At 45.3% G+C, this 144,179-nt stretch overlaps 4 protein-coding genes and 1 long non-coding RNA gene across 12 annotated transcripts; 3 read left to right on the top strand and 2 right to left on the bottom strand.

The window, feature by feature from the left end:
* Window positions 1-22,023: 22,023 nt before the first annotated feature.
* Window positions 22,024-22,759, top strand: LOC115330689 (zinc finger protein 572-like; the record flags this gene model as incomplete). The annotated part of the gene is made up of 1 exon (XM_040216471.3): window positions 22,024-22,759. A coding segment is annotated over one exon (546 nt), but the record flags the coding sequence as incomplete, so codon positions are not given.
* Window positions 22,760-40,241: 17,482 nt separating this feature from the next.
* LOC120844611 (protein unc-79 homolog) lies at window positions 40,242-132,493 on the bottom strand. Its single transcript, XM_040216470.3, has 54 exons — window positions 132,415-132,493; window positions 131,914-131,960; window positions 130,394-130,514; window positions 129,023-129,183; window positions 127,817-127,987; window positions 127,039-127,128; window positions 126,891-126,946; window positions 126,228-126,357; window positions 121,322-121,386; window positions 120,005-120,166; window positions 119,341-119,561; window positions 115,964-116,180; window positions 114,854-114,920; window positions 113,949-113,986; window positions 108,657-108,760; window positions 107,220-107,307; window positions 106,757-106,845; window positions 103,176-103,299; window positions 102,673-102,841; window positions 102,197-102,339; window positions 101,626-101,874; window positions 99,095-99,271; window positions 96,896-97,070; window positions 95,366-95,538; window positions 92,179-92,327; window positions 90,781-90,938; window positions 89,331-89,512; window positions 88,151-88,352; window positions 84,652-84,828; window positions 82,952-83,086; window positions 80,837-80,958; window positions 79,594-79,653; window positions 77,939-78,021; window positions 77,247-77,289; window positions 74,067-74,249; window positions 72,591-72,729; window positions 69,591-71,936; window positions 68,889-69,003; window positions 66,023-66,262; window positions 63,885-63,923; window positions 62,739-62,851; window positions 60,748-60,833; window positions 59,706-59,990; window positions 58,586-58,696; window positions 58,385-58,489; window positions 58,028-58,111; window positions 56,643-56,732; window positions 53,520-53,695; window positions 52,846-53,035; window positions 50,082-50,132; window positions 47,288-47,428; window positions 44,383-44,460; window positions 43,265-43,309; window positions 40,242-42,769 (listed from the first exon to the last, which is right to left on the bottom strand). The coding sequence occupies exons 2-54, from the start codon at window positions 131,933-131,935 to the stop codon at window positions 42,590-42,592; spliced, it is 9,120 nt and encodes a 3,039-aa protein (XP_040072404.2). The 5' UTR covers window positions 131,936-131,960; window positions 132,415-132,493; the 3' UTR covers window positions 40,242-42,589.
* Window positions 59,858-120,484, top strand: LOC121834460. Its single transcript, XR_006077230.1, has 4 exons — window positions 59,858-59,921; window positions 77,837-77,841; window positions 89,316-89,417; window positions 120,018-120,484. It is a non-coding gene; the product is annotated as an uncharacterized LOC121834460 (long non-coding RNA).
* Window positions 112,050-112,973, bottom strand: LOC115330702 (HIG1 domain family member 2A, mitochondrial). The gene has a single exon (XM_029992577.3). It carries the CDS (start codon window positions 112,952-112,954, stop codon window positions 112,622-112,624), a length of 333 nt encoding a protein of 110 aa, XP_029848437.1. The 5' UTR covers window positions 112,955-112,973; the 3' UTR covers window positions 112,050-112,621.
* Window positions 132,494-133,804: 1,311 nt separating the features above from the next.
* Window positions 133,805-141,347, top strand: LOC120844609. Of its 8 annotated transcripts, none has more exons than XM_042288145.1 (6): window positions 133,805-134,037; window positions 134,954-135,149; window positions 136,228-136,441; window positions 137,230-137,299; window positions 137,592-137,777; window positions 141,210-141,347. In XM_042288145.1, exons 2-6 carry the CDS (start codon window positions 135,104-135,106, stop codon window positions 141,279-141,281), a joined length of 588 nt encoding a protein of 195 aa, XP_042144079.1. In that variant the 5' UTR covers window positions 133,805-134,037; window positions 134,954-135,103; the 3' UTR covers window positions 141,282-141,347. The 8 variants fall into 8 exon arrangements, 6 of the variants coding, with proteins under 6 accessions (XP_042144079.1, XP_042144082.1, XP_042144080.1 ...); XM_042288148.1 differs by lacking the exon at window positions 133,805-134,037 and adding an exon at window positions 134,048-134,343; XM_042288146.1 differs by lacking the exon at window positions 133,805-134,037 and adding an exon at window positions 134,048-134,458.
* The last annotated feature ends 2,832 nt before the right edge of the window (window positions 141,348-144,179 follow it).

Raw genomic sequence — 144,179 nt, 5'->3', positions numbered from 1 at the left:
CAAAATCCCGAGAGTTCACAACAGACAGCGTGTTCTCCTCAGTCAACGGCCTCAGCAACTCCGACAGAAATTTCGAGAGGTCGTAGGTAGGTGATCCAATAAACTAAACAATCGGACGTAGAGGACAGCCTTCCTTGTGCACCTTTGGTAGCCCGTAGATCTTGGGGGTTGGCCCATCGGGCGAGACTGTCATTGGAAGAGTTTTGGCGGGGCATAGACGAGCGAGGCTGGACATTGTAAAAGAAAACATGACCCATGGTGAAAAAATATGAGCGATTAAAGTGCTTTGATCGCATTCCTTCCTTTCTGTGACTTCCTTACGGACGACCGGAGCACGGTTCGATTAGTCATCAAATAAAACTAAGCGGCCCTCAACTTTTCTTTTTTTTTTAATTAATGATATGAATAATTAGTACGAGGCATTTATCCCGTTTGGAGTACACCGAACATGGTGGTAAACAGACGCTGTAGTCATCGTAATTGAATGGCATGAGCAATGCATATAAACCACTCGATGACCTTGTTGTGAAAATTAGGTAGCAGCCCAAAATCACTCTCTCGCCTCACCGTAAATTTGATCGGTCTGAGTACGACCGAGAAAGACGAGACCCGTTAAAACCTCTTAAAATTTCTTGGGACGAGAGAACACACTGGCACTCTGGCGCCATCTATGCGGTGACCCTGGAACCGCATTTCACAAGAGCGAAGGTATTACGTATACCTATGATGTACGTGCTGGCGGGCGCAGCGCGAACAATATGGTGAAAGGAGGAAAGTCTCATTCGGGTCCGGCCATACCCGTCCGGCCCTGTCCCCCTCCACCTCCGGCTTCTGGCGGCTGTTCGCGGTAGCAGATAGAGCTAACGGTTTTGTGGACCTAGATGGATGGCGCCACTAAAACTCCGTATAATAAAAGTTTTGTCGATGATACCAGGTTTTTGACGAATTTATATCTATGTTGGAACGACAAGATTTATAGAATCGCACAACTTGCTATCTTTCTCCAAAACCCCCATTGACGTCATGCCGCGTGTTTCTGATGGCCGCCGCTCGAGGCTGCAGGTCGGGGAATACTCTAAGTTTTGCCTCGCTATTACGCGGCGGAATCGCAACATTTCGATGAAAGGAGGTGTTTTTTCTGTCCTTTGTGACAAGGTGAACAATGTCAAAAGTAGAAGATGCCAATTCTTTCAACGTTAAAATCGTTGCACAGCTCCTTTAAACAAATCTAAAATGTTACTCAGACCAAAAAAACTTTTTTTTTCTCAAGTTACAGTATTTAGTGTGTGAAATAAAAATTGTGACTGTATCTTGGTGGCGTTCCAAGCGCGAGCCGCTTGGGCTTTTGAGTCGCGGCGGAGAAACGCTATTCTAAAACTCTCTCGCAGTGGCGTAGCCAGGAATTTATTTCGGGAGGGGTTCAACGGCATCCACCCCCCCCCCTCCCCCCCAAACGGAGCAGGCTTCATTTACAGGAATACGGGCATGGTGGCTCACTGTTCTACTGTTGTCGTAGTTGCGGCCCACCAACTTTAAAAGCTTCTTCAATGCACACAACTCCCTCCGCTTTATGAGGTAGCACTGCATTACCAACGCGTGAAGGCCAGACAAAACACAAAAATAGCTAAACTTTCACACAAAAAAAATACGCAGCAAAAAAAAAAAGAAATTACGACGTTGAAAAATCGGCGCAACCGACCACGCACAAACACTAGAGGCCCATATATAGGGCGAGGGTAATTCTGAACAATCAAATGCCGAAGGAAAGAAAGTGTTATTTTTGCTAGGCCGCTTTATCTTGCAGCGTGGTCCAAAGGCAGCAGCACCATATCCTCGGGGTAAGGAAAAGTCATCAGTCCAAACTTGTCGTTTCGTCACTCGGAGAAATGACATGACGCACCACACAAAAACTACACGCCGAACGTGGAAAGAAACTTGACTACCCTCGCGCCTATGCGTAGTGAGGATAGGAAGGCTTATCTCTTTGGAGTTTCCGATAATGTTCCGCGCAACGAAGAGATTAATCTAATAAGGAATTGCAAGAGATACACACACCTCGACATACAAAGCAGAAAGCAAGACGGACTTCATCGCATCCGTGAGCGACGACTTTCACAAAGTGAGGGACACTTCGCCAAAAACAGGGAAATTTTAGGCGTCCAATGCAAGAGGGAGAAAAGTAAACGCCCGTCATGTCTGCGGTATACAAGCGGTCGCCCTACGCCCGGAGGCCCCATTCCCGAACGTCCATCGTGTTTTCAAGAAAGATCCTAGCGACTCTGCCCATAACAACGACGGAAGCTGTGCGCTCGTTCTCTTCACTGCGACGGTTGAAAACATAACTGGGAGCGTCTACATCGAATGAGCGACACCAAAATCATATTTTTTTCTTTCTTTATCCGAAACGATGCCGGGACATTACCCTCAAAGTTTGAAATTTGGAAATTCAGTATTTGTAAAGTAAAAAAATAATTTCAAAATGCCGAATTCGAAGTTCCCGCGCGATCCGCGCCGGTGCGTTGACGTCAAATATTGCGGAGTCCAGAGAGTCCACTTTCTTTCACGACTCCCTGCTGTTGCCATGGCGACACAAGGCGAGGAGGAAAGGAGCGAGCGCCGGCGTTGCGGCGGACCGGTTTTGAGCGGTGTCGCCTGTTTTCCGTGGGAGGATGCAAATCCAGGAGACGGCACCACAACGAACTCCCGATTTTTGGTATTTCAAAAAGAAAGGCCGTAGTCCGTTTGCAATTGCGTTAAAAAACATGTTTTAGGATTGCCGTTATTAAATGTTATAAAGATGTCGCCTACAAAGCTTCTAAATTTCATGATTCTTGACGTCACGAATCAAAAGAAGCGAGGAGGCGAGAGGCGGGAGAATCAAACGCCAAAAATAAAAAGGCGCGCGCGCGCGCGGGAAATTTTTTTTCGCGATGCGGTTTTTTTTGCGTGTCTATGACTGCAACTTGCATCGTTTTAGACAATAAAAAAAAATTTGGCCTTTGAGCTGTCAGTGTCCCTTTAATCCAGACGCAGCCGATGCTACAAGCAACCGGCGGACTCTAGGGATGCCGCGAACTTTTTTCGAATCGAAGTTTCGATGATCGAATCAAGCGGTTCGAAAGGTTCGAAAGATTTCGATTTTTCGAATTGTCTGTATCGTGAAATTCGACGGAGGTCGAATTTTCGAACTTGTTAAGCTAAGAAGTTCGACGCTTTTCGAACCGTCGAACTTATCACGCTAAAAAATTCGATCTTTTTCGAACTTTCGAACTTATTGCGCTGCAAGGTTCGATGCTTGTCGAACTTTCGAACTTGATTGACCGAAAAATTCGATAAATTTCGAACTTTCGAACTTATTTATCAAAAGAATTCGAAAAGTTTCGAACTTTCGAATTCTGAAAAGTAAGCAGTTCGACGAACTTCGAACTTTTAGGGTAAAAGTTCGACGTTCGTCGAACTTCGAAAGACCGGCGGACGGTTTCATTTGATTTCAGGTAGTGGGGTACATTCGTAATTTTTTTTCTCGAACTTTTACACGCGGTGTTGCGTTCCTTAAGAAAGACAATGTCGTTTATTTAAATTTTCTGGCATGCTTAGGTTTAAAGAAATGAATCCCCGAAGGGGCGAGGAAGGACGACGGGTTTTTGACGATTATCGTTTGTGCCAGATTTGAAGCACGCTGCAGCCGGAGCTATTTATGGTAGACATGTTATACTTTTTTAAGAATGATCTATGTATAGCTTAGGTAAGTGCCGTCTTAAGATGTGATTATTGTTATTCAACGTGAGTTTCGAAGAAATGTCCAAACATGTATCTGCATGCAATTTTGACCTAAACTTGATATTTATTTTCGTCTAAGTTGTTTGAGGTATCGCATTTAAGTTAACACCACAGACAGTACATATCATTGCCATCTGCGGAATACAAAATAATATATTTATTGCTTTTTCACGTTAAGGAATAAATTAACTCATGGGAGAAGATTTCTAATAGTGTTCAACTTCAGCACGTCATTAAAAGAAAACTTTTTTTTTTTTCGCTTCACGTGTTTGGGACGTGTTTCTTTTAGCCTGTACACATTTTGGTAAAAGAAACTTGTTTTGAAGTTCTGAACCTCTTAATATGCAAGAATAGAACACTTCCGACGAATTCTTGATAGTTTTTTTTTCTCCTGCTTTTTATTCGCGCATTTATTCTTTTTTTTTTTTTTTTTTTTTTTTTTTTTTACTATCGGCACAGGTATTTAAGTCGAAAAGACAGCTTTGAACTTCCGAACCACTAAGCATGTGACGAGTAGTGCCTTCTGACAACCAGTTTCTAACAATGACCATCTACGCAACCTTTTATGCAGTGAAGAGCGACAGTAGCTATACATATGCATAAATAATTTCAGATTAAAAATAAGGTCGACCACGCCTTCTTTCCCCGTATTGCTTTCTTTAACAGTCCGAAATACCTGCAAGGTGGAGAAAAAGGCTGAAGCCCCCCGCTACGCTATTTCCCCCCGTTTTCCCTCTTCCGACGCCACTTGTATGGCAGAACGCTTCTCGACCTCGAGTTGTGTCGGCTTTCGTGCTTTTTGCGAGGCGATTCCTCCGTCCCAGAAAATAAACCTTTAGGACTTACAAACTTCACCGGATCGGATTACTACCAGCGTGCAAGGGGTGGCGAGCTAGTTTGCCAGGTCGCTTCAAGGTTTTTCTGAGCCTCAACCTCCTGCTCGCTCCTGGCCGTTTCGAACTGGATGAGTCTCGTAAAACAGTGTGTTCGTGCAATCACTACTGCGTGATGCAGGTTAAAAAACCCCCCCCCTCCCCCCCCCCCCCGGGGGGGGGGGGGGGGGGGGGGGGGGGCTGGCGGTCACAATTCTGCACTGGCAAATATTCTAGCACGTCCGGGACACTCGTCGTCTCATTTAATTGCCTGACCAACTTCGCAGAATCTAGATATCACACCCTAACTTTTCTAAACTTGATTTTGTGAAAACCAGTGAGTCGTGAAAACGTTATTTGAAACTGAAACTGTGGAAAAACTTGAAAATCGGACTTCGAACTTTGAAAACTTGGATTAGAAAGAAATTCAAAATCTTCAAAGTTTTTTTTTTCTTTTTTTTTTTTAATTTAGCGTTAAAAGAGAATCGAAACTTTCGAACTTTTCGAACTTTATGCAGAAAGAAATTCGAAATCTTCGAATTTTTCGAACTTCATGTCTATAAAAATTCGAAGCGTTCGAAGTTTTCGAATTTTGTTTCCAAAGAATTTCGAAATCTTCGATTTTTCGAACCTGAAGGAAAACAATATTCGAAATATTCGAATTCGAAATTTTAGAAACCGTGAAAGCTTCGAAATTTTCGAATTCGAAACTCCGCTGTGGTCAAAAGTTGCGAATTTTTCGAATTCGAACCTCGGTCGGTACGAAAATATCGAAATTTTTCGAAATCGAACCTCAGTTCGCTTCGCAAATATCGAAACCTTTCGAAATCGAACCTAGGGTGGTTCGCGACATCCCTAATTGGGACTCCAATTGCAGACGGCAGCGCCAAATCTCCCCTAACGGGCGTTGGGTTTCTCCAAAAGCAATAAAAAATAGACAAAACAATACGCGCGCCGTCGTCATGGCAACCGCTTGGTTATGGGAAAGGGTGTGAGAAGTGTGGTCCCTCCTCTCCCTCTCTCTCACCCTCGGCGACAAACGGATGCGAGTTCGTTCGGAGTTCGGAGCAGCCTCCGAACTCCGAACGAATTTGCATCCTATTGTCGCTGATGTTGAGAGAAGAGGGAACTGCTCCCATTGCCGCCGTCTCGTTCTTCCACAAAACAATGTGTTTACTTTTTTTTTGCGAATGTCCGACGCTCCGAAACGATTGCACTTGACTTTGCGTCGCTCGATTGATATCAGCTTGGCAACAGTGCATGTTCAGTGACAGCCAGTTCTCATAAAATTGTCACTCAATGAATGCAAAGTACGCCCAGCCGCTGCTGTTTAGCGGCTTAAGATGGGCGCACATCGCCAGTCTGAGTACAAGTCCAAACTTATTTTGCAAGTTCTCTTTTTATTAGGCACGCTCTTTATACAGAAAAAAAAAAAAAAAAAAAAAAAGTTCACTGCACGGCACAACAAAGTAACAAAATCTACACGAAACTACTATTCAAGTATTCACAGACCTGCAATAACACATTTAACATTGCGGTAGTTAGCGACAGTGATTCGATCGCCACGGTCTCTCGCAGGTTCCTTCTGCAGCGAGCTGCTCCACGCACGAGCTGCGGTGCTCTAACACCGATACCGCCCACACCGCTCATTTTAAGATACATGCGCTGTCCCTTGTGACCTTCTACAATAACTCTACCATAAAGAAACATGCACCAGCAAGTTTTCGGCAATCCGAAACTGTATAACCAAAAGTATAGCAGCCCGTCTTTACCTTTCGTCATTCGACCGGAAACCCAAAGAACTTGGCAGAGATGTTGCCACTGGAATTAGAGCACCACTGAGTCGAGCAATAGACAAGGTTTCGTTTCCTCCGTGTTTTGGTAGAAGAAATTACACCGTTAACCAATAGGTCAACGCCACTGCCCGCTGCCGCAAACGAAAACCACCACCGCACCGTTGGCACAGGCGCCGTCGAGCAGCCGACGCATCCGCGAGCGCGGCAGCCGACGCGCAACTGTTCTCAACGGTCAAAATACAAAAAACAACAGGCCAATGAGAGCAAAGTATGAGGGCGAAACTTTAGCTAACCAAAATATTTGTTTCATCTTACCAGGATAATTTTTTAAATCTGTAAGCAGCAACAATAATATGTATTTCATCCTATTAAATAAACTTTCCGGCGTAAATCGGAAAAACTTAATAGAATACCAACAGATAAGAGATGGCGCTCAAATAGCTAAACGGAAGTCGCTCGAAGCACAGTTTATCATATACAGTTTGCCCACTGTAGAATAAGCCTGTGGTAATCGCAAACCACGTGATCGAGGGCCTTGTGTGAATAAAAGTACATTGTAGAACTAAACTCATTACATATTACTCATACAATATAAATTATATTGATAACCTAATAATTCAAAAAGAGCGAAAGTTCCTTAAACAATTATTTAAACTCGTAAAAGCGCCCTCTCACCACGGATGGGGTAACTAACCACATTTTATACTTCGTTTTTATTGTTTTGCTTTTCAAGATGGCGGCCCCCATGGCATTTTGTGTACCCGGTTCTCGCGTCCTCTTGCGTTGCGCTTTCGCTTTATTGTGACGTGCGCACCACTGGACGATAATCACAGGTAATTTATTCACACAAGAGTTATTTCAAGCAGGCAAATGTTTATTTTCGCTCTACATAGTACAATTTATAAGAAAACGTTACAAACAGCACATGCAATGATGCGGTTGCTGACGGGTATTACGAACATACACGGTAGTACAAACAGTTTGAATGTTAGCCTTCAAGCTATGTGCATAAACAATGATAAACCTAAGATCAACAAACACGTAGAAGTAAAGTCGCGGTAAAGGTATTTCAAAACAGCTATTCATAAACCATGCAAAAAAAAAAAAAAAACTGCACAGACGCGACAGTTTTACATAACGAGTGCGATTACAAACCAGTTGCTTTAACAGTAACTACAGGCTAATGTGGTAAAGAATAAAGCTGTGCTTGGAGGTGCATTTGATCTGCCTGTCCTTTGCCCCCCAAGATGAATGTTCAACACACCTGGGGGGTATGTTCGACGACAAATGTTTCGTTTCTCCTAAAAAGAAATGGAAGTGAAGATATTGCGTCTGATTGGCCAGAGGCTCAAATGACGAAAGCGGGAACTTTCATCATTTGAGCTTCTAACTAATCATACGCGATATCGTCACTTCCATCACTTCCCTTTCTTCTTAGGAGAGACATTTGTCGAACATCGCCCCCCTGGTCAGTTTTCTACGAGATATGTTGGATCTAGCCAGTCAATTTTTTTCAGCACAATGTTTAGCTGTTAGGTTCGATGACAGCGCGCCTTTACAACTCTCCGTCTCCTGATCTGCCTAACGGGGCTACTGGCCCTTCAACAAAAATATCACCTATCATCGACAAACCGTAAGCACCTAGAATGCCACTTTCTGACTGCAGCATCACCATTGAACATTGTAATCCATGGAAGCAACCTCCTGGCTCAGCATTCTTCACTCATCGCCCTCGCCAACCTCACCTGATCTCGTTATTGCTGATCACTGGTGAAGCACACCCGCCAGCAATATGAAAGTGAACACATTACCTCGATTCTTGCCCGTTTTACAGCTCTCTAAAGCTATAGTAACTCTCAACGTCTCAAATAGTACGTGGCTTGGAGTCCAAACTTTGCATTCTAGCCCTCGTCTGGAACAGAGCTTGTTCCAAAACTTGCAGGAGCGTCAAAAACAAGAAAAGGGCTGTTCACCTTCATATCGCTCACGGGTGTACCTTCAAACTCCGGCTCACGTCCCACCTGCCCCTGCTGTTTCCTGTCTGTCGACAATGTCGCCACTCTCCAATGCGACATTTATGATTTGTGGTTCCACCAGAAATGTGAAGATGTATCTCTCGCTTTGTATAGACGCCTCTCCTCATTATCAACCGAGTGGCTCTGTGCGGCGTGCCAGCTCCCACCCCTGGCCGATGACCTCTTTCCATCCCCTCAGCAGCACGAAGCCCCTGTGTACCCCACCATCATCGCCAACTCTACCAAGTAGTTCTCCGACCGCCTCCGGTGAGCGACATCGGCAGCATTCACCGTTCGCATGACAACTCCGCGTTTGGCATAGTTGTCGTGTGAAAAGTGCGCGATCGGAGTCTACAGACTCCAATCCCGTTTGGTTTTCCAACGTTTGCTTCCTAAAGAACAACCTTCCTGACTTTAAAGCGCTGAAGTAATCTTTCCCGAATACAATATTCGCTGTGTGCGAGACATGGCTGGACGCCTGTCTTTGGTGGGCAATTAATGGGGAATTGATCAATCTCGCACAATTCTCTTTATTCCGGCAAAACTGTCCCTCCTTGGGGCGAAGGAGTCCGTCCTCGCCATGCCATAAAACCTGCCCTGCCAACGTCTCGACCACCTCACCCCTCCCGGTCTAGAAGCCATCTTTGTCGAGGGATTTTGTAAACATGGAAAGCTTCTTCTGGTGTCTACCTACTGCCCACCCTCCCTCCGTGAACAATCGTAAGCCCTCCTCCAAAAGAGCCTACAGCGCGTCGACCCCAGCAAGTTCTCTGCACTGTTCATCTGATCCACTTGATGACATGCTGTAAGATGAGTGGGATTTAGACCTGCCAGCCCAAACTCTTGGGCATGTTTGCACTATAAAAAAAAAAATGTTCCACGCGCCGGTCTTCACACATCACGGCAGGCCCTATTCTAATCTTGACGACATAGCACAGCTCTTCTCTTACCACTTTTCTCGGGCTGTAGCATTACTTGACCCTACCGCACCTAACCTTTGTCCCACCCAACCCACAACTCAGCCAATCAAGGCCACACCAGCAATCACACTCTCTTCCATAGTCATTCTTCAAAGTGAAACCTACGAAGCCCTCGCCTGTGTCAACTCCTCTCAACGCCCTGAACCAGACAGCCTCCACCCTGCATTGCTTAAATCCTGTGCTGGCTGTATCTCCCCCGTCCTCACTCGCCTCTTCAACAATTTTCTCTCCCACAGCTCTGTTCCTAAATCCTGGAAAGTTGAGTCAGTAACGCCTGTCAAAAAGGGACACGGTGCCCCCTCAAGTCTAACATCCACTTGTGACGGAGTGTATTACCGACTCATTCGGTGCTGTGCGTGCGGGCACGTGTGTGTGTGTGTGTCCCACCGTGGCGTTCGCGCCAGATTACAAAGAATCCTCGCCTCGCGGCCAGGGGAAGAAAAGAGAACAAAGAAGAGGGACAGCAAAAAAAGGGCGGTTTAGCCATCGCAAGCCTTCGAACAGAGAACGTTGTAGCAGTTGTCTGTGTCGCGAACTAGTCCTGGGTACTGTCTCTCCTCAACGTCGGGGCCCGACGTTGAGGAGAGACAGTACCCAGGACTAGTTCCGGCACATATAACTTTATCTAAACTCGGCTTGAGTTCGCGACACAGACAAGTGCTACGACGTTCTCCGTCCGAAGGCTTGCGATGGCTAAACCAAACAATGGAGCCCCCGCCGATATGGTTTCCGCCCGGCAGGAGCTGCGAATCGGCCCTTGCAGCTTTCACTTATGCACTCAGCATCAGCCTCGACAACCGAACTCCGTGCGAGATCGTCCAGTTAGACTTCAGAAAGGCTTTTAACAGCGCAGACCACAGCTTGTTCCTATCCAAACTCCAACAGATGGGAATCTCCGGCATGAGGAATTAAAATTTTACTTTTTCACACTACCTTATTCTTCAAGGGCTCTTTTCGTGATTTAGCACAAACTGGAAACACTACTAACAGGTAGGGTGTCCACTGAGCTAGGTTATGTGTGCCATTGCGTGTCAAAGGGGCTTTGAGAAAACTAATTGAAGAACACTTTGTCCAAGCTCAAGAGAAAAAATCTTGTTGTTGACCACTGGCTAACACAACATGATGGCAGCAACCGGTTATTGTTGTTTTCTTCCGGTGACTTCAGAACGAGGTCTACTGGCACGACAACCAGCTGTGGTTGTCGTGCTGATCCCTAAGACAGATCGTGATGAGGAAGAGCTAGAGATAAAATTTAAAAGCGCTAACAAAGACGAGGACAAAAAGGAAGGCGAACAGGACGAGCGCTTACTCTCAACTGAACATTTAGCGCTTTTAAATTTTATATCATGAACCAACTCGCCCGCTTCGCCACTTTAGTAAGAGCTAGAGCCCTCCCAGCCACTGTATTTTCCCAGATATGCAGAACTACCTTTACTGCACTTACCCAACCATTTACACAGTTTGTTATATGACGAGTTGCAGATTATTGTCAAGTGACCACTTGTGGCTGCGACATTCATAATTGCATAAGAGATCATAAAATAGATGCCAGAACCCTCATGAGGAATGTTATGCCGCAATGTCAATTTCGGTGGCCCTATTACAGCTATAATCTGTTTCAGCCTAATTTTACAAAGAAAAGCACTGCCGCCCTTTGGAGCTAATCAGAGCAACGAAGCAAGTTTTGTAAGAGCTCTCTGTAGGAGGTGTATACTCCCACAACATGTTGTCCCGTCCCTCAGCCAAATGTTCCGGTTGTCTCGTTGGTGCCGTAGCTTTGGTAATGCCCTGTAAGCTGCAGAAGGATGAGTCAACCTAGTTCCAGTAACAGTTCACCTCACGTACGAATATGACCAGAAAATGCTCATGCTACCCAAGGATGAGGGTCAACAAATTTCCCAGCGTACGGTCTCCGATTTTCTTCTCGTGGCCCAGATGATGAGCTGCCTCTTGAGTTTCCTCACTTCATCCCCCTGGTTACTGATGGTCCTTGTCTCTGGTGTCCGGCCCTTGCAGCTTGCCTCCACACGTTTGTCGCCCTCGTGGTATTCTCTGTGATTCTCCGAGGAACCATCGTACTGGAACAAGAAAGTAACAGTATACAGTGAATGGACGAAGCGAGACACACCTTATACTCAGGGGCAGATCCAGAACTCCGTTTGGGGGGGGGGGCAGAAAGTTTGTAAGGATGCTATTCTCCCCTTCTTTCGTGTACATCGGGGGGTCCAGCCATGTCAAATTGCTTTCCGAGATGGGGGGAGGGGGGGGGTCGACTTTGTTTGGGGGGGGGGGGGGGGGGGGGGCAACGGCCGCCCCCGTCGCCCCCCCTTGGATCTCCCCCTTGGATCTGTCCCTGCTTAAACTTCTAAATTAGATAAGTGCCGTGGGTCTTACTGCATGACGTGCCAAGCGGAGATAAATAATGTCTGGAGCTTGACGGGGGGAGGAGGGGTCTCGACGCATGCTGGACGACAGGTGCCAGATGCTGCCATACCCACAGGGTATTCTGAGGAGAGAGAGAAGACATGTGTGAGTCCAGGAAATTGGCATGTTTGAGCAACACTTTTTTTGGAGGTGCCTCCCCGTTAATTCCCTTCAAGGGACATCCATCTGACTAGCTAATTCAGAATTATGTTCAATGTACCCAGTCAACTTGCTTAGCCAAATGCAAATATATAACAAGTGGTAAATTCACTTTTTATAATGTTGCCTGTTTTTTTTTTTTTTTTTTTTCATATCTTATGCTATGATGCCAACTTCTCTTTTATGATTTTACAGATTAGCAAATCCCAGGTTCGGTCCTGATCCGCGTCATATGCGACGATATTCATATTTTTCCAGTAAAGTGGTGTGCAAGCTTCGATACGTGGAGGTTGCGCGTGAACAAGCAATTCATTACGTTCGACCGTTTTACAAGTCACGTCCGACGTACATACGACTAAGAAATTAATCGAGTCACATACACTGCGTTGGAGAAAAGACGATCGTGCCATGGCCTGACACGAAGGACAGCACGAGCACTTTAAAATGTTTCCACTCACCAGCAACGAACTTGAAGCGGAATCCCGGAATCTCGAACGGCGAAGTGAGTCCCCGGCTTTTTGGCTTCTTGCCTGAGCAGGCCCATTTAGAACACATTCATAGCGCGATTCGGTAACTCACGTGACATTAAAACACCAAGCGAGGATCCAACCGAAAGGGAAATGTACTAGGAAAGAGAAATTCGCAGAACAGCAACGCCGACAACGCGACCGGCGACATGGCTTCGGTTAGGGCAATGAACTTTTTGAAGCTAACGGTAACTGCTCGATTTTTTCTTTCCATGTTGGTTTATCATTATTACTTAGCTTATTATGTTTTCTAAAAATATTAACATTAACGCCTCAATTTAGTCAATTACGATTATTTTTGACCCTGTTTTTTTGTTTGTTTTTGTTTTACAACTTCAGTTGTCGCCATCCGGCTTGAGGAGCGCTGTGTACGCTGTGTATGCGCGATTACCGGAAGTGGCCTTGAGTGGGACCACTGGTTATGATTTCACTGTGGCTCGAAGTGTCCGCCCCCGCCGGTTGCTACAAGCGCGAGCATGTGCCCTGAACCAAAGTAGGTGAATTCCACTCGTAGATCTGGAGCGCTTTCCAAAATCCGCGAGGGAGGCAAAATTCCGCTCCGTGGGACCCGCTCCGAATCGACGAGGGGAAGATAAACTTGCATTTTTGGAGCGACCTCCCCCAAACCCCCTCCCCACCCCTTCTCCCTCCGCCGTACAAAATGGCCGCTGCTTGAACTTGACCTGCCCACCAACGCAGCCGGCTGATCTTTCCAACGACCAGTGACGACTGTCACTGCTTAGCTGCAGAAGTAACACGCGACACAGGCTGGGCGAAATTATACATACCGCGGCGCCCATGTCACAAATAACGAAGACGTCCGCCTTCGGCACCGTCACATACCTTTCGGCCGCCTCGAAGCGGCGGGGCACGGACAGCGATTGCCAGCGTGGAGTTCAGATTTGTAGTACGACTTTAATAAACACAGAGGTAACAAACCATCACTTGCGCGGTCGTTGCCTAACCACTTCTTGCTTTATTTCACGGGAAAAAGCCGACGGAATGCAGTGTAAAAAGGTAAACAATCACTGGCTGCGGAATGAATAGGCCTAACCTTGCGTCTGCCTCCGGCTTTTCTGTCGTTCTTCCTCTCACGATCACAGACGTCAGCGCTTACGAGTTGCCACGCTCCACATTCCCGGCTTTTTATCCCTGATCTACGCGAGGTAGAAGCGTTCGAGCCGTCACAATCCAGAGTAAACACCGACGCACCCGAACAGATCCAACTCCACGACCGACCGGCCCGCCGATCTCTCCAACCTCGCCGCGCATGCGCACCGCCGATTCAGACGGAAGTCACGTGGGCCGCTCTGTCAGTTTCCGGAGAGATCCGTGAAATCCCGCAGAGCAAGTTCGGCGGAGTTTGGGGCGCTCCGTGGAGCGGGCGCTGCCAGAGATCTACGAGCGGAAGATGACCAACTTGAGCCAGATCTGCGAGCGGAATATGCGCGCTCCAAATGGAGCGGTTTTGGAGCGCTCGAGATCTGCGAGTGGAATTCACCAAAAGTAACGGTGCCCTGAACGGCATACAGTGTACCTGATCAGTGCTTGCCCTGCACGACCGCGCCGACCGCGCGTGCTTGGCAGGGACGCTGAAAGCCCGGAGCTCGCGCTTGTAGCATCGGTTGCGTCTGGACCTAAGCTGAAATGAAATATACCACATGCGCAGTGGCGACGACGCTATTCTTTGCGCACGCAAAGATTAGCGTCGTCGCCACTGCGCATGCGCCGAACGGTAACCACGTTTTGCGCATTGCGTGCGCTATTTTAGCGTACGCTATTAGGGAGTTTTAGAATAGCGCACGCTAAAGCTTTGCGTACGCAAAGAATAGCGTCGTCGCCACTGCGCATGCTCAGAACGCAAATCAGGTTTTGCGCTTTGCGTGCGCAATTTTAGCGTGCGCTATTTCTCAGAAATAGCGTGCGTACGCAAAGAGTCTTTGCGCGTCTCTAAAGCGCGATCCAAACCAACGCTTCTTTTTGCGCCTGTAGGTCGTGCGGCTGCGGATGTAACGCATTTCGTGGCGTTTTTGCTGTTTCCGGGCGCGCTTTCTGAGTCAGAACCGTGCGCTTTGGTTTGGACGGGCGAAACTTCGGGTGAGCGCGCACGCAGGCACGAGCGCACAAGCAAAGTGCAACTGCGACAGACTGGCCGGCCAGACGGCGAGAGAAAGAGAGAGAGTGATCGCGTTGTCATGTTGGAAGACAATAAAAGGGGGGGAGGAGAGGGCAGCCAGACGGCGAGAAACGCGGAGCCGGAACTAGCTTGCCCTCCACCGATTGGCCGGGACACAGGAGCGCCCTACTACGTCACCGCGCGTTTTTGTGCGCGTTGAGAAGTTGAAATCAACCAACTTTCTTGTGCGCGCCCGGAAGGAGCGAAGAAGCGGCGCGACGTCACGAAAATACGTCACATCCGCAGCCGCACGACAGGCGCAAAAAGAAGCGTTCGTGATGACAAGTTAGCTAAAGCCAAGACAAGCAGAGTTGAAAAAAAAAAAAAAAAAAAAATGGCGGCTTCCAGGATTATGTCGGCACCTGCTTTGGCGGCGCCGTGAGTGCGACGTCGGCGGGATCTTCGCGACTGCGATTTTCAATACGGGACGACATTGTACTCGGTTTGGCAACGATCACCGGAAACTTGATGCTTGCGACGCGCGAACATTTCTCGGCGAAGGTACGATGTGCGAAGGTCAGTACACGAGACCTCTCTTGCCGAGGCGGCGCAAGCAGACACGACAGGTCTGCTTGCGCCAAGCAGACACGACACGACCAAAAAACTTGCTTTTTTTCTAGAGTTACAGCGTTTCGTGTGTGAAATAAAAATTGTTATTGTATCTTGGTGGCGTCGCAAGCGCGAGATGCTTGGGCTTTTGCGTCGCGGCGGAGAAACGCTATTCTAAAACTCTCTCGCGCCGCGTGCGCTAAAATTGCTTGCGTACGCAAAGAACGCAAAGAGTGGATTCGTAATAAGAAGTTGGCTAAAGCCAAGACAAGCAGAGTTAAAAAAAAATGGCGGCTCCCAGGTGCATAGCTGCGGCCGCTTTGGCGGCGTCGTGAGCACGACGTCGGCGGCATCCTCGCGACTGCGATTTTCAATACGGGACGACATTGCACTCGGTTTGGAAAACCCAGTAAAGTGGGGAACGATCACCGGCAACTATTTCGGCGAAGGTACGCTGTGCTGAGGTCAGTACACTAGACCACCTCTCTTGTCGAGGCAACGCAGGCGGACACGACTGGTCGACCGCTCGCGTCTGTAATGTTACTCTGGACTAAAAAAGACGGTTTTTTCTCAAGTTATAACATTTGTGTCTTGAGCTCTTGCATCGCGGCGGAGAAGCGCCATTTTAAAACTCTCCTGCGTAGCGTGTGCTAACGCAAGCGCTAAATTTAGCGCTAGCATGCGCTAAAATAGCGTACGCTTGGCGTCCGACGTCGTTAGATTCGACTTTGGCAGCGGCCTCTTCGGAAACTTGGACAGGAAATTGTCTTCAAAACTTCCGTCGCCTTCCACCATTTCATCGCTAGTGTCTTCACTAACTGACTGAGCACTGTGATCGCTTCCGTTTTCATTGGTACTATTGGTTCACAGGAATTTTTCGTCTCGCCTTGTTCCTAGCCATCCGAGTTTCCAGGAAATGCTGTCGACGACGTCGGTTCGGGTTCCTGAGCTGTTGCAGCATTTTTCAGGACACAGCGTCGTCTCAGGCCTGTTTTCCTTGGCAAGCTGGGTATATTTCCTGGCTCCAAGTATTTTATTTTGCTTTGGTTCATGGCATACACAAACTCATCTCTGTTACGTCACGGCGCGGTGGTGGCGCGTCGGTCGCACTTCCGGTCTGGGGCTGTGGGCAGAAGTCCCCATGCGAGACGTGTATTCCTGCGTTGTTTTGAGAGGAACCTGACAAAAACCTGTCTTCTCGTCGACGAAGGGGGCCGAAGCACCCGCCGAGGAGAGACGACACGCAGCCTGGTTGAGGGTGGACGATGACTGACCGGAGCGCGTGCGCTCAACGGCGTTTATTGATGTGGTGATCAATGTTGCCCGCCGAGCCAAGCGGCCGCAGACGGGCGGACTGGAGGGGGGCGCTACATACTTGTTACAAACGCCACGACTGGCGCTGTACCAGAAGAATCAAGAAAGATTTGAAGGTCAGTTTTCATGTGCTCGGTTCGTCCGAGAGGGTGGATATGTGCCGTAAAAAGGGAAAACCAGACCCCGTCGCCCCACGATTGCTTGGGCGGGAAGCACTATGGATTGAATTCACTGATGCTTCTGGTCATCAGATTAATTTATTTTGTTCCAACATGAACGGCGGAAAACCACGAAGTTGTACGGACCACCTGCAGACTACGTTCAGTGCGTCTTCAAGTTCAAACGGCCGCTTGACTGTTCGAACTGTCGTTTGCTCTTTCTAACGTTTCTGCTTGTCGTCTGCTCTTTTAGACGACACCGGCCCGTAGACCAAACATGGGCCCGGTACTTGCGATAAGAAGTAAGTGCAGGCCTCAAAAGACTCGAGTTTGAAGGTTGGTAAGCAGGCTCGATGTAAGCAGTAGATACAAAGATGTATTGATAATTGTTACCAGTGGCCATCACCGACTTGTTATGCCTGATTCACTTAATCCGATTTTGCTTGAGATTTTCAGCATCGACGTCGACCATCTCAGCTACGGTTTACGCTTTTGCAGGCCGATCGACGTCCCGACTGAAAACTGCGAGCGAAATCTCGTCATGCGAATCAGGCTTTAGCGTACATTCTGCGGCGTCCACGTGGAATGAATCGCCGCATGTCACATTATTCACGCAAAGTTTTGCGGTGTAACGAGCCTCGGTAATTTCGCTGAGGCTGCTGAAGTAGTCAGACATCGCCCGGAAGACGTAGAATCAACAATTCGAACGCGAAAAGGGCAGGGGGACTCACACCGACGGCGACAACATCGCATTTCAATGGTTTGTTTATGGGCGACGGCGAGCTTCTTGCCCACACCCCCATCGCGCATGCGCAGCGCTGGTGGTGTCCGCTAGGGGCGCTTCGGTTTATTTGTAAACATGAGTTGGTGTATAGGCGCTGACTACAGGGGGGGGGGGGGGGGGGGTGGTTGCTTGCGATGCTGAGTTTGCTTGGAACTGAAAAAACAAACGGTACTCCGAAGCGGTTCGCCACCTTCTTGATGTTGTGCGACATTTTGTGCACATACGGTACCACCTCAGGCCTAATTTTTCTCAGTGCCATTTGCGTCTTTTCCGTATTGGTATGTCCTTTTAATTTTTTAGGGGTGCCTTCTACCACATTCATTACGACTGTTTCAGGGTAGCCCGTTGTCTAGTCACTCTGTTCTTAAAGCTTGTCTGAGGTTCGAGATGGTGCCGTACGTGCACCAAATGTCGCACAACCTCAAGAAGGTGGCAAACCGCTTTGGAGTACCGCTCGTTTTTTCAGCTCCGAGCAGACTCGGCCAACTCTGCTTTTGTGTTACTGGTGGCGGCAGTATAAGGCGAAGATGCACCACAAAGCACGTCAAGCCATATGTTGAATGCGTCACGGGTGTAGTATACGAAATCCCCCTTACATGTGGAAAGTCCTACGTAGGCCAAACGGGAAGGTGTGTTAATAACCAACGAAGGGAGCACGCACAAAATTTAAAGACGAATGATGGGGCACATTTGCCTGAGCACTGCAGGAAATGTAACTGTGACCCGCACCTTCCTCAGACAACAATTCTGGGTAAGGGAAAGAGCCAGAAAGCATGGGAGTTGATGTTGCCACATCAATGTCTCCCAATTCAATTTGATCTGCCACATTTTTCCAGCAGGACCCACCTCGGGCACCACCGGCAAAGAAGAGGAGAGCTAATGGACATCTCCTTAGCAGTGAGAGGACAAACATTGATGCCGTTTTTGTCTTTACCCTGATCATGAGACATGAAAGCACACACTTGGAGGAAAGAATATATGTTAAAGTGCATCACTTCTGGGAGAGCATTCGAGCATGTAACCAACTTGACGAGTCTCTGTATAATTCATAAGAGACAGTGGCGGTACCAGTGGTAGACCCATCAAAAAGTGATCATGTGAGCAAATCTATATTTGCATTGGATGAGGTACCACCTTGAGGGACACTCGTTTAGTAGTACCTGGAGACCCCGTTTGTACTAAATCCAAGCTCCTCCATATATCTTTTAGCTTCTGATGGACTTTGAGGCTATAAAATTGTGAGCAGAAATTCTTGGATAGATGTTTGCAGTATTAATCTGATACTTATTTGTTTTTAATGTGAAAGCATTAACTGTCTCGTGGAGCGAGCCGACGTCATCAGTTTGAAGCACGAACACGGCACCTTAAATCCTTTCTCCAAGTGAAGCCAGCTCCCAGCTATGAAACCACGCGAAGAGCCTAGGTACCCCCAATCCCAAAGGAGCGAAGTAAAGCTGATGGCTTTTTGGCTTCACTCCCATTGGCTGGCGCGCATCGACGAGGCTCCCATTCGCCCAGAGCCGTTTATTGAGAGAGTTTGGCCATACATTGGTTTGAATAGGCGAGCATATCAGGGCTAACCACAGGCCGCGAAACAGTCCCTAGCAGTGTTTGTGTGCTCTAAATATGTGACGCGACTAATTTAAGCCATTTTAGCGTTGCTAGAGTGAAAAGGTTTAGCTCTCAGTGACTGAAAACTTTGTGCATGTCAGGTTTTCGTCATGCCAATATTTAAGTCTAGAATAAATGAATGTGCGCTCCAAACCAGGGCCAACTTGGTAGAAACAGCATGTCAGCTGAGACGGGGACAGAAAGCACTGCCAAAGCCAGCGCGCAAGCCGAGCGAGAGTCCGCGTCTCAAGAGGCTCGCGCACCCCACCCTTTGCACTGTTTTCTCTCAGGTAGTCTCAGCTTGGAATTTGACGCTGTTCTAGCAAGCCGGCCCAAAGAAAACTGTCACCGATACTCCATCTGCACAAACATCAGCAGTGCAGACAAAAGCATGGGCACGAGCGCGTGGCTTTGGAAAGTACCTCCTATGCACGAGTTCTCGTACAAACAAAAGCATTTCGCTGAGCTAGGCTCGCGCACCTGTGCCTTTCTCTTTACTGCAGACATTTGTGAGATGGAGTAGAGAAGCCGAGATCGAACTGAACGCTTCTATTTCACACTTTAAATGTTGTTTGCAATATTGTGACGTTGCGGTCTCCTGATTGCTCGACACTGTGTTGTACCTTTAGTTTACTCTCTAACCGCGGGGGGAGTTTTCGGCGCAGGCGGCGGCCTTTTCTCAGCCCATTGTCCAAACTTTCCTAATATACGGCTCTGCATTCGCCGGACACGCAGCGCCATGGGGTGGCCGGTCGTTGAAACTGACGCTGCACGTCAGTTTCAATGACTAGCCACCTCATGGCACTGCATGTCCGGCGACGCCATCGACTCAAATACGCTGCTGACGATATAATGGAGTGGAAGAATGACGTACATGCTTTTGCATTCACAACTCATAAGAAGTGCTTAGGTGTACTTCGAGCCTTTTTTGGGTGAAAAGTAAGCAAGACTACGGTGTTTCTTGCGAAGCTCTTCATGTTCGTAATATAAGAATTGGCACTTGGCAAAAGCACGGCGAGTGAAGTGCTTTTGCTCTTCACTTGCCGTGCCTTTGTTAAATGTGACAAAAAACCTCTAAAACTGTTGTTATGTTATATGTTAACTCAAATCTGTTGCAATGTTCTTATTTGCAAAAGCTAACCTCAAGGTTCCCCACATTCTTCCTGAGCACTGCATGAAGGTGTGTGCTATTTTTGTAGCTATTACAGCCCTGGATATAACAAGGCGTGAAGTTGGGCTAGTTGGTTCATGATGAAAATTGGGAAACTGCAAAAAAAACAAGGGACAAGAACGAGAAGTGAACGAACACAACGCTGACTGGCAACTGAAGTTTATTCCTGTGAGGAACAGAAAGGAAAACATAAAAGATGCAAGATGTAAGTTTAGTGTCATAGGTGGTAAATGCAAGAAAACACTGCTTGGCCGTTTTTGGGACACTGGCTTGGAAATGTTGAGTAAATTTTTGATTCCAGAGATTTTTTTCTGCAATGTCCCCCTCTTCTCTTTTTTTTTTGTGACTTAAAGAAATGTTTTTATGGAAGGTGTTACATAGACTGAATAGTTTCGCTGTGAGCTTGGGGATTTTGAAACACTTAAATGTGGGCAAGCAATTTTCCGCTTTTTCTGGGAAATATGAAAGTTGTATTCATTTATTGTTTTGTTCATTGATAAATCGTTTTTGTGCAGCTGTCGAACTCTAATCCTTTCGCAACTGTACATTGCTTCTTGCTAAAAATGTAGCCAAATGTAAAAGCTGCTATAAAAGTGTTCATGAAAAAAACATGACATAAGTAAGAAGAATTCAGTATTTGTACAGCAAGAGCCAATTAAAGTATAACCCCACTCCAACCTTATTTAAGAATAACGATTTCCTCAAATCAAGAGCATGAAGTAAAAGGCAAACTTGATTGTCCGATATAGAGTCCAGCCGTATGAATACTGCTCTTGTTAGTTTTATTTGTGACTGTTTTCTCTGATTACTCCTGTTACCAATTCTTTCGTTACAATATGCCTTTATGTCCATGTCAGTCTGCCATGTTTGCGGTGTTAAAAACGGTCAAATGTTTACATCACAGCAGCGACAGTGCCTTCAATTTCTTCTCTTCTCAAACTTACAGGTCGACTCTGGCAACCATCGCAAGACGCAGCAAATAAAACATTGCTGCTTTGCAGCGAGGGTCCTTCCAACTGACCTACTCAACTTTTGGGATCATGCATTCCCTTTGCAGTGTTCTTGCTTACACCGATACAGCATAATTGAATCTAATTGAGTGCCCCCATTGCATCAAATGGATCGATCCCCTCGATATAGATGAGCAGAAGCATTCAAATTCACCACCAGTCCATTTGTGTAAACAAAACCAGTGTGATGTGGTTCTCTTGCACCGCTTGCTCTTGCCTGGTGTTTTAGACGACAAGATGTCAGCAATTGTGATCTTTTAACCACATTCTTCTACTGGAAGCAGTGCTTGCATACTGAAGTAGTGTGTGATTTTTCATTGATGTGCAGTGACATTGACTTTAAAGTGACATTTTTTAGAACATTATTACCACAAACAGACGTCGCAGACTAGAGGGTGCCTTCACTGCAGCCCCATCTTTCATAGCAATTCTGCTCCTGAGGCCCAGAAATTAACCTTGCTTATTGTTGCTCACGGCTATTAGGATGTGAGATGAACTAATTCAATGAAAGATAAATTGCATATAAAATTTTTTGGCAAGAATGGGCTGCGCTTATCAATTTTTCATTAACTTAAATTCTTGTATCACTTTAATGTAACAACAGCTTTTCTTAATACTTTAAATGTCCATATTTGGCGAGTCTTTCTTCTTTTTTTCTGAAACGAAAAGGTGTTTTGTGTTTGCTGCTTTCTTGTAAAGACAGTGCAGATTTGCCAAGCTTGTCGTAAGGTTTGCCTGTTGGCATTGGACTTTCTTTGTCGTTAACTTTCCTTGCCTTGTTTTTCTGATCTCCCCAACAGTGCTGGCCGAAGCAGTTTTTCGGGACGATGGGGACAACGAGAGTGACTCCTTTTCCCCAAGAAGCGAACTAATTGAGTCACAACCCACGATGCGGCCACGATATGAGGGCACGTACCACTGCAAGTTCTGCTCTTACTCCAGTCATCATCTAGGTCATATAAACCAGCACGAAAGGACACACACAGGAGAGAAGCCTTTCCGCTGCTCTGTCTGCAAGATAGCGTTTGCTCAAATCGGTAACTTACGAACTCACATGAGGATTCACACTGGGGAAAAACCATACCAGTGTCGCACGTGTGGGAAAGAATTTTCGCAGAGAGATAACTGGTCGCGTCATGAGAGAACCCACAGTGGAGAACGGCCTTACAAGTGCGAAGCCTGTGAGAAAACGTTTAAACGGAGTCAACATTTAAGTAGGCATCAGAAAAATGTGCACGAGTGAGGGATTACGTCATGCAATATCTGGAAGTATGGAAGAATTATTTCATGTTTCACCGTGTATTTCACTGCCTGTCCATTGTTTATTCACCTGAAGTTGAGGAACAGGAGTATATTCACCAGTTACGAACATTATGAGTGGCAGATAGGCAATAGCCACAATACTGCTAAGTAGCACCTTTTTGTTTTTTTGAGTGACCTTATTTAATAGAGTTTAGCAGCTTTTACCTTTTGAATAAATTTTTTTTTTTATGACACATAGAGCTGCTATTAACTCTTTATTTCAAGCGAATGAGGAGCATTGGCGTTTATTGGGCACCTTGAATCCTATAAATCAATTTTTGTGACAACATTTTGAGTGTGATTTCTTCCAAGTTCTCTAGATTTTCTTACACTTTAGCCTAATTCTGTCACTTTGCTCCAGGTTGAATTGTGTTCCTGAGGTTGTAGAGTGAAAGATATCAGTTACTCCTTCTTTATAGATTCAGTGAATCGCAAATAAACAACTTTCCTAGTAACAAGGCATTGTTTTACTGCCTCGCTACTGTTGCTGAGCATTCTGTTTGGCAACAAAAACAATGGCAACAGCAACGTTACTGCAACAAGCTTTCGTTTCAACCTTCCTTGCACTTGATCTTTGCCAGCTGACAATGGGAGTACTTTGCGATGTCATGTCTGGATCATTTGCGTCAAATTCTGCGGAAGTCCTTATTCTGGTACAATTCAGAAAATGTTTCGAAATTTGCATTCACATTTTTTTTTAAGGTTAATTTTTTGCTTTGCAACACCAAGAGAGCCTAGGCCTCACTAGACTGCTATTTGTTATGATAGGCATGCAAATTTTTAAAGTGGCCATGAAATAATTTATTAACTTTTTTTTTTCTTAGCTTTTCTCCTTAACTCAAAAGCAAAATAAAAAATTATGCGGTCGTGACGTGCTGAAGCATTGGTACGATGACCCCAAGCTTCCACTGTCCTTCTTAAGCACACCATAAAGCTCGTCATTCGCAAGTGATAAGTGCTGCCACAGCATTCATTGGCCACAAATGCGAATTCAAACATTCGCCGAGGGATTAATTGTTGACGAGCGCATACGTTCGAGTGACAGAGTGCTCATATCCATCGTGTGAGCTGGGCTAGAGTGACTTGCTTTGGGTTTGCGGATGTATCCCAGTAAAAAGGCAGAAAGCTTTTGAATGAAAGGACGTAGAAAATAGTTTGCTATATTTTCGTACCGAAAAGCAGGCTTTCGACTTTGCACCCTCTTCCTTTTGACCCACTAAACGATATTTGATTAGTATGAATAGCATACTGTTGGGTTTGCGACCTAACAGTTCGACAACTTTTCTCATTTTCGCGGACACCGGGAGTTTTACAGTCGAACCCAGATATCTTGAATTCAAAGGGGATCATAAAATAGTTTGATATATCAATAATCTATATCAACAATAATAAATGACGAAACAAATTACACAGACTTTATATAACAATTTATTCTTTCGTCTTCCATACAGGAGACACCAGTGATGCCAAGTTGGCGGGAATTCAAGCTTGGCATCACTGATGATGCATGGGAGCTGCAACGTCTGATTAAAAAAACAAAACTTTGAAGACAACAACAGGGACAGAAGCACGGTTTCAGTCGCATAAAACGTGCCAACCCCCCCCCCCCCCCCAAAAAAAAAAGGATGTTTGTACTGAAAAAATAATGGGGCATTGGTAATTTCTGTGTTCACCCAAAATCTAATGCAAGCGCTTGTCAAGTTTCTAAAGTTTCGGAACTAACCGTTATCTTGTTCAAAAGCTATGCATTTTTCTCCTTTCCTGGTAGTTGACGCCATGAGCCTCCAGCTCTTAAGTTTCGTAAGACAAGTGGCGCGGTGGCGTAGCCAGGACTTTTTGTTTTTGGAGGGGGGGGGGGGGGGGGGGGGAGCTGAGGTGGTTAGGATGGCTGGGATGTCTATGACTTGGGGTGCAGAGAGGGGGAGGGGGGGGGGTCAAAATGCATGTATATATTGTAGGGTCGGCTAGATTTTGGGGGAGGGGGCTGAAACCCCATAAGCCCCACCCCCTGGCTATGCCCCTAGCGCTGCACTATGGCGACTTCGGAACCATTGGGGCGATAGCATGGCCTCCGGATTTTTCCCGCGCTCTGCTCCGGCCTTTCCAAAGACTCAGCTGCCCAACAGGAAAAGCTTTGCCGAGTCAGTTCTCTAGACCTCTCCATGCGGCGCTTAGAACCAAACCAGAAACGGAAACGGATTCGCCTCATATCAGAATGTCAAGTGTGAGTTCATGGCATGAAGCTTCCGTCTTTATTGTTCTCATCATCAGAATACGGAAAAGTAAGTTGATCTCTTGATTCATAATTTTTATTTGCTGCTTTGGTCTTTGCGCTGTTTCACTCAGCGATACCTGAGAATACAAATCGGAAGAAAAGGAAGCCAACTGGGCATAAGACATGTTTTTCCCATCATCGGAGAACCAGCCGGTCCAGTGGCACACACCATGTCTTCGATCAAGAGGGTGGTCACACTACTCACAAGCTTGACAACAAGCTGGGAGACTTCGGAGCCTGCTTTCGCAAAGGTGCCGCCCGGCCAACACTGGCGCCAGCCCCTGGAGCCCCGCCATCGGTGTGCTAGACTCCCTGTGTCACTGAAAATTCCGGCGGCTCGTCTGCAAGCCGTGGATGAAGAGAGCCCTCGCCAGGCGCTCGAGATCGGCCTACTAGAAGTCAGCAGCGAATGGCGGTTCCACGAAGACCACCGCTGCAAGCCTTACACTCATCACCTTCTTCAACTTCAATATCAATCGCTCACTGTCCACAAGCTCCATTTAAACCATTATCACCATTTCTTTTAAAAATTCATCTCTGCAATAGCATCTCACCATCGTTGGATGCGGAGCCGTGGGCTTTCACGGTATGGGCGACTTGCCTTGTTTACGGTGCCCCGGCTTTCCTGATTTGAAATAAATCACTATCACTATCACTATTTAGTGCATATATATATTTTGACTCTCCTTCCTGACTTTGATTGGTTAAACTTTTCGTTTTCGAAACAGATGCCTGAGAGCACAGCTCTCAGGTGCCTGTTTCGCAGCGTCCGGTAACCACACTAAATTTGGTGTGAAAATTGATGTCACGTGACATCAGCACCAATTTAATTCCCCTCTAAATTTAGTGGGGAATTGAATTGGTGTTGAGGTCACAAAATGGCTTTCAGACTCCCAGATATTTGTATTTTCCTACATGGTCTGTTACAATGTCTTGTATCCTCGGGGGTTCCCTCTTTTCGTCGTTAAACACAATAACTCCAGACTTATCGCTGCTAAAACCCATGCCCATGGTGTCCCCTTCCTTTCCGCATATTCCAACTAGTTCCTGTAATGTATCCTGCCATAAGTACTATGTCATCCACGTACATCAGTGCTAGTATCATCTGTACTACATTCCTCCCTCCTTCCATAAAACTCGCATCAAAACATTGGTTGGTCTGCTTTATACTCGTTTTCAACTCAAGAAAAAAAAGCAAGATTTGCTCATTGTTCATACGCCGCGCGAAGTAGTTCTTACAATAGGTGGTTGTCGGAGGAGGAAGCAACGCTTTTTTGCATTTGAAACGTACATCTTTATGAGACAACATATATCTAATCTAAAATGTACCACCATGTATCTTAATTCTCTCTTAAACAAGGAAATTAGTAATGCTCCGCGAAGAGTCTGACTTTTTACTATGGTTCTTGGGGTGAAAACGGGCAGTATTTCTTTTCCATTTCACAGAGATATATCATGAAGAGCAGAGATGGACAGTGGAAACCCCTTCCTAAGCACTCTTTTTATTGCTGCGGGTTGTGTAGTTTCTGGTTCCTATGTTATAATTACATTATTGCCTCAGTACACCTGCTGAAGAAACCCAACCAAATTTGCATCTCAGTTATACAGTCAAACACGTTTATAACGAACAGCAGGAAAAGCTACAATCAGTTATGTAGCAAAAAAGCATTTACCACGAACTTCCGCGATGAGTTCATTGTAAAGCGGGAGCTTTTCTTTCTTTCTCATCTTTTAACTTCCGCCTTGTAAAAACGCGCTAAAAAGTTTTTTTTTTTTTTTTTGCATGCCTGCGCAGTTTTTTTTTTTTTTTTTTAGCTTATCCCCTTTTCTGAATTGTTTCTCTTCGTGGGCAACCACTTGGGATGAATTTTTTTTTTTCTGTACGTGCGTGCAGAGTATTTTTTAGCTTCCTTTCCTTCTAAGTCGTTTCTCTTCGCTCAGTTTTGTTCGCCACACAAAGCTTTTGGAATTTTCTTTCTTTCCTACCTCTTTTTTGGGGGACGGGACAGGCTAGAAGTCGATTGTTTTCGCGTTTTTGAAAGCCTTCCCAGGGAGAAAAAGTTTGATTTAGCCAATGTGTTGTTCGTTATAAAACATACTTTTTACATGCATTTTTATTCAAATTTTCCGTGAGTTCGATATCGACAATAATTCGCTGTACGTGGGTTTGTTCTAAACGGGTTTCACTATACTCCTTCAGCTGACCCCAGAGTTTTTCGTAGCTCACATTATAGTATGCTTCGTTGATGTCCAAAAAAGCTAGCCATAAAGGAGTTTGGTTCTTCATTGCTATTTCTATACATTGTGTGGCGACGAATAAGTTACCTTCCAGTCTTCTATCTCTTCGGAATTCATTTTGGGGCTCACCCAGTATTTGCATGTCTTCTGCCCGTTCCTCCATTCTCCACTTTACTATCTGCATAGCTAATTTGTATATAACGGAAGTTACCGTTAGTGGGCAGTATGCCTTAATGTTGTCTTTGTTTCCATATAATAGTCTCATTTGACTTAGTTTGCAATCATTGGGTACCTCTCCTCTTATAATTATTTGATCAATCATATGCCATAACTTTAGTTTGCCTGTTTTTTCTAGTGTTTTAATGAGTTCCATAGGTATGTCGTCTGGGCCTGTCACTGTACCTGCTGGAATCTTACTTTCTGCCTTATCCCATTCTTTTGTGATCGTCTTCATTGTTGCACACTTCTCCTTTTCTACACTGCTGCTGTCATGTCAGTGCTATCCACTGTCCCCCTTCGCTCAAGCTGGGAGAAAGCCTCTTCGATTGTCTGCCTAATATGTTCCCGTGCCCCTTCCCCCTCAACTCTTCTCCCCTCCCGTGTGGTCAGTATGTGTTGGAAACCCTGTCTTCCTCCCCTGTGCTTTAATGTGCTCCCAAAACATTTTTGCCACATTCCTGTCTTTTTTATTTATTTCCATCATCCACTGCACCCCTGCACTCCCAAGTTTGGTCTGTATTAAAGCTGATATCTCACTTTTTTGCTCCTAGAAGTTCTCCCATTTCGATGCTACTTCAGCTGGCAAGGCTCCCTTTTTTGTTGCCCACCTAGGCTCTCTAGATGCCTCTTGACGCCGTAATATGGCTGCTTCGACCTCCTTATCCCACCAGCTTTTTGGTTTGTGTCTTTGTTTTTGCTTTCCTTTTTGTTTAATTCAATGCTTCTCTAATTCTCTTAAATGTTTCTATTAAATCCTCATACAGCCATTCTCTTTCTAGTTGTTTTGATACTGTGTTCTCTATACTTCTAGATACTTTTTGTATTTGAGCTTCACTTAGTTTTGGCTTGCCCGCTCATTCCTGAGCTTGTTCTGGTTGAGGTGTGCCAAATTGAATCTTCCATATATTTTTTTTTGTGGTCCCTCCCTAAGCTTTTTGTACCTTCCTTATCTACTTCCATACTTCCCATCCTATCCTACAGTTTGTGGGACATGAGACAGTTGTCTATTGTTGAGTGTGAGTTGTTTCGTTGCCACATTATTTTCCTGTTGCATTTTAGTTGTGCATTAAGTAGCACTAGGTCCAGGGCATTACAGAAATCTTCTAGCAACTTTCTGGTTGTATCTGTAGATTTGGCAATCTAAGTGGGCATTCTTGTTTCCTATGATAATTTTTTCCTGATTAAGGCCATGTTTTTTTTATGCCCCTCGATATGTATGTGAAGTATTTTCCTCCCTTAAGTCATTTCCTGTTTTCAGGTAAGCGAACCCCAGAAGTGTGTCCAGACTTGTTACCCTACCTCTCAACCATAAATGTTCTCTGCAGCTTTCCTTCTCTCTTTCCCAGCCTTGTCCTTTAACTAACATGCCTAGACCTCTGCCTTTGCGTTCACCTCCCCTCCAGTTGCAACCTATCCAGGAGTAGCCTGACATGTACGGTGGTTCCTCTTAATCTCTAAAGTCAATTTCTGCTACCCCATGCACTGTGAAATTTTCTGCCTCTAATCGTTCACCAATGTCCTCCCACTTTATTTTATTTCTACCTCCCTGCATGTTTATGAAGCCTATATTGAGCCAATTCTTTCTCTTGTTTCTACGAGGCTTCCTCCTGCTCCCCCTGCTGCTCTTGCGGTACTCGCACACAGGAGCTTCCCCCAACTCTGGTACTGGTGCATATGGTACTGGTACATCTACACTGGTGCCCTCCGGGCTCCGTTGGTCCCCAAAAGATCTACAACATGACGGCCAACCCTATCCCCTATTGTGTTACCTGTGGCACCACTGTAGTGAATGCCCCATGCAAAACGGTCAGAGCGCACCTCATACACTACCCGGTTTACTTTCAACACGCTGTACTGGTCTTTGGCTCATCCCCCTAATCACCGCCTTAGCTTCCACCACTCGCTGCTCTCCAAAAAGACTATCTCCAGACCTCTGGGATAGTGCACATTTGCACATGCACCCTCTCAGAGACCTCTGTCAGCTTATGTACCCCAACCTCCGTGTGTCTACTAAGATTCTGGCCCTTCACCGCTTCATTGAGTCCTGCATGCACTACTACTAGGTTATCTCCCTCCATGTTACCCCAGAGCTGTTCCTTAGCTTTGGCCATAGCGTCTAGGACACACTTTCCTGACTGGGCCACTACGTTTACCCTCCCGCCCCTTTCACCCTGGCCAGTAGACCCCCTTTAACCCTTGTCACGTACGAGTCTACTATCACCAGTACCCTCTCAGCCTCCGACTGACTGCTTTCGCTCCCTTTCCCTCCATCCATGAACTACGGCTGACTTCCTCCATCTCTCTGCACTACCTCACTTTGTGTCTGTCGGTTTACCACCGCATCCTTTACTGCCCTGCTGATAACCTGCGCCACTACGGCACTGTAGGGTCGAGGAGCCACTCCCGTCCCGCTGTCTTCCACCTGTTCACTATAGTGCTTCCGTCCTCTGAGACTGCCATTCCTGCTATGTTCGCTGTTGCCTCCCTCCTCAGCTGCTTCAACCCAGCCTTCAACTCCCTCTTATGCTGCCACATCTCAGCCTTCCACACTTCCCTCTTCTTGAGATCCTCCACCTGTCTCTCAAGCTCCACCCGCTTCTCCCGCTCCTCACCAAGCTTGCCTACCACGTGCTCCACCTTTCTTTCCCATTCACTGGTGAGCTCCTAAAACTCTATGTTGAGTTTCTCCCTCTTAGCAGACACCTCAACCTGAGTCTCCAGGACCACCAGCATCTCTCGCCCTACTTTAAGCTCCTGCTTGACCTTCTCAACCCTAGCTGTGCACTCCCCTTCTGTCAACTTAAATCCCTCCGCAACCCTTTCGCAGATTCAGCAAACCAAGCTACCGTTCTCTGCCTCCGCTAAGCTCGCAAAATCTGTCTCATCTAGTTGCACCCACAGTATGCACTTGCCACACGACACTAGGTCATCACCCCCTTTGTAAGTTTTCTTATGCTATGCACGCTAAAAAAAAAAAGTTAAAAATTGCAACAAAGGTTTACTTGCTAGTGGCCTCCCGGCAGCCTAAACTAGCCTAACTTCCTTTCCCAGCGCTTCCTAAATCTATGCAAACTATTTCATGCATGCTAGAACAAGATTTACAAAAGAAAAAAAAAACCCACAACTCTTCGGAAAAGCTGCCACAAACACGACCGGTCCACTCGGACCCTTTACCGGGCATCGGTAATAGTATAAGCCTTCATCCCGTGCGTCGGGTAATGATATAGTTGCTGGTTTAAGGAAAACTCGACAGTCGAGTTGTTTGTTGTTATGGTTGAATTTTGAGCCTGTTCTGCAAATTATTTAGCCGTTGAATATCAGCAAAAAGAAGATATTGGGGCAGCCTTTTTAATACCAGAGACAGGCAACAATGTTTTTACCAGGCTGTCAGCCGAACTAAAGCCCGGGCCAAAAATCGGACCAAAACCTTTATTTTGACCAAACCGGAACAAAACGAAATTCTAAATCAATGATTTGGTAATGAACCCGAACCAAAAACAAGCAACAATGTTATGTGGCTGTTTTCGGTTGATTGGGGAACGGTTTGGCAAAACGAAAAGCGAGTTGGTTATTCAAATCTTTTTTCTCATCAAATATTAATACCGTTGGGCCACCGTGCATATCACATGCACTACAGCGATAGCTGGTAGCGGAGCGGACTGCATCATATAGCTGAGTGGGCTGCAGCAAATAGCGGCCCAGGCAGCACAGGATAGCAAAGCAGGCTGCCTATGGATAGCGGACAGGGCCGTAGAGGGTGGTGGAGCAAACCGCTTCGGCATCGCATATCTGAGCAGGTCATGTAGCGTATAGTGGAGTGGGCAGCATTGGTTAGTAAAGCAGACCGCATCGCATAGCTGAACGGGATGCAGCGGATATCGGAGTGGGCAGCATAGGCAGCATAGGATAGCTGCAAGGGGGCCATAGCAGATAGCGTAGCAGGCCACATATGGACAGAGGAGCGTGTCGTAGAGGGATATTGGGGCGGACCGCATCGGATAGGGAAGCTGACAGTAATATTGTCTCAAATATTTCCTTGTAGCATATAAAGGGACACCACAGCATCTCACAAAAAAGCCATTGTGTGCGTCATACAGTAACTGCGACACAGTTTGTAAACTTTGTCGTGCTGTCCCCACTCCTGCACGTCAACTGCCAAAAAAAAGAAGATACTGACGCTGCTTTGATATCCTGTTTTTTTTTTAGCAAAGATCCATGCGTGTGGCGATTTTCATCAGACAGTATCCCGTGTCGCATGTAAATATAATTTGCTTTTATAAACCTGATGAGAGTCCTTAGACCTGCCATGTTAATAAATATGAAATCGAAATCGTATCACGATGCAAACAATTCAAACCGTCGCAGACCGCCGTGTAGGGTGACCACCTTCCTGCTAGTGAAATGCGGGACGGGCGGGGCAGAGGGGGAGGGGGGATTTATTAATATGCGCACAACGATTTAAGACTGTTCACACATTTATTATCCCGTACTGTTTATACACCTGCTAATTGTATTGCAGCAATTTACCTCAAATAATTTTCACTACCAGTGATAGATTATTTTGAATGCCAAAGATGGTATTACATGTGCCAAAGTTGAAAACATAAAGATCGACCGTACCAGAACTCAATGCATCAAATGGAAATAAGAAGCAGTAAATCTTTTTCTGGTTATTGTTTCTGTCCACGCTTACTTCTATTAACATGGTCCTACTCAAACTTTTAACATTATGTTCTTTTTTGACCGTTGCATGTGTGGCTGCCTTCACAAAAAAAAAAAGAAAAAGAAATCCACAGCAAACCTTTTGCATTGGCATGGGGCTACACAAATTTTTAACATTATGTTATTTTTGGACTTGCATGTGTGACTGCCTTCACTTAAAAAAAGAAAAAAAGAAATCCACAGCACACCTTTTGCGTTGGCACGGCAATTTGAAAATAATTACAATATTTTATATTTTATATTTAAACTTTTTGCGAGAACTTTTTCGTACAATATTTTCACACCAAAGGGAGAGGCACAACAGCGCATGCGCGTTGGTCCTCTTGCAAGAACGACGGTCGCTTCCCGCAATGCTTGGACAGATCAGAGAACATGGCGTACCATTTCGATTCACACAATTACTAGCGACCTCCACACTTCCCCGTGCCCCATTTTTCGGCAGCACTGTGAATTGCGGAGTGAATTTTTTGACAGTGTGAAATGCCAGACATTTTGTAAATTTGGAACTTTCTCACGGGACGTGGGACAGAAGCCCTCAATGCGGAACAGTCCCGCAAGTCGCGGGACGGGAGGTCACCCTAATACCGCGAGTGTTTGTGATGCGTTCGTCGTCTGCAGCAGGCATCTAGAGATGTCTCAAGGACCGAAAGTTGCGGTTGCTATTATTTCAGAAACAGCCAATTCTCAGCAAACCTCTGTCACGATAAATGTGAAACCTAGGCTTCCTGCATCTATTAATGTGAAAGCATCAACTGTCCCATGGAGCGAAGCCAGCATTGTCTGTAGCAGCAAAAACCGGCACCTAAATTCCATCTCTAGCAGCGAAAAACGGCAGTTCCCATTGGCTGAGTGAAACGCCACTTAAATTTCCATTGGTCAAAAGCGCAGCAACGCATATATGCTTTGTCACGGTAGCTGGCGGGGCGGGTCGCTCAAAGTTAAAGGGAATGCGCCTCAAAAATAAAACAAAGAAAAGCTCAGCAACACATGCAGATGGATCGTCACGGAAGCCATGGAGCCAGCGGGTGCGCCGCGCCTGCCCAGTGGGGGAGCATGATGTCGCCGCCGGAGCGCTGTGTGAAAAAGGAAGACGTGGCACGCTGCTTGTAGAAATGCTTTCGCATTCCTACATGCAAGCAATCTCAAAGGGGCCCTGCAATCCTATTTAAGCGTCTACCTTTTTTGTGGTTTTCACGTCTCTTGTGGTTCGGGCAATCCAGCGGGCACGGAGAGAGTAACTAAATATCAGTACGTCATATTTTAACCGAACAAGGCGGGAGCCTCCTCCTCTTACGGGGGCGCCCCGTGGTGTCGAACGTGTGTGGCATGTGACGAAATCGTGACGTTTTTGGTCCTGGTCAGCCAAGGAGAGAGCTGCCCCGTTCCAGGGCAATTAACTCTCTCTCCTCGGCCTCACCTTCTTTCCCCGTCTTCCCCTCCCTCCCCATATTCCTCAGTCACCGCAACCCGCGGGCACGGTAAAAAGGGGGACAGAGGACCAAGAACGTCATGAGGTTATTTTTTGCTTGTTTCTGTAATTTTAATGTGCCTATAACTTTTAAAATAAAGCGAATTTCGAGAAAAGGAACAGTTCACTAAGTTACTACGCTCAGTGCGCTCAAATTCAATGCAAATTAAAAAAAAAAAAAAACAGTAAAAAAAGTTGTTGCAGGGCCCCTTTAAGGCCATGTTCTAAAATTTACTCGATCTCACTCCAGGGTAAGGGTTTTGTACCTTTGGCGTTCGAAAACCTACCCGCATCCAGCGTTTTTCAATCTGTGCTGTCACGTGATACGATCCATTCGGGTAAGATTTGGAACACAGCCAAAGTGTCTTTGTTTATTAATGCGAAAGCATTAACTGTCTCATGGAGCGAGCTAACGTCATTAGTCGTAAGCGCGAAAACGGCAGATAGAATTTCTTTCTACTACTACTACTCGGCATTGTGGATGTAGTTGGTCACTGGCTCCCGGGGGGGGGGGGGGGAAGGAAGGGAGGGGGGGGGATGCGAGGGGAGAGGGTTGTGTTCAATTGGCTGGAGCGCGTCGACGGGGCTCCCATTGGCCGCTGCGCTCGTCAGTTTCCATGACCGCTAACCCCATGGCACTGCGTGTCCATCAGCGCGGAGCGTCCAAGGTCACCAGGGGAGCACACACGCCGACCGGCGACGAAAAGTACGCAGCAGACGAAAAAGAGAGCGGACAAGCGGCTTGCATGCTTTCGCATTCACAACTCATTAGGAATGCTTAGGTGTACCTCGAACTTTTCCTTTCCTTTTTATAGTCTTGTGCGAATAGTAGATTTTGAGTTCGAAACTAATTCGAAGCGAATAGTGGTTTTGGCCGAATATTTTCGAATCGAATATCGAATAGTTTTTCCACACCTTTCACTATCATTGTGTAACGCTTAGATGAAAACCCAGCTGAACTTGTGAGGGTTGTTCCACTTGTTCATTTAAAAGCTAAGTTTAATCCATCTATTTATGAACTGTGGACTAAGAAGGTCTGACGTCTTACATCTTGGGGTGGCAAGTAAACAACAAATTTGACATAAAATGAATCCTATAGAGATGGCCAACTATACCCAATTGAGTGAATTTACAAATCTTGCTATATAAAATATTCTTTCTTTAATCTCGAGTTAAGAGAGAATGAATCGCGCATGACGAATGCATGCTGTAAGGGCATCTCTGCCCAACATAGTACATATACTCTTGCATAACAGTAAGCTTAATTTTGAAACTTTTACCACGAAGTAAATATACAGGCTCACAAAGTTTCCATGCATTTTCAAATGCAGACGGCGCGCGTGCACCATCCCGCTTTGAATGTATGCTTTTCTTCCAAGTACACAATGGCGATATTCATACTTTTCCAAGTGTTTATCGCGGCAGGTTACCCCGTTGAGTGTGCTTCTTACCGAGCACCGATGTAATGCAGAGAAGCAACACTCGTGGAGCACGCATTCGCGGGTATTGCTTCTCCGCAGTGCTCCGGTGCTCGCTAAGAAGCGCACTCAACGGGGCTAACCCACCGCAATCAACACTTCGAAAAACGCGAATACTGCAGTTCTTCTCGAAGCGAATATCGAATAGTGTATTATTCGAAACTACTATTCGAAATTCCGAATATTCGCAGAACCCTATCTTTTGAGCGTTTCAATTCCAAGTCCGATTTTTGACAGATCGTTCTAAGCAAATCCAGTTCCATGTATTAAAAGTTTCTTTCGGCGTTCAGTATTGTTTGGCGGTTAGTTGGTTTTACCTAGCCCCTTTTGAGACGGGGGGGGGGGGGGGGGGGGGGGGGGGGGGTCAGTGAAAGGTAATTTTGCCGGCACAGGTTAAAGTTTTAGTTTCTTTCTTTTTTCTGCGGAACCAGATGGCGCAGGCGGCCGCCCTATTCTATTCATTAGCAGAGATAAAGCCCATCTATTCAACTACAACCTGATGGCGCGAACGGGCGAGAATTTGCGCGGTTTATTTCGGTTCCTTTACGCATTCACGACCGGCTTCGTGATTTCTACCGTGTTTGTCATCGGCGACGCGGAATGCCGAAGGCTTGCTTTGTTTCGACGTGCCCGAAGGGAAAGAGGGACGACACGGTCACCCGAAGCAAGCAGCTTCAGTACCACCCTCAGTACTTCGATGGCTTCGAGGCGTCTGGTGGGAACTCGTGAGTGTTCCCGAGAACAAGAACGTCCAAATCTGTTCGGAAAGTTGGTCGCGTTCGGAACGCGCCAGTGTGGACAGAGCTCGAAGGCGCTCCACCTGAAGCCAGGGACGGTGCCAACCCTTTAAATGCCTCCGGCTGCGCAGCAAGTTCTCAACCGCCTGGGGACCATGGTAAGTGAAATAATTGTGTCCTGTGTGTGTTTAGTCAACGGAAAGTCAGTTAGCCTGGTGTCTCCGCTGTAGAGGAGAAGGAATGTTGAACGTGCATCAAGCAGTAGCGACACAGGCCCGTACGATGCTCGTCCAAATCAAAACGGGCAAGGGTGTTTGAACCCAGAAGGGTCCCGCAGCGCGAGCTTTCGCCCCGCGCGCTCCTAGCTGTGGTGCCTTGACACACTCCACCATCGATCCTTCTGTTTTGTTTTGACACGATTGAAACTGACAGTTCTGCATACCTTCAGACATGCACAGTATATTTATTGTTGGCTCTGTCTTAGCCTGTCGGCAGTGGCGTAGCCAGGATTTTATTTCGGGAGGGGTCCAAAAGCGCGTAAAAACAGCGGGAGCTGAGCGCTTTTTCTCTTCGCTGCGACGGTTGAAAACATACCTGAGAGCGTCCACTTCGAATGAGCTACTGCTCGGTCTAGCGCTTTTGAATGTTCACCGCGACATTGATGTTCAAGCGGAGGACGTCCTCTGATCGTGAACGCAGGCGGCTGTATCTTAATGTGTAGGCGCTTGGCATATATGAGATGATCAAGAGAGCCTGTACATTCGTTTTTGAAATAACTAGTCACACGTACTTTTTTATTCGTGATAATTTCTAGTCGAAAGTACGTAATTCCGATCAGTATACTGATCGCAACGGGTGGCGCTGCGCTCACGCACACCTTGAGTATACTCAAGGTGTGCGTGAGCGCAGCGCCACCCGTTGCTTACATTGTAGTTGTCTTTACAAATCCTTTAGCGCATCACTGACATTTTTTTATATTATAACCACGTGTTCGTTTTATTATGTTCGCTTTGGGTTAGATTGAACTGTGAACTTCAGTGAGGATAGTTTGTTATACTTTGCCTTGAAATTGCCATCCTTCACAAATGTTTCAAAATATCCGTTCTCTACATATCTGAGATCAAGTTCTGCATCCCATCAAATAAACATGAACGAAGAAATACAGCCTATTTTATTTATTTGAGCATTCTCTACCCCACAGACACCTTTCCCGAAAGCACATAAGTATAGTGCTTTCGGGAAAGCACTGTACTTATGTGCTTTCCCGGCGCTTGCCCCCCTGCGACCGACTGCGTGAGCAGGGGAGCAAGCGGGCCCGCGCGGGGGGGGGGGGTTTCGACCCCCCAAACACCCCCCTTCCCTACGCCACTGCCTGTCGGGGACTATGAAGAAAAGGCCGAAATACCCCTTTAACGAGCACCCATTTGTCGGAGGGAAATGTACGAAGCTTGCTCTCATTGCAAGAGTATTGCTGAGTGAAAACATGGTTGTCACATGTCTTTGTTGTCCTTTTCAACCACAAAAGCCAGCTTTGAGGTGGGACCCAGTGGCATAGGCAGCAGGGTTGCCAGGTAGGCTCTAGCTCAAACTGCCAAATGCCAGACAGTGTAGCCCAAAAGTAGCCAAATGCAAGAGATTTATATAGCCCAAAAGCAGCCATATTCTGCAGAGCCCAAGAAATCGTGTGCTCGAATGTGCGAGCTCAATTCGAAAACACTGCGTCTGCATGCATATCTGGGGTTTAAGAGCAGCTTGCAAGATCTACGGCATTTTGAAATGTATTGAAAACTTTATTTCAAACACAAAAAGGTACAATTTTCCACGTGTTTTTACACTTAAATAGTCATGAAACATTCACTTGTGCTCGGCTAAGTCACCTCACACATAATTTCCGTGTTAAAACGGGCAAAAATTCTTCAGTAGGGTTGATTTCCTTACAGCACTCGTTCTTCTAGAGGAAAGCAAACTTTACATATAGGACGTTTTGAAGAGTTGGAAGGGACATCCTGTTCTTTAGGTCTGATTTTGTGAGGAACACGTGATTGAATTCTTTCTCTATGGCGGCATCCGACATGGGCAGTGTCAGGAGTGCGGTGGCATGCTCGGGGAGCAAGGGAAAAATGGCTGCAACTGCACTTTGAACTTGGCCTTGTTCGGATTATTAATTGTTCTAAATCTGTTATCTTCTTGTTACAGCTCATTGTGCTTTAAGAAACTTCTATGTCTTGCGGAAAAGCCCCCTTTGCTATATCCGGTACAGCATGCGTTATCGGACGACATCAAAATCTGCTGAATGTCTTGAGTTGACTTTAGTGTCCTTTTTCATCGGGAAAGGTGCCTCCTGTAGCAGGATGGTGGGGAGCTCAAGGAAATAAGAGACACAAGTAGGAAGGAGAGAAAACTTGGGAGCATAAGATATACCACAATTAACACAAAAGTGATGTCTTCGGAGCTGAATCTAGGTCACAGAAGCTCACTTTAGCTAATAGGCTCTTGTGTCACACCCACACATCTTCACACAGAAAATCACTGAAAGTGGGAATCCAGAAAGGGTGGACTGTCGCTTTGTGTCCACGCTGAACTATCTTTTGTACATCTGCTCTAAACCAAGCAAAAAAAAAAAAAAAATAATTGCCACGTTAGAATTTGAAATAGCCCAAAAATAGCCATATAGCCAACCGCCAAATTTCAATGCCAAATGCACTACAAAGTAGCCCATTTTGTCTATTAATAGCCCAACCCGGTAACCCTAATAGCCAGGAAAGATGCTTATAGACTACTTCCCTCCCCTCCAAAATCCAGCTATCTCTATAAGTTAATGTAGTACACATGCATTTTGACCTCCTCCACCTTAATTAATAAACATCCCAAGCACCTCAACCCTCCAACCCCCACCCCTTGAAAAATATTCCTGGCTTTGCCATTGGTCAGACTTGTGATCACTTGCCTCAGAGCAAACAGAGAGGTGGGTGCCTAAGACCGGTGGTGCCACCTCTTCAAAAATGGTACATCATCATGACTGGCAACTCTGCCCACCATTTGCCTCATCGATCTGAACTTCGACCCAGGTCGAGGCTATAGCTCCGATCACGGAAGCCTGTTGCATGAATCATCATAAGGCCACGATTCTGCAGAGTTTGGCTGCCTTCCTTATGTAGTATCGCAGAGTTTGTCCAAAGGAACATACAAAAGAGTATTCTGGGATCACGAAAAGTAGTTGACAGTATCTTCATGACTGCCTACGCAAGAATATTCTTCCCAGGCTTTGACGGAAGTAAGGATGTCTGAAGTTCCACTGTCCAATTTTCTAGGGCAGAGAGCTCACAAATGTGCTCATCTCAAGGAGCTCCTAGCTGCTACTCGAAGCGGCTCCGAGAATTTTTTATTTGGAGAAGGTCGCATGGTTGTTGTCTGCACCTGTCGTCGAGTAAATATTGATTTTCACCATCTGTGGAGTGCATCCATCACCATTTACCACATCTATTGTCATTGAATCTCCATGCAATTGTCGGAGAAACATAGACTCTCACTTCCGGTTCCTAAGCGCTCATTTTGAGAACCAATATTCTGTTCCTGCAATATTTGTGGGTGGGATAACCGTTCACGTCTCCAGGACAGGGCGCCAGTGTGCCAGTCTAATTCCGCACACCTGCGATTTTTCGCGAGATGCATCTCTGCTGCCCCCATCGCGGAAAGTGGGTGTTACCGTGCCTGAAAGCCGTCTGCTAGAGCTCACCGCCGTTTGTTTGCCGCACATGCCCGACAGGGTGCATGCTGGCTACAATGGCGACTGCTGCTCTGGCAACGGCGGAAGCCAAGAAAGCAAGATGCACTTACCCATATCTAGCCTCATTGCTTGAATAGTATGTAATGTCTTGCAACATAAGATCCGCAGAAGCTTTCTCTCGAGCACGCACTCGTTGCCTTCCATCATACTTTGGCTGCGCATGCTCACAAGACTCTGAAGTGTTATCGAATGTAGGAAGCTTGAGCTGGAATCGGAGCTTCGACTGCAAATCCCACGTTGCAACGGACGATAGCGAGCAATTGCGGGGTGATGCAGCGCTTGTGTCCGAGGAGCGATTTGTACTTCGGGCACGAGATCCCTGGTGTCTTGGTGGAACGCATGGACCTCGTGGTATCTACAAAGGTTTACCGATTGCCATTGCTTTTCCTGCACCCAGTGTCTGCATTCCTGTGGAGCGCCTTTTGTTGTGTCAGCACGCTGTCAGCAGGACTGCTGATGAAGCTTAAGACATGACATTTAAAGCAGAAATGTGTGGTTTACAGGCCAAATATGGCTGCATCCAGGGCAGAAAGTCTGCTGATGTGGGTCATGTTCAGTTGACGAAATTGTTGTCCGCCGAGGACTCCAGCTATTCGTGGTTATGGTACAGAGACAGAAGGCACAGTGTCTTTGATGGAGGACATGCAAAGGGTTTTTCAAGGTCTGCCAGCAACAGTACAAGAATATCCTAATTGGCACAAAGACTCAGTACATATTTTTCGACTTTGTTTTATTGGAGCATTTACATAGGCGTACTGGAGTACAGAGCTACGGAGCAGCCAGAAATAAACCTCGTTGCATAGCCGGAGCTTGGCCGTTTGCCAATCTGACCTTTCTCCTCTGCATTCATAATCATTCACCTCAATCCGGGGAAACAGATACTTGCTTGACACACTTTGTATGCAAGATGCACATTATGTACACACGCAGACATATAATATTCAAGATGTGAACGGATAAGCGGAGCACCAACATTTGTAGTCTCTAGAGCAGATAACGAGAAGCCAACGGTTCTACCAAGATTTGGCCAACCCGACCATCAATGCTACTAATGGCGAAGTTAACAGCCACTATAAAATATTAAACGTTTTAAACATGCCAGACTGCTTTGTTAAAGAGTACAATATGAATTCTGTTGAAGGATGAGCTGACAGGTTGGAAATAGCCAACAAGACATGCAAAGTTTTCTCCGGCATACCATCAGTTTTAGTAGATTGTATCTGGGCTTTGATAACAATACCCAATAACGACGCGATGCATGCATGAGGGTGCCTGCAGAATGTTGGGTATTATTATTGGAACGATATACTAACACTCCCTATTAGCTGTAAAAGTTTTTTCATCATCGATTTAACTTTTTTTATTTAGCTGTTTCAGCTAGGGTACTGTTTAAGACATATTAAAAACTTATTTTGCAACCTAAAATGAATGAGATCACTTTCAGGCTCAGAATCCTCAACTTTCACAGCCTCTTCGTTTTCCAAGTTTCTCTAACCAGACAAACACATTGACTGTCAGGCGCCCCTATTCACTACTCGACAAGCCTCAGTGGCGCAAACCGCTATTAGAAACAACAGAAGCTTATCTCAGGGAAGCTCTAAATCATCAGCATCAGTTTGCTGGCCTATGTAGATAGCAGAAAGCCTAAGCTGCTGCACAGTGTTGCCAACCCTAAACAAAAGTTTAATTACTTGGGTATTGCTCTGAAATTAAGTGTAGTAATTCTTTTACAAAAAGCAATAAACAAATTTTATAGCTTTCTGGGCAGAAAATGCAAGAGTATAATGAGTCGGTAGAAGCTAAACATGGTGACAGGTACCTGAAATCGGTTACTATGTGCCTGTATTGTCTCGTCCCTTGGGTACTTTTCGCCATGTTTCTAGGTAACTCTAATAAAACGATTAAGGTAATTGAATTTCAAAGCTTTCTTTTTCCAGTATAAATTTTTCTTCCAAAGAGGGTTAAATATGGGGACATTGACAGCCTTGACACGACTGCATAGGGGATTGGGTACCCCTATGCAACAACCACACATAAAGAACGAACACAATGCAGAAACAGACTTACTTGCTTATTTCTGCATTGAGTTTTGGTGTGTCTAGTCTCAATATATCTTTGTTATTGACAAGCTTTTCTCCTTCTCGGACGTTGTTGTCTTCTTCATGGGAGAAACCGCTTCCCTCAAGCTTGCCATCCTAAGTACATCCTGTTGTTGCGTATGGTCACTGAATGGGCCTTTTCCGTAATTGCTCAGCGCCATCTATTGGCAGACCTGAAACATTCTTGATGGCCTTCATTACTGCGGCATTTTATTTGTAGTCCCCGATTTGCCTGAAAATTTGCTAAACACGCACACACACACAAAAAACAAAAAAGCTAAAATAGTCATTCAAGTAATGTGCGAAAATAAATTTTTTTTTTGCAAGGTTATTAAATTTACAGTTTTGGTCCTCACCATATTTTTCAAAGTGAAAGGCTCTTACTGGCAACAATGAAAAAGTGACATCAGGGGAAGGCAGGGGTTCACTCTTCGCACTGTAGACTGTTCTCAACTGATTACAAGCAGTTTTATGGTGCCGAATGAATGCCATGGAAGCTCGCACCAGCACAAATGATCTGCATAGTCCTTTTTCATAGTCCATTTATAGACCGCCCGCTCGGACCTGCAAGCCTGGCTTCCTCCGACATCACGGCATTGAAAAACAAGGGTATATTTGAATGTTGGTTTTGGCATCATTTTCACTTGCCGATTTCACTATAACTGTTCTGAATTTTGCGATACTAAATAGCATACCGGAAAGGGTAAAGGCCGGTGATTTCGAAAATATAGTTAGTTGGGGTAGCTCAAGAAATTGCCGGAGTGTCCTTTTACCTGCTATTACACCTGTATTGTTGTTGCAAACGGAGGCGGAACAAAAGTATGGAGTGTTGCGACTGAAACGCTGTGCTAGCTCTCGGAGAACTTGAGTGGGTTGGCGACACTGCTGCTCTGCGGCGACTACTCATGAGCGAGGTGTAGAGAGACAGGTGGGCAAACTCAGACGGAGTAGAACTGAGTTGCAGCCGAGGACTGGAGCTCGATCTGGCCCATCTTGAACTGGATTCGCTGGAGCCACTTGAGGAAGTTGCTGCTCACAAAGGTGGCCTCCTCCCTTGTCTGCAATGGCGGCAGCCAGTCGAGGCAGGCTTGCAGGCGCACTTTGAGCTGGCCTGGGAGCTGCATGTCGGAGCACTTTTAGCAAACCCGTCTGTTCTTGTCCAGACAGACTGCTAAGTGTCTTGACCCACTGTGGTCTCACAGGTTAAGAAGCGAGACAAGCTCGTCGCAAAAGACCCTCCACTCTTTACACTTTAGTGGAGCGAATGCCAGGCGAGTGGAGAGGAGGATGCCACCAATCGTGGGTAGCGGAGGGCTTTGTGGGATGGGTTTGTCTTGCTTGTCTCGACCTGCTTGGAACGACTTGGAGGCTTGGAACAACAAGCAATGAACACTGTTCATGGTTAAATACGCTTCACTAGTGTCATCAACTGGCTAAACAAGAGACATGTTTCTGAAGAAGCGACACTGCACTGTTTGATCAGTGGCTCCTGCACTGATCACCCAAGCCCAAGCAACTACTGGACAGCCTAAAAGGAAACAACAGACATCAAACCAATATCTGCTATTCGTTCAATGCGAGTTGAGTAAAGTGGCCCTTTGAATTCCCCTTACCTGGCCTTGGTAGCTGTACAGCACCGGCGTCCACATCGGGAGCAACTAGAATGGAAAAGCGGGGATGAAAAGCTGATATTGGACATCTATCAAAAGTTGGTATCCTTGGAAATTTCTTTCCTCCTGAGTATAATTTAGGGTACAGATAACTTATAATATCTTCCGTAAAACTCCGCATGAGAGGACCAACAGGTTGAGGTAAAGGGCCGACATAAGAACCGCTGCATTTTTTCGTTCTTGCAGAGTGGCAGCTTTATAAGCCGGTTTACAAGTGCTGTTCAATATTCCTTGACTTATCCACCCACTATAAATATTTTCATTGCTGCTAAGGTCATTTAATGTTCAGAATGTGCCAAACTTCATTGAGTCCATTGGGAACCAAAACAAAGTGCTTTGCTTAAAGCTTGGTAGCCATTGGCCAAGCCAACTAAGACAAAAAGTGTTGCATGTCAACAAGTAACCATCAGTCTGCCTCGAAGCGTGATCCCTTTTCTGCTGTGACTACTTTGTTTTGCGCCATTAGCTCCTGAATTTATCGTATCTCCCTATCCTTTAACATATCTGTGTGCTATGCACTATTCATGTGAGAGTTGCCATGGTGAAATATGACGTACCTACTAGTGGGTTACCGAAGAATAAAGTAAATAGCTAAAAATGGACGACCAGTTCGCGCTTTCCACTTTTCCCTCGCTTCCTCCTCTCCCCCCTTCTAGACTGTCCATTATTGCCTGTTTCCCCCTCCCTCATGGTGATGAGGATCTTCTGCCTTGCAGAATCTCAAGTCTGGTCATCGGCTTTCAAGCATAACTACACCAAAGAAAGTGTAGCTGGGAAAAAATAGAACTAGGGATAGGAACCCCTTGAATTTTTGCACCTTCCGATTGACAAATAGTGTGATTTGGTATCTGTGCCAACCCAGCTACATCAAAATTCAACATGGCGACGATCACAAAGAAACGGTCTATTCAAGCTTGTTTAATGAATTGGCATGGTGTAGTCAAATTTTGATGAAAAATTAAGGTTACACATTTCGGAATAGAGGTTGGAGATCTGTGAGACTTTGCAACTTCTTCCGGTAACTTTAGCTGACATAGTAAAACTTTTTTATAGCAACTTACCCGGGCCAGAACCGTCGAATTGCATTCCAGCAGGGCTTCCATGAGGCTCAAGAAATGGAGGCTCACCATTTCCGCCAGCTGAAATTTCAGTGGGCAGTTGCACTATTATTGATGGCAAGTTTAGGATTAGTAGTATATGTTGAAAGGAAAACCGCATTAGGATCTGAAGAAGTTCATTGCCTCCTCGACAAAACATTCCTTGTCCCGGTTTCGAAACATAACTGCTGAATGCAGTAGGCGAAAATATCTAAGAGGTGTTCTGTATGTTGCAAGGTGATTGGAAGTAGACATGCTATTAGTGATTCCTGATAAACTGCTTTGTGCTCTGCTTCCACAGCCTTATGTCTCTCGGTCAGGTGTTCTAAATTATGAGTGTGGTCACAAATAAATTATTGTGACTACTCTCGTGCATTCATGCACTGGCAGGAAGCCATGGCGGTAGTATCAATAGCACCAATGATAAATGTATCAAGCTGTCAAAATGGCCTGAGATAATTTATTCATTTCTAGCTAAAACATGCAGCCGTGAAAGCGGGTCAGAAAGAGTTCTGCTGCTACAGTCACTAATGGAGTCCACATAGCTTTGAACCACCGGGACACTTCAGGCTTCTCAAATCCCCTCCAGTTGTAACCTATGCTGTTGAAAATCTCTTTCAGAGAGGTATTCCATGGAGTTATTCTTTTTAACGAACCTGAGAATAAATTTGAGGAGGAATTCGGCAAGCCACTAATTGCGCTGCAAGCTGCGAACAACATACCGATAAGCTGCCACGTGAATAGAGCGAGTGTTAGAGAAAGTGAGAGGAAAGTAGCAGTGAGTTTGGATGGTTGCTGCAAAGCACTTTGGAACAGCCTTTTTTATAGCTGCAATGCAAAGAATTGTTCCTTGAAAGACTAAAGGCTGCCATCCTGCTGGTTAGCACTTTTGTTGTGCAAAATTCAGAGGAATTTCATGATGGTTGTGCAGCGTTGCACATTGATACTACCTTTCACAGGTTACAGGCATGCTGGACTCCGTTTCATATCTCACATTAATGGACCCAAGGCTACACATGTGTTCATATTTCAGACAAGTTGATACCTCTTGAGGCCAGGCACTTCTGCTGTAGCCTTTACTTCGGTACCACCTTAAGATAAAACGAAGTTACTGCTTCCGTGTTTGCCCTTATGCCTGAACTGTGTCTTCTGGTACCCATCCAACCCTTCTGGATCCATGCATTGATGTTTCAAAGGATAGTTCACATTTGTTGTGTTCTGTTCTTGTTCACAGTGATCAGGACTATTTCCTATGTATGTGGCTGTGAATAATGCAGTCTAGTGCTTCTGATGCAACTATCCAAATTCCCTTTAAATGGGAATGGAGGTTGGGTGCTAAAGGAACAGCGGCAGAGTGGCGAGCACACCTGAGATTGGCCCTCCTGCAAGCATCCAAAAGGAATGAAGGTAGCGAGAGAGAGAAAGTGAGAGAAAGAGAGGGAAAAGGGAGAAAGAGAGAAAGGTGAAGGGAAAGGGAACACCACTGCACAGACAAAGCGAGGAGCAGAGATGCACAAAAAGCAGAGTTGTCCAATAATAATAAAAAAAATAATAGTAAAAATGAAAAAAAAAATATCTTCGTGGAAATAACTTGCATAAGCTGGAGAGACACATGCAAAATTTCTGCATATAGGTTAAGCCAATTTTGCAAACACTCTAGGTGTTTAGCATTTGTGCCTTGCCATGTGTTTACGTGTCTAAGCAGGGCAAAAGCTGCAAGGGCAAATGCACTCGTGCTAAGAAACACTTTCTGATGCTATTCGCCTCTGTTACCATTAGGGCAGGGGTGGCCAAACCGCAGCTCGCAAGCTGCATGTGCCTCTTTGCAGGTTTAAGTGCAGCTCGTGGCTCCATATTAAGTATACCGCCTACCCTTTTTGTAACATTGGAAAGAAAGCAGCGTAAAATTAATGGAAGACAGCTTGCATTCTGGCAGTCTTGTGCTATCGTACATACATCGGACCAACCGGATAATCACGGTCAGTGACATAATGAGCAATCGCTTTAGGAGAGAAATTTGCTGTGGCCACCAAATCAAATGAGAGAAACAAAACAAAAACTGCCATATTCCCCCTTTTTTGGGGGGGACTCTTCACCTAGAAGCATACTTTTTTAAAGGCTCTTTGCATATGTCCATCTGGCCATCCCTGCATTTGGGCATCAAGAAGGTTCGAAAGTGGAAGGTGTTGAACAGTTCATAAGGTATTTTAATTTAATGCCAGATATTTTCAGGCAATGAGCTAACTGAAAATGAGGGCAAAGGCTAAGGCCTCCAGATCTATGCCCTGCTACGTTTTCCAGAGTTAAATCATGTATGGTTCATCTAAAATTACAGGGGGTGCAGAGTACAAACTAATCAGCTTTCATACTGGCCACTTTCAGAAAAGGGGTAAAATGTTGTTTCAAGTCGAACTCCGTGTGGACCCTTAAGGCTGGTTCACACATCCGTGTGTGAGTGGTCACAAGCGGTCACAAGCCGCCATGATCACGATGGCTTGCAGCCGCTTATGACAGGAGAACACAATGGCGCACCGGCGCCAAACCAGTCTTGCAAACACTTTTGAAGGTTTGGCAGTATTTGCAATATCAAATCTATGCACTGTCCATGAGAAATGGTTGCCTATGACGTCAGAATTATTTGAAGTGCACAATGAAAGCATGATGCATAAAAAAAAAGAGGAAATATATGCAGGGCAGAGGTGTTTTGGAGCTACTCGATGAATGGCGCTTGCGTGTGCCCTCGTCATAAGCAGTCACAAGCAGTTGCAAAGCACTCGGTCACACCCGGCCGAACACAAACGTGTGAACCAGCCTTTGAAATTGCACCTTTCCGCAATGTGCCCCGTTTAGTCAAGGGTTGGCCACTTGCCACTTTGGAGTGACACACGAGCTGCAGGATCCCCGGTGTGATCTTGATCCAGAAGTCGGTCAGCGTCAGGGAGCACAGCTGGTTCTGCTCGCTGCCTGGCGGGTTCAGCGAGACCATGTGTTCGCAGTACATGGTCCACAGCTGCAACGGTTCAAGCTCTGTGTTCGTACGTCCTTCATCTTAAATGCTCAAATCATAGGGATTATAAATAGTGATGGGAACAACGATAACGTGTTTGATTAAATGCTCCAAGTAAAATAGTCTATCCCAAGCAGCACGGCGATACGTGGCCAGTGTCATGTCAGTGCCTTCCGAAAATCTGTCCCAATATCGGCCGAATGTCCAGTTTTGCACCGCAGCCTGATGTCCGGCCGGTATTGGTGTACTGTCATTTCAGCACCGGCCTGTATTGGTGCAACATCATGTGAGCACTGTACAAATCGGACTGTCGCCTGGGTATTGGCCAGACGTTGCAAAGCATCTGCTCTGTACCGGCTGGATGTAGTATGAGCTTGCTCTGTATCGGCCAATGCACATCAATCGTTGCATATCAGTCGCATACACGGACAAACAGAAGTGTTTTTGTTTGCTCCCAGAAGTTTATTACACAACTATCATTACATACAACTTATTCTTGACATATTTACAGAAGTGATACTTCTCTGTGGAATGGAAAATTAATTTTTAAACACAATTAGTGTGCTTATGCCAAGCAGAACTCATAAATCAAATGCAAAGGACCGTGGAGACTGAGAGAAAAGCAAAACTACACTATCAAAAGCATGGTTTCAGGTTACCTACAAAGAAAACAGGCATATTACATGGGTGATCTGCGATAGAGGCATTAGCAACTTGGGTAACATAGACTAACGCAAACACAAAGTTGAGAATTAGGTAAGTCGCCCAAATTTAACAGAAGTCTCGCTGTCGCCCTTGAGCAACTCTTTGTCAAAATGCATCCACCAAACACAGCACAAATATCTACCTTTTCCCAAACAGGTGGTGCAGTCACCTGGACATGCGACTGGGTTTGAGATTGAATGGCTAGAAAACAATATGCTCCCAAGGCTTTTCCCACCCACTCTACACTCCGAAACGTCAGCTACATAAGAGCGTGGAGCGGACAGGGGTGCAAACGGCAAGAAAAAGGAGCAAAAAACAGGTAATGTGGAAAGAGTGCGCAGAATGATGAGTGAAGAGGGCAGTAAAGCGTGCTTCCTTTCTCTTGGTGACCCAGAAAATTCAGTGCAAAGGCTTTGTATCCGGGTGATGCTGAAGGGAAGTGCACGCAGCATCACAAAGAGACAATGATGTGACGTATTCCGCTTCCATACAAAAACCCTACCCTAGGCACCACCTGAACTAAGAGTACCACCGACCCCAAGCACTGAAAGACTAAGGGCCGCCCTTCCCCAGGCACCTACCGAACTAAGAGTTTAAATGCAGCAGCTTTATGCTGTATTTAAACGCATTTGGCAGAATGATCAAACATGAAGCCAATTTTTTCTTATGTTTGAATGTATGAGGTTCTTCTGGTCATTGATATCTTGAAACCTGGGAAGCTTCTACAGGCTAAATGTAGAGTGAATGATGCTTCCAGTGAGGGTGGGATGTTCTGGCTATGTTAAACGAGCACTGAGCAGCCCTAATTAAGAAATGTAAAATTCACTCTTTTCCGGCATGCTGAAAATAATTCTTTGTGATATAAATCCTGCATGTTTATAAATGCATTTTTCTGATTTGCAAGCAAATATACATAAATATAACAATAATAATAATAAAAAAAATCTGAAAATTTTAATATTGAAGATATATCCCTCCTTAAGGAGCCCATGAAACGAATTTTGGGCTGGGATAAATGAATTTAGATTGGTCTTTTACTAATAGCACATTGTTCAGTGGGCCAAAAAAAAAAAGAAGATAAAAAGTTAAAAGCCTGATTTTCAGTACGAAAATTTGAAAATGAGCGGATTATTTCGTACCTCCTTCCCTTCGAAAGCTTTCTGCCTTTTCACTGTGATACATTCGCGGTATCCAAAGCGTGTCACCTGGCCCAAATCCACATCACACGACACCGGACCTCACTTATTCCCTTCACCCCTAAGCTGACAGTGTGGCGAAAACTATGCATTTGCCGGACCAATCAGTCGCCTTCCTTTCATCACCTGACCTAATTCTCTGCACGTGCGTATGCGCGAGGGAGTGTAATCGCGTGGCAAAAATGTGGCTAGCCCAACGAGCACGTAGCTTCCAGAGCACTGTCAGCTTTGGGGTGAACGGAGTGGGGAAAGCAACTTTCATTTGGGCTTTGAGCGACGAGCTAATCTTCTAAGAGGAGAATGGTGGTGTTCGGGTACACAAACGAGGGTCTCAGCAAAAGGGGAGTCCCTCTTTTCCGTCTTCTTGATTAGTTTGGTACAATGCGCGATTTGTGAGTTGAGGATCAAAGCTAAGAAGGAAAAAGTTGAGAAATCGTTTCACGAACACTTTAAGGCACGTACCGTAAAATACCGGGCAAGCGCCCATTCAAGATTTAGAGATAATCGCGAAAAAATGGGGGATGGGCGCTTGTCCGGTCATCAATTTTACACATCAATGTACTGTGCATATTTTCTCAGATCTTACAAATTTGGGCATGGGTGCTTAGTGTGGTATGGGCGGTCGCACTGCATTCTACGGTATGTGCTTGGACTGTCACTAGATTTCATAATATCTCCGCAGGATGAATGCAGAAATGAGGATCAAAGGCAAAGCTGAAACACCCATATAAACATATAAAATAAAACAACCTTACCTGGCAAAGTATGAATGCATGGAACAGCGATGACATGTGCAATACAGAGGCCTGAAAATGACAAAAAACAAAAGAGGAAAAACATGAATGTCATTGTTGTCCTGAGAAAGTATAGCAGTCTCTAAGACTCAGAATAAAATGATAAAGTAAAGACGTGAACATTAGTTTTGCCTATTGAATCAGATGTTGCACATTATTTTCGTGGCAAACGTAAAATAAACTTTTACATATCATTAAATAGTTACGCTTTTATATTGAACAGACTAACAAAAATTCACAATATCAAAGCCACTGAGTTGTGTTTACTTCTCGGTGCAAAGCAACATCTAATATGTATACATAGTAGTTCAATTTACTTTCGTGCAGAATTGGGTTTCTTTGATATTCTGCTGATACAAATGACTGCAATACATTGGACATAAAGAATGGCACATATAGACTAAATCATTCAAATTTTCATGACAGGGGAAATGTTGGGGGAGGGTTACCTTGTCAAATTTCAAAGTGTAGCTCTGGACATTTGTTGATATTGCTAGCATGACAATGCAACAACCAAATGCTGAATGGTTTTTGCCCCAAAATTGCCACGCACAGGGCCGAGCAAGCAACACTCGGTCACACACTTCTAGAAGATTCGCGTTTATTCTTAACTTTCATAATTTCGTCCCGCCTTCTTGTTCTCGAAAATGCCTGTTCATTCTTGTCCTGAATGCGCGACACTCGAACCTTCTGGGTTGAATATTTGAAATGGTGATGATGCCCACTAGAAAAGGACCTGCGCGGGACTTTGTAGAGGCAGTCTTGCTCTTGCTTGCTGTTACGCCGCCAAATCGCTGCCCGCTTTTCCTGCTGTCCCAATGCTTGCTCTTTATTTTGCTTGGCACAAGCTCGCCGATTAAACCTTTATTCTTAGTTTACATTTGTTGAGCCCTTTTCCATCTGTGACAATATAATGTACCATTCCACAGCAACCCACCATTCTTCTTCTAACAGTGATGGTGCAAAGTGATTTCAAGCAGGATTCAATTACTGTTCAACCTTGGTGTTGCCCGGTTCGAAGGTTGCGACTACCAGAACAGTTTCGGCATCCGCTCAAAACACGAAAGCCATGCCAGCCACAACCTGAAGAATAGGCAGGGCTGCAGTCGGTCATTGTCTGATCCAGCAACCCTTCTAGCTGGCTTGAATCGCGTCCGATGTCACACAAAATTCTTTCGAACTGTTGCTGCTCGAGGTTTGCACATACAGATGTGGCAACTGGAAATGCATCTTCGACCGGTGTGTTTACCATCCAGTCCCGCCCATGCATCGAGAGTGGTCGTTAAGTGGGTAACAAGTGACCTCACAGGAGCCAGCACAGCTTGCCGTCGGACGTCATGATGCTGGCAGTTCGTTGTAAAAAGTGAAAGCCGTTTACAACTCCCTGTAACACCGAATTAGAGCGCAGCTCTTGAGGAGGAGGGAAGGGTACTGGGGGGGGTTAAGTGACCTGGGGGGGTCACGTGCCGATGCCGATGATGTCATCAGTGACATCACTGATGACACCATCAGTAACGATGATGATGCGGACTCCGATGACGTCATCAGCGATGATGACGATGCGGACTCCGATGACGTCATCAGTGACGTCACTGATGACGTCATCCGTGATGATGACGATGCGGATGCCGGTGACGTCATCAGTGACGTCACTAATGACGTCATCCGTGAAGATGACGATGACGATGCGGATGCCGGTGACGTCATCAGTGACGTCACTGATGATGTCATCAGCGATGATGACGATCCGGATGTTGGCGAGGTAATCAGCGACGTCACTGATGACATCATCAGTGATGATGACGATGCGGATGCCGGTGACGTCATCAGTGACGATGACGTCATCGGGGAGGTCACGTGACCTCGAGGGGGGGGGGGGTCATGTGACTTTGGGGGTCGCGTGACCCCAGGGTCACGCGACCCCCAAGGTTATCCCAAGGTCACCCCAAGGTCACGTGACCTTGGGGGTCACGTGACTCTGGGACAGTCACGTGACCTCTGGGGGTCACGTGACCTTGCGGTGACCTTGGGGTGACCTTGGTTAAGCCGACGACGACGCTGACGCCGCTCAAGCCAGGAACGGGCCCCTAAGAGCTGTGCTCTAAAAGTAACTGTCTCACGTGTACGTTTAGATTGCCGGAAGTTAATCAGCCTCAATGGGCTTCTGGTGTCTCAGCTGTAGATGAGAAATTTAGCCAGTGCGGTGCCATCGCTAGCCTGGGGTCTTTAACGTGCACCACACGATAGCAATGCACAACCACATGCCGGTACGATGCTCATCCAGATCGAAACAGGTAGGGGTGGGAATTGAACCCAAGATATCTGGGTCCTGCAGCCTGTGCTTTTGCTCCGCGCCCTCCCAGCTGCAATGCACCAACACGCTCGGCATAAAGGTATAAGAGAATATGAGCATCGCTGTCGTCGCGGCGTCCCAACTCCTGGCTGCTAAGGCTTCCGTGGACTGTCAGGCTGCAGCGTGACGTGCAACAGAACAGGCGTCTGCCACATCCACCGCTGCCGCTTTGCCATCATCAGGATCGTGGCAGGCAAGAGCATGACAGTTCAATGATGTCATCAGGTGGAAATCGAGGAACCGCATTTGAGGGCGCGGTAAACACGCCAGCTGGAGACACATTCCAGGCTGCATGATGCAGCTTAACTCGTGCTTTGCTTTTCCTACTCGCCGCTCTGACCCTCCAAAGTGCCGAGTGTGTAGAGGTCCTACCTTGGACTGCTCTGCAAAGCCAGCCAGGATGACCTGTATGTGGTCGGCGATGTGGCTGTTGGCCTCCAGCGGGATGGGCTGGCACACGAGGCTGGCTGTGTTGCTGAGCAGGGCGCTGTGCATGAGGGCCCCCACCAGAAGCCAGGACAGCAGCCGGATGTGGGCCACGCAATCGATGAACTCCTTGGGGCTGCGGATCACGTTTCGGAATTGCCGCGATTCAGGCTCGGCTTCATCAACTGCCCCAAGCAAACGAGGGAGAAGTTTATTTTTTTCATTTCGAGCTGCATTTTATTTTTGGGTCAATCTGCAACCGTGGCAAAAAGATTCTGGTTTTGCTTGTAGGGTTTTCAATCCTACAACAATAGGAATTCACTAAGTGTCACTATCCTGTAGTTTATCCGAGGAAGAAATGCTCGGCACTAATGACACTCATGGCATGTCCTGCGGGAAGGTACACAGAATTTTGTGCCCTCTTTAATACAAGTGACACGAATGGGAGGTCGTCATAGAATTCGCTGAGCATCATACTGGAATTCTGACTGCAACATTGTAAGCTTCCTGATTCTTTTTGAGTACTACCTCCTTCCTACTCTAGCCCCCCCATCCTTCTCGGATGAAACTTTAGCACTATGTCACGTGCGAGTGTCGCGGAAAGGTGACCCTGCACTCACCCCTGCTGCACGGAGGAAGGTGGGTGGTAGAGCCAGGGCAGGTACTTCCCAATGGCCCTGTTGTCCCTCCCATTGCCCTTCGTGATCTCTAGGGCCAGGTACTGGGCCATGCCAGCCTTCGCCTGGCCCCCCAGGGTCTCTTCGTTCAGTCGACTCGCTGTTCCATGGAAGTTGCTCTGCGTTGCGGAAAACAGCTCATGAAGATACGACGGACTGAGAACGAGAATGGACGAGATGGAGGTGCCCCAGGCGAAAATCAGTCCACTTCCAGCTGGATTATGGAACTGGAAATGAGGCAGTCCAGCTGGATTCCAGCTGGGTCCACTTGGATTCCAGCTGGAATCCAGCTGGACTGCCTCATTTTCAGTTCCATAATCCAGCTGGAAGTGAACTGATTTTTGCCTGGGGCTCTTTATCACACACTGTTCAAGTCGTTACACATATGTTTGTTCTTTTTTTTTTGTTTGTTTGTTTTAGCAGTCAACTGTAGTCACTGACAGGATTAGGATGGCAGGGAAATGTTTTAGTTGTTCCTCCTCCAGCTTAAGCGGCTTACCTTCGATGACACTTCGGCATCTATCGAGCCTCAAGAGTGCAAGCACAGTCAAAGCACGGCAGAAGGCGACGAGCACCTACTGGAGGTCGGGCACCAGAAAGGGATGCCCTGTCTTTCTCGTCCTGTAAGTGGTCCTGCGACAGACTGACTCGCCGTTTGTAGACCACTTTCATTTACGACAGTGACTCCTTTGATTGTGGGATTAGTTAATTAGACTGCAATTAGGTCGATCTATTCATCCAGGAAGTAAGGTGGGCAATGCAGAGGGAGAAACTCTGGTAGAACGATCCACAGAGATATGATTGCTGCACCAAACTGCACCAATGTGTTTATCTTGCTACATCCTGCTACATTTTGCAAAAGTTTGAGGAATTTGAGCCAACACTCGCCAAATAGTCAATATCACTTAAAATACTTAAAATATAATAGCTCAGGCCTGCTATATGTGCAGATTATTACAGCGGGTTTGTGTGAATTTTTTTGAGAATTTTTGATTATAGCATCAAATATTGTAACATTTGATTTTATCTATGTAAACGCTGACAGTACTCGGAAGTTTCGCAATATTTTTCGTGTGCGTGGCATGTTCTCGCAGGTTAGCGAGCTTCCTTGAAGGTGCTTCTGACCTCGCATTGGTGTACTGAAGTCAAGCGACAACCTCCAAATGAACATAGCGATCTCATGTATCTCGTTTCGTTGCAGCGCAGCCGGATGCTAAGGGGAAGCACCCTTCCACAGCAGGACGTGACGCATAATTTCTGAGTAAAGCGGGAAACACATGTACGACAAAACCTTCCGATCCGACGTGCGGACTGCCGGAATGACCTTGGGGGGAGAGGGTGTTCGTAGCATCGGAGAGCGTTGAAAACCCTCGCCTCCGACCGTCGTATTGCGCGGTTGGACGTCGGATCGGACGGTTTCGTCGTACATGTGTTTCGCGCTTAAGGCTGTAGCTATTTTATATATAATGGACTGCAATATTCTAACAATATCTTTTTGAATTTGAGATTTAGCGACGGCAATTGCAAAAATACTTGCAGAACTGCTCTATAGGTTTACTTCTTATGTCAACTTTCTTGTCAGGGGAGTGGCAATAAAACAACTTTTTGTTTTATTGCCTCCACCTTGTATATTGCCCCACGGGCCCTCAAGGAAGATAAATGATGATGATGATAACTCCATATCTGTTCGATGGCACAGTCAATAAAGTACATTAAAACTAAATTAGCTGGAACAGGAGATGAAAGCTTGGAAACAACCTTAATGAGTTTGGAGGAATTGATTACAGTAAAACCTCGTTATAACAAAATTGTATATAACAAACTAATGGATATAACAAAGCAATCATAATTCCCTTTGCTTCTAATAGTGAAAAGAAATGAACATTGGCTATAACAAACTAATGGTTATAACGAAATAATTACGACTACTCCTTCAACTTTGCTATAACGAGGTTTTACTGTATTAAAAAGGCATATTTATCATTCAGATGCCAATTTTTGTTATCATAAGTTCTACATATATAATGTTTTGATGTTCATAATTTTATACAAAGATTTTTTTTAAATCTAATTTAATAATTGCAGCTTTATTATAACATTCAGAAATTTAACAGAACATCAATTTGGGTCCTCTAAATTATTCTATTTTAACATTATTTCAGTCGAATATACTATTTGCTTCTTTGATTCTGTATCGAAAATAACTATGCACTGCAGTTCATACTGTCCTTCATCAGTAAATATCCTGTTGCCGTGTTTGGTGCTTCTACGCACAACTAAGCAGCTTGTTTTGTGATTGAGGGAATCAAACCAGTCGTGCAACTGATGCTAACAACAAAAGTGGGAAGTCAAAGTAGACATTGTCTTTCAGTTTGACAGGTCAATGTATGAATCTTAACATAATATTTGCAGTGGTATTAATGAAAATGAAGTGTGTGCTTATGCTCCAAAGGAGTCCTTTTTCCTGCTCAAAAATGGACTTTCGGCTGCTTTAAAATGACTCCGACCAATCACATTCCTGAATTCAGTTCAACATAAAAATGCACATTTTTCCGGGGTTCTTCGTAGAGAACACAAGTGTCTTTCTTTCCCATTTTTGGATAATTGAGAAGAAATGTTTCCAATCGTGGAACAAAAAATTTAGTAGCATGTAGAAAGTTTCCTGTTCACACATTTGTGCAAACAAAACATATTGATAGAAGTGACCACAGAAAGAGCTCAAAATTGTACTTTATGTGGGAGGTAGCATTTCCATAGTAAGTTTAGTTTTATAAATTTAATGACTAACAAGTAGACATTCTCTCAGTTTTCTTCTACTTTCTTAGTATTATTCCTTTCAAAACTACTTACGTTCTCATGAAAACGGGACACGAGTCTTCATTGAGAGAAAATAGCGGGCCGGCAGAAATGAACCTCTAAAATGGAATTGTCTCGACCAAAATGGGACTTCCGGTCACTCTATCAATCAAGGAGATCAACAAACAGTGTTCCTTAATGTGCAAATCTATGCTCTGGTCTCGCCCAACTGAAACAGAGGAAAAAGTACAAAGCGTGTTGGAACCATACCTTGATTCTTATGAGCGCATGGACGTCGGCCACGAATTCCAGCACTTCGTTGAGATTTTGTCGCATGCACTCACTGGCTCCTGTGTTATACTGCGAATGAGAGGTTGAAGGAAAGACAGCAAATGTGGTTTAATTCAAGGTGACAGTAATCTACATATGTATTATGTTGTGCTCCAAAGCATACACTGCAGGTTGACATATGGTAATTCCAAACACAAGATACGACTCAATGTTCGCAAGGACCTAATCTTTGAGACTTGAAGATTGTCGTAAAAAATAGTTCATGAGGATATATTATCCTATGGTAACGAATAGATAACATAATTGTTAAACTTTGTGCCCACGAAATATTGCCAAAACCCACACTGCAAATTTTGCGAAATATTGAGCCCATGAAAATAAAGTCATTTACGGCACCTCATTAGCAAAAAGAACTTGGGACATGAACAGTAACTGTTGTAGATGATGGGTGTGGCTCCTTGGTCTAGTTTGGGGGATTTTTTAATGCATGCACATTATTGTAATTTCATGCATGTCATTGTACGAGGTGGGATAAAAAAGTTCGGGGACTGATTTTGTAGCGTAAAAAGAGAGGGCAGCACAGTGATGTGCACGCAGCTGTCAAAGGAAGGGACCTTGTCTCGTCACACCAAAAGGAGTCGCTTTGTGAACATTTGGGGCTGCGCTACACGAGTTGTTGTGACCATGTGGGCGGGCACAATGGCGATTTTACTATAGACTACAAACCAGAGCGAGAGCGAATATCAATTCTGCGTCAAACTCTGCAAATATAAAACAGAGACTTTCAAAATGATTCAGCAGGCTTGTGTCAAAAAGCAGTGCATTTTGCGAAGTGTTTTAAGTGGCACTCGCACTTCAGGAAAGGCAGAACATCGCTGCAAGACAAAAAGCGATAGGGCGACCTCATCCCACCTCTCCTTGACGTCGGTGACGTTCTGCCATTCTTGAGGTGCGAGTGCCACTCAAAACACCTCACACACCTCACTGCTTTTTAACATATGTAAGCCTTCTAAGTCATTTCAGAGGTCTCTGGTTTAGATTTGCCAAGGTAGACGTAAAATTGATGTTCGCTCTCGCTTTGGTTTCCAGTTTATGGAGAGATCGGCATTGGCTCGTGCATGTGGTCAAACAAACTTGTGTAACGCAGCTCCAAATGTTCACAGAGCAACGCCCTTTGGTATAACGAGATACAAAGCACTCTTTCTTCAACTGCTGTGCGCACATCACTGTGTTGCCCTCTCTTTCTATGCCACAAAATCAGTCTCGGAACTTTTCGATCACACCTTGTAAGTTCATGCCTAACATTCCATATTTGTTTTATTATTGGTGAAATCAACCGTGAATAATGCATGAGCATCACTTACAGTGTTTTGGAGGTCCTGCGGGAGGAGTAGATCCTCAACAATAACGTTGGGACACAGAATGCCTCCAGCATCTTGGAGCACAAACTGCATAAAAAGAGTTGGGAGACTGATGTTAGCACATCGTTTTTACTGCATGGCCTCTTTTTGTTCTCTTCCAGATCTATAAAAAGGACAGCATGGCACTTCATAAGACAATGCAGTTTCGGCATTATTCTTATACATGATGATCGCATAGATGTAAAATTGTTTTTTAAGTTAAGGTGCTGTGGTTAAAACGTTTGACAAAAAGCACATTTTCGTTCATACAAAAAAAAGCACATTTTCGTTCATACACCCAAGGAAATAGTAAGAAATCACCTGCACAAGTACAAGCAGGTTCTCATCCGGAATCACCGACTTAAACTTGAGTGCTTGCACCAGCTCAAATACGACTGTCCTCGTGAACACTTGCTTGTCTCTTTCCTGGGGAAAGCAAAGAACAACGACAAACTTAGCACCATAAGGCAAGGCTAAAGGCAGCCATTGTTATGAAGGCATTGAGCTTGCAGGCTCGCTTACCCTGGACATGTTTCGGTTGCAGAGATGACACAGCTCCAGTAATTGTTGGTATTGAATGAGGGAGTGCTGGATGGCGTAGCTCAGGATTTTGGAAAAAGGGTCCAGGATTGACTGTGCAAGGGACAATACCACAACAATCGGAACACTGGTCTGACAGCGAGCAATTTTAGTCAAGTCGTAGATGAGCCCTGCCACTAGTTAAATCAGGCTGTATCAAACTTTTCGATTACAAGGGACCTCACTGCCTCGAATGGCAACCGAGGATCCCCCGTCATTCTCGGCATTAACGCAGTCGAGCAGCGCAGATGCCCACAGACATTGTAAGCGATGATACAAATGCAGCTTATAGCTACGCATTAATAGGTGGCTCAGATCTGCTAAAATAGTGCTCAAACCACAAAAATGCTCAACTTGGGGACACTAACGGTTGAAAAAATTGGGGAGCTCGGGGGAACCCTTTTGTTCCCAGGATTCTAGTTTGAGAAGCCGTGACCCTGCCTGCCAGGGGCTTGTCCTGCTGTTCGTAACTAGCAACTGACTATAGGTGGCGTCGGTTAAACCAATACCACCTCGAAGACAAGGCCTGTGCATGACGTCAGCGACAAACATGCTCAAGCTTGAAGAGAGATGTTGCGGCAGATGCATCCGTCTTGGCGTTGCCAAGTGCTAATGTCGCCCTCGTTGTGAGACCCTGCAAGACACACTGTCGACGATGCTGATGCAAGGTAGGTGGCAATTTGTGGATCCGATAAATTCTGGGGAGAGGCGCAGACCTTGTCTTCTAGGTGGTGTTGATTGATCTCATTCAACCCCCCCAGGTACCTTGCAGGTGTTGACGGTGGGCATGCTGTCTGCCCCATATCAGACTAGAGATCAGAGGTGATGCAATGTTGCTGCTTTATAGTCCGTTGCAAGTTAAGGAAAGCAGGACCTCCCACAAAGCCCCTCCACTCTTTCCACTTAAGCAGAGCGAATGCTGGAGAGGGGCAGACCAATCACGGTGAGCGGAGAGCCTTGTGGGGGGGGGGGGGGGGGGGGGGGGGGGGGGGGGGGCTTGCCCTGTTGTCCTAAACCCGCGGCAAACTGCGAACGTGCTCGGCCTCCGACCGCCACTGTGTACCTTGCAGGTGTTGACGGTGGGCACGCGCAGCACGCACAGCAGGAGCCGGAGCAGGGGCTCGAGGGAGGAGGCCGGGGCTGCGGCCGCGGGGGCCGGGCCCGAGGCCCCGGCGGCGAGGGGCGGCAGGGCCAGCAGCAGCTTTCTAAGCAGAGCGTCGAGCTGTGGCAAGAAAGCGGTCCAGAGCAGGGCGTTGCCCTCGGGGGCCAGGCACTCCAGGTAGGCGGCCACATTGCCCAGCACCTGCAGCAGCTGCTCTCCGGGCACGTGCTTGCGCTCGTTCAGCTCCTGGGGCGCACGCCAACACGCCGTTTGCAAACGAGCTTGCATTTGTTCGCTTCAGGTGCGAGCACTGCGCGTGCGCAGAAACCAGATTCACGTGAGGTGAAGCACATGCACGCGCGCAGTGCCGACGCCAGCGCCATTGCAGTGGCGTGTCGTCGGAAAGTTGAGTTGCCGTATAGAGTCGGACGGCAGGGTTGGATCAATTTAAGTGCGGGTTCTGGGGAGAGCCAGTTTAGAGGGGATCGTATCAGAGGGAACGTTTTCCTATGCTTCGTTCACCCCTAAGCTGACAGGATAGTGGGAGCTACATACTCGTCGGACCAGTCAACGGCCTGCCTTTTGCCACATGACCCCATTCCTGGCACGTGGATATGGGTGGGACCGTGATCATACGGTGATACAGTGATGTACGACTGGTCAACCACTTTGTCAGCTTAGGGGTCTCAAAGGAGAACATTATGCATTATTCAGTTTTTACAAATGCCCCCGTAGAAAATGGCTCCTGAGAGAGGTATAAAAATGAAATGCCATTCTAAGGATGGTTGTTGACTCCATTATGTGAAGCCCCATACATACATTTCGCTTTAAAAATGTTTTAGTTTTGAAATTATGACTTAAAATTGGAACTGCTAACAACATTTTTACATGCTAGAAAGAAACTGGATAAGTGACATATTTAGTGGCACATTCACCATGCACATGGCTCATGTACAGGTTATTGTCAATGAGTAATGGTTGCTGACATACAGTTATTGCTCACTTCAAAAAGGATCATCAGTGGCTGGATTTGGTTGAGTTCGTTGAAGTCTGCCAGAGCTGCGGCCATCACTTTAAAGAAGTCGGCATCTGCAAAACGAACGTAGGCTATGTATGGTTGACATCAGAAAAGACTGTGTTATTCCCACCTCAGGAATTGCACAAGGGAGTGATTACTGGACCGGCAAAAAAGTGACACGTGACACTGCAGTCCTGCGAAAACATGGGAGCAACAGATCCGGGCCGGCCTTACTTTTTTTTACTCTAGGAGGTTTGGCAGACAGTAGCCTTTCCCAATGTGCACTTCGATACTTGCAACTTAAAGGGGCAGTGCAACGATTTTCGGACTTTGTCAAATTAACTGTGGGAATTAATCTGTGTCACCTATAACACAGAAAACAGTTTCTTTTTTGCATGCTAGTTTTTATTTTAAAAACTTAAACAAGTCGAAGGTCAAAGTACCCCTCAACTCTAACGCTGTCTTTCGAGTGATGTTACGGGGCCATCTGGTTTCCCATTGGGTTTTCTCTTCAGAGACCCCAACCGCTCCCTCCACAATCGTCGACTTTTCAAGGATTAGCATCGTCAAAGGTCGCGGTGAGCGATTGAGACGAAAGACGTTTCGCCACGGTGCTGACGGCGAGTGTAGCTGCGGAAGGGGACTGGTTTTGTTGATTTCCATGTACTCCCAGTGACGCGTCATAGTAGTTCCTGTAACCGCCACGTGCAGCTACAGATAGCCAAATAATTCATATTTTTCTTTGTGATTTTGTAGCGGGATAGGTGGTTTTTGGTGGAAGGTGGCTCGGGTTTTTCTCACTTGTTTGTCACAGCTAGACAATATTAAAAATGCGAGCTGCAAATTCTTTTAAAGTTCAAATCGTTTCTCTGCTCCTTCTGGCACTTGCCATTTTAGCACTTGCCATCTGGGCACTTTGCCACTTGGACATTTTGCCAATTGAGCACTTGGGCACTTGCCACTCAGATACTTTGGAGTACAAGAAACCATTGCACATAAACTCTTGTTGTGTTCTTTCTATTTTTTATTAGATTTGAGTTTTTTTAACGGACTGAAAGTTGAAGATTTGCTGGGGTAAGTCCTTGGTGATTGCACATGGTAACAAACTGCCGAATCACCCCCAGCGATAAAACTTGTGAATGGCTTGACCAGCCTCACACTCAATGTGTTCGCAGGACTAGTGCCACATGTGGGCGATGCTGTCGCTCCAGTCGGCAGTCACTTGTGCTAGCCTTTTTTGGCACTGACTATGCGATACCACTATGCAACAAACACCATGGTTAATTGTGCTGTCATTCTAAACTTGAACTTTAAAGCAACAAGGCTGAGACGTTGTAATGTATGAACTTTTCAAACCCTTGGAATTTCATATATGAACTGGAGAAACACTTCACATCAATGAAATTCCTGGAATCTGCAGTGGAACACCCAACTTCAGAATAGCATAAGCGAGTACATGGCAGGTTGCACAAAATACTGTACCTCAAAATTCCCAATTTGTGAGCAATACTGTCAATGTTCCGGTAAAATAAATTTATAGATAGAATTGCTTTCAGTTGAAAATTTTCTAGTCATTAAAAGACACATTGTTATTGTTAAAGCAGTGCAAAAGCTGTCACATTTTACAAAAGATGGGCAGGTATTGGGATAAGGTGAAAGCCATGGTTGGTATAGATTGAGATTGAAATCCATTTGATAATTTGTCCCTTAACTGCAAGGGCCAGTTGACAGTAAAAGCTCCCTATGAGGACAATCTTTTTTTAAGATTGCATGTGCAAAATTTAGCTTTAATGTATTAGTGTCAGGTCACCAGCACAACAAAAATTTACCAACTCAATTACTCTTGACTTCCACAATAGTTTGACTAGCTGTATGGGCCAGACTAAAATATAATTTTAATAGAGAAATTAAAAAATATTAAAAAATTGGGAAATAATTAGGCAACAAGGAGTGCTGCAAAGCCCAGCTGGACTCACCAAAGTTTCCTTGAAAAATCTGCTGGAAGATGCCATTGGTGGAGAGCTGGTGTAGGGTGCATCTAATGAACTGCCGCGCCACACTGTTGCACCCCCCTGGCAGGTGTACATTGCTGTGAGACAGCCCATGCAAAAAGGGTGTCGGAGTGCCCCCAGGGTGCAAAAGGAACGTCCAGGCAGTGCGAAAAGCGCTTATCTTTTCCCTTCTCCTTCAGGAGAGAAGCTTCTTTAAAAAAGCAAAAAGTCAAAAAGCACCAGCAAGGTCTAAAAAAAGCAAGGCAAAAATAGAAAGGAAACAAAAATGTTGCTGGAGGACGTAGAATTGAACCCGCACGTGCAAGAATGTGGAGGAACGAAGCGCGTTTTGGTCTTTATTTGACCAGAGAGGTTCTTCTGCAGTTTCCTGCATAGTTTCATAACATTCTCTTGGTGAAATGGGTACAAATCGTTTAGTGCTCAAAATGGTGGAGGGGCAAAAAATTTAAAGTGATCTCTGTCTTACTCGTACGGGTTCAATAGCGACACGCTGGCCAAGATTTGAGGGAAAGGGTAGATGTTGAGAGATTGTCATCAATTTCAAGATCATTGATCAACCGAAAATTATAAAAAACACCAGCGAGGCCCCAAAATAAAAAAGAAAGCAAAGAAAAAAATAGAAAGTAAATGTCAAGAAAATGCACAGTTGTGGCACACTGCTCAAAATGTGCAAAAGAGTAAATGTGGAGCATTGCCGTCAACTTTCTAGACTGCCGAGACGTTGCTCGCTGTAGCAAAATTTTGTTGTATTTGAAGCGTAAAAAGCGATTGAAACCTTTTGTGCTTCTACAAACTCTAAAGGCAGAACCATACTGCAAAACCAAAGTTTATGCAATCCACATGTCTGAATCAACAACAAAAGCTTCCTTTGAAATATACAACTTTAGCCAAAAAAAATATTACAATGGAAGAAAAAAAGCTGCTTCACTACTGTATGTATGGGCATGCTAGACCGCAGGCCAGAGTACAAATAAAAGATATTCCACCTCTAAAGCCACACACATGAAGCTTCCTTTTCTTTCATTTTGTTTTTTATAGCAGACTGCAACCAAACAAGCGAAGAAGTCATGCAGGTGGCATTGCACTCCTGGAAGCATGAAGTTTGCATACCTTTCGTGTTGCCATGGGTAAAATACTTGAGAAGCAACCCTGCAACAGAGGAATGATTGATGGTTATAAATGAAAATTTTGTACTTTCAAAGTTTATATTTTGCGAAATTCAGTTTTTCAGTTCAATTCAGAGTTTAATTTTTGCGAAAAATTAAACTCTGATGACATCACTGATGACGTCATCAGTAACGATGACGTCACGTGATGTCACACGTGACATCATAAGAACCACCAGTGACGTCATCGTGATGATGTTATCGCCATCATCACTGGTGACGTCACCAATGACGTCTTGTGTAACGGAGAAAATTTCCCCGCTAAATCTAGTGGAAAAACTTTCCCACTAAATTTAGCGTAAAAAATTTCCCCGCTAAATCTAGCGCAAAAAATTTCCCCACTAAATTTAGCGGGAAAAATTTCCCCGCTAAATCTAGTGGAAAAAATTCCCCGCTAAAGTTTGGGAAAAAAATTGCCCCGCTAAATTCCCGACAAATTTACACGCGATGCTCTCACCAAAGATGTGCATTTTCTGCGACTTGCGTTAAGCACACGTCGATCCACACCTATGTTAGTAGTGGAGGACTTTCCACCTTCTCCCCTCAGCCCTTCCCTCCTCCTCCTCAAGAGCTGCACTCTAATTCGGCATTACAGAAAGTTGTAAACGTCTTTCATTCTTTTATGTGCAGACCACTGATCTCTATGTCTATTTGCTGGATCGCGTTTGACCAGCTCCTCCTATGGACCGGAATGCGGTCACTGGCGGCCATCTTTAGGTAGAGTTATATCATCTCTAGCCATCAGAGTAATATGGCGGACAGCGCAATGGCGGCAGGCTGCCATAAAAATAGCCGTAGATCTAGTACACTGTACCGTGGGTGACATTTCGTGCTTGACTAAAGTTGTTCGACGAAGCAGATTCTTGAAACCCGGCGTGAACGGTAGCCTCATCTTTGAGGACCCGGCAAACGTTCTACGAAAGCGCAGCACCGGGGGAAAGCAGCGCAGCTCGCATCAAAAGCAGACTCCGTACCGTCGTCTGCTTTCGATGCTTCTTTCGATGCGACTGTCGATACGTGCTGTGCTGCTTTTCTCCCGGTGCTGCGATTTTGTGAAACTTTTACCAGGTCCTCAAAAACCGGACTACTGTTCACGCCGGGTTTCAAAAACATGTTTCGTCAAATAATTTTAATCAAGCACGCAATATCACCCACGCTATTTTGACCGCAGCCTGCCAACCCACCTGCCAAAATGCTATCTGCCATGGATGGATGATAGCGGCTGCAGCAGCTTACATTGGCTAGAGGTGATATAACTCTACCTAAAGATGGCCGCCAGTGACCGCATTCGCGGTGCGGGCAAACGCGATCCAGCAATTGTCATAGAGATCAGTGGTGCAGACCATGCACAAGGTGCAGGCTCTGGTTCGGAAAATACAATACTAATAGTTATTTGTAGGGCTGGGCATCAATTAAAAATTTTAACCCAATTAATCGCCACCTTTTAATTAATTATTTATCGGTTCATCAACAGCAGAGCAAAAGGTCTAAAAAAAAGTGTCCAAACTAGATACTTTTCTTCTATTTCTTACTTGCCGTCCATGGCAGAATGCACCCATAAAAAAATGCTCTCACGCACATACATACACACAAGCAAGTTCTAAAACCAAACTATTTTTAGAATATTTTCTAAGCTTGATGATACTCTGGATTACAATTGTAGGAAATGCTAGCATTTTACCGTGGAATAAACCAGTGTCGCCTTCTAAAATACATCATGCACCAAGTAGTAAAGCAAGCTAAAATTTGTTAGGGCTTGTTGGTTCATGAGCATCTTGGTTTGAAACAATGCAACAAGGACAAAGTGCTGTCGTCTGTCTTGCCCTCACTTTCTCCTTAGTTGTTGCGCTGTTTTAAACTAAGATAGTAAAGCAAGCATTTTTACTTTTCCCAAAAATTTCTAACTTAAAACTCAACCGACCAACCATTTCAATAATTGATTGTGCTTAAAGTGTTAATTGATAAATCCTGTAGGTTAATCGATCAATTGTCCAGCCCTAGTAATTTGTGATACAAGCCCAAAAAGACATGCAGACTGTGAAAAACAAACTGTATATTTCTGTGGGCGGCCGAACGACTGACCTGGCAACAACGCGGAGTATCTCGGGGAGCAGTGGCGCGGCCAGGGAGGGCTGGCGGTGCACGAAGGTTGCAAGCAGAACCACGCATAGCCCCAGCTCTTCGTCGCTGTATTGCTCGAGGGCCACCGCGCACTCGGGGCAGCGGTCCGGCACGGCGTCTTCGCCCGATCGCGAGCTCAAAGGACGGCCGGACCGCTTCGACGGAGTGGGCCCGGGTCCTGGATCGGTCTTGCGAGCGCGCCTGCGTGGATGCATGGTAGTGTTTGGGACTTTGGAAAGCCACTGAACCAATAACTGCTTTACATTTTAATTTTTTAATTTTTTTTTATAAAAAGAAACACTGAAGATGCTTACGTTCATGAACAGATTGAAAGTGAGCTAGGGGATGGCTGGGACAATACGCCTCTTTTGGTTCAAGTTCCAACAGTTGTTACCATTGTGCTCATTCGAATTGTTACAGTCAGTCACTGAAAGAATGAAAACAGCGGGGCATCCCCCTTGGATGCCTGCCCTCCAGCGCTTGTTCGTTGCCCTCCATCGTGCTTTGACCGCACGTGCACTTTCAAAATGCACGAGGCGCCAAAGTGTTCTCGAAGGCAGAAGCTGGCGCTGGAGGCGAACAACTAAAGAGACGTTTCTGCATTTCTTCTAATCCTGTCAGTGACTTTATTCAAGGGCAACTCTGACCGTAGACGAAACCAAAATAAATTACCGTTATCTCTCTAGCGACATGAATTATGATGATCCCAGCCAAAATATTACATCAAAGTGAAGCCGCATACTCCACCAAACCCGATTTTAAAGATGCAAACAGCTGCTCTTTAGCGAGCGGCAAGCGGGTTGCCTGAAACCAAACTTTGACCCGTGATATTAATAAAATTACACACAATATCGAGAAAAAAAAAAAGATGATGCCTTTTAATTCAGGGCACTGCCTTAGCTGAAAACAGTCATAATCCTAAATTAAGAAATATTGACCTGAGTTGCCCTTTAACATTTTAACGAAGTTTAAGAAAATGACAGGGAATGACCTGTTTTTCTGCATTCTTTTTTCCTGAATGAATTTGGTGAGCCCAGTTGCCGACTACATCAGGCACTGTTAACGGCAATAAACAAAGAACAAACTGATTCTCTTCTACATGCAGTGATAATGGCAGCACCTCTAAGACTGATGCGTTTAAAAGACATAGTACCATAGTTGCCCGATTCTAATGCATACCCGGTTTTTATACTTTAGAACGGTGGTTCTCAACCACTAAAGTTTCGGGACACCTTCTGAATCGGTCGAAGTGATGGAAGATCCCATCCAGCGGGAGGGAGGGGGGTTATTGGACGATCACAATGACAAAAGTAAATTATAAAGCAACTATGAACCCCCTGAAACTGAGAATAATCAGTTTTACCCATTTGGCACAGATAGATGGTTTTGTCTATTTAGCCTTGAAAAACAACCAACATTAGTTTTTTTTTATTGATGGTTGAGGACTTTGGGGAATTCCAGAAAGCCTCCAAAAGGCCTCCATGGATCCCAAAAGTTCTGCGGACCACCATTTGAGAACCACTGCTCTGGAATAATAATCCTAACATACCGCTGATTTCGGTTTTGTATCTGATTGTATATTTTGTAAAAAAAAATGTGCGCTTTATAATTGGGTAAGTATGGTAGCTACCACAATATCCCGAGAGATAGCCCACCGAAAATCGAAAGCAAATCAGGTGAAAATAAGAAGTAGGCTCACTTTCGGCGTGCAATCAAAATAAGTTGAAAAAATGCTAGTTTTAGTTTTTGTGGCCTGCGAAACTTGCAATTGCAGGGAGGGGCAAAGGACCAAAGACAGAGACATAAGAGGAATGTGAGAAATAAGTGCCTAAATTCAGAAATGGCTAAACACATAGGTGAATGTAGTTCATGTTCCCCCTTGCGGAAAGAGACCTCAAATTTGTTTAAAGAAAGACACACAAATGGGTGACCATGGTAACTTGTGAGTCAACTGTCTTTGGTGCTGGGAGAACGCACGAGGGGCTTTTTCTTGCTTCAATGATTTTATGTCGCCTTGTTGGTGGTGGTTTAATACCTTGGGCGTTTGAGGAAATGGGAAAAAAGGGTTGGCCTTGGTGTTGTTTCAATACCTTAGGGGTTTGTGGCAAGAGTGAGTGTGTGGGGGGGGTTTCATGTGGGTGGAAGGCTCGTGCGACCTTGACGGGGCTTATCGTTCAGATCCTTGGGAACCGGTGGTGTTTCCGGGCGGCGGCTCTGTCAGTGTGGGGATGGTGTAGGTCTGTCTGCCTAGTTTCGTGGGGGCTGTCTCTTTCCTTCTTCCTTTCTTCCCGTTTTCGTGTGGATGGGTATTTATTGGCATCCTCCTGTGAATAAACTCATCTGCATGTGAGATTCTGTGTTCTGCTGTCGTTTTTTTTATGTTTCTTTCAATGATGTCCTTCCCAATCAGCAATGCTCGCTTATGTCCCGTCGTGGCTAAGTAACACCATTTCTGCCAAATTCACCATTGGCCAGGGACCTGCAATTACTTGAAGTGGGCTATCTTTCGGTGCTTTTGAAAAATAGCAAATCCTGCAAAAAATAAGGATGGGTTATTTTTCGTCGACGGGGCATCTGTCAGAATGTTACGGTATTCTTTAATCAAAACCTTGTTAATCTAGGACCAGTCGGGTCCGAGCTAAAAATTTTCGCTTGTGTCACCTCAAGCCCTGAGAAGTCTGATTCAGCTTAAAGTTACTTCCCCGACAACCATGTCTAAACACATATTTATGATAGTTCTATTAGTGTGACATGTTTACCACTTGCATATTGACACAAGATGCAAAAAATCCTGACAGGGCATGCCACAACCTGACAATGCACTGACCTGCCGGTGCCTCCACGAGACTCGAGGGTGCGTTGGATCTCCACGGTGGTCAGGCCAGACTTGCGCTGTTTCCGGGGGCGGTAGTGAAGCCGCGATCGTGCTTCGTCACTCGCCCCTGCGGCCAGGGGTACAGCAACAGTCGTGAGCAGTTATGGCACTACCGTGGGCTGCTCTCTAAAAAGGGCACTCCTGTTGCTAAATAAGTCACTTAAGCTTCACACATTTGTTAAATAAGTCGCTTAGCTTATAACCAAAGTTTCAAAGAGTAATTAAAAGTTTCTTTAGAGGGGTTTCCAACAGCACATACTCCATTTGCAACAAGTAACTTGCAAGTGCAAGCGAGTCCTTTTAACATAAGTGTATGACGATGGACCTTTGCTAGCAGCTTTTGATTCGGTGCTTGTGGACACGTTGCGTGTGTGCGTCCAGATTTTGTTCTCTCGTCTCGGGTCAGTATGGAAACCACCTTCAAGCTCTGAGCATGTGGTACACACCCTGGATGAAGTTTTTGTTTTTTTACTACCTTGTTTTGACACACTCTACTTTTAAAAACAAATCTGATATGTCATCTAGAAACTTGCCTATGTATCATCTACTGAATCGGGAAAGAGTAGAATTGAAACCGATGCATAATTTAAGGTGTCCGACTGCCGGAAGGGCTTCTGGTAGCTGAATTGCCGGCAGGAGGGCGACATAGCTCACCCTTGTCGGGATGCGGCGTGGCAGGTTCCTCGTCATCCTTGACCTCGAGGCTGTTGCCCCCGTGGGTGAAGAAGGCGGTCTCCACCCTTCCGGCGGCACTGAGCACCTTGTCCAGGATGACGTCCTTCACAAGCATGTCGATGAGGCCCCCGCTGATCGAGTGCTCCTGAGGACGCACCCTGTCCTTGAGCGCTGCCGCGTCCTCGCCACGGCCCTTGCCGCCCTCCTCTGCCTTCACCACGGCGTCGGAGGAGGGCTGCCGTTGCGGGGGCTTCTCGGAGGGGTGCTGTTCCGCCGCTGCCGCCGGAACGTCCGGGAATGTGAACACCTGGTCCCTCTGCGTGCCGCCGCTGGCCAGTTGCACACGCGCGGAGGCCAGGAGGTCTGGCTCGCTCCGCTTCGCAGCGAGGGTTGTGTCTGTGCTCTGGGAGCGAGACTTGAGCCGCTTCGCCGGGGAGCTCGGGATGCTGCGGATGTCGAGGGCAGCCTCTCGCCGGGTGGGCAGCGGTCCGACGGGGAGCAGTCTCTCCAAGGACGGGATCTCTATGGGCCTGGGTGGCACAGGCCCCAGGGGCAGGCCCCGGAGGGCCCTGCTGGCATCGAGTGTGAAGACGTCGGCCTGACGCAGTGGCAGTTCGGACCTGTGCCGGAAATCAGTTCCGGGACCAAGGCTACCGGTGGAGAGTTGCTTGGACATGAAAGGCTTGGAGGCCTTGGGCTGCGGTCCGATGGGGAGGAGGCGCTCGGGTGTCGGCCTGACCATGAGCGGCTCTAGCACCACAGGGCTGTGCCGCTGGGTGCTCCAAGCAGGAGAGGACAACGGCTTGGGAGCAGTCGCCTGGCTGCTTTCCGACTTGGTCCTGTGAACGGTTTCCTTGGGGGCGCCACGCAGCTTCGCGGTCAGCATGTCGAGGGATCGTTGGGCCGTCGCCGGTTCCTTGACATATCCCCGCGCCGGTTTCTGGGCTGCCTCCGCGGGTTTCTTCGGGCTTGCCTGCTGTGGCGGCTTCGGAGGGGCTGTGGGCTCCGTCGTTGTCTTTTTCGGGCTGAATTGGGGCTCTTTTTCTTGCAGCTGCTTCAGTGTCGTAGGGTCCCTGGTTGCCTTCTTGGGGCTTTTCTCCTTTGGGCTCGCTTGGAGTGCTCTCTGCTCCACCGCAGCCGTCTCCACAAGCGGGGCAGGCTTGACCCTCAGCGAGCCGAGGTCCACGGCGCCCATGCGGTGGATGCGGGGCTTGGGTGACTTGCTTGGACTCAGAGGAGCTACGCGGTCATCGCCGTCGTCTAGATCGGTGGTGGACTTGGAGACAGGGAGGGCGCGATCTCTTGGTCCTGCGGTCGGTCTGATGTCCAAAGACATGGCGTCCCTGCGGGAGGAAGCAAACGCGGCTGCGGCGTCCGACGTGGCTCTCGCTTCAAACACCTTCTTCACAGCGGCAACCTTGCCCCTAATGTCGCTTGGATGCACGTCGGGGAGGCGGACTTCGGGTCTTCGCTGCGGCGTCTCACACTTTCCAGACTCTGTGTCCTCGGCAGACTTTTGGTCCGGCAAGTGTTTCGGTGAACCTGTCAGGACATTGGAAGAGTTCTGCCATTCCGAAGGGCTCTGCGATGCCTCTGAGTCTTTTCTGTCAGCAGCGGTCTTTCCTTTGGGATCTGTTACCACTAGACTCTGTACCTCCACGACCTCATACCGAACCGTGTCGGACTTCACAGCCTCTGGCGAGACCAGTTCGCTTTTCTCCATCGACTCCATGGCGGACTTCTCCATGTGTTGCAGTCCTTCCTCCAGCTTCTGGACTTCGGATGTTGAGGACAAGAAAGAAGACAGCTGTGATGCCATCTGCGTGTCAATATCTCCCGCTCCAACAAGAACCGGTTCTTCCGCCAGCTGCCATGATGGGTCCATGACGGTGATGGCTTCTTGTCCTGGAAGCACATCCTTGACCACACGGACCCTGGCTTGCTCTGCTAGCTCTGCGGTTGGCACAGAAGGAGCTAGGACCTCGAGCTCCCCTCCAAACTCTGCCAGGTCCGATGTCTCGGACTTTGGGCTCTCCGGAATGGCTTCCAGCTCTGGCTCCGCATCGTCTTCGTCGCCGGAGCAGCTGAACTCTGCTATCTTGAGAGCTTTCCATTGGGACCATTCGGCCGAATCTTTGCCGGAGCGGGTCATTTCTGGGTCGTGAATGTCTCTTATCAGCGGCTTGTGGTAGGCAGCCTTTGTGTCCGATCCGACGCCCGTTCCAAAAGCAAATCGGATTTCGTCTCCGCCAAGGGTGAGGTCAAGCGGGGCGCCAGCGTCGTGTTCCTGGATGTTTTCTAAGTCAACAGATGCAGTGCTTAGATCTGAAAGGGTAAGCAAAGTATATGAAAAAAAAAGGTAATGACAGTGAGGTCTTCACGACTAGTCAGTATAAGAAGGCTCAAGGTCATGCTGTCTGATTAGATCTATACCAGGGGAGGCTTTGGCGCATTAGCATCTCTGATCTGGATATTAATGTATGTGGCTCTGACCGATCTTTAGGATTCTAATAATGTGAGTTTGCATTTTCATAAAATGATGGTTGCAGTTTGTGGTGGGTACCAGTCGTTGATTCCTGCATCATTATTTGTGGGACTTGCCCACCTCTGCTCTTAGACACAATCATTTGATTTAGCTGAACTTTATCACTCTTTATAATCGAATCCATTCATGCCTATTAGATTGTATCTTGGCAAGTAGCATGAAGGCAAGGCATGCTGGATATCTGAAAACTTCTATGCTAACTGTCGACACCTTCACTGACTTGTACCAGTCCACTGAACACCTTTGTCATGTCTGCTTCTTAGGATAACCTGTGCAGAAAAGTGCAGCAGAAATTTGAGGGTGGGCAAAAACGATGGCTGAGAAAGACTCTAACAAGGCGTCTGAAGGTATTTCTTTGCACTCTTTTTCCCATCTAAGCGCTCTGTCTTGCCCATAACCTTCCGCAAACGAGAACAAATGCTCCTTTCACTCACCCCGGGAGCGGGAGGGAACAGGGCTCAGGAAGGGCTCTGGAATGCTCTTGCACTGGTGATTCTGGGCATCCAGAGTGTTCAGCATGATGCGCACCAGCATCTGAACTTGCCTCGACAATGGCGGGCTTTCGTAGTCAAACTGACAGCACATGGAAGGGGAATTTGATTCATTTGAGATACTGTTGGCCCATGGTCCATTACAGGAAAATGTATTAGATATAGCATACATGATAGTAATATCTCCGTTAACATAAAGGTAGTAAACACTTAGTGGAAGGAATCGGTACATGTACATTGAACACAGTGGAAACGTTCCAGCTGTCAGGAAGAATGTTAATCCACACTCTTTGATTCTTTTAACGCGTTAACATTAAGTGCTTTCTTCCAGTTTTTCTCGTGGCTTTTCATAATCTCTGCAACCAGAAAGTCTTGTCTAGTATGAATTCAAAGAGTTTGTTTCTTAAGGTCGTAATCAGTGTGTCAGGGGCGCCAAACTAAGATGAACCACAATATCTGGGGTCCTGTTTGGAGCATATTTTTGGGGACAGACCATAACTGGATAGGCGCTACTATCATTTAATTTATTGTTTGCTAACCACTGCCAAGTAAGTGGGATTCCGGGTTTCTGGATAAAACTGTAAAAATTTTAAATATGGTAAACTTTTTGTAGAAATACATTTATCCAAAGGCAGGCTCATTGCTTTTGCGTTTGAGCGTAATCGACCGTGTTGCAACCTTACACGACCGCCTACGATAAGAGAACACACTAGCATTATGGTGCCCTCCGTCATGAGGCCCTGGAAACACTTCCTATCTGCGTATAACTAGACCGAAGGTATTGCAGTATTTGTGAGACCAAATCTACTTACCATCTATGAAAAATGGTTGCTTATAACATAGAATCGTTTGAAGCCTACTGCAAAAGAATGACACGTAAAATATACTGTAATATCCCGAGAGATGCCCCACCCCCCGAAAGATAACCCACCCCCACTTTTGTCTCGATTTTCTATTTTTTTTTTAACACCGAAAGATAGCCCACCCCTAGTAACCATAGTGTTTGGATCGACGATGTCCTCGGCGTAAACGCGGCTGGTTAGCTATGGCGGGATACAAGCGAACGTTGCCGACCGAGGAGTAAGGTCGTCTTCGTTTTGTTATCTCTCGCCGCAATAACAAGTTTGGTAGAAAAACACAATCCAAAGATAGCATTTCTTTTGTATTTTTTTTATTGTACATTGAAAGCTAGCCCGCTCCTTATTTTTACTCGCTTTGCTCTTGATCTTAGGTGGGCTATCTCTCGGGACATTACAGTAACGTAGATTGGAAGTGTTCCAGAAGTACTCGATAGATGGTATCGGCGTGTCTTCTCACTGGCGGCAGTCACAAACCGTCGTAACAGAGTCAATAGCGCTCAAATGCATGTATGTGAATGCAAGCTGTTCTACGTCTTTGGGAAAATCGGTGCTCGCCCACCTTGTAAAGAATGACTAGAACAGCCATGAGCCACGAGTGGCGCGCTGGCGGATCAAGCAGCCAGAGGGAGTAACGTGGCGAAGCGTGCTCGTGCGAGTAGCGCTGTGGCGACGGGCAGTAGATGAGCACGGGCATGCACGTGCTCAGCAGCACGCTGCCGATTCTGAAGTTGTAGTCCAGCACCTGCGTGGCAAAGGATGGACGTGCCGTTGACGACAACATGAAGCCGAGCCGCAAACTTGGAAGAGCCGTGACAGAGGGAAGGACAATCTAGTCTACAAGTCACGCTGTCGTACAAGTCGCACAAACGGCCGTTTTCTGGAAAAAGTCGGCATATACAAGTTGCACGTGTTTATGGAGTGCCACAACAGTTGGCGCGCAAAGTCGCTGCAGCGGCGGACCTTTGGACTGTTTTCAGACGCCTTTCTCGTAGATGTTGATACGGCTTAGGTCTTGCTCACTTAAGGTTCATACTTTTATAAAAAAAAATATACATAAGTTGCGCCGTTACATGACACGCATTAGCAGGAATATGGGGGAAAAAGTGAGACTTGCGTGTCAAAAAAGATGGTAGTTATTTTAAAGAAATTTTGAGAGGAATTTGGGAGTTCGGCAGAAAAACCTTGGGCGCTCCTCGTCTGCCCAAATTCACTCCCGTCGTCCCCGAGGGAATTCTACGGGTCGTTAAAGCTCGCATGATTAATTCCAATGTCTACGTCCCTGATCCTTGTGTGTGTGTACCGCTGTTAGTGAAGTTTGTTGTCCTCCAAAAACTGCTTTACTGCAATAGTATTATTGAGCGATTCCTTGAGAACAAGAACCTCCATCGACCCAGGTACAGTTCGCAATTATTGCGAGGAACTATTGCAGCCACACAATTTCAGCAATGTGACTACTGCACCATTTGCACTAAGCTGCACTAAAGTGCTTAGCCTGCTACATCCTGCTACATTTCGCTATGATGTGATGAATCTGCGGCAACATTGCGCTAAAAGGTAATTTTACTTAATACTGAAACTATCTTGCAACACGGCCTAATCGTTACGGTAGTCTCGTCCAAATTTCCAGAACTTGGTCTGTTCTGGTGGGTTAGATAGCTTCGTTGAGTGTGCTTCTCATTATGCACTCGAGCACTGCAGTGAAGCGAGAATCGCGGAGTAGGCATCGCGATTTTTCGTGTCTGACTTTGCCGGAGTGCAGCCACGTGCTAAGGGGAAAGCACTCCTCTAGAGTAAGGCATTGCACACACAAGCGTCCGGTGTACTAAAAAAGATGAACTTGGTAAGTGCTGATGTAACAACTGTACTTCGCCGTAAAAAATTCAGAGTAAAGATGCAGCTATACCCGTTTTCACTTCAAAAAAAAAAAAAGGAAGTCTTGCTCAATGTTCATACACCGCACAAAGTAGTTCTTACAACATTTGGTTGTCGGAGGCAGAAGTGATGCTTTTGGCATTTGAAATGTGTATGTCTTGATAGGCTAACATATATTTAATCTAAAATGCACCTACATATATGTCGATTCTCGGTAAAAAGAGGGAAATTAGTAATGCTCCGCGAGAGGCTATACTCCTTTTACTATGGTTCTTGAGGTGATAACAAGTATAGTATATATGATAAAGTGTCATATTCTGATGGTCCTTCGTCCAACTTTGAGGCAAGGGTACTTGTTTATTGCGGGAAGGTTTATATGGACTTCTCTATCAGCTTATTTTTTTATGTCAGTACTCCGGTTTGGTTAAACTTTACATAAGTTTAATCTGTGCAATGGCACATATTGAAGTCAGTCAGTTAGCTGGAGGGGTGAATGGAAGTTTGGGAATAGCCTTAACGAGTTCGATTGAACTGTTCCTAAAGCTTTGTTTATTGTTCACATGCCAAGTTTTGTTTCATGAAGTCCTACATTTAAATTGTCATTGGTGTTAATAATCAAATGATAAAAGATTTGTTTTTATATGAATTAATAATTGCAGTTTTATTAAAACCTTTAGGACTTCAATAAACATCAATTTAGGTGCTCACCACTGTAAACAACTTTATTTTGCGGGCTCAATATTTCGCGAATATGGCAGATTGTGAATTTTGTGAATATTTTGCGGGTACAATATCCGGTGATTTGGAGTGGTACGCTATGTATTATAACTACCGTATGGCAATATTTTCATGGGATCTATTTTTTGCAATATTTTTCAATTCGCAGAGTTTGCAAAACTGAAATTGTTGATAGTATTTGGTTTACCTTTGGCTCCGTACCTAAAATAATTATTTACAGCAGTTCATACTGTCTTTCATTCAGCATATTGTTGTGCCTGTATTTCTACACTCAACAGCTAGTTCTGTGTTCGAGGGAATCAAAACTGCCATGCAAGTGATGCTAACAAAAGTTGCACAGAAGTGGGAAGGCAAAGGAGACAATGTCCTTTGATGGACAGGCCAACACATGAATCTTAGCGCATAGTATTTGCATTGATAAGGATGAAAATGAAGTGTAAACTTACGCTTCAAAAGTTACTTTTGCTGCTCTAAAAGAGACTCCTGGCTGCTCCAAAAGGTGTTCCAAAATGACTAAGACTGATCGTATCACTGCAAATCTCACTCGGCTGGAAATTATTCCGGTGATAACGAGGAAAGCCGTGAAGGAACGTTGCCGTCATTATCACTACCAATGGCGCAACTTGAATATGACCAGTAAAGCAATATTTCTAATATACCGCAAAATACCGCCGAAGTGCCCACTTCCTTCAAGCACTCACAACTGACATTTCCCAAACTTGGGAATTCTGCAACTTATACGTTAGGCAGCCGATTTGACTGGACAAGCGCCCATGTCTAGATTAACCTAGGTTTCAGAGAATGATAGATGGGTGCTCCCCTGGTATTTTATGGTACTATTATGTATCACCTTCTTTTTTTAGGGGGGCCGATACTCATCATAGTTGTATCTGGCTCTGCCTTTTTTTTTTATTGTTTCTGGGGAAGGCATGCATGCAGTGAGCTGATGCTTGTCCCAAAATTGCCTTCATTCTTGTTGGCAACTACCCTCAATTTTACGGATGTTCAAGAGTAAGAGTATTCAGATGCCAGTTGAGGCATGATTTCCTGCAAAGGCACAAATTGTTTGTGCCTCTTTCAGGATTACTAGAAGTAGAAACTCTGTACTTGACAAAACGCGGCAACTCACCTTTGGCATTGAGACCAAGAAGGCGTTAAACACTGGGGACATTCTGAAACATGCAAGCAAAATAAAGTGTCACCCTGAAGCCTTAACATCTTCAATCTACGTAAACCTGTGACCCAAAAGGCATGTTTGCTGTGACCATTATTTTTGCGGTGTGCAATATTGTGGCACCTTCTTTGTTTTCCGCGTCGAGTGGTCACGAGACGTCCGTGAGATGTGACAATTTTCACCTACCCTACGGTAAAGCCGATTTCTTTTATATTTTTACATAACTGAACATTTCAAATATATTTACATGGGCTCCCTAAATAGATTTCTAAACAGAGAGCGAACCCATGGGTTTCTCAAGGACACTTGGTCATTCCTTGGGTGCCCAATTTCTCTGAGTTGTCCTTATACCAAAATAAAGTGTCCTTGGTTTAAGTGCTATTTTAGCATATCGGAACCAAACACTCTAAGATCTATGCATTATTGACTACTAACCAAGCCTGTAGCCTTCTGAACTAGTGCCTCCTTGGCATTGGCAGTAATACTAAATGGGAAGAAACTGCATAGGGATGACAATGGATTGGTTGACCTATTCCTGCTTGTAGAACAAGTTTTCTAGTTCAGTGTTGCAGAAATAAGTATTTAAATAAACAATTTTTCTGTAGTGCACTTTGATCTGCGGTGCAGACAAAAGGCTAGACCAGTACCTCAGCTTGCCGGGTGAAACAAGGAATCCTTTTTCAGACTGGCTGTATCCCAGCAGGACATTGATGTGTCTGAGAACAATGAGCTGTTCCATAGCAGAAAAGAAAAGAGAACAGACATCAGTAATTTGCAGAGGCATTAGCAGTTTCTATCTGTTATGTTTGTACAAAGTGTCCTTCTGGAGAGAAATTATTTTTTTTTAAAACAGCACTTAAATATAACTTCACCATCGTGGTGGATGTCAAGGCACGAGTATGCCATAGTAACTAGCAAACTAATTGCTTAAAATTTGCTAATTAACTTTTATACATATTTGTCTGCTTGCTTATTCCAAACAAATATTTGTAGCCCACCACCAATATAGCCAAAGCAACTGTTAGATTTTAGAAAAATAAATATAGAGTATGTTGTTTGAGTGAGTGCTTGCACAACTTTCGTTTGCATATCTTCTCTCATTACAATTTTGCTTATGACTGTGCTTTTATGTTGTCAGTTTTTACTAAACTTTTCTATCTCTGGGTCTTTTCTACTTTTAGTTTATAAATCATACTTCAAGATGCAGAGCTTCTTTTTTTTTTTTTAAGCTTTATGAGATATGTTTCTGATTCCTGGCCTTGATCATTCAGTGACACAAGAAATATGACAAGATGTTTGACTTTAGGTTATTGAGGTACTGCTGTATTCCATGAAGCCTTGGGGTTTATTCAGCTAAGGTTTCCTTTTTGTTCTTTATCATGCAAGGTATTGATATGCGTATACATGGTATCTGAGGATCGAATAACTTCAAAGCAAAACTGTGACTGAAGCATCAGTAAATGGAGGTAAAAAGATGCATGGCCCTCAGTGCAAGTATGACCAGAATCTGAAAAACAAAAAGTGTGTTACATCGAGAATATTGTTAAGTCAAAATTTATTTATATACACGTTTGCAAGTCCGGCTTCAGGGCGCTGCCATCTTGCTTTGCTGGGGTGCGCATGGACGAGTCACAATCCGATTACGAAGCCTTGCTAAGGCGTCATAATCGGATTATGGCCGCGCCCAAGAGCGCACACCACTGAGGAAGATGGCGGCGCTTTGAGACCGGACTTGCAAACGTGTATACAAGGTGTGTTTTTTTTCTTTTTATTTTTGCCATGAAAACTATACCAATGTGACCTATGCAGATGGGTTATACATACAGCCAGAGGTACATAATATAGGGGGCTAATTGCCACAATAATTTGGCTAATTAATTAAAGCTGTTAATTAACTTATGAATTAGTGGAAATAGACATATATTTCCAATTAGAAACTTGCTGAGCATCATCAAAAACCACTAAATCAGTAATCTTGAGAAAGACATTAAGCTTGTGGGAAGTGTGAGGAACGTGTGTGAGGAACGTGTGTGATGAACGATGGGGAGAGGGAGAGCAGTGCCTCTGCTTTAGAGTGGGGTTTCGCATTCGTACATGAGCATATTTTGCCGGGAAGGAGCACTAACAGTTCCCGCTGTAAATCTACTGTAGTGATGGAAAGTGCTTAGTTAGGCCACTAACTTAAGTGGTAAATTTTGATGCCTGCCAGTATTTTTCGGAGTAAAATGTCAAAAAGTATCAAAGTCGTGCTTGTACAAACAGTGTCGTGCAAAGTACAAAAAAAAAAGAAAGACATTCATACCTGGTTTCTGGCCATTGCTTTTTCCTCTGTTGGATGAGACTGGTCAGGTCTGGAGAGAAACTGGGGGTTCGTAACAGAAAAACAAGCAACAGCAAAACAGGAGAGGGGGAAAGAGAGCATCCAACCAAAAATTGAGAGGAAGAGAGAGAGAAAAGGAACAGAGATGCAACCAAAATAGTAACAAGTGTGTGCAAGCCAGAAATAAAATTAGGCATTGAATAAAGGAGAAATTAAGATGCAATATGTACAAAAATTAACAGAACGAAAATGGGAAATGCGGAGGAGGGTAGCAAAAAGAAACAGGTTTAATCAGTTGCCATGGCAGATGGAAAATCATGGTGCATAGTTACTCAAGTTTGTCTCTTAAGTTCGTGAGTGTAGTGCTATAAAGCTGGCTCTTCTTTCTTTAATAAATGAAAGTTTCACAAAGATAATAGAGCTAGAGTTATCCTAATTCTTAATTTATACTTTCAGCTAAAACTTATATGCTCTGCATGTTTATTAACTGCTAAGAAATACATAGCCTTTGATGAAGTATGTGCCATTTATCTCCACAAAGACAATGGGTGTGAGACCATGTTATTCCAAAATAATAAATATCACAAAAACACCATTTTTGAACAGCTAACAAAAGTTTCTAAAATTTTGTATAAATATAGAAAATATACATTCTATCCAAACCTTCATAGTTGCGTTCTACATATCCTAAGCATATGCATGCCAAATTTGGTTGTGGTAGGACAATATTAAGAGCAAAAGTTATTTTGCATAACTGTGAAGATGCTCCAAAATTTCGTAAAGAGAAAAATGTGTTAGAATATTACCATAGATATGAAGCGACAGTATTTTGTGGAGGGAAAAATAAGTGTTTGTTGATATTTTCTGCAAGAAATTGAAGTTATAAAACTGCTGTGATCGAGAGAAGATCGCTAGGCCTACTTTTCAACATAAATATGATCGCAGGCGACGTCACACTTTAAACAACTGCACAAACGAAAATGGCCCAAATTTATGCCGCTCTGGGTTGCCTAGAGTTCTTCAAATGCTGATTTGATTAATTTCATAATCATAATCAGTCCTTAATATTTTTATAGATAAAATATGAAGATTCAAAGATAAACCCAAAATCACATTTTTCACAAAATATTGCAGTTTTTCGATCGGTATGAAAGCTTGTTCTTCTATACTGTCGGGTGTATATACGAATGTAATAAATGCCCTTTGTTGGCCAGAATCCACGAACCTCCATAAGTAAAAAGATGAGCAGATGCAGTGTGTCCTTGTCGTGGTCCTCCATATCCATCACTCTATGGAGGACATGGAGGAAATGTCCTTCTTCCTGGGCCATGTCCTTGAGATGTCCATCTGTGGAAGGGAAAAATGCAAGTAGGTAGTGTCAATTCCTCAGTGACTTCCACTCTTCAGGTACCTTACAAATAGAGTCCCTTGATTTAGCAGTAGTAGTGAAACTGGCTGCAGTCATGCCAGATACATATTAAAACCAGAAACAAATAACCCACTGTGCCATCTATAGTCACTGATGAATCCCGGGGAAAAGCCCACCTACATTTGTGCAGGTCTGGAGAAATGCTCACCAGTCTTTTGACAGACCCGGAGAAAAGCTCACGTAGAATGAAATTTTTATACAAGGCAGTCTTTATCAATTCAATTTTTATTTGGTAAAGTGAACGATTTGTTCCTGTATTCTTGGATCAGGTTGAACATTTTAGGAGCAGTAGTGAAACTAAATCTACAGGCGTGTCCCCATGCAGGCGGTACACATTTCAAAGCAAGGCGCTCTGCTGCAGACCTCATTTCCCATTTAGAGCACAGCTCTTGCACGCCCATTTGCGTATTTCGTGGTGCCGCCGTTGGCATAAACGTGCTAAATTTAACGGGTAAATTGACATCACGTGACCTCAACAGCAATTCAATTCCCCGCAAAATTTAGCCGAGAATTGAATTGCTGTTGAACTCACGTGACATCAATTTCCCCGCTAAATCTATCGGGCAAACTGAATTTGTTCATAGGTGATGTGACACCAAGTCACGTGACGTCATTTTCGCCGCTAAATTTACGGGGCAACAGAATTGGTGCTGAGGTCTCTTGGCGTCAATTTTTCAGCTAAGTTTAGCGGGGAAACTGAGAGGAGGGGGAGGGTATGGAGGAGGAGGACGAGGGTAGGGTATGGAGGAGGAGGAGGGCAGGGTATGCAAAAGGAGGAGGGGAGGACACGGGTGAAGAGGGGAGAGGAGGAACAGGAGAGGGTGAGAGGGTACATAGGAGGAGGGGGGACATACCCTCTCCTCCTCAAGAGCTGCGCTGTAATTTCACGTTAGAGATTTGTAATTGTCTTTCATTTTTATGTCAACCGTTCTTGCATGACTGTTGCCATATTTAATTGTGATGTGGCCGGGATGGAGAAAACATCAATTTTCTTTATTTTCTGATTAGAAGAGGTTAGAACTGAAAGCGTGCCTTCTTAAATGTCAAAATGTGAAGTTTTGGAAATGTAGGATCCGCTGATACATAGAAGGTAATTTAATGTAAACAATTCAGAAAGGAACTCCTTGGCTTTCTACATTGGTTATATTTCCCCCCCGCTATTCGTCAAAAAGCCGCTGAGCATTTTTTCCGTGTCGAACAATTTTGCTGTGAGCTTTTCTCTGGCGAGCTTTTCTCCGCTGCCCGTCACTGACAGCCTAAAAAATGCAATGTGCTTCTTGCCTCACGATGTGTTCTTCGATGTTCTTATCGGCTGCAGAGTGGTAAGATGCATGCAACTCACCACGCCTACTTGAGCAGTCGGAGACTATTGTTCCATACTTTAGGATATATGCAATGAAAGAAGCTTGTACGTAGGAAGAACTTGAAAAGTAACCCTGGAAGCCTCAGAATGGCTCAAGAAGCTAAGCCTCCCAGGAGCTTCCTTTACGAGTTTGTCGGCTACAGTGGTTCTTTATCCTCGTCACAGCTAGCTTCCATATCTCGAAAAGTGGAGATTTATACTAATGCCATCATGGTTTATGGGTGGCCCGGCGCCACCACTCAGTGACGACCAGGGTGCATCCTGGCACGTGTGGCACGTGCACAAACTGCGGCTAACTAGGGGGCATTGCCCTGTTGATAAAAGGCCACCGGCACAAGTGGCGGGGGGGCGTCTGGGTCAAGGCTGGCCAAGGCAGCCTTGACCCAGACGCCCCCCCGCCAGTTGTTGATGAAGCACCGAATGCTTCGGTGCTTCAATAACTGTCCCACCCATCTAACATTGAATGTAGTTTCTTGGTTTTGAAACCCTGGCTCCGTGTTGTTCCTCTAGGTTGGGCTCGCAGCGAGGCAACTTTCCCAGAACATTACCTGGAAAGAAACTGTTTGGGAAATGCTGCAGCGAAGGGTATCCACTGAACGTCCCAGTAGCGCTCATCCGTGAGCTTTTCCTTTTGAGGACCGGCGCTGAAGACTGGCGTCCGTAGATCTTCTCCTTGTCCACAACTGCAGCATAGAAAGATATAGAATGTTCCGACAGATCTGCAGTCTTTGCCCAAGCACAGCCTGGTAGGACTGATATATGGAGTTACTGGATAGTCAGAGTACTGGAACTCACTATCTTCAGCTCACTGCCATTTAATGATGCTAGTTCCTGGCTGCCATCAAAGCAAAACCACGTCTTCCTAGTGGAAGACAGCACACACTTTGGCATATTTGAGGAAGCTAAAACTACAGTACATCTTCTCTGCAGTAGACCCAGCGTTTTATTTCAGGAAGCATATTTGCTATTTCAGTGTATTCATGGTATCAGGAAATCAAATGCCTTTACCAGTGCTACGAGCATACTTTAACTTTGCTTCATCATTAGTACTGATAAAGCCAGTTGGCATCAGTATGGTGGCGGGCAACCAATGAATGAGCTCGCCCTCTTCCCCAGCAGACAGTATGGTGTCTGTACTCTGAAAAACTCAAGCTTCATGACAGAAAAATAAAAAAAAAAAGTTTGGTATTTCTTGACATGAAAATTTTGTTGGCTATTTAAGGTAGCCATCAAATTTTAAGGTCTTTAGGCTTTAACCCAGGAGCATGCCATGAGAAATACCTAACTTGGCTCAAGCTTGGCAATCCTAGGGGCCAAACTTGGGCCTAATACGATTTTGCTCCAAGTCATTAGCTAGTGCTAGAGCTTTTCTTTGGTGTTTCTATGGCTTTTCTCTGGTTTGCCACATTATTGCCAAAGTGCCAGACTGGAACAAAAGATGCCACTTTTTTTAGGCCAAATTTTGGCCAAAAGTTGCCACATGAAAACCGAAAAACCAGAAGTGAAGCCCAACTCCGGCACTTGTTTCGCGATTTAGGCTCAAAGATACCATATGAGAGCCAAACTACTGGCAGTGAAGCCCAACTTTGACACTTGTTTCCGAGCAAATTAGGGCCGAGATAACCAGACTAGCTCTGACAAGAGGAGATCAAGGTTGGCTCCACTTCGACTTCTTTGGGCTTTTCAAAGCCCAAAATTCGCAGACAGAAATCAGGTTCTGGCCCAGAGAACTCTGCTGTCTAGAAAGACATTACACCAAGATGAATTTTTAATATTTTTACGATTTCCAAGTTTTGACCAGCCAACCAGGACAAGACCGGCATAACTGTCCAGTTGTCCATCCTATGCGGAGAGAAAGCCATTTGCTTCTTGCGCGGAGGTTGCAGTTACGTCAAAACGATGCAGAGTTTCAATTGGCTTTGATTGGAAGGATGTGGGTACACCACAATTCTAGATGCCTTGAGGTCTACCCACTATTTTGTTCAATCACCTAATAAGAGCTTGGCATTCTGACATCATCACAACTCCCGTGAAAGAAGCAGACGAACTTGCACTCCGCATACCACATGCTTTTTAATTTTTTAACTAATCTTCAATTATACTAAAGTATGCTTTTTAATTTTTAACTAATCTTTAATTATTCTAAAGTAGGAAAGTTTCTAGATAGGTGGTGCAAGGTATTGCCCATTATAAAGGGTATAGCCACTCGCCTCCATTTATCTAAGAGATGGAAAGACAGCGGACGTACGCATCTTGTCCTGTCTGGAGATCATGCCGCCGGGGGCGGACATGGCCCTCTTGTAGGGCCACTTGGTGCCGAGACTCGCCGTGAGGGTGCGTCCTGCTCGGGTGAGTGACAGCGCCTCGTGGGCACGGTTCAGCTTGCGCTGGTACACCTCGCTGTTCTTGTTGCTGTTCTTCAGGTCTAAGGGGAGGAGAGAACCAAATGAGACAAAAGAGAAGGAGCATCAATGTCTTGTTGATGGTGGTTGCTAATGTGTGAGGACACTTGCTGAGCCTTGAGAACTCCACCACTTTGTCGGTGAATTTCGAAGTGCAAGATGTTAATCACTAGTCTAATTTTGATTCTGCACCAAAAAACACAATCTGTTAAATTTAACTTTTTAGGAGTTGGTGCCAAGTCAGGCACCTAAATGTTCCACTACCTGAAGTGGTTGCAGAATGAACTAGTTATTTATAAAATATAATTATTTTTTAGGTAATTGCTGACCATCAACAGTATGACAGTCACTAATTAGAAGTTACATAATCAAGAAATAAATTAATTAGTAGTCCATTTTCAAAACCGTCTGCCCAGAACTGAAACCATCACTCTGCTGGAAGCCATAATACGGTTCTTCTCTACCAAACAATTTGGAAGCCCATGAGAACATAATGCAGACAAAAGTCAGATTTGCAGTATGAAGGTGCAAACGGTGGAAATTTAGTCTGCCTTAAAATGGCATCGGACGTTTCCACTGTGGAGTACTACTTTAACCAAAGCAGTATGACTGCTAACGTGGCTTCATCTTATAGGTTGACAGCATAATATCAACAAAAACCGTCCCACTAGAATGGAAGTTTTACCTCTGCCCACAAATGGCACTTTTTGTTTGTTAGTTTGCGTTTATTCGAGACAATTCTGTTTACAGCATTGTCTTCGGTGACATGGCTAAAGGCAGAGTTAGAGCCCGATGTGGCCTTGCCACCCTTTCAGCCACAGCGATGGTACATAACACACCTACATGCTATTAACAGAGGTGAGAAAATACAGAGGAGATCACTCGCAAAAAACTAAGCAACTTGATTAAAACTAAAAATACAGAATTACATAAGCTGAAAGAAAATCTTAGGTTGCAGAACAAAAATAAAGAGACGACGGAAGTCATCAACAAGGTTAAGTTAAAGTAATGCAATTGAACTGGCAAACATTAAATTGTAGCTTCGAAGTAGAACCATGTAGGGCATCTTAATTCAGATGGGCTTGGGTTTTCGTGGTAATTATCATTGAATAGCCATTTGTCATATGGATACTCGATAAATTTCTAAGGTTAACTTATATTCATGTAATTTTCTAATATGTCAGATTCTGTATGTCTTGACATAGGGCACACAGCTTTCAGGAAGCAGCATATATATTTCCAATTGCATGCACATCACGTTTTCGGGGAGGCGAGAGAGTTTAAGTTTGTTTGTCTAGTTTTAAAAACCATGCATTTAATCATCGGTTAGAGTATGGGTTCCCTAGCTGTGTTTCCCAGAGTACCCTCAAGGTTTCCGTGAGCTCCCAAATTTCCTCACTTGTGTCCGTCCTTATGAAAAGTGCTCGTCCTATTTGAGCTGTATTTTAGAAGATCTGAGCAACCCACTGATGCATAACCATGATCCAACCACTGTCTGGTACGTAAATTCTTGTTCAGAGGGCCTGTAGGCTTCTGCGCCGCTTTACCTGTATCAATGCCGAGACCGAGAATGTTCCTCAACCACCAACAAGGGGTTTCTCGAAGTCACGAAGTTTGAGAACCTACAAGTTAGAGTACTCATTTACCAAAGACTTATTCACTGGTTCCAACTAGACATTCGTGATGACGTCTTGCTCTATTGGGCAATTTCAGGTTGCACTCCTCGATGCACTACTGAACCACAATTGACTACCGTAACATCCTAAATCATCGCCCACCCCACTGCTGCCTGAAATTTAAAAAAAAAAAAAAGTTGTGTGGGCCATGTCTCGGTGAGTAAGCACGAAATATTTAGTAAAAGCTTAAAAAACACCCATTGTTCGTATCTAGCGTTGCTGCACAGGAGACACAATAAGCTAAAAACTCGAATTAGTTTCATTGTTTTATGCAAGAAATGCTCATAAAAGAATGTTTTACTATTGTGAAGTCCGATGTTTGCATTTGCGCGATGAACACCGCCGATCGTCATACAGCCCGAATTCTTGTTCCGTGAAAGCATGTTTCTAAAACCGCAATGTTCCGTTCATTAGGCTCCCTAACCTTTGCTGATTTGCATATTAAAAAAATAAATAAAGTAAGAGAAATAAGTCGGCAAGAAAATAGAAATACCAATAAGGTGCAACGGGCGAGCGCGCGGGCGAAAGAAGTGACAAAGAGCAATGCTGGAAAAGTGGGAAAGCCGGCAATTGCGTTGGAAAACTTTGGAGTTGGGCCAAGCTGGGTGCCTTGTGAATCACAAGGATCAGGCTCTTGTGCAACTTTCTTTTTTGGTGCATACATGTGTGCGTCCGTGCGCAGTGTGCTCTCAACGCGGGCGGAGGCTTCTTGTGCGCGGTGTGCTATCAACGCGGGGCTAAGGCGGCATCGCTGCGTGGCGTGGACGGCACCACGAACACAGAGCTGGAAATGGGCCGCTTTACAAATGTCTGTGTGCAGTGTTTTAGCGAATCTTTATTCACCCGTTGGCTTTGTCATAAACATCGCACAACCTTACGAACCGCGGTCGCGGCGTTGCAGGTGAAGAAGCGGGTGGGCGGTGACCTTATTTCGGTGGAGGTAGATTTTGGCCTTACATCTTTAACCTTACACTTTGCGGTTACATTCTAGGATATGGGGTGTTCGCTTACCTCGCGATCCCTGGATAGGTTACCGCTTCTGTTAACTTTCCATCTTCTTTTGTCTCACAAAACTTTTATTAAGTATAACAAAGGTTCATTTTGTTATCTTAATCGTTTTCCTTTAGCACAAATGTACCCCGGGTTCGGGGTTACGGAAATGGGGAGGAAATCTGTAAACAAAGTAAAGTGTCCTTCCCTTCCTTGTTTTACATTGTCACAGACGTCCTCCAACTGTAAGGTCTGCAGCTGCGTCATTCGGGTAGGACGAATTTTCAAGGATCGCGGAGTCCGCGTTCCTTGAAAATTGATGATCGGACAAGTGCCCATCCCCCATTTTTATTTGTAGGGGTGGGCATTCACTCTGTGTTTTTTGGGAAATCGGTATTCGCCCAAAAAGTGGGGTGGGCGATGACTCGGGGTAGTATGGTATACTTTGTATAGACTACAACGGATAATACGAGCCATCCCAGCCAATTCAGTGCTGTGAAATTATCATGCGACTAAACACCCCGCGCATCGCTGCCCACCTCGTGAAGGTTTTTTGATACTCGCTTGACATCATAGTGGTTCTAATGGTGCATAGCGTCACCTGCAGTCCATTTTAAGGTGAGACATAGTAGACGCTATTACAACATCATTGCACTGAACGAATAGTATCTGTACGCACCGCGGGTGTATGTGATCTCTCCGCTCCTCTCCAGGCTGATCTGGGCCTCCATGAAAAGGGCGTCAAACCGGTTGAGAAAGAAGTCCCAGGTGAGGAAACGGCGCTCGCTTAGGTGGCTGTACAGTTGGTACACGGTCTGCAGGATCATTGGCCGATCTAGGATGACCGTGTCGAACTGTGCCTCAAGGCACCACACCAGCAGCTGCGAAGGAGGGAAAGGCCGTCTGTTTTGGTACTCCACAAACAGTCCTTTCTGCTCTGGTTATCGGGAGTATGTTGCGGGAATAAGAACAAAATTTCTGCTCCATATGTATCTACATTCTCTATCCTTCTTATGGAATCATCCAGGCTAGACACCTTCACTGCAATGCATATATTGCTCTCTGCCTTAGATCATCAACCATCGGGGTCGGAGCTCCAGGAAGTCTCTCCGCATATTCTGACAAAAAATGATTAATTGACAGAATGATGACAGGAAAACGAGCTGACAGAGTTGAAATCATCAGCTGCACTCGGCGTACTACTCCAATAACAGAAAAGCCACTGCAGGGTATTAGCTCTCAAAAATGCAAACTTCTTGCAACATCGTCAACGAACTTGCTGTACTTCGATCTGCACGCCTTATTTCTATTGGTCCGCCATGTTATTTACAATAATGTTTTCATTGTATTGATATTGTTTCCAGTGTGTTTTTGTGCGTTTACACAATGTTTACATTGCTTAAAATGTGTTTACAGATGTTGACATGTGCTTATACACCAACACACGGCTATGAAGGTCACGTCGCTGTGGCGGCGCACATGTTGGCACCGTGCATATGCAGGCGTTTCACCCTACGCAAATCTAGTTTCTGCACACGCAGTGTGGGGGGAGGGGGAGGTTTGTAAACAGCGCATTGGCCTAAGGTATTTACATTGACTTTGCTGTTACGATTATAATGCAATTAAATGCAAAGGTGCGCACGAGCTAGACAAGAATGCAGAAGTGATCCCTGGAGAAGGGGAACAAGAACATGATTCCTTCTCCAGGGTTAATTTTCGTTGACTTCATAGTGTTTAAAGGTGTTTACGTTATGTTTACATTCCTTCCTTACAACGTGTTTAGATGTGTTTACAGATGTTTACATTGTGTTTACATTGGTCATGTTGTGTCTTCATTGGAACAGGGTAGGAAAGCGGACCTTGAGTGATGCGGTGCGGATGCTCTCGAGGGAGAGGAGTGCCCTCTCGGCCACAGCGGTCTGGATGTCGTCGAGGCAGTGAATGAGGTAGGAGAAAGCATTGGCCAGGGACGACTGCAGCAGGGGGCTGTTCTTTACTGTGTTGGGCTCCAGGAAGTGCCCAATCATTGTCACTTTCTCCACTGGACCAGAAAAATGGTGTAGCAGCGTGAGCAGCCAATACCAGGAACATTGGGCCTGTTCGATTTACCCGCACCAGCCTACACCGGCACACGAAAGTGTAGTGCAGTGCTGAAAAGTGTAAGGCAGTGCACTAGTATGTGTTTCAAGATAGTTTTCCCTTGTAAACGAAATATGGTGGCGTGCACTGAGGGTAGCTAGTGCGGGAGGTGTGGGTAAAATGAACAAGCCTACTGTCCAGTGAATGATGTGAATGACGTTGTACTACACCGAAATTTGTGAGAATGTGCATTATGTACATTATTTTTTCCAGATAATGAACTAGCATTAAACAATACATACAGACGTTGGTCAAAGCCCGAGACCCAGTGAAGCCAAGTTTCGTTTTTCTGTGCTTCACGTGCTTCACAGAATTCACAAAAAAAAATTATTTTTTTTTCGTGGGGCTCAAATTATACACTGGAGCACGTCATGGTTCAGTATCTTTCCTTGTAGCGCCAATTACAGGCAGCTTGGAAAATAAGGCAGCCTTTGAGGCATCAGTTATTCCCTAACAAATGAAGGCTGCAGAGAAGGAAATTATACGCAGTAAAAGTGAGGAAACGCCCACTGAATATGTAGAGATACTAATGATGAAATGCTGGAGGATGGGCACTTGTTAGATTCAAGTGCAAAAATGCAGATGTGGCACTTGATAGGGTGCGCTTCACCTCTTTGCATCACCATACCCAGAGAAGCAGCTGACATGAAGGAGCATCTCAATTTAATACTAGGCAGGTTCAGATGTCGGGGGTGAGCACTTGGTACATACGTCCTTCGCTTATTTTTCTTAGGTTTCATAAATAGCGCATGGGTGCCTATTGTGGCATGAGCGCATGCTTGGTAGTTTACTGTAATTACTCCAAAAGCTTGACGCTGTTAGTGCGAAAAAGTTGTTGCATTCTTTTTTTTTTCTTTCTTGCTTACAACCGAAAAGCTGCATTTAAAACTAATAGAATGGTGGGAAGTGCTCATTTGAAGTACTAGTCTAAGTGGTAAAATTTGGTGCCCACCAACACCCTTTCGAAGCAAAATGCGATAAAGCACCAACATTGTGTTTATGGTAAGTTAAGAAAGTTAGTGTACATAAACTGGCAGCTTTGCTACTAGTATTATAGGCTAGGATCCCACATATTTTCTGTAAGATCATGCATGAGCTAATGAGACGTCGTATTGAGCATGCTGCCTTCAATGTGAGCGCCCCGTGTCCCAATGAAAGGAGACACCAGACCTGCGGCGAATCTGTCCCTCCAGTTCTCGCTGTGGAAGTCGGCTTCGACCACCTTCCAGAACATGTCCATGCCACTGGGCAGCGTGACACAGTGCAGAAGCAGGGGCACACACAGACGTGCTATCTGCGAAAACTCTGCCTGCAATAACTTCCACAGGCTGAAAAGACAAAACAAAATAAAAACACCCATTACTAGTGTACCCAGCACTGCAAATTATGTAGTGTCTTGTAGTAACGTCGCTTTAGAACTGCAAACTACCACAATGTTCCGAGAAATAGCCCACCTAGAATCAATAGCAAATCGGATAAAAAAAAGAGGGCTAAATAACTTTTGGTGTGCCATAAAAAAAAAAAAAAAGAATTGAAAGATTGCTAGTTTAAGGTTTTGTGACCCTCGAAACCCGTGATAGCAGGAAAGGGCGATGAACCAAAGATGACTGTCCTCCCCAGTCAGCAGTGTTCGCTTATTTCCCGCCGTGGTTAAGTAACATTGTTTTTGTCAAGGTCACCATTGGCCAGGGTGTTGCAATTACTGTAAGTAAGCTATCTTTCGGTGTTTCTGAAAAAAAAAAAAAAAAAGAGAATCGTGCCAAAAATGGAGGTGGGCTATATTTTGGGGGTGGGGCATATCTCGGGGTGTTACGGTATGTATATTAGATTGGCAGAATGTCAACAACTCGCGTTACAGAAGCATGTCAAAAGCACGGGGTGCAGCTGATATTGCGGTGCGCACGTGTGCGGCAGAGCAACAACGGCCGTGCTCAAGTTACATGAGTGCCTGGCGTGCAGGACAGTGTGCGGTCACTGTCGTTGGTTGCAGACCGTCACACGCAAGCAACATGCATTCGTTAGGGTTGCTTGATTTGGCAAAACAAGTTCTGAACTACCCAGTTCAGACCGAGTTTAGAGAAGTGCTAAAGATGTGCAGCAAGGAAGCACAGCCAGTAGCTGCAATTTTTCGTTGAATCAAGTGCGCCAGCTTCAAGACTGCCCGAACGAGTTCCACCAGTTCGGGCAAATTAAACAAACCTATTGCAACTGAAGGTGAAACTTCATAGCACGAAACATTGCATTGGCAATTGCCTACGTAACTGGCAGTGTCCACTACGTAAATAGCATGTGAATTGTGCCATACATGAATTTTCAGAGTGATATTTCACGATAAAAAGACTGCGATAGGGTTCGAGAGAACAAAACACTAATTTTGCAAGTGAATGCTTTAAAGATTAGCAGTATGCAATAGAATAATACTTCCCTGCATAAAGCATCCATGAGAATATAAACAAATGGCCCCATGAATGATACTACAGATGGGATATAGGTGTACCCGTGACGACCATAAGATAGCGAGCTCCGACTTCAAAAGATTGGGATTAGAATGCAATGGACACCACTCACTTTGTCACTAAAAGATTTTCCTGGCACCAGATGAGAAAGCCTCGGTGATCGTGAGCGGCCTTGTTCAGCACTTCGGCATGAAGGCTGAGCAGCTTGAGGCAGGTGAGAAGGTGGTACAGCACGTCTGCATCCTCGTGCACCGCCATTTCCTTTGGATCATGGAAACAGAATGCATTGCTATTAATGGTCTAGTCCGTGGGTACTCGGACAGCGTTCGACCCAGGCATCCCTCCACGATACCCTTGGAGGTTCCCCGAGCTTCGAGGTTTCTACATCCGTCCCCACCCTCAAGTTTTTTCAGTTCAAGCTCTATTTTGGAAGATCTGAGCCATCCATTGATGTAATGCTCTCCTTCGCTTGGACCCTCGGGCTTGAAATACCGACAGTGCCGCGGACGCTACGTGCTTGTCGGACTGGTCGTACGCCTATCCTTCCCCACATGATTTATGCCCCCCCGCCCATACCTACGCGCAGAGAGCGAGTTCGGGCGACGAAAGGAAGCGGTCGAATAGCCTAGCCAGCATGTGGCTCTCACTGCACCGTCAGCTTTGGGTCAAACAGAGTATAGGCCTCTCCACAAAAGGGCTTCTGGCCGGTTCCATTTTCAGTGTTTGTGTGTATGGCACATGGTTTGCTCACTTTCCAAAGCAACAAAAATGCGCGTGCTGGGCCAAGGACTCGTAAATATTGGAATGATGCATAAACTAAAACTGAAGACAGCCAAGCTGCTATTCTTCTTGCATGCTGGCATCTGCTTGCCCCATCGGGCACCTCTTGCGGTTCATTCATTTCAACAACTGTCTACAAAGCATTTTACCAAGAAAAAAACATTGACAGCTTTCTTTTCTTTTTTTTTTTTAACAATATCTTTTTTTCTTTTTGGTTGTAGGTTTTCTATTATAAATATATATTTTTTTTTACCTTCTTTTTAATTAGAGAACAAAATATGGATCTTTGCTGTTTCAGCAACAGCGTCAAATACTAACATAGACTAATTTTTGCAAATAACTAATTTTTTTATAAGTTTCAGTGTCAAATAATTGACAAAAATTGATCATGCAAATACATAAGTCTATCTCTCCTCACCACTCTGACCTTAGATGCTTCGTGTTACCGGCGCGCTGGTGGCGCGGACACGCAGCGCCATGGGGTGGCGGTTGTTGAAACTGACATGTAGCAACCAATGGGAGCCTCGTTCCTTGAAACTATGACGCGCACCAGCCAATAAGATTAAAGCCGAAATCCATCAGATTTTGGCTACGCTCCGCTCCTTTGGCAGCGGGGAAACTAGGCGCTGTTTGGCTAGGCTTTTCGCGTGACTTCAAAGCTGGGAGCTCGGCTTCACATGGAGAAAGGAGTTTAGGTGCCGTTTGGTGCAGCTTCAAAGCTGGTGACGTCGGAATAGCCCATAGAGCGATCCACGAATCCGAGTCAAACGATAGCAAGGTCCTCTCGGTGCTTATTTCCTGCCTGTGTCAATAATCCCTGCTGTTCGGGTTTCGGGGTTCTGAGCCGCTTAGATGCTTAGCATGCAAGAAGGACGTAAAGGAGAAGAAAATTCAAGGGGGAATAGAAGGGAAAAAAAAAAAAAAAAATCTTCTTAAGGAATAACTTATTTTCGCACGTCGGGCTTTAAGTGAAGGTTCACTCAACTTATCGCAGTGGATACGACGCAATTTTGCTGGAGATTTTTGCAACAATTTGTTCATCTGAATAGTTTGTTCAGCTGGAGTCTGTTCAAGTGGTGTTTCACTGTATATGCATTATGGCTACGAGATCTGTAAGCTTCTCTATCTATCAGGCACGTAGCCAGGATTTTGTTTCGGGGGAAGGGGGTAGAGGAGGTCCCAGCAAAATGGAAGATTTCGGGGCGGGGGGGGGGGGGGGGGGGCCTGGGCCCCATGGGCTTCCTGCCCCTGGCTGCGTGCCTGTTCTCTATTGTCTTCTTGCATTGATGCCGAGACTGGAAGGACTCCTCGGCCATCCATGAGAAGAGATAGGTATTCCTCGAGGTTGAAAAGTTCGAGAATCCTTGGTTTACTAGTTAAAGCTTTTTTGCAATCCCCATGGGTGACAATGCTGCCGACCGTTTTATTGTAAGAGTTCCATGCGAGTGATGACATATCGAAGAACTGGGTTCATCTGTATTCTTACTCTTACTGCAAATTATTAAATTAGCACAACAGTTCCCTTTTTTAGAGCGTAACTCTTAGACGCCCATTTCTGCTTTGGGCGGCGTCGGCGGTCAGCATAATTGCGCGCGTTGTATTATGGGACGTCACAGTTTCCCCACTAAATTTAGCGGGAAAACTGAATTAGTGTTGAGGTCATGTGACAACAGTTTAACTGCTGCGGAAACTGAAGGTGCAGTGTTGCATTATGGGATGTCGCAGACCTACACACCAATTCAGTTTCCTTGCTTAATTTAGCAAGGAAATGAATTGGTGCTGAGGTCACGTGATGTCAATTTTCTCGCTAAATCTAGCAGAGAAACTGAATTTGTTCATAGGTGACATGTAACGAATTCATGTGTTGTCATTTGGCCCGCTATATGTAGCGGGGAAATTGAACTGGTGTTGAGGTCACGTGGCGTCATTTTTCCAGCTAAATTTAGCGGGGTAGCTGTGGGAGGAGGAGTAGGGGAGAGTACAGAGGTGGAGGAGAGGGTACGAAAGAGGATGGAGATGAGGGTACGGAGGTGTGGGAGGTAAGGGTATGGAAGAGGAGGAGGGGAGGGAGGAGGAGGAGCATAGGAAGGAGGAAGAGGACACAGAAGAGGAGGAGGGTGCAGAACCAGTATGTGACGAGAATGATCTAAATTTGTACATATATATACATATTTCTTTCTCAAATTGTTTAGCATGGTATATCGCAAAATCAAAATACCTCAAGAGCTGCGCACTAATTTCGCATTGCAGAGCTTTGTAAACGTCTTTAATTTTTTAAGTTCTCTAGCATAGGTACTTATAAGACTGGTATAACTCTTAGATGCCCGTTTCTGCTTTGAGCGGTGTCGGCGGTCAGCATAACTGCGCGCGTTGCATTATGGAACGTCACAAGTTTCCCCGCTAAATTTAGCGGGGAAACTGAATTGGTGTTGAGGTCTGATGTTGTAAATCTTTCCTGGAAGCATTAACTTTACTATAAAGGGGTTCTATCATATGTCACGAATGTCTCGTTTACGCACCCTCAGTAGTACATAGACAAGGCGAAGTTGTGGCGGGAGCTCGTCGATGGTGAAGCGGAACTTCCCCTGACTCGTTTGCCAGAAGGAAGCGTCGTCCACGGGTTCTGGGGCCACCACGGCCCTGTCGTTTTCATCCACCAGCGTCGCCGAGGCCACGGTGCACTTGGCTTCGGCTGCAAGCGTATTGGGTGCCCTTGTTTGCTGTTTCTACCATCTGCTTAGGTTAGTAATCCAAATGAGTATATCTTGTCACACTAGTAGTTTTGATGACAGACTTTTGATTCTAACAGAGAAAAAAAACAACGGCAATCATATGTTTGGACTAACAGGGTCATGTCCCTTCAACTCGGGTAAACTTCAAAGGACCAGAAATGTTTAAGTATGAGCGTAAGAGAACAGTGATATTAATAAAAATGCTGCCAGTATTGGAAGCAATGAATGCGGCATGTTTCTTGCCAAAGAATATGCCAACTTTGTATCCGCAACCAAGCATAAAAGGGGGCATAATAAAACTTTATATGAGTGCCCGGTACCTGTCTATGCTAAATTCTATGGAACAAGTTTTGCCGTGGAGTCATTCTGCATGCTGATAAACACTTTAGGAAAAGAAAAAAGGAGAGCTGTGGTTTCTCGTGAATAAAGATCTACGGTGCAAGAGGAGTCGAACATGTGAACTCGGTGTGACCGTGTGAGCCCCGTGCTACTATGTGCCATCTCCCAGAAGAAGATGGCACTGAAATATAAAGTGCATAGTAATCGGTTTTCTAGTAGCAATGCATAACTTAAGATAGCAGCTGTGCAAATGAATTCACACCATATTTCAGCCCATCTTATGTCCAAAGAAAGCGCTTTTCAGGAGACTGTGTGCAGATGTCCAAATTGCTTTACTAGTGGAGTGCAACTCACCCTGCAAAAATAACAAAAGCCTCGGCATGAACGGGTTTGGCATAGTTCAAACGACTGGATGCACCGTAGCCTCGAAGTATTCTGCTTCCAATTGGAATGGGTAACTGGCGCCATCTATCGTCATGGGCTACCCGAGTGCCATTGAGCCATCTCGATGGCAGACCTGGCATCTCAGCGCACCGGCAGTAACTTTCTCTTTCTAAAGCACGCACATGTACGTACCATGATGGGACGGCACGACGCGCATGGATTTGTCGGAGGTGAGGCAGTTACGCTGCTAGGGGGGGGATTTGGCACTATGGGCGCACTGTCTAATGCAGACGAGCGGAGTGAAATGTGTTCTCCCTATTGTACTAAAATAGGGACAAATGGGGACAATAGAAAGACTGTTGTCTCCCTGTTGTCACTGACAGAGTGAGAACAGCATAGCATATCATTTGAATGCCTAGCGTCCAGTACGCGCTTGTCACCCACCAGCGTGCTTTGGCTGCGGGCACACGCTCTCGCGAGATGCTGAAGCGTTATTAAAGGTAGTACGCTCGTGCTGGAGGCACAACAACTCGAGGACCTTCCCACCCTTCTTTCCTACAGTAAAGTATTTGGAGCCTCCTAAAGACAACTCACGGACATCGTCTTCGGTGAGAGTGACTGCCCTGGCAAAGGCAGTAACCACTTGCTCGGTGGGCATGATTGCCACGGTGTCCAGCTGCCCTGGACACTCTTGTACCGTGGCCGTCATCAGAACCGGGCCCTCGGGCGCCGGTCCCACCTCGTGTTCGAGGGGAGCTTCAGGACTCTCCTGAGAAGGAAAGGAAATTGAATTCTTGCTTGGAGAAACCAGGCGAGCGTGAGGAAATTAGGTATCCGACATTCTCTTTTCTTTACTAGCTCAGGAGCCGGTAACAATCGTATAATACTCGGAATTAGAAACGTGTTTTCGATTGATTCAATCGGTCGGAGGCCCGAGAAAGGTGCTTGTCCTTGACTTCTGTGAAAAAAATCTCTCCCAAAGTTCTAAACCTTTCCAACTGCTGTTTGGCATTGGGTCTTTCATATTTTAAGCAATAAAGCTAAAAACATTAATTAAGAAGACACTGAACTAAAAAGAAAACAAATTTGCATGTGTCTAAATAGTACATGTCGCAAAATAAACTTTTTTCCGAAAAACCAAGCAAACAAACAAACAAGTTTTTAGCACAATATTTAGGACGCGAGACCCGTTTTCAGCATTGCGATGTGCTAATATTTTGGGATGTGCCGAAATTGAAGCAACTTTTAGAATCGCTGCTTACTGAAAATTAGTTTCACAACATAAACCTTGCACAAAAATATGTTTGTTTAGTGACATGCGGCTGCAATCCAAGCACTTTAAAAAAATTTTGGGGAAGTTATATGTGTCTTTAGGAGCGATTCCGAAAGAGGCTTCTACTTTGGGTAGATGCGTCAAAATATTGGAAGGATGTCCGAGTCGAAATATGTTTCGCGCTGTAAGTATCGCACTAAAATTAGTTTTCTTTGAGAAGAGTTTATTTTATGGCATATGCGTCCTATTTAAGCACATAACAAACAAAACGTTTTTGGGAGTTCAGTGTAACTGAAAATGAAAACTGCTGAAGCTGGAAGCGATATGATTTTGATGTCTGTTAAAGCTCCTTAAGGACAGACACAACCATTTACGCGTTCTAACATGTGCTCCAAGCTCCAAGGTATAACAATGTGAAATACCAGTAAACATATACCAAGGACATAGCTTCGGTACCAAAGCGCAATTGGTGCCAAGGTAAATATGAGGCTGGTATTATGTACCCTAAATATTACCCAATACCAAACATTGTTTCTTAATACTTAAGATTAATATAAGGCATTCAGTGTGATACAGTTCTAAACTTCTAAATGATACAGTTGCATTGAATTTGAGCAAAGGCGGTTATAAATGTTTATATCCTACACTAAGTGAATTCCAGGAGCATCCAAAATCAGTTCTACACTGTTTATAAACAAGTGGACGCTGCACATGCATAGGAGCTATATTTGCGGGTAATGAGGTGTGTATGTGTGCGCACCTCGCTGTCAACAGCACCAGCGCTGCAGCATGACATCGGCGACATACGTTGGTATACAACATTTTCGTAGACATTTCAACTTATCCTGGAGGTGCTATCCTACTTTTGTCAGAAACTATACCATGGACTGAAGGCTAGGTAGTGGATTTTTTAAAATTTCTTTCGCAGTTGCCCTTTGACAACTCCTCATAGGTGTTGCTGGAAGAGTTATAGCTTAGATTTATTTTCTAATTATTCCCCTAATATTGTCGACATGTGTTACAGATAAGTTCTTTGTAACATAGTTCCTAATTGCTTGGCATCTGGGGCAAGACGAGCTCGCAAAATATGCTTATACAACAATCAAGCGTTGTAAAATGCGTCCTTGGTGCATTGGATCGCCAAAGAGGGCATGCCAATCAATGGGCAACGTAAAGAGTACACAGAGAATGCGCTCGTGGGTGCATTTTGGCGGTAAACAAATGCACGAGGTGTGCAAGGAGCAGACGAACTTGCACACCGTATAGTCGCTGTCAAGATAAGAATGGCAGGGCATCTCTCTTAGATGCCTGGCCTCCCGCACAAGCTCGTTGCCTTTCGCTTGCGTGCGTTGCCTTTTGCTGTGCTTTGGCAGTGCGTGCAAGCTCGAGGCCCACGGAACGGTGAAAAATTATAGAAGGCAGGACAACTGGAAGACCTCCCTGCCGTTCTTGTCCCGTCGGTGACTTTGGCGACAATCAAGCTTTGAGACAATTTCAGTCTTATCCGAACTGTCACAAACCTGACTTCCGGGTATTGTGGCGACTGTTGGTTCTTTGGCAGGCACCAGCGTTGGCGGCGAAGGCTGGGCGGCCTTGGGTGGTGCGGTCGGCACCGGCCTCTGCGGTTCGTCCTTCGTCTGCGGCTTTGGCGAAATGGGCGGGTGGCTGTTTGCCGGGTTGGTCGGATCTGTTGGAACCTGAGATGTCCCGGCGAGTTTCAATGGATGCACGAGGATCGCAGACATGTGGGTTATTGTTTGATGCAACACACTGCACATAGGGCGGCAAAACAGTGGGTAATGGCTGCAATGGAACAGACGACGTGTTGTGGAACCTTATATTGTACTTCAAAGTTTTCTACATATAGTTCCAAAAACTATTGAACCAAACTACTGAATGTGACGAGCTACGAGAAGTTTGACACGTGTTGTACATGATGTTGTTATTTCTATGATTTCTTCCCATGTCTACTTATCTGACCTTGTTAATCATTTTCAAATGTTTTTTTTTTTTTTTTTTTTGCAATCATATACTTACATTATTTACCTTCTCTATTCTTACGCACTCCCCTGCCCCCCTTCTGAATAAAATAGATAGCTGCATGACATGGGTGTCATGGTGTAGGTTTCAGTTGAAGAGTTGGCCATTACCATTATTTTTCCTAAACAATAGTTATCCCCGGGGGATGCAGCATTTATTTTATGTACTTTTACATAATTTCTTGCAGGATAAACTTAATAAACTTAGAACTTTGCATGTCATCCTCTTTCCCAGCTATGAATACTGCACTTAAATTCGGCAGATGTACTAAATGTACTAAGCCGTGCAGCGAATGCCGTAAAGCATACAATGAGCCACCCTGCCACTTGTTATTGATTTATCAAAGGTGTCTTTGCGTTATTGTAGGCATCTTCGAGCAAGATTGAATGCGAGCAAGTGTCACATGACGCTGCCGATGACATCATTTTCACTAGTCTTTCTCTCTGCTTTCCTACTTTCCTGCTTATGGCGTGCAGTAGCAGGAGGAGCTACGGCAAAATTTTAATTTAGTATTACATCGCTCTTACTGATAAAATAAAAACTTCACAGACATTTTCAAGGTACAGTCTCCACCAATACGAAGACAGACTCGGAGCACGCGACCAAGACCCGTGTCACTCCAAGGGACGGGAAGGCACTTCGTCAGTGCACGCCAACTCAGTCTTGCTGCGTCATCGAGTTTCGCTGTCCTTGGAATGATGTAAAACTGCCCACAGTATGTGTCGTGCCCCAACACCGAAAGTTTGGGCGATGTTCTTTTGCTCTGTCGCGGACTGTTTGAATATATCTGTAGAAAGTAATTTTATTTCCTGCGATTTGAAATAAAAGTTGAGGCAACAATAAATTTAAGCATCAAGGTGGCGCAAGTGTTGTTACCTTAAAGGGCAACTCCGCTTGATTTTGGAAATTTCGAGATAGTGGGTGATATAAACGTGAAAAGTACTTCAAAACAACCCTAGACCGTTTGTCTCATTAAAAGCAAAATATTTTTCGTGCGGTCTTGTTATTTACCACAATCGCAAACCGAAACTGAAACTTCGGCACAGCCGGGCAACATTGTACTCTCAACGTCAGTTGCATACGCACCCACGTGGAATACAAGGGGTCACGTGATCTACTAGCGGTAACCCAAGAAAGACGCGGATGCGAGGGGAAGGGTGAGGAGGGAGGAGGGAGGGCGGGCCTAGCCGCGGCGGTGAACAGGCAACGCAAGCAGCAACGAAGCAGGCTATGTAGGCGGCAACCCAGGCGGCTAGTCGGTTGGCACCGGTTGGCAGGTGTGTCAGCGAAACTCATCTCCGTACAACTCTCTCTTCCTCTTTTTGTTTCTCTTGTTCTCGTTCATTTTTTTTTTTTGTTTGTCTCGCCCACTCATCTCTATTGTAGTAGGCTCGCCTCTTTGCTTGCTCAAACGTGGAGCGCGTCCGTAGCGCCGCCCGGTAAGCTCTCCCGGGAAAAGAAAATACCAAGAAAAAAAACTGCGTATGCAACAGACGTCAGCCACAACGGAAATACAACATTGGCTGCGCCGCATGTCGCCCGCTAAATTAGCGGATTTTGGTGACTTCGTGAGTCTCAGTTTTTGTCGGCCGGTTTAGTGATCTTTTAGGCGGTATTACGTTATAATATTTGACATTCAGTCTCTCTAGATGACACTAAAGAGAGTCGCAGTGTTTGGTAACAACCGAGAATGAAGCGGAGTTTCCCTTTAAGGCTTAAATTACTCAGTGGCTCTAGCTGCGACCAGCTGAAATAGTGCCTCGCCCGACGTTAACGATTTAGGGATTGAATATGTAAGGAATTAAACCGAAAATCCTGAACACCGGAACAGCTTCTAGTCTTTATCACGTGCTCCAAGTGGGTCTTTCATATTGGTGGAGGCTGTAACTACATCCAAGCTTTCGTAGCTTTTCTTAATTCGAAGATTGCTTCTGCGTCCTGTTAACAGGCTAAGAAGTGGTAAACACGGTACACACACCAATTCGAAACGCATTCCAGGCACCATGCTTACATCTGCCATGGCCACCTCCATGACGGGGCAGAAGAACTCGATGAGTGAGAGCACGAGCTGGTACCAGATGGCGCTCATCTCACAGAAGAGGCAAGCGGCCGGCACCCCGCCCGCTCCGCCGGCGCTGCCCGCCTGGCAACACTGGTGCTCCGCCCGGGGATATCTCAGCATTGCATGTAGCAGGCTCAAGATCTCGCGTGCCTCCGAGGTGTTCAGGCCACGATGGGGGGTCACCTCCTGCAGCTCTAGCTGCGTGGATCAATCAATTTAAAATATGTTTCTAATCCTCGACGACCTAAACAGTTAGGTAAGGCTCTGGGATCAAACCAACGATCTCTCAAATTTTGTAGCGCAATCTTTTGCTTCGTGTACTCCAAGCTGTGGTGTGCTCACACGCTCGGACGCACTGGAACCTGAAACTATAACGCTCTCACTCCTCGTTTTTACACTTGCACCCACTGAGCAGTGATCCGAGATATAGCAGTAATCAGAGGGAAAACAGCCTGCCAAACCTAAAAGACATTTAGGGATGGCAGCCAATTTTCCACGACCGACGTGGCCTCAGAGTCACCTGCTTGATGAGGATGTCGACCATGAGGATGTGGCAGCTGAGGCAGAGCTCTGCATCTGACTTGTCTTCTCGTGGAGGAGCGTCCTCCGGCAGAAAGCTTGGAAGCTGGTCGCAGTCCAGGCCGAGGCTGCCAAGCATGGTACCTGGGTGGGCGCACCTCTTTGTTAAAACCGACCAGACTCCGCTGTTTCAAACAGCAAAACTTTCATCCCAGCCAGCAATAAGCGACGTCGGTCAACTTTTATTGAGTACTGCCATGGCCAAATAATATGAACGTTGGCAACTCCCAAACCAATAGACGTTTTGCAAAGTGAAAACATTTAGAAGCATGCTGCAAGTGCAGGTGCACGAGTCGCCAGTTTGCGGCGATTTGGACCGCCGCAGCAAAAGGTTGCCGACCCCTGCTGCAGCCTGAGATAGACTGTAGATGTTGTAAAAGTAGTAGCCGAACAAATGTGAATGCTTTAAAATGTTACCAGTGGTGTCCTGTCGCAACGGATGAAATTTGGGGGTCAGCGTGGCGACATGGGCCTCTTCTTTGGGCTCGCTGGACAAGGGAGCTGGCCCCAGTGTTGCCTGCACTCCCGCAGGGAACATGGAGAAGAGCAGGTTCATGGGGACAGGCACCTCCAGCATGGTCAGAATCTGCACCAGCCAGAAGCAACCATATCACAGATACGTCGCGGAGAGAGCATACATCCTGTTCCTGCTAAATTTAGCGGGGAAGTTTAACATGTGACATTACCATATGTAACACGACATCACGTTCCCACCATGACAACTATGAATATATAATTAGGTATATATTTTATGTACACAGGAGTTTAATGGAAGTGAGTCTAAGCATTTCTTTTTAGCTAATAGTTATTTTTTAGTGTGCTTGTAGCGCACCTGTACAATAACTGAATCGGAAGGTTTGGGTTTGTACTAACTCTCACCGCTGTTATACTCTTTGCCGACATACATGCTTTCTCTTTACCTGTAGCCAGTACAGGGCTTGCTCTTGCACTTGTGCAGTTGTGTTCTCAAAGCGGGCAGTCAGGAATCCATACATCTGCTTGATGTTGAACCCCAGTGGGCTCAGGTCTGGGTCAAGGACCTTGCTGCAAGTTCAAAGACAATCAACGAAGTGCAAGGTCACAGAATAGCAAGAAGTCTTGTCAAAGAGATACTGGTCCTTTTATATACACCAACTCATGTTTACAAACAAACCGGAGCGCCCCTAGCGGACTTCACCGGCGCCGCGCATGCGCGGTGGATGGTGGGCAAAAAGCCCGCCGTCGCCCATAAACAAACCATTGAATCGCGTTGTTGTCGGCGTCGGTGGGAGTCCCCGTGCTCTTTTTCGCGTTGGAATTGTTGATTCTGCGTCCTGCTAACAATGTCTGACTACTTGAGCGGCTTCAGCAAAACTGAAGAGGCAAAACTTTGCGTGAATAATGTGACGTGCGGCGATTCATTTCACGTGGACGCCGGAGAATGGGCGCTAAAGCCGGATTCCCACGATGAGATTCTGCTCTCTATTTTCAGTCGCGACGTCTGCAAAAGCGTGGACCGTAGCTGAGATGGTGGACGTCGATACTGAAAACCGCAAGTAGAATCGGGCATTACAAGTCGGTGATGGCTACTGGTAACAATGATCAACATCTTCTTGTATCTGTTTACACTTTAGCCTACATACCCCCAACCAACCTTCAAAAGTGTTTTGAGGCCTGCACTTAGTTCTTATTGCAATTACCGGGTCAACATTTTGTTTACGGGCCGCTGTTGTTTGAACGAGTTGACGGCAAAAAGCAGCCAAGTTTGAAAGAGCAGATGACAGTTCGAACGCATGGAGTACGGACAAGAAGCACCGCGTCCTGCGTCAAATCATTCGAATGTCACGTTGTCGGCGTCTGTGTGAGTCTGCCTACACTTTTTTTTTTAGCGTTGAAATTGTTGATTCTACGTCGTCATCGCAATGTCTTACCACTTTAATCGCCTGAGCGAAATTATCAAGGCTCGTTACACCGCTAAACTTTGAGTAAATAATTTGTCGTGCGACGATTCATTCGCATGAACGCCGCAGAATGGACGCCAAAACTATGATGATATTCTTCTAGCTATTCTCGGTCGCGACGTCGCTCGTGCTGCAAAAGTGTAGAAGGTAGCGGCGATGATCGACGTCGATACTGAAAATAGGAAGAGGGAACAGACCAAGCGTAACAAGTCGGTGATGGCCACCGGTACCAATGGTCAACATATTGTATCTACTGTTTACACCGAGCCTACTTAAGTCTCTTCAGGCCTGCAATTACTTCTTATTTCAATCACCGGGTCAAAGTTTGGTCTACGGGCCGCTTTTGTTTGAACGAGCAGACGACAAAAAGCGGACAAGTTTGAAAGAGCAGACGAAAGTTCGAACGATCAGGCGGCCGTGTGAATTTGAAGACGCACTGAACCCGCGGGTGGTCCGGACAACTTGGCGGTTTTCTCTCGCTCATGTTGGAACAAAGCAAATACATCTGGAGACCACAAAGTGTTGCCCGCTCACGCAATCGTAGTTCGACAGCGTCTGGTTTGCCCTTTTCACGGCTACTATGCACCTTCTCGGACGAACAAAGGGGGCAGAAACACATGAAAACTGATCTTCAAACCTTTCCAGACTCTCTTGGTAAAGCCCCGTCGCAGCATTTTGACGAGGAGGCAGGTTTTTTGTCTCGTTTCTTCCAAAGGAACACAGGAATGCATGTCTCGCACGGCGACTTCTGCCCACCGCCCCAGACCGGAAGTGCGTCCGGCGTGCCACCACCGCGGCGTGACGTAGGAGAGTTGAGTTCGTGTATAGCACCTCTTTTTTTTCAACATTTAAGATGTTTGCCAGCCGAACTGACTAGTAACTGCACTCACTTATGGGACAGCTGACTGCCCACAAGTGTGAAGTGTACATACTTACTTTAGGATGCTTGCAACTAGTAGTAGTAAAGGCTATGTCCAGCTACAAATACACTTCCTCTCACTGCAAGCCTTGTTTAATTAACTGTTGCTCTTCTAGTACAGCAAGTCTTGTCTTGGGAGATGTTGAACAATTTATGCCAACACACTGTACTAAATTCAATATTTTTAGGATGATGCTGTCAGCAGCATCTTCCTAATAATATAGACTAGACGAACATAAATACAACTTACTATTTTTTATTCCATATGTTGAATTATCACTGCAAAAGCTATGGTATTCCTGTTTAAGGGCATCAATGCAGCGATCAGGCTTTAATGTCTTATTCACTTGTTGATTTGACTTCAGTTTAGTACATCGTATGGACTTTTATGAATACAGTCAAACCTCGATGTAACAAACTTCTTGTAACGAAACCCCCAATGTAACAAAGTACATAAATTTTTCTAACTGCAGGTGTATGCACGTCATGTATTTTTGACTTCAATGTAACAAAGTCCCGTTGGCCAAAGTTTTGATGTAACAAAGTTTCATGGACAATTTCTCGCAAACTTTTGGGTCCCAAAGGAGATTTTGGGAAGCACATGCGCTGAAATGGGCCCCCGATAAAGCTCAAAGGGTGAAACGGGCCGAACCTGGCGGGTGTGGTGTACAGAACGGCTACTAGAGGACACTAGAGCCGCCGTCGTTTCGTCTGTCAGCTTCATTCGCGCTGCGTAGTTCGTTTCGAGGACTAACTAAAAGCATACGTTTCTCATTGTCCTCGGCGATGGAGCCTCGAAGGCGATGGAGCCACCCCTGACAACGTCGGCCTCGACGACTTTCTATACGCCAACTCTGCTGTCATTGCGACAGAGGAGGTGACCAATGAGGCGATAGCTAGCGATGTTCGTGGTAACTTGCAAGCAAGGACGACATCGAGCCTGGTGAGCAAGACACCTGCGATGGGCCCAGTGACCGTGAAGTGGTGGACGCGATCGATGTCTTGAGGCGGTTCGCAATCACACAGCAAGACGAAGACGCAATGCAGGTTGTCTGGCTATGCGAACGTCGTGTGATGCCAATAATAATGCTAAGAGTGGCCTAGGAAAAGGTGATGGACTGCTTTCAAGTGAAATAAAGGTGTCCTCGGTGAGTCTTGTGCACCCAAGAAACATTTGTGGAAACTTTCTTTAACGTTAGCCTCGAATTTCTATGTAGCGAAATTTCAATGTAACGAAGTAGATTCCGAATTTTACCGACTTCGTTACAATGAGGTTTGACTGTACTGCTAAGACAGACAAATTTAAAGGGAAGCTATGGAGCTTCTTGAAAAAAAATGAGTTAAAAGTGATTTATAGTGTATTTTTACCCCGTGAATCCGAATACCCAAACCATTTGCTGCACAAGTATTGTTAAACGCGAAAGACAGTCGCTGTCTGTGACGTCGTCGACGGCTCTTTTGGCTGCCCAAGGCTAGGGAGGCGGGGCTTTAGCCCCATTTTGAAATTGCCCTGATTGCTCTCCGGCGTGTCGCATTGAAACATAATTGTGATATCTGTTATTCTAAAGGCCAAATGAATGCATTTCCAGTGTTTTTTCTCAAATGCAGAAGTGCCCCATCTTCCCTTTAAGAACCATCCTACCTGAGAAGAATCTTGAGCTCCGAAAGTTCTTCCTCTGGAATTTCAAACCGAAAGGCCTCCATCCAGTGTGGCATAATGTACTCCCAAACCTGAAGAAAAAAATATTGTTATTTTGGGATTTTGTTACACATAACTTTATTAGTCATGAGAGCCCATTCCTAAGGCCATCAGAAAATTTTACATGCCTCAGATAAATTTTGGCAAAAAGATGTAACTGATGCTCAAAATCTTATGCTGCAAAACTTATTTCATCAAACCTTCCATTTTGCCAATTGACAGTGAAATATTGAGACACATTTTTTTCACACTCGATAGAAGTACTCCATAGTTTTAGCCTCACATCATCTCGGCCACCATTCTTGGGGCTAAAGCTATGCTAAATATAGTTTAATTTGTAGTTTCCAGGAGTGACTGATATGAGGAAAGAGGGAGGAAAAAAAAATTAGGTTTCAAAGATGTACACCTCTCTGTTAATGATGTCGTACGGAACAAGGCAAAGGAGTGTCTTGAACCCCTCCTTGATCTGGTCAGTCTGACATGGCCAGTTATCCCTGCAGAACAAGGAAAAACAAAATGTTGTTACAAGCACTCATTTGACTAGGATAAGGAAAGCCTGTTAGCAGGAAGAGTGTGAACATATACACTTCGTTGAACAGGAATAAAGGACACAAGCAATAATGTTCGACATCATAAAAATCAAAGAAAGGCAAATGTAGGGTAGAGAAAACACCTTTCGTGTATTGTTTCTTTTCTTTTGTTTGTCGGTCTTAAATTTTCAGAATGTTGAACATTCACTAGCTCGCCCACCTTTTGCTATAATTTCAGGTGACAATGGCATTCTTTTAAATTTCATCTTCTCTTCTTCTTGAATATCATCTTTGTTCAAAAGTGATTTACCAGCCTCCTCTGACCCACCTGAGAAATCACTTAGAATTTTTGAGAAAGACAGTCGAGCCAGCATTTTATATGGTCTCACTATGCTTCCACATTTAAGCTCAAGTCTTCAAAATCTGAACTGAAAGGACTTCCGTTATTTTAGAATACACATCAATCTGGCACCCCCATCAAGTTACTTTTACAGACAACATTGAATCTGTTTAAAACTGTGCTGCACATTTTATTAAGTCAGATTTCTCAAGTTTTTCAAGTGTCTCCCACATAAAATCAGATCTTTCTCTCCCATAGCTTTTTTTTTCCGTCGAAAAATCTTCTGCCTATGCCCTGCTGCATAAAAATTTTTATTCGCCATCTCTAAATCAGTTACTTTTATCTCCGGCCTATCTTTGTATCATTGTAACAAAAAAGCCCGACCGCAGTGTTCTTCCATAGCCTACCAGCATGCCCCCCTTCCTGATGCAATTGTGGACTGCAATGACCTTCGCGAAGTCATCATCACGGTCCAGGACCCCATCAAATGTCGAGACACAATTTCCATCATTGTACATAACGTATCCACTCCCATCTCTAATGCCTTACGGCCCTGAGGTTATTGTAAACAAATAAATAAATAAATCAGTTCCTTGAAGACATCTGCTTGCAGCCTAAAATTTTACTCCTATTTTTTTAGTCTACTATTTGATGGTTTGTATGGTGAAATGAAATAATTTTATTTTTGTGTTTAATTCCCCCTCTTGCTTGTTCCTATAAGATTTGAGTAATTACTGAACGATGCACATTAAAGACCCCAGATTAACAGCTGCCGCGCACCCAACAAATCGCTAGAAAAAAAATGCCAAAAGAAAGCAGACTCTTCTACTGTCTAAACAGCCATGCAACAGCTTCAGGTTGACTCGCACTGCTCTAACTATTTGCTGTTCATGCCTTTTTCATAGACTATAGAGGACCTCTTGATAAATAATTCGAGGAAGGTTGGTGCTTCATGGATGCACAGTCCACTCACCAGTGGCCTCCAACTTGTGCATATTCAGCGGGATGAGGCAGGAGACAGGACACAAACACGTCGAAATGAGTCCGTACAATGTCCATCAGCCACCCATGGATGTACTGGAGGCCAGAACAGTGAGAATGTAGGTTATCTTTTTTTTAAAATTTATCTTCTTTCCTAGTGGAAAGTGATTAGTATGTTAACTTTTCACTCACTACAGACAGGGCACAGCAGTGAACAGGGGCCCTATGCTACTCGGTGGGAACAAGGGACTGGGACAATGTTGTCTGCTGCGATCGGTCGGCGCCATGCCACTGACCAATCGCACCAGACGACAATGTTCCGGTCCCACCTAGTCCCGCTGTGTAGCATAAGGCCCCAAAAGGCACTATGGCCAGCTGCTAGTCAGTGCAACTAGTGGTCACAAAGGCTAGATTGGGGCAGCACCCATCGTCTAATAATGGGACGTGAGCGCTGCGTCACGGCACGGTGAGGCACTCAAAGGCTCGAGCTCGGGTCTAACTTGCCACGACCTTAATTAATTTTCTCTCTCTCTCTAGGGTCCAATGAATGCGACAGTATAGAATGATTCAATGTTGCAAGAATTAAGCACTAGTTGGGGCTTCATATCTAGCATGAGGTCGTTGTGCAGCCACTATAGTACCTCTCACTGTCGACCATGACTAGCCGGGGTATTTTCGAGGTAATGATGGCACATAATACATAACAAAGGCTGTATTATTTTTTAAATATTCTTTTGGCACATAAGATATGTTTTATTTTGTAGTGATCATCTGGAAATGCTTGCAAGCATTACTAGGGTGACCAGACGTCCCGTTTTGGCCGGGACAGTCCCGTTCTTGAGGTCCACTTCTGCCGTCCCGTCTTTTTTTCCCAATAATGGATCATGTCCAGTTTTCGCATCGGTGCATAGTTTCGGAATTGGCACTAAGCGAGTTGAAGCAAGCCGAAAATATGCCTACTCATTACAAATATATTTGACAAAAAAAGGCAAAAAACGTAGGTACTTTAAAATATTTACCCAGAGAGTAAAATTTGGAATTGTTCTTGCCCACAAACACCTTTTCTCCCGCAAAGACGCACGTGTAGAATTTTTTTTGTTACCAGATATAGCACACATGTAGGATCACGGTTGACAACACTACACTATTTTTTCGAAAATAGCGAAGAAACGCACGTGTGTGTTCACCGGTGGACCCTTGTCAATAAGAACATTAAAACGAAACTAGAAGATTGGAAATCTTCAGGTATTAGTCTGTGAGAGATGATGCAAATCTTTAAAGTGGTGAAAACAGAACATGTATGTTGCGCCGAGATTTCCCAGGTCGTGGAACTGGCTCTGTGCTTCTTTGGAGCCACGGCTCCAGTGGAGCGCGTCTTTTCAATTATGAACTCCATATGGGTATGCTAGAAGTCTCGCCTGCTTGTCTCAAGCGTGCGAGCAATGCTACTTGTGAGGTTGAACTTCCCATATAAGTGCGCAGACTTTACAACCAAGTCTTGCAGGATAAAGTCCTGCTTAGGAAACCTTAGTCGTCGTCAAAATTCGCTTACACCATCGAAGGACACGAAGCAGGACCTTCCAAATGAGTGCATGCAACTGAACGAGTGTGACTGTTTCCTAGGGCTTAGTGCAATATGGTAACGCTTTGAAATAAGAGCAGTTATTTCATCAAACTTTTTCCCTTAATCTTAATTTTTAGTACGACCCCCCCCCCCCCTCTTCCCACCGCCACCGCGGGGATGTCCCGTTTTCTACCTTGAGGAATATGGTCACCCTAAGCATTACTGGCAATGCCGACATGTGCAAAATCTAGCCAAGCTTGCCCACCAAAGTGTTTGCCTTAAAGGGGTCATGGAACGATTTCTCAACTTTTTCCTCCTTAGCTTTCATCCTTAACTCACAAATCGCGCATTGTACCAAACGGCTCAAGAAGACGGAAAGGAGGGAATCCCCTCTTGTTCGGACCCTCGTTTGTGTACATGGATACAGCCATTCTCCTCCTAGAAGATTCGCCGTCGCTCAAGAGTCGAACCAAAGTTGCTTTCCCCACTCCGTTCGCACCGAAGCTGACAGTGCTGTGGATGCTATGTGCTCGTTGGGCCAGCCACACTTTTGCCACATGATCACGCTCCCCCGCGCATACCCATGCGCAGAGATTGAGGTCAGGTGATGAAAGTGAGGTGGCTGATTGGTCCGGCAAGTGCACAGCTTCCACCGCACTGTCAGCTAAAGGGCGAAGGGAATAAGGAAGGTCCGGGCGTCGTGCGACGTGCGTTTGGATTGGGTGACACACTTTGGGTACTGCAGATTTATGACTGCGAGAAGGCAGAGAACTTTCGAAGGCAAGGAGGTATGAAATAGTCCGCGGTCTTTTCAAAATTTTGTACCGAAAATCAGGCTTCGACTTTTATACCTTCTTTCACTTGGCCCACTAAATGATATGCAATTAGTAAAATCCCAATCTAAATTAATTTATCCTAGCCCAAAATTCGTTTCATGGGCCCTTTAGGAGTCTAAAAATAATTTGTCAAGAAAAGCTGGGCAGACAAGTCAACTTACCATAATTACGAAAAACACCAAGACTGCATGCTTGCGCTGTCGCCTTCTTTTGCCATAGTCTAGGGGTTTTCATAATTGTGTTCAATTTACACCAGCTCGTTTGCACATTTACTTTTTGTTCAAGCCAGCTGTTTCATATACAGATACAAATAATCCTCCCATATAAAGCAGCTAATTTGCCTTCATGAGCTCGATTTGCAGTCAACAAATTACTTCTAGATTTTACTCTTCTTTTGGCTATCCCCAGTGAATGCTCCCTTTAGATGATGCAACAATCACCTATAACTCTTTAGCTCATCATTAAAGCTAAATAAGTTTACCCTTGGTATGGTGTTCAGACGGCCTGAGTAAGCATCCCAGCGAATATTCACCAGATGTCATATTAGGACTTGCACATTTGAGTAAGACACAGTGTGACCCAACTTCCACAGAATTGCATGTTTAAAATAATATGAAAATTGCCCTCATCTCTCTGCACGTGATCACTTATGTGTTCAATGCAGCTATTACCTCAAATATAACTGAAGCGTTGTGTAGGTAGCTCATACACCAACACACAAATTTTTGCTGCCATTGTTAGAAAAGAAGGAAGCTATCAAGCACTCTGCCCAGCAATCTTCACGATTCTCAGAAAAGGATATTATTTTACGGGGACAATCATTGTTCTCATTCCTGGTGTACAGGTTCTGGGAACCTCCACTGCAAATTTGTGCAGTGCTGCAGGACTTAAATGTTGTTCCTTAATACGGTCTATAATGCAACCTACCCCTTTGACACAGAAGTTTTTGTAATCCATAATTCTGAAATGACGAGTAGTTGGAAGGTACAAGTCAATAGAACATTGGGGTTTATTATTTTCATGCTGCACTCTCACTTTGTAACATGCAATTCACTTTCATACAAAACGATTCCTGAAAAAAAAAATGTAATAGTGGATATCCGTTCTACATACATATTTTACAGCTGGGGCAGAACTGAACAAATCTACACAGTTCAAATAAAACAATTGTACAGCCCCAAATTGTGAAGCGAAATTCAAACAAGCAACTAAAATAGCTCTTAAAGATACCTTTCTTTTGACAGATTACCGTTACAGCGCGTCTACTTGTTAAATGATTGAATGCTGTGTCGTCGCTACAGGTGCTACACCATCCAGCGCTTTAGATCTCCGGCATGTAGCACCGTTGAAACACGATGGGCCTAAACATGCGGTGAACCGCCTCAAAAGACGTTTAGCCAGTCGATACATGACGAATCGTTATAGAGATCAAACATCTCCGAAAAATGAACGCAGTCACCGAGCAAACAAGGTCGCTGGGCACTAATTCTTCAGTGTGCAGGTTCTTCTAAAACCGCCGTCTTTGCATGTTCCGCGGTCGGCCGTTCGAGCCCAACGTCACTGGGTTTTCTTGCCGGTCGCCGCTCCCGCTCCAACCGCAATGCCCACCAGAATAGCGACGATGGTCAGTCCCTGGCAGATGACCCGTGCCCTCATCATGAGCTGGGACTTTCGACGCTCGCCAGTCCGCATTGCGTTCAGGCCCATGCCGAGAGCGCCGACCGTGGCCAACATGCCGATGGGAACAAACGGGTTGGAGACAATCTTGTTCTTCATTCTGTCCCTCACCAGCGTGGGTGAATTGCCTTCTTCGGCCCGAAAGGCGTCGTTTATCTTCACCCATTCCAGCAGATCAGCGTCTTCGCTCGAGGAGCCCTTCGAGTCGGCCATTTTGGGCAGGGGAATGGCGAATGACGCTCGCGTTGGGGCTGCATCGCTTGAAACGAGTTACGCTCTCGTCGCCTGTCGGGCGCGTATTTTCGGTTTCGGTTTTTCGTTCGCCGTTCACGAAATAACGACAGGGGCGTTCGTCCCGTTTTTATCCCGCTCCTGGGCTACCATGTCAGTATCAAACCAGGTCGCCTGCATACTTGGTTTAGTATAAGCCATTTAAAAAAAATAACCTTTTTTTTTTATCTTTTCCAACAGCAAGATTTGGCTTTAGCGCTTGCGTTTTCGATAGAAGGTAATTCGATCCCTAAACTAAGAGGTTATGCTTTAAAAGAGTGGTCAATGCTCTCGATACATATATTATTGCTGCAGGAAGCAATACAAGAATACAAACAATTATTTATATTGGAATGAACCATACTTATACTTCTGGAAGCTGTGGCCCAGTATTTTATTACATACTGACATGCTGCATCCTGCCCTATGCTAGGTGCAAAGTAAGCACTAGGCTTCCCGTTTTTCAGGAGAACGGGACACATTGTTCTATATTTAGTTTCATGTTCAGTACAGTATCCTGCAAATTTCTCAAGCTTGCAGAATATTTTTGCTCCATAGTGTCTGAAAAACATAAAGGTAGCCCCACAAAATGTACCTCAAGTATACTTATGGGTAAAGGAATATATTTATTGGTCATATTTAGTAGCTTTCAGACAGTTAAACATTGAAAAAATAAACCAGTAAAATGAATACCGTGCCTTAAAAAGAGAATGTGCTGTCCCATATCTGCAATTTTTATGCTGAAAATTGCATTTATGAAGATACCCTCCACCTCCCTAGTGTGTATATGCTGATGTACTTTTTACCTCATATTCACTCTTACCTTTATGTTGATGACATTCGATTAAATTTTGCTGTAATGCCCCGAGTGATTAAGTTTTGAGATGTTAACAAGACATTTGTTGTGTGAAAAAAATAAACAAGATAAAAGACTCACTTCAGTTTTCAGCCTTTCCAAGGCATTTCCAGTTTGATCTGCAAAAATAAAAATACACACAATGATTTCACTTGCTCTATGTCATACAGACCTGCAGCCGGAATGGCATAAAGCTAGCTATATATTCCCTATTTTTAGCTTCAACGAAGCCCTAATCGATGCTTGGTTTTTGGTTGCCCAATTTTGCTAAAGAATCTATATGATAATAATGATGCAACTGTCTTGGTGCCAGTTATGCAGGCTTTCCTTTGCAGACAACAGACCAGCACTACCAGTGGTGGACATTAGATGCTTCTGTAAAGTACTAGAGATAAAGATATCTATTTTAGCGCAGGACAGCCGGGGAGCCACCACCGACAAACAAGTTGCCCATACCATGAAGACTTATGGCACCGGGTCTAGTGATGATGCAGTCACATCACACAGATGAAAGAAGCTTTGCAGAGGGGAAACGAGCATCTGTAGCAGATGATGCACCCCTTTGATAGAAAAGCACATGCGGAATAATTTGGTGCTTGTCAGATGAATGGAGGTTTCACATGCTTTATGAGTGACCTTGAGCAAGTCGCGTCGCAATGGCGTTTACCACTTGCTTCATCGTCTGCACAACTGCTGCCTTTTACATCACTTTTCAATTCAAAACAAGACTTCCGAGCTTGAACAAAGCTTGAAAACAAACAAAAGTGTTTTTATTAAGCCCGCACAACATGTTAAAAATAGCTTTATAACGTAAATTTTTCAGACAGTGTGGAGATAATAAGTTTTTTTAATTTCCGAGTTGAACCGAGTACAAGCATTGGAGGTGTTTCTCGCCAGTTGCCTAGGTGGCATTCGAGTTTGCATCCCTCTGCTCCCAACGGCAGCAGCTACAGTAGCCCTAACCGGCACCAGCCTGACATACACACCGTCTGGAAGGCAGGCCGTGTAGTGGAACCACTGGAACAGCATACCCAGGAGGCGGCCCAGCGTTTCCTGCATGTGCGGCGCCATCGCATTATTAAGACGGAAAAGCGATCACAATCGGTTTAACAGTGAAAGGCCAAAACATGAAGAATCCGTAGAAGTATACGGTCTGAGCAGCCCACGATATACTAGACCCTTTTCGAAAAACACCGAGGACCATCGTCGTGTGGGTGGCGCGAGGTCCTTCCACATTATTTAAAGTGAGGACATAGAAAGAGACAACAGAACGACGTGTCTGCCTGTGATGGCGGCTTCAGAACATTCTTTTGCACGAGCTCTCCGAGGTGCGTGCGTGTGCTGCGCCTCGAGCCATCTCTTTTATTTTGATGAGAAAGATGTGAGCTGTGGGTGTGTTGTACCCTACAGTTGGTTGCCTTTTGTCGGGCACAAAAGGTGCGGTCGGATCCGAGCCTTCGCCGAACGCAAATGTGGCACCTATTCTCGATACAAGCCGGGCCGAGTTCACGCCGATTGCTGACGCGACCCTCGTATCCTAAACCTGCTAAGAGTGCATACCCAAACGACGACGGACTCGGATAATTCGAGCTGTAGGCATAACGGTGCCTAGAGCATGTGTTCAACCGGCGTGTTTATCATTCCATCCCGCCCACGTGTCAAAAGCAGTCTTAAATTGGCTACAAATTACGTCACGGAAGCTGGCCCGTCGTTGTGTTGGACATTGCAATCCAGGCGGTCGGTCGTAGAAATGCTGGCGTCGAAAAAGGTGAGCGGACGCGAGGCTTGTCGTCGTTACGGCGTCCCAACTTGCGTTTGCTTCGGTTTCCATTGACTCTCTGGCCACAGAGCGACCCGCAGCGGAACGGACGTTTGCCGCGTGCACCTCCGCCGCCATACCTCCACCGGGATCGCGGCAGACGATGGCGCGACACTTCTGTGACACTGTCGGGCGGAAGACGGGCGACCACTTTTGAGGAGGCGGTAAACATACCAATTGAAGACACACTCCAGGCAACATACAGATAGCTACTGGATGGTGCGCATGAACTTTTGAAAAGGGTCTGTCCGGAGGGGTTGGTCGCCCGTGCAGTCACCTGAGGGGTGTTGTCCTCGGGCGTGCAGAGCCCCACGAGGAGCCAGACCCCGTAGCGGCTGAGCAGCTGGCGCTCCTCCTGGGCCATGCACTCGAGCGACTCCTCGGGCCCCTCCGAGAGGGCGCCTCCGGAGCGGGAGTGCCGCTCGGTCGTTGACTCCTTGCCCGGCGTGGTGACCCCTCCTTTGTCCGTTGTCGGCTGGGCTTCCTTCAGGAGGCTGCACCGGTAAGCAGTCGTGCTGGTGCTGCAGTGCTGCCCTCTGGCAACTATGTTCGTCGACAGCTGGTTCTCACACATTTGCGTTTGACTGTGACCAACCGTGCTACGACCACACGTGACTGCTTACAACGAGGAAATGCACTGGCGTACTGGCACCGTCAATGCAGAGTGCAAGTTTGTCTCCTTCTTGCACAGGGGTCGTGATGATGTCGGGACGCCGAACTCTTATTGGCTGATTGACAAAAATGAGCCTCAACGGATCTAGCCACCGAGGCCTACCCACTATCCTTTCAATCAAAGCCAATCAAAGCCCGGCGTCCTTCTGACGTCGCCGCAACCCCTGCGCAAGAAGCAGGTGACTTGCTCTCTGCACAAGGTAGCCCTGGAAGGCCTCAATCTGCATACAGTAAAACCTCGTTATAACAAAATGGGATATAACAAACTAATGGATATAACAAAGCAATCATAATTCCCCTTGCTTGCTAATAGTATGGAGAAATGGACATTGGCTATAACAAACTAATGGTTATAACGAAATAACTACGACCGCTCCTTCAACTTTGTTATAACGAGGTTTTACTGTATAACTATACTGAAGGTTTTGCGGTACTTGTGAGATAAAATGTGCTTGCCGAAACTAAATTTGACGTTTGTGTTTAGACAGCGTAAGGTCGGTCTGCCTTTGAGGTTAGGTGGCACCAATTTATTCGTAGGCGAGAAATGTAGCTAGCGCAGTATGACCGCTGGCACGGAGTCTCCTTTGTGACTCGCGCAGTCGCAACACGCGACCGCGCGCCGGTGCAGCGCTTGTTTGGATAGAAATGGGCAGGCGTGGAGATCTGTGGTGCGCCGACACGCTCGGCCGCCGATCTTCTTTAAATCTACGAGAAACGGTCCCTCGTAATGTTCAACACTGTCGGAGTTATTTCGAACCCAGGGTGGGCCGCCGACGAAGAAAAGGCCTCGTCCGGTATTTTGTTAGCTCCGCAGCCGCTCAAAAGTAGGGACGTCGCAAACCTGCAGAGGTCGAACTTCGACCAAGTTGGACTTTTTCGATAGAAATTATGCTGAAGTATACACGCATCAGGAAGTCTTTCTGAGCTGTTCTATAGATGGCGTTAGTGCGTTTGCTCCTTGTAAGCAGTCATAAGTAATTGTAGCACAGGCAAACATAGTCAAACACAGGTGTACAATCCAGCCTCTAAGAAATGCAGAGCACAGCGAGTCCCAAGCATCCCATCATCACTCCGCAGCTAAAGAGATTGCGACGTTCGCCAAAGAGAATGCCAAAGAACGAACTACGAAGCCAATGATGAAATAAACGGTGCCGAAGAACGAAGGACCGAAAGACAAAGCATACACACATGGAGCGCCGACTCTCGGCCGACTTATGTCTCGAACCTGCTCAAGAATGCCAACTCTTTGTCGAACAATGCAACGCATCTGTCTTTTTGCTTAAAAAAAAAAAAAAAAAGATTTTAAAAATTTTTTTGTGTTGTCCGTTGACTGTGACGTCCTAAGATTGTTTTATCTGCTATGAGTTTATAATCGCAGCTGTCGCAGTGTACTGCCGAGTTGCCTGATGGCGATGATCTCATCAATAGAGCAAGTTCTCTTAACCTCTTATTAACACATGTCCCAGTTTTACTTGCGTACATTTTCCCGTGGAACAATTTAACGTTGTAAACTACACCGAAGGCGCACGGCACATACATTACATTGTGTTTCTTTTTCACATACAAATCCGCTAGCTCCTCTGTCAACTTTAGCGCATTGACACCGCAACTTCGAAGGCACCGAAAAAAACTACTTGCACATCGTGATGTTGCGCCACTTTTTTGAAGCTGTGCGAAACCTTATGTACGTATGGCATACCCATAGGTCTCCCTTTAGGCTTTTCTTGGGCAACCTTACGGGGGTCTTGAAGACCTTTTAACGGGCTTTCCGCCACTCCTGCCATTGAGCCATATGGACAGCCTCCGTCCGTGAGCTTTGTTGCCCGATTAACAAAACTATACCTGTTTTCACTTCAAGAAAAAATCAAGGTTTGCGCATTGTTCATACGCGGCACGAAGTAGTTCTTACAAGATTCGGTTGTCGGAGGAAAAAGCTATGCTTTTGGCATTTGGAATGTGTACGTCTTGATAAGATAACATATATCTAATCTAAAATGCACCTTCATATAGCTTAATTATCCACATAAAGGGGGAAATTAGTAAGGCTCCGCGAGGAGACGGATTTGTTTTACTAGTATTCTTGAGGTGAAAAAAAGTATAGTCAACATACAGCATGATGATTCACCAATGCCTCCCCAAGCACCCCACTGCGATCGCCCCCTTTACCAGTTTTGAGTGATTAGAGTCAGTACATGAATCAGTAGAGAGTCAGCGCTTCGCGTGTATATTTCGTCTTCTTGTCCTTGATTTTTTTGGCACTGTTTATTCGATTGTTAATGTACCACCGACTCTCCCAACATTGCAACGTAAAGAATTACGAAGCAAGGAGCGTAAACAAGATACGCCAACCCTGCATTTTTTAAGCTGCCAGTCACTTTAACTGGTCATATAATAAATCCTTTTGAAATAGTCGAGCAAGTTCCCAGGGAACACCTCGGGACAACAGGCAACATTTCGCCGAGAAGCCTAGCTTCCTTGAAGCTGATGCTTTGCTAGGATTTAAAGAAGGCAAGGGACCTAGCATAGCTATAACTTAAAAAGCTGGGAGCCTTAGCTTTCTGACAAGTAATGGTTTAAAATGGCTGCCGTTCTAAGATTTTTTTGAGTATCTCCTGCCAACTGCTGTCATCCTTCCCGCCTTGTTTGACCACTGAATGTAGGCATATGACCTCCACAATCGACAATGCTATTATCTCCTTGAAATGTGCCACCTGAGCGGACGTTTTTCAACCAATGTATCATCAAGAATGGGGATTCTATCTAAACATCATTATGTTGTCTGAGGAGCTAGGTTGAGAACTTTTTAGATGCCTTCTTCTTCGCATTCTTCAAGTGAAACCCTGTACACCCTGTAAAGTGTCACAGGTAAAGCAAACCTATGTGCTTTTTGATGAGCGGAATTCTTTTAGCCCGCAATTGCCACGTACGCTTTGCTCAACTCTCGGCCCTAGGCCACTCTAAGTATAAGTCGTCCGGCCCCACCTGACAATGGCTTCAACGAAGTAGAGCTGTGTCTCGCGGTCCATGCTCCAGGGGCTGGGGATGGGCCGCAGGGCCACGTGCTGGCTGGCGCGCTCGTTGCTGCCGCTGTGCCTCGCCTGGAAGCAGGGGTTGCAGTAGCGGATGGGCTTGTTGCCGTTGTAGCTGGCACACTCCATTGAGAAGCAGGTGATGCTGGCCGACTTGTCCCGGGTGCTGCAGTTCTGCAGCCAATCGAACAACTCCCTCTCAACATCGGTTTGCAGATTGTCATTTGAATGCGCTCGAGTGTATCACGTTTCCTCGTAACCACTTACGACGAGTGGTGGGCCTAGATTTTGGAGTGTTTTTGACCGCTTGATCAGGGTCACAGGTTTACACACTCGCGTCTGCTTAAAACTGAGCTATTGCGATCGACAGTAGAGCATGCTGGTGCCACCTAAGAGGTGACCATGAAACTGCATTTCACAAGGACAAAGGTTCTGCGGTGTTTGCGAGATCAAACATACATACTATCTATAAAAAATGGTCAATTATAACATTGTCAAAAGTTTGTCGAGCCAAGAAGCTTCCTTTCTTAAATCTAGGCTCTCTAGCAACGAGGAAAGACTGGCGCCATCTCTTGGTCTGTTGGGTAGCTCTGGGTATTGACTGGCCCTGAGCTCACCTTGTTCTCGCAGGTGAGGGCAATTTCCTGCATGGGCAGCAGCACGTCCATCAGGTGGTTGGGGCCGTGCTCTCGGCGGATTTGGTCGGCACATCCCTGGCAGACGAAGAGAGGCGGCGGACGCTCGCCCGAGGCGATGGCGATGGAGTGGTCCAGGCACATCTACGAAGGGGGCGGAGAGAGAGATATCAAATGTGAGGGATCGTCGGAGGTGCCCTAATGTGATCAGCTCTGCGTTTTGCACGAGATAATGAGGTAGGGAGGAAGAGGGATAGAAACTGGCTTATAGAATCTTCAAGAAAACCTGCGGGAGTGATATATTTGGACACTTCTGCACTTCTATTTCTGCTATTGGACAAAGTAAAGTTTTACAATAAGTCTTCCTCGAATCTATAGTGATTTCCCAGTGAGTAATTTTAAACAAGTTGTTTTATTTGTAGTGAATTTTCGAGAATCACTAATTGAGTCATTATGCTAGATTTGATTTCAATGTCCATATGCACCACTTCTGCAAAGTTTGTAATGTAATTAATGCGATAACAAATATGGTGCGCCTTTTGTATCAAGCATATGTAAGCAGATACTACATATAAAAACCTTTGGGTCAGAAAGCGACTACGAAGAACAAACAAATGAATTGTATCACATGATTACTGAGATATGTACCGTAATATCCCGGGAGATGCTCCACCCCCGAAAGATAACCACCCATATTTTTGACATAATTTGCTTTTTTCTTTCTTTTTTAAAGTCAAAAGATGGTTTCTTTTTAGTAATTGCAGGGCCCTGGCCAATGGTGACCTCGGCATAAATGGTGTTACTTAGCCACGGCGGGTGATAAGCGAACACTGCTGACTGGGAACCACAGTCGAATTTGGTTCATCGCTACTCCCTGCAATCACAAGGTTTGCTGGTCACAAAATCTAAAATCAGCACTTTTCAACTTTTTTTTTAGCGCACACCAAAAATGAGTTTACTCTTCATTTTCATCAGATTTTGTTTTAATTTTAGGTGGGCTATCTCTGGGATATCACGGTATATTTATCTAAGCACTAGTGCTCTGACTTAGAACTAGTCTGTTGAATAAACGGTCTGTAGTTTGAAAAAACCCAAAAATATTATTTTTTACCTTGACTAGGAATAATTTTGTTGATTGAATGCTGTGCAGTCTGAAAACCTCCAAAATATACTCCTTTCTGCTTTAACTTAAAAGTATATATCCAGAATGCTTTTTGGCGAAAAACTCTCCGATTTATACTCTTTTCAAGCACGCATACTTTAGACAAAGCTCAACTGCTATAAATGCAATAAGCTTACCTTGTAGGCTTCCTTGTTTTCCGAACTGACGCAGCTTTCCCGTTGGCATGTCAGGGGCTTCCAGCCTATAAGTGGTCAAGACTCCAAGCATGCTTATGTGATTCCACATTAAAGGTTTTTCTCTATGCTTGTAACAACCTTCTATACTACTAATCAGCTAAAGGTCTTCTATCCTGACGAAACATGTGGTCTTGCAGACATTTCCTGAACGTCTCAAGGTACTACGAATGTCCCAAAAATATCTCTCGGATCACATGTTCAGTCTGGTAAACAGACGATATATGACCTAAGGCCGCATCACAACAGTGCATCACAGAGTCAAACATAACAAAACCATGGCCAATCTTTGATTTAATTGCAGAATATTCTCGTTGAATTGTCATCAGGACTTACTACGTCCACAGAAACAGTTGTGAAGCGCCGACATGATAATGTTAGCAGACATATTTTTCTGTGGTTATGACAGGTATGGCTGTTCGAAAAGTGATGCAAGGCAGTACTTCATAGAATGGAAATAAAATAAACATTATTTAGTTAGACTGCAAGAGCTAGGTTTCCCGTCACATCAAGCTCTGTGCTCACGTGATTCTTACCCTCATAATTCTCAGATATATGAATTATATGCAACTACTGTCCCGTACCATGTACCACAGTTGGCACTAGGTATATGCAGTAAAGCTTCAGGGCACAAGTTCATGCGTATGGACAGCAGCCTGATTTAGAAATCTGTTGTGCGACTTCTAGAAGACCACACACTCAGCTTTTTGTAGTCTTCCCCATCTAAACCACAGAAGTCCCCAAGAGCTTGTTTAGCCACATTACTCTTTTGGCATTTGCACCTTATGTCCTTGACTACTTTGCATATGAAGATTGCAGACTGTCTTTTCTCTTTTTCTCTGCTTACTTTCTGATCCGTGTTGCACTGGTGTGAAACATGTTCGAAGCGACTACAAACGGCACTAGTACTAGTTAGGAAAGGGAGCGGCGAACAGCTAGGTGCAAGGGAGAGGGAGTGTAAAGAGGGTAGAGGTTGAGGAAAAAAGAGATAGAGTGAAAAGGGCAAAGGCCTCTTACCAATGGGGCAAGATCCTGACAGAGTGAGGAGGAGGGGTGGAGGAAGACACAAGGTGAACAGTAGGGCACAGAAGACGAGAGAAAGAGAAGAAACAATGTCTGAGTCGCATCCGGGGTCACGCACGGAAAGCAACATCCTTGCTTGTGAGGGACAGGTGACATCAACTAGGGTTCCGTGTTTTCAGAATTTATTTTTTGTGAAATTCGGAGGCTGTTTGTCGGTGTTTATTTCGTGCCGGGAATGCAAAGTTTGTTGGATATTTATTTTTATTAAATTCTCAATCCTCTGGAACTAAGAGTTTAATTTCATTCTGTTCCCAATTTTTTCTGAATTTTGCGCTCAATTCGTTATCAATAATGTCCTTGACATTGATAATGCTAACTGCCCCATGACAAAGCTCGTGCACAGGTGGTGCTTCACTAAATACATTAAAATCTTTTGAACTCACGGACATATTTGCGGGAAAACTAATTTTCTTCCGATACTGTTCCGCTACCGCACCCTACAGCTACACAGACCCGGGGAGAGAGGTGAAGGGGTTAATATAAAAGTTTTCAGCTTCCCCTCTCTCACTCCAATAAAATTTATGGGTTCATAGCTTTGACTAATATAAAAATACAACCAACCCCTCTTTCACCTAAGAAGCAAAAATAGTATGCTCCAAATCGGAAACCCAAGCAGCGTGGTTTTTGTCGTCACCCAGAAGTAGCTTCTTTTGTCAATGATCTGAGATTTGAAAGAAAACTGGAGTGGTCTTTCCTCAGAACCAATGACCCTATGCTGTGGACAAACTTAGTAGTAAAATACTTCTTTTTTTTTTTTTGCGTGATTTGAAAATTAGGAGTTTATCGGATAAGTTTGAATTGACGAAAATTTTACCGGCGAGTGTTTTTCTGGGTGTTTGGGATTTATCTGAAAACAAGGAACCCTACATGTAGCATAAAGCTCACATTTAAAAGAATGTCTGTGATAATTAAACAGCAACATGCCAGGCTGAAACCAGTTCCCTCTGATGGTCTCACAGCCTCACGCAGCATCTTGCATTCGTATACCAGGCAAGATTGAATTCAATGTATATTCAAATTCAATATAGTAAATATACGCATGTGATTTCCTGCAGGGGCTTTGCATATGATTCTCACTATTGAACCACTGATTGTTTGAGAGGCAGTTTACACTTATATTATGCATGCAGACAAACTGAAGGGAAACGGGACAACATACATGCCATTATAGTAGCAATGTACCATGTGGAAAATTGCCTTTACAATGCTCCATTTGGTGTTGCCTTGTGTGACTTGTTTGTTGTATCTATTGTCGAACTCTTGAGACACTTATACAAGTGCATGATGATAGTTTCTAAGAACATCTCTGTTTTATAGCAAAGATCTTGAATTACGTAAAGAAGGCTACAAAATTATTTCCTTTTAGATCTATTAATACATTGCTACCGATGTTACCTTTTTTTTTTCTTCCCCAGATTTATTAACATTGTAAATGCAAGCAGGACAAACAGGAGCCAAAGGGTCACCACAAAAGTCATGCAGGATTTGTGAGTCACAAAAAGATTCACTTATTTGTCTCTTCTCTTGAAGCACTAACACAAAATGTTGCGGAGATATTTTGTCATTCTTAGTTTAAATTAAATCACTGTGCAAGGAGCAACGTAATAATGATTACATCGAAAGAGTTTCCTAAACAAGTTGGCGTACATCACTTTTTCCCGTGACTACCGTAAAGTGCCGAGTAAGCACATACCCAAAATTTTGAGATAATATCTTGAACAAATGGGGATAGGCACTTTTTAGGTGTGAAAAACTGCAGGAGGAGCACATGATAGGGTGGGCTCCACAGCCGTGCACCAGTGTGTTAGGAGAAGTGGCTGAAGCGTTGGAGCATGTCGGTTAGATATATGTTGGTTAAAAGTATTGGGTGGGAGGTTGACATAAGTTCTGCTTATTTTCCAGACATTTCCAAGTAGGTATGTATTTTGGCATGGGCGCATGCCCGGCATTTTACAGTCAATGGTTTATGACATGGCAAGTAGGCTGCATGGCATAGCAGTGATATGATGCAGTGAAGCAAACTTCCTATGATGAATCTCACATGAAATCAAGACCAATTGCAAGAAGTGAAAAAATAAGGGTGAGTTGAGCATGGTTGGGAAGCATGTTAAAACCTGAGATAGAACAACTTGAATCACAGATAAAAAAATCTGCATTATAAATGTACATACTTTGTTACCTAAATTCATATTGTATAGAGTAGATAAACCAACATGAACAAATTTTAACTGGTTAAGGGACATGGGTACAAGTTCACCTAGTAGTAAATTACCAAGGTACACTGTTGCACAGAAACATCGCTGACGTTTGACTGTCCACACAAATAAAACATTAAAAAAAGTGAAAGCCGTTTACAAATCCCTGTAACGCCGAATTGGAGCGCAGCTCTTGAGGAGGAGGAGTGAAGGGTACTGAGGGGAGGGTAGACCCCTCCTCCTTCTCCTCCTCCTCCCCTCATTCTTTAATATGCTCCGGGGGGGGGGGGGTCACGTGACCACGGGGGGGGTGTCACGTGACTTCGGGGAGGGGGGTCACGTGACCTCGGGGAGGCGTGACATGGGGTCACGTGACCTTGGGTGTCACATGGGGGTCACCTCAAGGTCACGTGACCCCCACGTGACCTCAAGGGGTCACGTGACCTGGGGGTCACGCGGGGGGTTACCTTGGGGTCACGTGACCTTGAGATGACCTTGGGAGGGGTCACGTGACTTTGGGGGTCACGTGACCTCGAGGGTCACGTGACCTTGGGGAGGAGACCACGTGACCTCGGGGGTCACGTGACCTCAGAGGGGTCACGTGACTTGGGGGTCACGTGACCTTCAAAGGGTCACGTGACCTTGAGATGACCTTGGGAGGGGTCGCGTGACCTCGAGGGGTCACGTGACCTTGGGATGACCTTAGTTACGCCGACGGCGACGCCGCTCAAGCCGGGAACGGGCCCCTAAGAGCTGCGCTCTAAAAAATCCCCAGCTCTTCACACTGCAGCCTTTAATCATCTGCTATTTGTTTTATGACTACAACCTATCCATTATAAGCACTATAGTTCTGCCCACTCACATAAAATGCATTTTTCATCGTATTTTTAACGACACCAAAGGCTTATCTGTGCTTCCAACAGAATTTAGCTAGGTAACCACCATAATGAACAAGTGTTCAAGGATAATACTGTCGAAGTAGCCCCAATACCCATATTGTGACAATCAGAGTATGACTAAGAGAGATGGTCAAAAAATCTAGTAGTGTCTGCACCAGTGAAGCCTGATAATTGCATAACAAAAAGAGGCACAAAGCAAAGGTGCTTTGACATAGAAGCATCGACCTATTAGCTCCTCTTTGTGTGAACAGTTATGCCATTTAGTGACCCTGCTATACACATTCAAGTATGGCCTCTGAGCCCATCCATCTTGCAGCTGGTGTGTGTAAATCGTCTAGTCCCTCACGGGATTAAAAGAACAAAGCGTTCTCTCAGTTTTCCCGTCATGTTCAGCGCAATCTTCCTGCCTTCCATGATGCTTTGGCACCTTTTCAGCCTTGAGCATGCAGGAGCAGTCAAAGCATGGCAATAATGGCAACAACCTCACGCTGGAAGCCGGCCAGTGGCAAGAAATGCCCTGTCAATGAACAATGATGAATGATGAAGTCAAGCTTTGCTAAGGCCCTTTGCCAGACTAGTGCCCCAGCAATGCATCTTCTACCCACAGTGGCCAGACTAGCTTTTGAAACGCAGCTGCTTGCAGACGTGTTTAGCCAGACGGGGGTGACTAACCTGAGTGCCTGATTGAGAACCCTTTCTTGTCCCTCAACATGGGGTTGAGTGTGGGCCAGTAGTGAAAGAGCATTTCCACCGCTGGGTGCCGTGCCTTGGCAGTGCCGTGGGCGATCACGCACAGCAAGTCCTGAGTGAGTACAGAACCACCGCTACAACCTGGCAGGATTTCACGTCGGCACTCACAAAACATTCTCGTGTGCATCATACTAGCCCAAGAGCTGGACGCTCAAACATTGTGTGACCTAAATTGGTGTGTAACCACTAAAAAAATATTTTTCCATTTCCGAAAAACTAGCTTCTCCACATAGCGAGAGTGCTTGCAGAGAAGACACACTTCTTTACTGAGGTCACATTCTGTAGTGTAAAGAGAGCCATTGACCAAACACATTGAGTTTTTATTGTATCTGGGACCCCATAGACAACCAAAAGTCCTTGCCTGTGGGACAGTACAACGGTTCCTTTTAGTGGCGTTGCATGGTAGACAGATGAAAACATCATAGTACGCAGACCAGAGGTATTCCTATTTAATTTTCTATACTGGTCCAAATTGTATAGAGAATTTTATACACAGTATCGTGATTCATATTTTATATCTAGATTGCTTCCTTGTAATTTCTTAGATTGATCAGCTATTGCATAAATAACGAGCAATTGCCTCACCTTCACAATGTCTCGTTTAAGGCTCATGAGGCACTCCAGTAACTGCGTCTGGTATGCTGTTGATGCAAAATAAAGGTTATGTCACTTAGTTGTTGCTATAATTAACTCATTAATTATTAATATCGGTTAGAAAGCTCAATGCGCTCACCCATGTTTTCTGTGTACTGAAAGACCATCATGATTACAGCAGATGTTGACATGTTGGCATAGTTGAGTGCATCAGCATCTACTGGATTTGCTACAAACCAAAAAGTTAAAGTAGCAGTTAAAACAGTTCTCAAAGAAGCCACCTGCTGCAATTTCCAAAAGTTCCCATTGACATATGGTGGTCTTTTTCAAGAGAAAGAAATGGTGATTTTTTTAATATACCTACATCTAGCATCATCCACAACACCACTTCGGAAATGTTCCGATATCAAAGAAGCCCCACACTACACCAAGCAATAGGGTCCCTTTCCTTTTTAATGTTCAGTTCAAAAGCTAATAACAAACTGTGTTAACGATGTTGCACAGACTGGAAGGAAAGATGGGAGTCTGCAACTTGTTGCAGTGCACCAATGCACAGTTCATCTATGTTGAAATAGTATGCTTTACCTGGAAGACCCTTTAATTGGGGTTACGGATGGTTGAAACAAGTAAAGCACTTAAAAAAACGCCTGCAGGTTATTATTTGAAATTTAGGTTCCTCAAAACCCCGTTTGGGTGACAGTGATCCACAGGACTGTCTTTATCATTGTGCACTGTTATAATGTTTCAAACCTTTTATTCTAAAAGCCATCATTCATTCATAAAATTTTTGCACGGCAAATGCACCGGTTAGAGATGTGTCCATTGGCCCTTTGTGGTGCCCTCACTTGCAAAAAGACTGCGGACTCAAGTGTGCAATTTACCGATCGGTCACTGGATAATCAGTCATAGAAACTCACAGATGGTGTAAGGTAGGAGATGGTTGCAGAGCATGTCTACAATGTCCTTGTGGAGAGAGTTCGGAAAGAGTGCCATCGACGACGCCACGATGTATGGCAGCGTGTCCATGTACTCGTGCTCCAGAAATGGAACCAGGCAGGCCAGGGTGTTGAGTATGGTGTGGCCCAGTGCTAGGGGTGAAGATGAACATTGGATGGTACACCTTGTGCTGCTGCTATGTTGTTTGTTCTTCCATGCGGCACAGATACCAATGAATGTCCACACGGCAAAGACAGAATGCAGGGACATCCTGGGACGTCTGCAGATTCTTGTGTGCAGCCAAGGCTTCAAGAAGAATCTTCTGGAAGCCTCAGAGTGGCAGACGACGTATTACTCGGAGACCTATATAGCCCGGCCGACAAGACACATGGTCTGACTGCTGTCTTTAGAGCATCAAGTGGACAATAGATGTCCTGGAAACGTCCAGGCTGGTCCAGGACGCTCAGCAAAATGTCGGCTGCCAATCTGAGGCTTCCAGGAGGTCCCATGTCAAGTTCTTCTGACTATGATCCTCTTTCATGTTTTGTCAGCTGCATACAAGCTAGTGATTAATTGTACCGTGCCATCAGTTTTTCAGATGAGATCTATGAGGAGCGCATGTTTGTCTGCTTATCTTCCATGGGTTGTGGTGATGTCAGAATGTTGAGTTCTGATTAGCTCTGATTGAATGATAGAGGGTAGACCTCGAAGCAAGCTGCCTTGAGGCCTACTCGCTATTTTTCAATCGGAACCAATCGGACCTCGGCGTTATGACGTCACCACAACCCATGCAAAAGAAGCAGACAAACTTGCACTCCATATTGGTTCCTTGTGGGCCACTCAGCTATTTTTTCTTCAAAAAACAATAAGACAGTGGGGATGCCAGTTGTCTTTGATTCGCTCTACTACTATAATTGTTCAGCCAAAGTGACTGCGTTGGGAACTGGTCTTTGATCCTCTCCATATGTACACAGTTATAATTATAAGAGGGCCAACAAAGTAAAAGGACATAACTGTTTTAGTACTGCTTATTTTAAATAGTTGCAGTTTATTTGCTACATAGCTGCTAAGGTTTTTAATAGAAACGGGTGATTAATTTCAACTGCACTTTAAACCTAAATTAACAGATGATGTAACCAATTGGAGGGCTATGAATCTCCAACCATCCTGTTTCCGAGGCCACATACCATGTGCCCCCGATTGGATGATGGGCACAGCGTCCACCAGCTGCACAATGGCATGGTAGAGGGCCTTGTAGTCGAGGCTCGGAAACAGCGTCGTCCTCGCATGGTCCTTCTCGTGGCAGCGGATCATGTCCAGGGGAATGCTCGGCACGTCCTTCAAAACACTGCAAAAAATATAGATTTCTTTTTTTTTTTTTTTTTTTTTTTATGCCAACGGCTGTTATTGGCAGTAAGAGGAATGTTTTGTGTGGGTCGTGGCTAGGAAATTTTTCTGCTAGATTCAGCGGGAAAATTTCTCCGTTAAGTTTTACACTGTGACACTATGTGACACCATATGATGTAATGTGACAACATGACATGACATTGTGATGACGAGGCAGGTGATACAGTTATGTCAGATGACGCCATGACATCATCTGACACCATGACACTACCGTAATATCCCGGAATATAGCCTATCCAAAATCGAAAGCAGATCAGGCGAATATAAAGAGTGGGCTGATTTTTCGGTGTGCGATGAAAGAAGTTGAAAAAATGCTAGTTTTAGATACTGTGGCCCATGAAACTTCTGATTGCAGGGGGGGGGACAATGAACCAAAAACGACTTTCCTTCCCAGTTGGTAATATTTAATTATCTCCTGTCGTGGCTAAGTAACACCATTTCTGACGAGGTCACCATTGGCCAGGGCCCTGGAATTATTAGAAATAAGCTATCTTCCTGTGTTTTTGAAAAAAAAAAAAGAAGCAAATTGGGCCGAAAACAGGAGAGGGTTATCTTTCAAAATATTGTGGTAAGTTACACTTCGACGTTGTATTACATCATGATTAGTGTGCAGTGTGATTGTATGGAGTCTGTGTGCAGCAACGTGCACAGTACCTCAGCTGTCGCTGCAGTTCATTCGCAGGACATGGCAAGGAACCGGGAATATTTCTTGCTTTTAATACGCATAGATTGTCAAGGTTGTCGACTGCCATTTCATTTTTTACCGCAGTTTCTAGGACCAGACTGTGGATTATGTACATCTGCGAGTACAACCTCTGGGCGTTGACGTCATGCTGCTGGTGTGGGTAGACCGTCTGATAGCCAAGCTTTGCTGCGGGCTAAGGCATGCCCACGGTTACCAGGCTGGTGCCCTCACAAAGCGTCTTTCACTCGAGGTGTCTAGCCCTTTAAGCGCGCAAGTGTGGCTGCCCAAGTGATTTCTTAAATGCCTCTTCATCACTTGTACACGCCCGTTTTACCCAACACGGCCCAATCGTACCATTGTCAGTGGCCGTTTGTGCATTCTAGCTTGTCACCAGACGTCCACAACTGTACTTTTCATTTTGGAGGTGTGACGACGAAGTTGATCGCCATGTTCTTGGGGAACTCACCTGAGCAGGGTCTGGGAGAAGTATTTCAGTGTGTTCGCCACGTCCACGCCAGATGGTAGAGGCGGGAGACCATGCAGGATTCGGGTGTGGTAGTCATGCAGGTTGCGAATCTTGGCCGTGACTGCGAGTCAAATACGGACATTCAAGACATGTTGAGTTTGCTCAGTTCTTTTATTGGTTCTGGTTGTATGTTCATTTCGCACGGAAAATGCTAACAACATAGATATACTACCGTAAAATACCGCAGAAGTACCCCCTTCAATCAAATGCCTACTGTTAACATTTCACAAACTTGGGAATTCTGCAAATTGTGCATCAAGTGCCCGATTTGACCAAACAGGCGTCCAAGTCTAGATTAACTCAGTTCTCGGTGAAGGTGGGCAGGGCACTCCCCCGGTATTTTACGGTAGTTACATGTACACGGCGTGAAACAACTGTGTTTATTCTAGTGAAAAAAGTATTTGAATTTGTTACGGAGATAAATATATCTGAAAAACACCCATTCTTATTGTTTTTTTGTTTGTTTTTGTTTTCGACATTAAAGCGAAAATTGGTTTTAGATTAGAGTATAGGTTATTGTTTTAAAGTTTGGTGTTCAAGCTTCACGAGAAATTGAACTCAAAGCTGTATTGTAAGCCGTCAAAAACTTCACAAATAAATCTATTAATGAAACAAAAAAGAAAAAGAATGTTTATTAAAAAAATTAGTAAAAAAAGGAAAAAAAAAAAGAAACGAGGCGCGTCAGTAATAAATCTAAATAAAAACACGTTTTTTTAATCAACGTTTTGACATCGCATTACGTCATGAATACTGCATCGATCAACGTGCCAATAAAACAAATGTATGCTTACAAAAAAAAACAAAAAAAAAAACATGCATACTCTTTTTTTTTTATTTAATGCTTAAACTATAAAATTTTATCGCGATTGGTAATGAAAAAAAGCAAAAACGGATAATTTATCCTCTAGATGATAATGTAAATCTGGGGGAGTAAAAAAAAAAAAAATACAGAGTGCCCCACAAAAAATTTACAAAGCTTTCTTCTGCAAAAAATGAACTGCGCATCCCCGAGCGCTCATTCTCCGCCCAAAGGTAGCACTAGAGGTCACAACCAGAGCCAAAGTTCCCGCACGAACAGATATCTTGTTAAAAATTTCAGTGATTTTCTGAAAATTTCAATTAGAAAATAGGACTATTTTTGCTCGTTTTCGGTTTCTGGTGCCACAGAGCATGTATTCGAGTGCTCCGTCAGTCGCCATTTTCCCACAAAATTTTTTTGAAGAAATCACTTATAACTTTTGAATAAAACATCGGCTCGTGCTGAAACCGTGGCAACTGGATCGGACCTCTAACGCTACCTTTGCTTGGCGATGCGTAGTTTATTTTTGCGGTGAAAAATACCCTGTAAATATTTTTGGTGGGGAGACACCCTGTATATTTCAAAACGACAGTCATATTTCTAGAAACTCAATTGTATAGAAAATTATTTCAAGGATCAATCGACGATCGAGCGTACTTACAGGCTGCTGCTCTGGTTCCCATGATTACCTATTCTAATTTCGGTTTTCTGGAAAAAAGCAACAAAGTTGTGCCACAATAAGTCGGAGGTACGCATATAATAATTTCCCGTGAATTGATTGTTCGACGACGATCCAAATCCCACGATTGTCCAAATTAACCCGAAGTTCTTGTAGCACGTTAACGAAACACGGCTAAAAGGAAATGAAACGAGCGAACACCATTTTTGATCCGATCGAAGAGGATCAATTTGATGCGGATGATCAAAGGAGAAAACGAAACTCATCCGCGAAGCAGACGATATTCGAAACGCGTGAAATCGGGACATCATTTCGAGCAGTCCGGCAAAGCATAACGGCCCGCAAACCGCGGGCGGCCTCCGATTTCATCCTCCATCCTCCATTATTCAACAAGCAGCCCTGCTCCACGAATCCGCCTCCATGAAGAGTTTTTTTTTTTTTTTCTCCTCCGTCGATATTGATACAAGGATGCAGCGTACTTACTTTCGTTTTTAGGAAGACGCGCTCGGCGTTTTCCTTCGGCGTGAAAAGAGTTCCCGCGGCGTTTATCTTGAGCGTGTCGTGCTAACCATCTCGAACCCCGTAAATTCGGGGGGCGAGCTTGAGCGAACGCTTATTTCACCGCGTTTTTCGGACTCGTCGGTTCGTTTGACGGCGTCGAGGGACGGACGGCGATTTCGCGAATGCGCGTGTTCCGCTGACCGCGGGCAGCGGCCAACCCGGCAACGGCGTTAGTTGAGTAGGGATGCGACAGATGGCGTAAGCTGTATTAAAACTTCAGCAAAACTTGGAACTCTCACCACAACGAAAGCGAAACTAGCGAAACGGCGGAAGTAATACAAAACGAAATCGAAACCATCGTTCGTCTGCATTAAAGTGGCAGTCAAGTCGGTAGCATTTCATCACGTAAGAGCACGAGTCAGGTGAAACAAAGTAACACAAAAAATATGTTTTCCCGGTTCTAGTGATGATGAGCTCGCGTCATAACCCTTCGATATGGATGAGCAAATTGGATGAGCATCGTACCGGCGTGCTAGTGCTTGGTGCACGTTAAAGTCCCCACCGTAGCAGTCGCGCTGTACGGGCTAAATGTTCAGTCTACAACTATGTCTACAAAGAAGACACGCCCTTGGGACTGATTAACTTCCCACTGCCTACATAATATCCCCAAACGTTTTTCTATATTTCTTTTCTCCATAACAGTTGGTTTAATTGGTCCAGAGATTATTATTATTATAAGCAAACGACAGGAAAGGAAAAAGATATTCGATAATTTGTTGCTGCGATTCGTAAACCGGTGGGTACACAATGTGTACAGTACTGTAATGTGAGTGCTAGAGCTGGTGAGTGCCACTACCACTGCCACGAACTGCAATTAAGTACTAAATCACCTGAACATGCCTGAACAAGAGTTCTGATTCGCTGTCTAGCGTTTTATAATAACTTCCATTGTTAATACTGCTGAGAACTAAACGTGAGCTTGTGTCGTCGAAAAATAAAAACATGATAATCCGTAGCGCGATTAAAAAATTACTGCATCGAAACGCACGTCAGCGTGTGAAAAAAGAAAAAAAAAAGCACAAGGACAGGAATATTTCTCAATACTATTTTATGGGCGAACGATCAAAAGTGAGCTCCAGTTTCAAAATCCCTGGTACGGCAACAGCAAGGCTACAACGGCTACAATGACGAGCGATTCGGAGGAGGAATAATGGCAGGTCACGTGACCCGACGTCACCGGAAGTGACGTCACAAATATAACGTCACGTGACAAAGAAATTTTGTTTTGCTTGTTTTTGTTTGTTTTGTTTTCTGTGACGTCACGGTTTTTAGCGAGGAAACTTTTTTTTTATTTTTACTTTGTTGACGTATTATTTTTTTTTTTATTTTGTTTATTTTCTTGCTTTTTGCAACCGCGGGACCGCGTTTCTGCGCTTCAGATTGCGTTTTTCCGACTCCTTTGTTTGATATCGTGTCGTATCGTCGTATTTATGTAGTTATTAGGAACGGCAAGGCCTACGTTGTTGCGTCCTTTACCTGAATATCGTGACCGAATCGAGTGTCGTCGATTTGAATCGTGTCGTGCGAACCATCGTCGAACAAAAGGTGAGTGATTTGCGTTTTCCCGTGATGTGATTTCGATGTGTTCGTTCCACGTGTCCGAGCTGCTTCTTCGTTTCAAATACATTTGGCGCCGCTGCCTATTGTTTGAGCCTGTGCTCACGATGAAAACACGCATCGCAGAAACCTGAAAGCCCGCCAAAAGAGCTCTAAAAACCGCATCCCAGACCTGCCGGCAGACTTCCGAGCTAAGCCTGATTAAACAAAAACGTTTGATCCGGCGGAATAATGTGTTTGATATTACATCCCATGTCAACAAGGAACTGCGCTGTCTGTCTTCGCCCCCAACAGGTTTTATTCTTCCGGGTTTTTCAAATCTTTACCAACCCGCGTCCGATCGTAATACCCCGATCACAACAAATAGTTGATCGTGCTCCGATGGCTCCAAACATCAGCCGGCAAGGAAGTTACGTTTTTCGCTTCTATATTTTGACCCAAGTAAGCTCATGTTCTCAAACTATGTCATTCTGTCACCACCTCCAGTTGCACATTCTGGCGCACTTGCAGCCTCGTGCACGCTTGCGAGGTTTCCTGCTATCGTACCCTGGATATCATGGATTTCTCGCCGTACGCGAGTGCTCACGGAGGCGTGCTATACACTCTGTATCATAAGTTGTGTGCAGCAGAGGCGCAGGCCCGAGCACATGACAGTAAAAAGCGCCTTTTTTGCACGAGTACCCGCGCAAAAGGACATTCTGCAGAGCTGTGCCCTCGCACCCGTGCCTTTGCTGCACACAACTTACGAGGCAGTATAATAACCGAGCCGTTTTTGTTTCTTTTGCACATTACTGTGAAAGAAGTGTCATTGCTGTTTTCTTCTCAAAGAAAACTCAGAGACGTTAGACAAAAGCAAACAGATAGGAGACTGCACATTCATATGTTTTTCCCCCTTGTGCTACAGGTGATGGCTGGTCGTGGTTCATCAGCGTTTGTTTTGAAACTGATGGGTACCACAAGGCATGAAGGAGGTGACTTGCAGCAGCAAGGCACTGCAAGCCTTCGCAGCAACTGGCTAGCCAGTGCTGCTCTGTTCTGAATTGCACTGCGTGTCATGCGGAGGTTTTGTGCAAGCTCTCTGGGCGGCGACGCTAGCCACGGTAAGTGCATTCTATGCAGCTTCCTTTTAGGGATATATGTGGCTCGCAGGCCATGTCGTGCCAGCGAAATATGTGCCACCCGAGTGACAGCAGTGCTAGTGGCAAGGCTGCGCTGACAGTAATCAACACTGCACTGTGTTTTCATTCAATAACTAGTGACAAGGAACCAAATACTCCCGAGAGAGTCTCGGTTGTGCTTTGATAAACTCCAGCTCGCTTATGAACAGGTGGATGGCACAGATGGCTTTTCCTGGTGGACTTGGTGTCCGTGTTAACATTGCAACCAGACTTTCTTTCAGTTTGTGGCGTTTTTTCGTTGCGGGTGACCAGCATTGCAGTAGAAAAAGATGCAAAATAGTATAATGTTTGCATTCGTTACCTAAATTAATGGCAAGAACAACTGACATACATTTCCACCGACTGCATTTCTCGGAGGAATAGCCTGGACTAAAAAGCTCGCTACACTATGTCGTTCCCTCTTCGCCTGTACAACTCTGCGTCTTCCCTCGATCGTCTTATGTGGCTGCTTCTGTGTCTGCCTAGGCACTCGGTTGAAATGGGGAAAGCTGTCTGCGTTGCACATAACCGCCATTAGAGCCAGCGTGGGCGTAGCTGGGGTAGCCCCCACTATGGCTTCTCCAGCTCGACACAAGTAACATTCCTACCGCTGTTGTGTTAGCAGAAAACAGACCTGCTTAAAACGTACAGTGCACATAGCACACAATGGAGAGGTTGCTTGCCAATCATTTTCTTGGAAGTGTGAGTTGAGCCCTTTCGAGGCAGTTTGCTTCCGCACCGTGCACTATAATCCGCCCGAGAAGAGAAAACAAGATGAATAACCAGTAGGATTTCTTTGTTCCAAGGCTTCTTGACGCAGAAAAAGACTAGGGAGCCAGTATTGTTGCTTTTTTGCTACCCCGTGCGAGACTCAAACCCGACATGCAAGGAAGTGGAAAGGCCTCTTCCTTTCTGCTTTCTTGTGCCTTGGGTTTTAGCTGTGTTCAGAATTCACAGCTCGCCTGCATGCCTACTCTTTTGTTCACTGTGTTACTGAAGTTTTCTGTCGTTGCTGTCCCAGATTGGCTTCGTGGATGCACAGAAATACTCAAGGCGCTTGACGTCTGTGGCTCATCTGTATTGTTTTTCCCGGTACCACGGCATGAAGGAGCTGGCCTCCCTCCCTTCCATCAGCTGCGAGATACTACAAGCACTGGGCTACAGCTGCAGCTAGCCCATGGGTACCGTTCTGCGTCCTGTACTGCATCTAGTTCGAAAGGCCATGTGAAAGGCAGGTGTGGTCTTTATGGGCTCTGTCACTATGTGCATTTTCTGCAGCTTTTTCGGGGCAACTTCATATTAAGATTCAATACGGACTCGAGTGAGAGGGGGACATTCTGAGAAAGCCAGCCTCTTTGTTAAACCATTGGGACTGGTATTATATCTACAGAGTTTATTTACACCTTTTGTTATGTACTTTTTTATTTATTTTTATTTTACTAGTTACTTATACTTCAATCTGACACGACAGCCACCAAAAATGGGGAAAGGACAAAAGTGTTGACATATTGGCCTTTTTGTTTTCTGGCAGTTTGTTTGAAGAGCCAATGTTGGGGGCCGTCATTCGTGTTATTTTTCCCACACGCACGTCCAGCCTATGTTTACGTAAAGCCCCAATTGCCCCTTAGCAACAAAAATAATTTATGCGACAGACTAGGCGGCAGCATTGTGGACGAAAACAGGCCAGATTATATCTGCCATGTTTAAAAACTACATTCGGTGACAGGTTATGAATTCAGTGGCAAGAATGCACACCGCCTGCCAATCACTGCTGTCAGTTGTCGTGACGTCACGTCCTGCTAAGAAACTAGTATATATTTTTTTTAAATGGCAGGTTTTGGTTGCTGATGCCTCGTAGCACGTCAGCACTCTAAGCAATTCTTCTGCTCTTGGCCTCTCCGGTTTTACTTTGCAAAGTCATGACGGCGTCTGCTTTTGTTTGCGGTATTTCCCGTGTGTCGACGTGAGAAGGCAGCGATTGTATCGCCAAGGAAGTAGCGATCAATCTGCGCATTTATTCCAGCGGCACAGCGTTTACAAACCGGACTTTGCCCTTCACCGAGGGGAAAGTCTACCGACTGGCCCTACAGTTGGCGAGCATTGTGCAGCCGTGAGCGCGTAACTTGTCCGAATGCTTTCGTCTGTATACATTGACAAAATGACTCCCTGAAATGCGAAGTACCATACAGTACCATGCCGTACAGCAAACCATCGATCACTTGCTGCAGCAACTTTGCGTTTTAAGTCGTAATAATAAAGTGATTTTTAGGCTAAAATCATTTTTTCATACTGCTCAATTATTCGGAATTCTGCACGATCCCCATCGGGTCTGCAATATCGGTCGGTGGCTGTATAACCTTTAAACACAATGGTTACACACCACAGGTACCGGGGACCATGACATCAGTGAGCTGGCTTTCACCTTGTCCAAGGCAGCAGCGGAACACTACGGGCGGGACCCTGGATCACTGCACCATGGATGCCGTCCTGTACCCTGCACGGCACTGCGTGTGGCTTAAGTGGCCAAGCAGAGGGTCATTGCATGACTTTTATGAGGCGCCGCTAGCCATTGTAAGTACATTTTGGACACTCATGTCTGGTGATGTACTTTTGTGCTCTACCGCAGAGCACATTTGGTGGCGGTTCAGTCTTGCCAATTACACCATTTTGAAACGGAACACATTTAGTGGTGGCTCGGTTTAGGTTTCCTGGCTCGGTGATCTTGCAACAGTGTCTAGACTTGGCGTAAACCTTTTTGTACTTCATTGTCAAGGCTAGTGTAATTTCTGCAATGCCGTTGAAGCCACTTCTGCACGCAAACAAGATAAAAGTCGAAGCCACATGCTTGTGCACAGTGTATGACTACATGTATGCATGGGCACTCGTGCCCATGCGTACCCACTCGCAACATGGAGCATGTTTGTTTCGGCCGACACTCCACGCGTTCATTTCGGCGTCGCCACTCCACACGTCTATGCACTCGCTGCACCTTGAGAATCAAGTGTGCACCAGAATGCACTCCCGTCATGCATCACTCGGGAGAGGAACAAGAGCAGACGACTGGGGTTTTTCCGCCATAAAGAACGAGAACCGAAAAAAAGGGGATTTTCTGCTAAGAAACTGCGTCCCACGGGCAGCAAAATCGGACGCGAGCTGGGCTATTTATTCTGTGAAGCAAGCAATCGACAACCTGTGCTTCATTTTCAATTTTTCTTTCAGCTTGTTGCCACACAGACATTGAAATACATCAATGGGATAAAGTAAGGTTCAGAACCAACATCAGCTACCGTGAGATCTCTCACCATCCTTGCGGGGTTGAAAAATTGGGACAAACCTCGCCCGCCCTCCTGTCCATCATCACCTGACCCCATTCTGCATATGTGGGTATGTGCAAGGGAGCGTGATCATGTGGCTGAAGATACAAGTGTGACCGGCCCAACGAGCACATAGTTTCCACAGCACTGTCGGCTTAGGGGTGCACGGAAGATACTGTATAAACTGGAATATAGGTCGACCCCTTAATTTACAAGTTGCAAGATGCAAAAGAAGTTTTTATGGCAAGAAAACGCAACCTTACCTTGGTGACAAAATTGTCCAAGTATATGAAAGGACGAGAAAACACGGCAGATTTATTTAATTGTTTTGCACTCAATAAAACAGGAAGTATGCGAGTGTTACTACTCAGATTCCTCAGAGCCTTCTTCCGACGACGAGTTCACTAACACAATTTAAAGGGACGATGCCGTCCCTTTGAATTGCGCCCTCGAAAGCTCGGAGGCACGAGCAACCTCAACGCCTTTTATATGGATGCTCTCCGACATCACAGGTATCGATCTGGCGCACAGATCCCGAATAAAGTTTGCCGCCTTTGTTTCCAATTCGGGGTACACTGCAGTCCTTCCACGAAATTAAGTTTTCCTCGCCTTGCTGCACGCCGCCGGTTTTTGTCTCTGGTTTTGCCAGTAGCATATGCTTTTCTCCGATACACTGAACTCTCGCTGCGCTGCAAGATTCCGGTGGATCTCTGCATAGGCGATTGCCTTGTTCTAAAAGGCTACTGTGAACTGTCTTCTACTTCCGCTCATTATTGCTGCGGTAGATGTAACAAACCAAGGAGCACAAGTAAAAGTTAATCGTGACCATCGTGACAAGTGGACGAGTGCTAGGCCATTGCAATATAAAACAAAATGGCGTCTTCAGGCACTGAGTGTTGCGAGATTATTTTTGTTTTTCCGCTAATGACCGTCATATAAGACGAGGGTCGACTTTTTCAGGTCCAATTTCAAGAATAAATTCGACTTATATTCCGGTTTATATGCTAGTTGTGCATAGTACTGTGGAAGCCACAGGCTGGGGAGGGGGGGATTAGCAACTTTTGTCTGAATGTTGAGCGACGAGCATCAAGGGCCAATTTCCTAGGGGAGAATGGTGACGTGCGAGTACAAAAATGAGGATCCAAGCGCCATGAGCAAGAGGGGAGTTCCTCCTTTTCCTCCTCTTGAACTGCTAGAGGTATACTTATGCCCCTGTACCTTTGGTAACACTGCGCAATTTGTAAGTTGAGGAAAGCTAAGAAGGAAGTTGAAGAATCGATTCATGACCCCTTTAACATTTACCTACACTAGTTACCTTGCACCATTATATTTTGTTTGAGAAAGCTCTCATCCTCACCCCTCCCATAAGGGATAAAATCAGAAGTGTATACAACGATCGGAATCTAAAGTGCCACGAAACCTATTGCTGGACATTCTTACGGGTTAGTGATCAATTTTTGTATGAATGAGGCCTTACCAGTGCCTTTGCCTCAATAGTGTGGTAAAAGGGCAATTTTCTTGTTTGTGCGCACAAATTTGTTTTGAAACATAACTTGCTGGACTACCAATGCATGTTTCAAGATCTCTGTTGTGGTGAATGTTTTGCTGCCTGTTATATTCTTCAATAGCCAGTATCGTTTAAGTTCTAGAACTCTATACAGTAAACTCCCACTTGAGCAAACTTCTAGGGACTCAAAGAAATAGTTCCCTTAACTAGGAGTCCACTAAACTGAATATATTCACTGGATTATGGAACAGCATAGGGCACAGCATACATTGAGTCAAAAGGGTGAAATGCAATTTATGGAGTCATGTACATTGATATATACAAAGTGTATTGCAGTTACGCTGCTGCCTTTCTCATTTTGAAAATAATCAATAATTTTCATTTGCACCGGCGCTCTGAAAGCGCATGAAGTAACAAAGTTGCCCAGAGAGTATCTTTTTTTTTTTTTTGCATATCCTCTGGCACAGCTAGTTGCTGTGAGGAAGTCGTACCGCAACGGCACTGTCCACTGGCTTGAAATATTCAGTGCAGAGCCGTTCCCTGTTGGGATTGAACGCAGTTTCTCTTTCAAGCTTCGACTTTTGCTTCACTAACGTTGACAACGTCGACGGTAGCATCCGATAGTCCTTCGCAACATTCACTTGCCTTTGACCGTTGCCCAGACGCTGAAAGTATTTCAATTTGTCTGAGAGACAACCGCTTCCATTTCGTTATACTTATTACGTAAGTGGGCGCACAAACTGCCGTTGTTACCCAAAACTAAGATGGCCGAAAGGAACCAATAATAAAGAAAAGAAAATATGCACCGCATGGTTCGTTTTTGTCTATCGCATCGCTGCTGCAAAGGCGGCGGCGGCCATCAGCTACGCCAGCACTGCAGAGCACAAAACTTTGTTGAACTGATCACAACAGTAATCCTGGGTCCACCGATCAAGTTCGTTGAACTGAAATATTCGCTATTCCGAAATTCGTTTTTCGTAGAGCAAACATTTTTGCATAGAATGCAAAGGAAAACCACCATAGATTTTTGAAAGTTTGTTATTCTGAAATACTTGTTAAACCAACATTTGCTCAAGTGCGAGTTTATTGCACCCGACTACTGTGCGTTGCCCTACATGTTCGGGTAAGGTACTGTTTCTGTTTACCTAATAGGCACTTTCGTTCTCTGCATATACACCATAGGTTTCAAACCACCCTGAATCGTGGATCAAGCCTTGCAAGATGGAAGTTCTCTTTAGGCCCAGCGCCTCTTGATGGATCAAGTCTTGTACCCCATTCCCTCGTGTCTTTCATATAAGTAAATTGTTGGTATTTCTTTTATGACAGTGCACGTTACCTGCGGACCACGTTTTACAGTCGAAACGCAGTGTACCGAAACTTTTTATATAGACCCCTTTCTTTGCAAGCGCCACCAGGCGGTGCTTCAGTTTGTTTGATGTCTCAGCAAACTTCTGATTCATAACAAGAATGAACAAAACCCACTTTGACACTGCTGCCTAAAATGTCGATAAAACGTGTAACCACCAATTCTCCAGGTGAGCGCCAAAAGAATGAAGAAACGGCAGATATGTTAAAATGTCAAATATTTTGTACACCAACTTGCCTCCTCCAAGACATTAAATTGTACAGGCAAATGCCCTCATTAAATCTCCAACTTTGATGTATGTTGGAGATTATGCTTTCTAGCACTGGTGACATGAACAAGCTCAACAGGCTTGCAAAGACTGAGCGACCGGAAGTCACTTGGGACACAAGCGGCAGTTCATGTTTGTAAACAGCAAAAGGGTCTAGATAAACGGCTGTACGTTGCCGTTGCCACGGCAGCTTACGCAACCGCAATTTTTACCGAGACGCATGCGGGGAGCTATGTACTTCACATTGTTTGTGCATGGCTTGTCATCTATCTTGTGGTTTTGACACTTGTGGTTTTCTTGTTGAAAACTACAAGTGTCAAAACTATGCGATAGAAGACAAGGTGCGCCGCACAATGCTTTTCTGTCCACTACTGTTCTGTTAACAGACGGAAAAAAAACCTGACCAACGGAGTCATATACAGCTTCACTGTAAAATTGCAGTAAAATGCGACGAAAAAACGAATAGAACGCGAAGGGGAGAAACGAGTGACAATTTGAAGCCACCTAATGACCGCTGTGTCACGTGATTTCAAGATCGCAGCACCCATGCGACGGAGGGCGAAAAGGTCTATAGAATTTTAGAAATAAATTGAAGGGATAACATAAAGCCATTTGCAGGGGGGACTGCCTAGCTCGAGCCCTAGCTACTGTTGCATTGGTAGGAATTTGGCATTAGGAAGATGATGTGGCTGTAGCTGGCTTCAGTTGCTGCATTGGCATATGCATCTATTGACATTTGGTGACCATAGCATGCAGAATTTATTGTACAGGAGGAGAGACAGTTGTGACGAGATCAGGAGCATGATTGTACTTGTTTGCAGTGCTTTTCAATGTGGCTGCAGGACATGAAAAGGACTGAATGTGTATGGCCAATATTTTCCAGCACCTAATATTTTGACAAGCCTTGCATGAAAGGAGTTTCTTACAGCAGAGCTGTTAAGGGCTGGTTTCCCCAGAATCATGTCCGGTACCAAACAAATGTCAACACCTGTGGTCGACACAACACTGTTTGCCGCCGTCGCTTATAGATCGCGGCAGGCAGCCTTTCCAGCCTTGGCAACCAGAGAACTGGTTGCTGCCATCGCTGATAGATGGCGGCAACATTTCTTGGGAGGAAGAAGAGCGGGAACGGAACGAGCAGCGATGTGCGCAGCAGCGCGAATGGTTCTGCTATTACCTAAAGTTCCACTGCGTCAAGCGCTTCAGATTCCTTTACGAAAGAAGAGCAGATCGCTCGCCTGAAAAGCCACCACCGAAAACAGAAGCTACAGCTCCGCTGCTCTTCCTTCTTCACCAAAGTGGAAAGGCTAAACATTTTCTTTTTTTTCTTTTTCTTTTTATCTGGAACATGGTGCTGAAGTTTCAAACTGCCTCTGATGTTGCGAGCAAAAAAAGATGCCACCAGAACATCTCGGTGCTAATAATCGCCGACAAGGTGGGAAACGCAGGGCATCTCTTAATGCCCGGCCTCCAGCAAGCACTTGTTGCCTTTTCTCATGCTTTGTCTGCGCATGCATTGTTGAGGCTTGCAAGACGCCAAAGCATTGCCAAATGTAGGAGGCTCCTCCCTGCAATTCTTGTTGTCCTACATTTGATCCTCAAGGCACACCCCAGGTTGGTAGAAAAACATGCGATAGTCTATTCAACACCTGTACATGATTCGGGCAATATGCTAGATATAGTCCCTAACGGAATGAGAACGTACAGGCGTGTCTTGCAAATGCTCGGGCTCAAAGCATTGCCGAAGGTAGGAAAATCGTGCTAAAGTGAGGGCAACTGAAGCTTCACCCTGCCGTCCTCATCTTGCAAGTTGCTAGTTATTAATCCATTTTAAATGTGGCAATGCTACACCATACAATAACGGTTTTTACAAAAGTAATTTGTGGTTCATCTTATCAAAAGCTCGTTATAAATCAAAATGAATAATATTAACTTGCTTCCAAGAGAGAACAAATGGCACTGTGTATTCAAGCTTACAAAATCCAATTTTTACTGAGCAACTTTCTAAAAAAAATTGCGTTCAATGGTGCTCTGTTCAAAACTGGAGTAAAAAGACCCATGTCTGTGTATAACTATCTCAAACACTTTCAAACGAACATACAGAAAGGAAATGGGGCAGTGATTGTCTACCCTAGACATGTCACCCACCTCCTACACACCAACTCATGTTTAAAAACAAACCAGAGTGCCCCTAACGGACGCCGCGCGGTGGTTGGTAGGCAAGAAGCTCGCCGTCGCCCATAATCAAACCATTGAATTGCGTTGCTGTCGGCGTCGGTGTGAGACCCCGTGCTCTTTTTCCATTGGAATTGTTTATTCTACGTCCTCCTAACGATGTCGACTACTTGAGCGGCTTCAGCAAAATTAATGAGGCTCGTTGCACCGCAAAACTGCATAAATAATGCGACGTGCGGCGATTCATTTCACGTGGACGCCGCAGAATGAGCGCAAAAGCCCGACTCCCACGATGAGTCATCTCGCTGTTTTCAGTCGCGACGTCGCTCGGGCTGTAAAAGCG

The sequence above is a fragment of the Ixodes scapularis genome, unplaced genomic scaffold, assembly GCF_016920785.2.
Source record: "Ixodes scapularis isolate PalLabHiFi unplaced genomic scaffold, ASM1692078v2 PGA_scaffold10__122_contigs__length_95168666, whole genome shotgun sequence".
Classification (NCBI taxonomy): Eukaryota; Metazoa; Arthropoda; class Arachnida; order Ixodida; family Ixodidae; genus Ixodes; species Ixodes scapularis.
Note: the sequence above shows the minus strand (reverse complement) of the source record. Positions and strands in the feature narration are given on the sequence as shown.

Coding starts and splice junctions, on each gene's coding strand:
- LOC120844611 (XM_040216470.3), bottom strand. CDS start 131,935: ATGGGAACCAGAGCAGCAGCCT. Junction 72,730..74,066: donor TTCTAGTCATTCTTTACAAG/GTGGGCGAGCAC, acceptor ATGTGCTGTCAG/TTTGACTACGAAAGCCCGCC. Junction 60,834..62,738: donor GATTTTTCAAGGAAACTTTG/GTGAGTCCAGCT, acceptor TTCGTTTTGCAG/ATGCCGACTTCTTTAAAGTG.
- LOC115330702 (XM_029992577.3), bottom strand. CDS start 112,954: ATGGCCGACTCGAAGGGCTCCTCGAGCGAAGACGCTGATCTGCTGGAA.
- LOC120844609 (XM_042288145.1), top strand. CDS start 135,104: ATGCGGAGGTTTTGTGCAAGCTCTCTGGGCGGCGACGCTAGCCACG. Junction 135,150..136,227: donor GGGCGGCGACGCTAGCCACG/GTAAGTGCATTC, acceptor TTGCTGTCCCAG/ATTGGCTTCGTGGATGCACA. Junction 137,300..137,591: donor ACCGACTGGCCCTACAGTTG/GCGAGCATTGTG, acceptor TACACACCACAG/GTACCGGGGACCATGACATC.